The 102,297-nt window shown below is 44.1% G+C and overlaps 3 protein-coding genes across 6 annotated transcripts; all 3 read left to right on the top strand.

The window, feature by feature from the left end:
- The first annotated feature begins 3,811 nt into the window (after positions 1–3,811).
- Positions 3,812–5,225, top strand: LOC139304650 (zinc finger protein 709-like). The gene is made up of 2 exons (XM_070928571.1): positions 3,812–3,956; positions 4,032–5,225. The coding sequence occupies exons 1-2, from the start codon at positions 3,812–3,814 to the stop codon at positions 4,763–4,765; spliced, it is 879 nt and encodes a 292-aa protein (XP_070784672.1). The 3' UTR covers positions 4,766–5,225.
- Positions 5,226–12,295: 7,070 nt separating this feature from the next.
- On the top strand, positions 12,296–65,312 carry slc12a7b (solute carrier family 12 member 7b). Of its 3 annotated transcripts, none has more exons than XM_070928409.1 (26): positions 12,296–12,536; positions 44,351–44,445; positions 45,203–45,334; positions 46,626–46,772; positions 49,707–49,761; positions 50,022–50,152; positions 50,353–50,594; positions 50,758–50,969; positions 51,869–52,036; positions 52,170–52,268; positions 52,574–52,631; positions 53,623–53,797; positions 53,924–54,042; positions 54,163–54,261; positions 54,787–54,906; positions 55,648–55,752; positions 56,423–56,591; positions 57,203–57,398; positions 57,502–57,671; positions 57,934–58,065; positions 58,444–58,551; positions 58,945–59,061; positions 61,351–61,526; positions 62,360–62,374; positions 64,319–64,452; positions 65,221–65,312. In XM_070928409.1, the coding sequence occupies exons 1-26, from the start codon at positions 12,296–12,298 to the stop codon at positions 65,310–65,312; spliced, it is 3,507 nt and encodes a 1,168-aa protein (XP_070784510.1). The 3 variants fall into 3 exon arrangements, with proteins under 3 accessions (XP_070784510.1, XP_070784511.1, XP_070784512.1); XM_070928410.1 differs by lacking the exon at positions 12,296–12,536 and adding an exon at positions 26,850–27,014; XM_070928411.1 differs by lacking the exons at positions 12,296–12,536; positions 58,945–59,061 and adding an exon at positions 26,850–27,014.
- A 7,777-nt stretch (positions 65,313–73,089) lies between these two features.
- On the top strand, positions 73,090–97,348 carry gfod1 (glucose-fructose oxidoreductase domain containing 1). Of its 2 annotated transcripts, XM_070928422.1 has the most exons (4): positions 73,090–73,525; positions 96,184–96,377; positions 96,546–96,961; positions 97,001–97,348. In XM_070928422.1, exons 1-4 carry the CDS (start codon positions 73,273–73,275, stop codon positions 97,284–97,286), a joined length of 1,149 nt encoding a protein of 382 aa, XP_070784523.1. In that variant the 5' UTR covers positions 73,090–73,272; the 3' UTR covers positions 97,287–97,348. The 2 variants fall into 2 exon arrangements, with proteins under 2 accessions (XP_070784523.1, XP_070784522.1); XM_070928421.1 differs by having other exon boundaries at positions 96,546–97,348.
- Positions 97,349–102,297: the final 4,949 nt, after the last annotated feature.

Below are 102,297 nucleotides of genomic sequence, written 5' to 3'. Positions count from 1 at the left end.
TCAGACAGAAAGAGAGACAAAAGAGGGGGACAGAAATCACAGGACAAAGAAGCGAGAGAGAACTTTGAGTCACCTAACGCATCTCCCCGGGGGAGGATCTCAGCTATTTTGGCGTCTTTAATGTGCAGGTGAATGTCTATGGTGGTAAATATGAGGCCGCGCAGCACGTTCCATTTTGCTTTTAATGTGCAAAAAGTAAAAAGGAGACAAAAGAGCTTTTGCTTTGTCATGATGCTTGAGGAAACCCTCTGAGACCCTGAACTGCTGCCCAAAGGCCAACAGTAGAGGAGACAGACTACATCCAGCAGTGTGTCTGAGTGCAACTGTGTACTTTCAAGGTCTACTTTCCCTTTTCAATGCGCAAGATTCCACACACGTTTTTAAGGAGGACATAGAAATTGTAAAACAGCCCCCCCCCCCCCGCCAGTCGTTTTAGCTTAGTTAGATTAAGTGGTGTATAACTGCCCTGTCACTGAAATAAGTATGCCGGTGTCATTGCCGTGAATGTGCTAATGAATGATCAGTCATTGCGCCAAGAATACGCGACATGTATCCGATCACTCCAGGCTGGCGGCTGGTGAAGGGGGGGGGGCACGAGGGAGGACAAGAGGGCAACGGGAGGACAGGCAGCAGTGGATTTGGGAACACGGAGGTTTGCGTAATTCCAAACCCCAGCTCGCCCATTAAGGCTCGGTGAATGATTATGTGGATCCCCTTCCGGTTTCCTCTTACAGTACCTCTCTCTCAGAACCTTCCACTGTAAGCCCCAGGATCATACAGCATAGTATAAAAAAAAAGTCTTTCTTTGGAGAGACTGATTTATATTTTTTTTTGTATGGTGATTTGGAGGGTGAAGCAGAGGGAGAGATTAAGTGCCGGTCTAGGGAAGACCCTTGTGGAGTTGTACAGGTGAACCGAGATCATATGTGTCATTGCAGGAGGGCTTCTTCTCTAGGAAGCAGCAGGATCTCGTGCTCTGATGTGTTCAACGGGTAAAGTTGTAAGAAAGCTCCCTACTGTCATGGCAAATGCACTATTTGTTTGTCGAGACATTGTTGTTAGATGTCCACAGTGAGGCACGTTGATGGGAGGAAGAGGGCTTGAGGTAGGAGTCTCTCTCTGTCCCGTACGCCTTTGTGTTCCAGTATGCAGTCCAGAGAGGCTCTAACAGTTAGAACATGTCAGGTAACTCCTTCAGTTCTGAATGGGCTGAGCTGAAAGAACTTCCCGAGGAATCAGTTAAATCAGCTCTCCAGCAGTCTCGCTGCCCTTCACAATGACCATAGGCCACTCAGTTCAATAGTCTCAAGAAGGCTGTTATTTGTAGGTTTCAATGCCAAGGTGTGATTTCCAAGCGTTTGGTAGGGTTTCGCCAAGCTTTGCATCGCCTGGTCCCTGAAATGTCTGTGCTCTTCATCTTCATCTTCCTTCTACGCTTCACTCAGCATTTTGACGTCAGGGATATCATTTATTTTACTGGCATTTTAGATTTGCTTCCAGTGAAACAGCATGGATGTGTAGCACATAGCGACTTTAGCTGTCATAGAAACAAGATTTAGTTATATCTAAAATGTAAATAAATTAAATAATACTGTTCTGATTGTATTCTCTAAAACTACAACCTGTGTTTTAAAAAAAATATATATATATTGTCTATAGCCTGATTGTAAATAAAGATTTGGGGTGAAAAAAGCATGCTTCCGCTGTTTCCGCCTGTCACGCGAGCCTCGTCTTGTAGCGTGTGTGAAGAGGAGCGGAGGGGAGGAAGGAGAGGAGCAGAGAGGTAACACCGTCTGCTGCCCGGTGTTTTCCTTTGTCTGCGTCTGCGTTAGCGTTTGGTGGTAGAACGCCGGCTTTAAGTCCAACTGCGACAACTGCAGCACTTTGCTTCCAGCACCTTGCTTGCTAACTCTGTGTTAGCTTGGATGTGTTAAACGGGGCTGCTACTATGTTACGGGCATGTCGACGTCTGCTTCCCCGTCATGCCCCCCCCCCCGCTGGTTGGGGTGAGGATGGGGATGGTGATGGTTAGGTGTAGCTAGCAGAGATAATTGGTTGGGGTCAGAGGCGTCGAGGGAAGGGGAAGCACGTATCGACACTACACCTGTGTAAGTGGAGGCAGACGTGTGGTGGGCGTGGCTTTTGAGGACCCATTGAGGACTAACCAGGAAGTAAACATTTTGATTACTTTGCCTCTTATTTGCCTTTTTTTTTTTTTTTAAAAACACAACAATAGAAACGGTTTGCTGGAATAAACAACAGCAACAGCAAAATCAACAAAAATACGTCACAGTATTATTCGTCTTAATTACGAAAATATTAGGGATTGGGTATCATTTTCAACGCTGCTTTTATTCCTCTCGATACCGCTTATCGGTCTGGTACCAGCTCCCGGCGCTGGAATGGAACCACTAAACGCATCACTGCCATGGTCACTGCTGATGCCTTTCAAAGTAATGTTATGTCACAGAGACATAGAGGAATGGGGCGGGAGACCTCCAGCCCCAGTGCTAATCTTGTGACATTAACATTAATAAACGCATCACAATAATACAACTTGAATGCATCTAAAGATTTCAAATGTGAGCAGATTGTGATACTGAATATGGTAGCCATACAATATAATATATAGCTTTCCAATATATTCTAGCTATACTGGCTGCCTTTTCTATCTTGCCTCATTTTGACCCATCAAATACTTAACAGCATAGGCCAGCTCTGGTTCGAATAATCAATCAGTCAATATTTATGTTAACACAGTGGCCAGATTCACATTCAAATATGCTAGATTTATCCGTTACTGTGCCATAAGGGAAGGCAAACTTTAATGATCAGTTATATTTCAATCAGGGGAGACTTGATTGAAAAAGAGTAATTCAATTAGTTTATTTGCACAATAGAAAAGTTGAAGAAATGATGAGAGGAGTCTGGCGACTAGATGCCATGAGCTGTACAGGAATATCCCCCCAAAAGGAGCGTAGACACTGGTGGTGGTCCTGGTGGTGAAGGAGTGAAGAGCAATGGCTGAAGATCTGGATGGATGGATGGGATGTGGAGAGGGACGTCTGATGAGCTCAGTGGAAGGACCCGTGGGTGCTGGATGTTTATGAAAACTGGGATATTAATCCCATAGACATCTGGAGCTCTTTAGAGAAGACAGGGTATAAAGAATCCGGAGGTTTAATTACGCCGTCTCTTGATCCGAATGCTGTTGCCTAGTTAAACAGTAGTCCAAGACGACGATTCAATGTGCTCTGTGTTGCTCCCTAAACACCCCGCGTCCTGATTAGCTTCTGTTTCACTTTCATTCTCCGTCATTGGTAATTATTTTACTGCCATTACACAGTCTGAAGAGACGCAATGCATTTTGGGACAGTAAGCTCACATCGCATACTCAGAAATCCTTGCTAATCTAGTATATATCTGTGATGTGAGACCAAATATACAAATTCTTGGAAAATATGAACAGTATATCCTGTATGCCTTCATACTTGACATGCATCAAATAAACTGATCTCATATTGTATGTGTGTATTATTCTAGTCTTAGGCCAGTTGGCCTAAAAACTTTAGAAATAAAATTCAGAACTCAATGTCACTTCATGTAAAAGTGATCTATGAATGACAAAAAGTCATAACTTTAACCAATAGATGAAGCCTGCTATGTTACATATTATACAACAATTAATTAGTGGTATGGCTACTTGATGGCTGGCAGCATTTTATCAAGTCCTAAACTCTCTTTCTCTGTGTTTTTCTCAGTTGAAACCGACGTGAAGTGGAAATCTTTCAGCATGGTACTCTAAGAAGGCATGGACCCACTCACGCAGCAGAGAAACTACCACTGTGAACAATGTGGCAGCAGTTTCAGCCAACTAAAAGCATACAGGCTACACCTGAACACCCACGCTGAAGAGACACCATACTGCTGCGACCAATGTGGGAGACATTTCAGCTACCAGAGTTCATACAGAAAACACCTGTGTGACCATACCGCACCACACCAGTGTGACCAATGTGGAAAGAGTTTCAGTCACTCACATGTTTACAAGACACACCTGTGTGTCCACGCTGGAGAGAAACCATATCAGTGTGACCAATGTGAAAAGAGTTTCAGATATGCATGTCATTACAAGAGACACCTGCGTGTCCACACCGGAGAGAAACCATACGAGTGTCACCAATGTGGCAACCGCTTCAGTTTGTTAAGTAGTTATAAGGACCATCAGCGTGTACACACCGGAGAGAAACCATACCAGTGTGATCAGTGCGGAAAGAGTTTCAGCCGCTTGAGCAATTACAAGACACACCTGCGTGTCCACACTGGAGAGAAGCCACACCGCTGTGAACACTGTGGGAAGAGTTTTCGTTTCTTGAGTGATTACAAGAGACACCTGCGTGTCCATACTGGGGAAAAGCCATACCGGTGTGAACAATGTGGGAGGAGTTTCAGTTGTGCAAGTCACTACAAGAGACACCTGCTTATCCACACTGGTGAGAAACCATACCACTGTGACCACTGTGAAAAACAGTTCACTGAGTCTAGCGATTATAAGAGACACCTGCGTACCCACAACGGTGAGAAACCATATCAATGTGAACAGTGCGGGAAGAGATACACTCATTTAAGTAGTTACAATCAGCACCTGCGCTGCCACACTGGAGAGAAACCATACTGGTGTTCTCGATGCAAACGATTATTTGCTTGGCCAAAATCTTTGAAGGTGCACCGTTGTGTTGGTGTGGAGGAAGAGAGCTTTGACTGAGTGTGGGAGTAAAAAGCTCAAGAAATGGAGGCGGAGTCCGCTACTCCCGTGCTGGACTCGGATCGCTTATCTAAGCATGAGGGATTCACAAGAAAATGATGCATGCATGCAACTATATCTAATCGATAACAGCCTGCTTACTGTTCACTCACTTAACATTTTGTCAGAGCTGTGTGAAGTTAATGCCAATTAAAATATATACATTATACATATACAATATACAATTTTGTCACAGAGCATATCTAACACTGAGAATCAGACTGGGACTGGTACCTGACCCATACTGTTCATTTAGCTCCCATGGAAGCGTTGGCTCTTTTATTCATGCTGTATGGGACTGTCCAGGGGGTTTTGGTGTTTTTTGGGGAAAGTTATTGGTACCCTTAAAAAACTAAAGGGGATACAAGAGGGGTAGTTAGATTAAACAGTCAAAATGTAATCTGCAACCTGTATTGTCTGTAATTTGTTGGTGTTGCAATAAAAATAAGTGATTAAAGAAATAGAGTCACATTGTTGTTAAACTGCCATTACATCTTTTTTGTAAAAACAAAAAAATCCTCAAAACTCTAAGTAAATGTTCGTTACCTCAGTGTGACATTCATAACAACTGTAATATGAGTGGCTTTTGATTCAACCTTTCTGCTATTACTGAGATACAAGCCTCCTCTTCCCAATGGAAGTCTGACGGCGAGAAGGAGGCTCTGCCAACATGGCTGAATCCTGCTCCTCCCCCCCCGTCTGCCGGCCACCTGCCTACCAGCGGGGCTCCTCTGCTGCAGCTCTGCTCCTGCTGCTGTGGGGAGCAGTCGTGCTCGTCCCGTCGAATAAGTATTGATAACATGCTTAGTATTTTACAAGTTCAAGGTTTTTTATTTGATGTGCACACATGACATTGTGATGCGCCATGGGGAGGACAACGGCTCTGCAGACTTTGGGCGCTTGATTGATGAAATGAGGCTGCAGAGGTAGAGGAAGTGGTCAAGAATGGTGTTGTCCACTTTCATGGTGGGCTAGGGGAGAGTAAGGTTGTCGTTTAAGGCTTTTTTTATGCCCCGGACCTGCGATAGTGTTGCTGTCCACGTACTGAAGCTCCGTGATGGTGGCGTTGCTGACTTTGCGCTTGGCCTTGAACCTATTAAGGCTGAAGAGCCTGCCGTCAGTTCTGTACAGGGTTGGGATCCTCCGTGGCAGCTCTTCGCCAATGAGGTGGAGTATGGCAGAAGTTAAGATGGCAAACAAGGGCGGTCGCAATGACACATGCCTGTTTGACCCCCCCCCCCCCCCCCCCCCCGCTTCCACAGTGAGGGTGCTGTGGCTGAGTACTGTGACTGGCATACCGTCATGTAGAGAAGCCTCAGTATTCTGATGTGCTTACCGTGCCAGCCGTACCTTGTCAGTATGTGCTCCACAGAGCCCGGCGGTCTACCATGTAAGGAATGCATAGTATTCTTGCAAGTATTTGAATGTGGGATGAGTTATGAACAAAAACACACTTGTCTTTAAAAAAAAACAAAAAAACAATGCCCTAACAATCAGAATATGTCCCAACAGTAGGATTATGATAGGTGCAATAATCGCTTTGTAAATCCAATATCATCAAGGCCGGAAAAAACAAATCCAAGGAGTGCATCCTAAGGGCTCAGCAGGAGTCCCAGCCAAACCCCGTTTTTGATCACCGATTACATTCGATTTTGTGATTTTGTCATCTGCCATCTTTCATATTCTTAGCTGCCACTGACAGCAGATTCGCCCAGCTGTGATTCACGTGCACACAACGTACAGACGGTTACTGCCACACACACACACACACACACACACACACAATGTGGCTTATTGACACAAGTCCAGATGTAAAGTGTACTCATGTTCTCTGTGTCTCTCTTGCACACACACACACACACACACACACACACGCGTATCCGTCCCTTAAGAATAGGGCAGCCCGTGGGATCTCGTTACAAACAGCGTGCCATCTGCACGCAGACAAAAACAAGGCCCGTGAGCGTCTCCTGCCTCCCCTGTAATCACTACCTCTCAGCTTCAGTCTGTCATCCCCTGTGGGCAATGTTTCTTTTTCCGCCAAACAACATTTGAGTCGCGATCATAGCTGTACACATTATGTTGTATAGCAGGCTTTAACTACTTATACATACAACACATACAATAAAGAGTCCGCTAAGCGAAGCCTGAGAGAAACAAGCTTTATGTCGGTGGTCATAGCATTTCATGTGGGGTAAAAAGGTTTCTCCAAGAGTGAAGAAAAATCATTTTCATTCATAAGCAGTATGTAGACACTTAATAAAGGGTTTACAACACACTGTATTGTAGTTGTAAGCAGATTTATGGACATTTTCTGTGTTTAATGTATTTCTCAATATTTGCATCCCCTACAAATATGTGTAACTGGTAAGGAATGATTGATAACCCATACGATACATTAACATAGCAGTAATTATATTTAACATAAACAAATTCTTACAGTGTCTAATGAAATATTTATTAACTAATGATGACTTCAAATGTCTTGTTTTGTTCAACCAAAAGTCCACAACATAAAGACATTCCATTTCCAATAACACGTGACAAAGAAAACCTGCAGATTTGAGAGGCTGGAATCAGAAGATCTTTGCCTGAAACGTGACTGAAACGATGAAGGATTAGTCAATTAGTGAATGGAAACTAACTCTTTACTCAGTGTACCCACTTACTAGAATTCTGCAGGAGTTTTCAGCGGCATCTCAAGGCCTTCATCAAGGACGGAGTTTGCTCAGTTGTCACGAAGAGCGAGGAAGACGTCTTCATCGATGAATAAATACCAATTCATGATTGATAAACATAGAAAACTTGAAGACAAAATATAAATACTTTCAAATATATGATTAGCACTCTTTAACCACTCGTTACAGAAGCCTCACAAGAGGAGTTTTGGTCGTTGACAAGCACATTAATAAAGACTTTAGAGTCCTTATATATGCTAATAACTAGATTACAGTGTTGTAAGCCATGTGTGGGAACTATTACTTATTTATATACTGCTTATACATGTTAAATAAAGTGTCAATAAATTGGCTTTCTGCTTCATCGTATCAGATTTGGAAGGGCTTAAGGCAGAATATCCTCATCACATGCAGGAGCAGGTTATTCTCCTTCATGAGCACTACAACATCCCGTTTGAGGTTTTACCTGACAGGGAAAATTGGATGTATTCTTGATTTTATATAATACACACACATAACAAATAATACGCTCTTCCAAACACATGTAGGTGTGGCAGCTGGGCCTCTGCCCCTCACAGCATCCCTGTCCCTCTTACATCATGTTCCCCTCAGAGATCTGTTCAGGACCCACAGGGCCGAGGATGGGCCGCCGATGACCCGCCGCTGTCTGCTGTGACGGGGGGAGCACAATGCCACAGCAGCGGGGGACCCATTTCCGCATAAAGGCTTCACTTCATGCTATAGCGCTGACCCACATATTCTCCAGGCACGCACCGTTGGCTCCAGTAATTTCACCAACACAGCTGGAGCAGTCTTGAGGGGGGCCAGTGAGCGGCTGTCGTACAGTAAATGACTGGGATTGCTGCCATGGAAAAAAAAAAAAACTTCATCAAGGAGCGTAACTGCCTCCCCACTTTGGGTTTAGTAATCAGGAGGAAAGCAGTGACGTAACTGGCGACCTTAACATGAGCATGACACGATCATTTCTGAATAAACCTCGGTCTTAGTTCCAATTTTCTGAACTCTCAGAGGCTGAGTTTCGAGGTAAAGCGGGACTGTGAGCAGTGCTGAGAGTAGACTGGTTTTAAAAAGTGTTTTACAGTTAAGAAACTAGGCACAAAAACACAAACTCCTACAGGTATAACTGCAGAAATAACCTCTGGATGTGTGAAATGTTATTCCCATTCAAATGTATCTCCCTGACAACAACAGCCTCATCCCAGCAGCCAGTTTGTTCAGCTCCCTCCCAGAGGACAATCTCTGTGACAACAGAGTAGGACGAGAGGAGACTGTTTGTAGACTGATCCATATTTCGGATGAGTCAGGTCTAATCATGCATATTACCGGCGACTGCACAAACCTGCTCTTTTCTGTCACTCTGTTTGTCAGGGAAAAGCGCAATGACACAAATCCAAATAATAACCAAGCAGGGTTTTGTTTTTTTTTTTAAATCAAATTTAAGGTATGAATGCAATATTCATGTTCTTTTCATATCCGATGTAGTTACGCAAAAGTAAAGAAAAACAAAAATGCTAAACTTTAGCAGGCTCTCTTTTCCAGTTCAATAATAATGACCAGTTGCTACACAGGATTCTATGATTCTATTCGATTTCTGCCGGAAAAAGACGACAAAAAAATAGATGGAAAGTTAGATATGAACGGATAAATATTCATGATAAGTCTTAAATGAGTGGCTTACAGTACGACTAAGTCTGATTTATGAGATACTCGGTATGTACAGCATGAGATAGTAATCAAAATCTCATAGTTCTGATTGAGATTGAGTATTTTGTTGCTGTCATGCATAACCTTTTTTTTCCGTTCCTGGCAGAAATGGTCTTCCATAGCATTCATTCGTTTAATCTTCAATGTTCATTTTCCCCTTGACACATTCATGCCGACAGTAAATAAATGAATATTTTGAGGAGTAGAAAGAAATCCGTTTCACGTCACAGTGCTTCTCAAGAGCACTGCAACACGTACACGTCAGTTACAGAGGCAGAGCAAACGTGTCACATTCTCGTTGCAAAACTGAGATCTCTCGTTATTAATTATCCATTATCAAATATGAGGACGGCACAAAGGTGAAAGGCTGACATTCGTCACCCTGAACACCCTGCAGCTGTGGTTGTGCTGTTTAGGCCACATCTGTTCTCACCCAGCTTTTAAAAAAAAAAAAAAAAAAAAAAAAAGTAATCTGCATTTCATTTTGTCCAGACTGTCTGTCTGAACTGAGGTGATGAGTTTTCGCGGCGGATGAGTGAAACAACATGTACATGGAGGATTACAAGTTACTTGTCAGCCCCGTATTTTAGTCTTACAGCCCGAGTGTGCTGCACCCACCCTTCACGCATTCACCCAGACTCCAAAGGGCAAGATCTACACAAAGAAAGTATAAAAAAAATACGTTATACACATAAACAAAATACAAAGGCCTTCTACCTTGTACTGACATTTGTAAACAGAACTTTGTGTAGTGTGGCACTTCCTTGTAACTCCTCTGTCATTTTAATCAGGAGCTGAACTGAACTGACTTTAACTACTCAACAGAACCCCCCCCCCCACCCAAACCCCACAACGCCACACCCCTCTTACCCTCCCACCCCTCGGCCATCCAACTGTCCCGCCAGCTGTCTATTTTAGAGGTCCATGTAACACCCTTCAGGCAATTACTGTCTGAGTGGTCTGGTTTATGTGCACATTGAGATGCTTGAAAAGGAAATGACTGGGACCAAAGTCAATCAGACAGGGCAACGATCAGGGGTTGCTGTAGAAATAAATATTCCAATATGAAACTATATCAATAGATAGCTGGTATTTGTAACTTCAAATAGTCTACATCTGTGGACGGATTATGAAACAACAGGGCCCTGAACACAGACATGTAAAAGGTCTGCCACTTTTTTACTGTCTGTGGTCATTTTGCCTCTTTTTGTGGTCCTTTCTGCGTCTCTTTGTGGTTGTTTTGCGCCTGTGGTCATTTTGTTGTCTCTTTGTGGACGTTTTGTGTCTTATGGTTCGTCCAGGTTTGGTCCAGGGGACCTGGGCCTGGTACCGGCCCTGGTACAGGCCCGTTCAGTAATCCATCCATGATACTCATAAGCCAACTATCTATCCCCCCTCTGACTCTGCTAGGGGCGGCACCGAGTGGGCCAATCAGATTCTAGGGCTCCGCCCTGGACAACAATGAGAAGAGTGTCCGATCTAATAGTTTAATGGGCATGGCTTTGTGCTAAACCATATTTGTACACCCAGGAGTGTGTCTTACACGAATCCCAATCACAAAAGGTCTTTTACCGTGCCTAACGAACAGTTTTGTTATGGTGTGTTCCAGTTGTTCAGTGTAACAACCTGTTGCTTTTTACAAGGCTACTGCGTATGCATTCCCTTTGAAGGGGGTATGTTTTCGACCCTCTGTCAGAGTGACGTGAGGGTGGATTCCCCTTGAATTTGGCGAACAGATGGGTCTTTGCCCAAGGCACACTTAATTAAATTGGGGTGGAGATCTTGATCCTGGATTTCCAGCACCAGAGGATCATCTCTTTTCTACGAAACCAGCAGAGAAACTTGATTCAAAGATATCAGAAAGAGAGAAATAGCTTAAATGCAAGAGATATTTTGCCGTTGTTGTATGTATTGACAATTTAGAGCATGTCTGAAGCAGTGCCCTAGACTTTCAAGTATGTCAAGCTGAAAAAAAGTGTAGACCAGTGGTTCTCAAACTTTTTCTGTCACGAAGCTGAAAAAAGGTTCATGACCCCCCCCCCCCCCTCCCCTGCCCGGAAACATGAGAGGTCATCCTATCCTGAGGTATTGACGAACCATTTATTCTCTGCAATAGCATACTTAAGTTATTATGGCGAGGTGTCGGCAAATGACTAAACCATCACTGATTTTTTAAATTAGAATGATTTATTGAGCTTCTGTGGCAGGTTATTAATAGTGGAGGATGTACAGAGTGAGTGTTAATTACCCCATTATTTTGAGACCATTAAAGAAGCTTGTAATTAGTTTAGTGTGACATGTCAAGTACATTCAGGCAGTGCCCCATTCTGACAGGGGTGGGGTGGGGTGGGGGCTCTCTCATGTTCTATTTTCAGAGTAGGAGTTCTCTGTTTGGCTACATTGTTTTTCTAGTTGGCCTACCTCCATTTTAAAGGCACAACGCAAAGATGAATATATTTCAGAGCGCGTTTAGAGTTTAGAGATAAGAAAAGAAAATGACTTGACATGACATTAGTTCAAAAATACTTACACGACTGGAGAAAATCTTTTGGTAAAATAGTATTAGGAAAGTAGATTTTATTTCTTCTTTTTATAGTATAGCCATTTTATGTAGTCTGAAACCTATTTATAGTCTGAATTATACTATTTTATTTGATGTTTTCAGAGTGTCCAGAAAGAGGAAATTTGTTTGTTTTGTGCTAATTGCTAAAATTAGCTTGTTTTTGACGAGGTGGCTAAATGTTGTGTTTCTATAAGTTACAGAGAAGTTTAATTATGGGGAGGATGTCATTAAGTTGATTCAAATTTTAGAACTCGCTCGTTCCACAATTAAGACGTTTCAACCACTCTGATTTGCCTCTACGGATGATTGACAGCGCTCTTTGGCCCGCTCAACCAATGAGCGGAGGCCGAGGGGCGGGCACGTCTCTACTGTAATCAATCCTCTGATCGGCTCGAGAGCGTGTGTCCCGCTGTACGCTGTCCTCTGTGTGTTCGCACTCACCGAGCGTGAACCGGAGAGGTGAGCCACACGGTGCGTTCTTCCCTCCGTTAAAAGCGCGACGAGAGGGGGAGAAGAAGGAGGGACATGGGCGAAAGATTTGTGGTCGTCCCGGTGGACGGAAGAGTCGGGGTCGCCGGGGAGGGGGAGCCCTCGGACGGAGTCGTCGCTGACCCCGCACCGGACACCGGCAGCAGCGGCGGCGGCGGCGGCGTTGGCGGCGGCACAGTTGAGGAAAAAGAGGCGGGGGAGGACTCCGTGTTCGAGACTCAGGACCCCGACGCTGTGGTACCTATCCTGGAGTACAACAGGGAGCCCAACAAATACGGTAAGACAGCTGCCCGTCACAAACTCCGTGTGTCCCACTTCTTATCTCATCTGTCTGCCAGAGGATTAGCCGTCGCAGTGCACTTGGGCTGTGCTCGAGCTCCTGGAGTTATGTAATGAAGCCGGGGCGTCACTACCCCCAAAAACTGAAGCGGCGGCAAAGCGACGTCAGGTTCACCCATCGATGATACGGGTCCCAAACGGCCGGCGAACAGTCCGCCGACAGCACCGGCACACCGGTGCGGTTGCGCACGGACAGTGCCCTCGAAGATTTTGCTAGTTTAAACTTTTCCTTTCGATTAAACGGAAAAAGAAAATACGCGTTATATGAAATTATGCCTCACCCATTTGAATACATCTTAATGAGCAGGCTAACTCCCCATATACCCCCCCCCCCTAACTTGAAACAATGATGTGACTAGGTTTTGGCACTTTTATTGATTTATTTATTTATTTTTTACATAATGAAGAGCAAAAGAATATACAGCAGCAACTTGAGGTCGGCTTAACAAATCTTAATATCCTCTTATTTAAACTCCTGTTATTTACACTCACCATAGTGATCCTACAGAAAGTGGTACTGTGGTGTACTGTGTGGTCAAATCATCATCATCATCATCATCATCATCAGCTCAGTATGGGCTCTCCATTTCTAAAGGCGATTTCAACCCTGTATATGACATGATATCTCTCTTTTTTTTTTTTTTAAAAGTACCCACTGCAGGGTTACTGTTGCTGCTCCATCGTGTGGAACGTGTCTCTCGCTCTGAACCATAACTTGGCTGCAGTCTTTATTCCCAAGGCCTCGTGCGACCAGTTGCTCACAAACAAGGTGCTTCCATAGCAACAGGTTGATGGGTTAGAAGGCGCTGGAATAATTGCCTGGCACACCGGCCAAGCAAGCATGCTAAATTACAGTGTGCTGATGGGTTTAGTGTGTGCAGAGACAATCTGCTGTTTGGATTGACTGGTGGTCGTCAGAGCGCTGAGGTTTTGTTCAACTGTGTCGAGCTGCCAAAATGGGCCACTTGTTGTGGTTTCTCTTGAATATAGTTTGACCAGTCTCTTTTGATTCACACAGGCTGTTTCATATTTCATACATATATAGAATGGAAGACGGTTATCCTGAAACATATGGAGGTTTTGAGTCACAAAAATGGTAAAATATGGATGCAGAGATCTTGCCGGTGACCGTTGATTTACTGGTGAGAGAAGGGAGTGTTGCTATGGACATAGTGTGTCAGGGTGTTTTTCATTTCTGACCTCTATGTCTTTTTTTTGATTGTGGATTGCAGGACTAAGAAAATAATTCTGCTTGTATGTATGTATGTATGTATATTATGCAGCATGGGTATAAACACTGGTGTATTCTCGTCCGTAGCTTGATTCGGAGAGTAGAAATGCCGTCTTAAACCAGTACCAGTACTTAAAAGGCGTGTATCTAACTGGAAGCCTCGCCAACACAGAGCTGCAGAGCCATGAAAATGCCCTCCCCAGGATTTCCTCTTAAGGACAGGTCGGCACCTGTCTATTCAGTTTTACTGCAAAGATTGAATTTCATTCTCAATCAGATTAAGTTACCGAGAAGAAAATGGGCGTGCACGTGGACCCCATGCACTTGGAGTCGCGTGTGTGTGCGGTGCTTTGGCTTGTCACGGCCCTTGCCTTGCGAATCTAGCCCGGCAAGACAATGATAGAGCATATTGTGTGTGAGCTTTCAACGGCAAACATTTTAATCTCCTGAGTATTCGTTGTATGGCTCTGAAGAAGATTGCACCCCCTCTGTAGACACATACTCTGCGGGGTGGTGGCACAATTACAGAATGTGGCTTTGCCATATGATTGGAATTGGGGTGTTTCTGCTGTTGACAGTTAAGATCGACAAAGTTAATTAATGATGAGCATTTGCTCTTTTTGCTGCTTTATTTGGCTGTAAATTGAATATCTTCGGGGTTTGGACTGTGGGCTCTGGGTAGTTGTGATGGGTAGGCTGTTTACTGCTTTTTGACATTTTATTGACTGAACGGGTAATTGAGAGAAAAATCAATGGGTTCATTCAGAAAAATGAGAAAACTATCTTCTGCTTGCACTTGAACTAATTAAAGAAATCTTTAAATGCTGGCTAAACTGGATAATGCAAAGAGGATTTGGCTGTTTGACAGTGAATGTGATACTCAACAGACAGATTTTAGGTGGTGTATTGTTTCACGTCTGTGTCTGCAACCCTTGCTGTCATGGTAAATGCAGTTATTTAAATACAAAACCCTGTATTATCAATGGATAATGAAAACTGGACATCAGGAGTCGTGCATCACTGAGGTATCTTATTATCAAACATTGGCCCTTTATTTTGTGAGTTATTTGGCTTTCAGTTTCCTCAGTTCCTTCCTCTACTGCAGTCATTGTGTTGCCACCAACACACGACTGATAGCAGGTGACACCTGCCTGTTTTGTTGTGATCTATTTACCGCTACTGGATGCCTCTGCTAAATTCAATTCCTGGATGATGGAGTTGATAACCATAGCAGATAATGAGTCTAGATAATGTTGAGATAATGGATGGACAGGCATCTTCTGTTACAGAGGCACCACCTTTTAGTGTTCTTTAGTGTTCACAGAGCAACTTCTACGTACCCAGCAAGATTCTTCTATTTTTTTTAGCTTCATCACGACAGCTTTGTCTCAAAACAAGCACATAAATGTTCTGAATAAAGCAGACTGATCGTTGCCGGTTATGTAGACGGTCTAATTAAAGTTTTTCTTGTGTCGACTTTTGTTTTTCTCAGAGAAGAGCTCTGTTGATTTTAAAGCTCACCACGAGACTGTTATGTTGCCGTAGTCGATAAGGGGAGCTTTATTGTGCCTTCAGAGAACAGTGTTATGTGATCAAACACACAAGCATTAATATATTTCAAAGTATGACTGAACGGGGAAACTCCTCTCACTGAGGTTGCAAAACAAATGTATTAGGCGAGGTTAAGTAACAGATATTGTCAAGAGGAAGCAGTGGTTGTGAAGAAGTGGAAATTGCAAAAAAAAAAAAAAAAATGATAGTGTTGTGTGAATGATAGTGGCTGTTTGTTTCACGGGCTTCAGGCGGTCTATAAAAGTGCCTTTTGCTTGTTCCTTGTTCAGTCCTTTCGAAGCAAAGGCCAAGCTGTGAGTAAAGTAAGTAAAGTGAATATACATGAACGGTTATTGCAGGATATATGTATATTGTATATATTCTAAGTATGAAGTATATGCTCTGTGAACACAAGAGATGTAGCGAATAGCTGATGAGATCACGTGGTCGAGGTTTCGGGGGAACAGCAGAGGATGCACCCTGCTGCTTGCCTCAGTATACGCAGGATGACTAAGATTACATTTGGATTTATGGGCGATTTAGCAGGCAGTGACAGATAGACGAGGTTCTACAGGCATGAGGGTCTCCAAAAGGCGTCGGGTTTCAACGTGATGTGACAGTACGCAGAGAGCGTCTGTCAATCTATCTGTCTGTTTACACACTGGCAGATCTTTGGGGTGGGGAAACACTATTTAGGCTTGTTGCTGATCAGCCGCACAGCCGGCATTGTACTACTGCCACTTTGGCAATAATGCATGCTTCCTCTATTCAATGCTATTTAGGCTTCCCACCGTAGTCCGTGTCACTGGGGTTGCACGGTGTTCAAGCATACACCACCGTCTTTTCTCATTTGTAAAGTACGAAGCGGGTTATCAGTACTTAGTTGGATGACGGACGCTACAATTATAAACTGAAAGTGTCTGCCCAGCACAGCGGCGCAGGAGCAGCAGTCAGATTTCACTTACCACGTGACAAGATGAAGTAGACACAGTCACAATGGCAGCAGGTTTAATGTTAGAGATTAAAGTAAGCGCGCGTTTATTAAGCGGTGGGAAAATGTCCTCACCGTGGCACCCCTGGTACTATCGCAGTGGTGTTATCTATAGTTTTCATCATTTGGGATTTTCTTTATCTTGGTTGGAGATTCCTTGCAGAGAACCAGACAAAGAGATACAAATCATTATTAGTAAGAACACAGTGATGCTGCATTTAAAACAAATATTTAAATCTTCAATGTTTAATGACTTTAATGACATTCTTTTTTTTTTTTTTAAATGTGTCTCTCGGAAGTTCCTCAACTTTATCATAAGGTGTAATACAAAATTGCCACTATACCGCTATAATGTTAGGCTCACTGGTGAAGTACGAAACCAATCACACTGGCTGTGTTTTCCTATACACATAGAGTGGTAGGTTAGTTTCCATTAAAATGCAAAACCTCTGAATCGTGTTTCAGGCTGTTTAAACAACTGTTTAACTGTAACATCTGTAAGGGTGATGTCAAGGTCTTACAGTATCTTTGAGGTTAATACATGCAGTATGTGTGTGTGAATGCCTGTGATTGTCATGTGTTTTACGACGAGATGTACATCAAAAACATAAAACTTGGGGTGGGACTATTTTTCAGGTGGAGCCTGAGGTAACATGGTAAATAGTGTTCAGAATGTCCCTCGCCACGCGGCATTATGTTTGCATGCATGTGTTTGCATTCATGTTAAAAAAGATATGCACCTTGGGCTATCATGTGCCGCCCTCTGCTTTATTTGGAGCTCAGCAGTCAGCACATGGACACCAACTGGGCCGTGGCGGCCACTATATCTGCTCCTGCTCCTGTGTGGCCTCCCAGTCTGCTTCCTCCCCTTGCCAGTCCTGCGTGGGGTGTTTGTTCCAGTTGCTCCTTATTTACACGCAACACTCAGGAGAAGGGGTGTGTCCCTCGCTGGTCAGACAACACAAGGGTTTTTCAGAGAACGTTCCTCCTTTTTTGGGAAATGCACACAGACACAGTGTAGCCCGATCGTCGAAATGGCCTTTTCATCAAGTCATTTCTTTTCTTTGTTTTTGAAGGTCGGCGGTGGTGTCATGCCGTCCATCCAAAGGTCTGAATTCTGGAGTCACTACACAACTCTGCATTATCCCCTCCAGCAGCTGCAGCCTTTTTGTGCCTGCAAGTCATAAAACCTTTGACCATTTGACATTTATTATTACATTGCTTAAAGTAATACATCATACATGTATTCCTTTAAGCATATAAACATTACATTCAAGTTCCACTTATCAGTTACAGAATTCTCTAAATACCTAAACTAGTGGAGAACAGCAGTGTATCTGTATTGCCAACTCCTGTCACGGCTCTTCAGAGGCTGCTTTCTGTAGCTATCAGTACCTTTTTAAAAATAACCCCGTGTTATCCTTGTGAACTCATGACACAATGCACAAGTATATCATCATCTAAGATCCAGGGGAGGTCTTATTGTCTTTTTCACAGAGCCTTACTGTGCCGTCTCCTCTTCATTTCGTCCTTTCCTGATAGAAACTTGGTTTGAAACAATGCTACAACAGCAAGATATGGTTGGCGTGTGTGTGCGGTCCCAGGTTTTATGCTGTGGGAGCCATGTGTTAATGGTCAGCGGCAAGCTTGTAGTATAGGCCGACCAATGCTGGACTTTTGAGGCAGATTCATCCTTTTTAAAAAAAAAAGATTTTAAAGACTATAAAGACAAAAACATACTAAGCAGTTTTACAGTGTAAAAATCAACTTGACAGTATTCTCTGGTGGACAAACTATGTCATGATGACACTTACTAAATTACTTCAAACCCATTTTGGCATTTCTCTGCTGCAATTTCTTACCTATTGACCAACATATATATATATGATATATCTGCAGTAAGCGAATTGGCTGATGTTACCCTGCCTGATTTATCGGGCTAGCTCTAGCTTGAAGCACTTATATATTATATTAGGGCTGGGCGATATAGCTGAAAATGTCATCACATAAAACGTTCAATTTCAGTCGATAATCTCTTATTTTTTAATAAAGACCAGGGGGAAAAAAAGTCTATCTCCGGTACATACGGCTATCGTTTTATTGCCCAGACCTATATTAAATACCTTTTTTGAGCGCTGGCTGGATCGGAACACAGGGGCTGACAACAACAACTACCTCAAGAGTTACTTTGACTCATTACTGCAATGTATTCATCATTATGTAAACACAAAATACATCGGTTTCAGGGCCAATGCAGGCATATTTTTATTTGATTTGATTAGATTTGATTAGATTTTATTATCAGCGTAGGCGTGCACTGTTTTACATAAATAAAACATTATTTATAATATTTAATGAAGCAACTAAACAAATACTACGAACGTAAAGTACGTCAAACATTACGAATTAGTAGCTGCAGTGCAATCAAATGTAAGTGCTCAGTCTACAAAGGTACACTGAGGCCTACTTAGGTCTGCTGGATTGGTATCAGCTAAAATAAACCAGATAAAACTCGGGTCCTTTCATTAATGCACTCTACTGCGCTAGCGTTGCAGAGTAGCTCCCCTGTACGGCAGCCTACAGTGCGAGCATTTTGCTCCGTATGCGAGTGAAAGTCGGAGTGTTGCCAATGTTAAAAAACGATTTGGGCGCACTGGTGAGTGACTGGTGAGTTGAGACACAGAGGTTGGCAAAATGCACGCTGATCTCCGACGCTAATCTGTTATCTATTATCTCTCCTCTCTCCGTCTTATTAAGAAAAATCGCTGTACAAAACTTTCAGGTCGCAGCTTCTTTTCAGTCTTAGCCGGCACTGACCATCACTTTTGCCGGTTAAAATGACAAATCACGTCAGCTGTTGCTAATTAATGTTAATTCCATGAGTAACTTGATAACAGGCCAAAATTAAACTTGTCTGTTGTCGCGGTTGAAGTGCTGTCTGCAGCCGGCGTCTGTACTTGGCCAAAGATCATTTGTGGAGTGATATTCTATATATATATTCTGTATATATAAACTTTCATAAATTTCATATCATACATAATAATTTTAAGCTTATGAGTAGCTTATGTAAAGGTTTTGAATCAGGATCTTCAGTATTTGGATGAAAAATAAGGTGTGCCAAATTTAGAAGCCACAGGTGTGTATTTCAATGTGTCAGATGCACATTTGATAAACATTTGATTCAGTTTCAATTCGGGTTTATCTATATGGCGCAGTTATCTCAGGAGAGAGAGAGACGGCGAGCCGGAGGGAAGAGAACATGCAGTACATAGAGATGTAAAGTAATAGTAATGGTATTATTGTTAATAATATTAACAATAAGGAAGGAGAGACGAGAAAGTACACGAGTTAGTAACATATGTTAATGGGATAAGAATATGTACTTTATTTTAGATGAATAGGTAAATATAAGTATCGGATTGAACGCAGTATTGACAGACACCCAATAATACAGAGCTCGAATCGGAATTGGGGCCAAAAAAAAAAAAAAACCCTAAATAATAATATTGCGCACAATATCTGCTAATCAATGCACCGGACTTACTGGATATGGAAACACTGCTGCAATCGACCTGAAATCCTGCTCTTATCTCTTCTAATGCTCTGTACATAAAAGTGCAGCTAGTGTTTATTTCAGACACACAAAGCATTGTGGTCAGATTGATAACAGTGACAATTTTCCAGCAGCTGAAAGCCACCGCTACTGAACAGACACCGAACAGACGTCGTGGGAAAAACGACATAGCAGGTTCTCTACATTCGGTGTTGGTAGTCATGGGGTTTTCCAGCGCTTGGTCAGCAGTATGTATCAGGCTAAATAAAGGCACTTACTGTGAGTCATTTTGACCTTATTGCAAAAAATACTGTTACTGTACATACAGGGAGTGGACACATATACCTGAACAGATGATATAATACCCTCCAATACTATAGCATAAGTATCGAGGAGAAAATGCGCTAGGAGAAAAGACAGCCAGGTACGGCGGGTATCAGATTTCAGAAATGTGTGGGGAGACGCGCGAGTGTCATGTTCTGCCTGTTCTGAATGAAGGAGCCTAAGGATAACCTTCTTCACCCCGCCCCTGTCGCGAGCAGCCTAAAAGACTGCAGCCACAGTCAAAGGCCAGAGATGAAACCGATACAGCGGAAGCTTCAATCATTTCCAGCGTCTCTCATGACTTGCACTGAGCCGTCTGCCCAAAAAGGAACTGAGCTGACAAAACACTTGAGTCAACTTCTGTTTTTGGTCAAACTTGCTCACCGGCGAGAAAAGACAAAGCTGTTCCGACACGAGAACGACTACTAAACTTACTATTTAAACAAAGGCCCGCTTGATTGTTTATTTGTTTCAGATTGCATTGTCCACCCTGCTGCGAACTTGGTCAGGTGTCTCCGCCCTTTTAGCGAAAACCCTGTGCATTGGGCGGCATGGTGGCGCTGTGGTTAGCACTGTCGCACAGGAGGTAAAGCTGGTTAGAGTGGGGTGGGGGTTCGATCCCCGGCTGCCCTCGTCATGTCGAAGTGTCCTTGAGCAAGACACTGAACCCTAAGTTGCTCCCGATGGAGACCAGCACCTTGCATGGCAGCTCGGTCGCCATTGGTGTGTGAATGTGTGAGTGAATGGGTGAATGAGACTTAGCTGTAAAGCGCTTTGGGAACCGTGAAGGTTGAAAGGCGCTATATCAGTGAGATCATTTACCATTTATCATTAATGACGCATACGCTATTAATTAAGCATTGATCATCTCTTTCTGATGATAATGATGATTGAGATATCAACAGCTGATGATGGTCTACAGGTGACATGTGATGAATTAGTGGTACAGGCACTATGAAAATAGATGGCTGTGGGAGATGGTTGGCGTGTAACAGCAGCTGCTTTGGTACTGTTGGAACCAATCTGTGAAGTTGCACTTCTTCTTTGCGCCTCTTTTCATCGACAGGCCTCTCTAGTTAAAGCAATTCCCGGAGCCAATCAATGAGACTCAAGTTTCATTTCGTAATGTAAGCACTAAGCGTATTACCTATTTGCAGCATACAGCATTACAGCATTTACAGATAAAGGTTGAAAAGAAATGGGCAACGCATTCGCCGTCAAAAGAGAAGAAAGTGCCACCTGAGCCTTTTGTGTCAAATACAGTGTTTAATGGATGACCGGTAGGCAAGTGTGCTGTTGCCGGAGATGGTTGAGGTGTGGCTGTCCATGTATGCAGTAAAGTCATTACAGACTTGAGTGATGTTTACCTTCCCTAAGCTCATTTATTGTGGTTTATCACGACTTTGATTGTGACCAGTGGGGTTTTTCCATCGTTATTTTCAGCTCAAGCCTCGACTTTAGATTTCTCATAGAATGTACGTCTTTTGACTGCAGACTGGAGTTCACCTTCAACACCCAGCTAAGGCCTCCTTTACAGACCAATAAACAAAAGTCATGGAAATGTTTCAGAAAGGAAACTAAAAGGTTCAGTCACCGTTTCACAGTCAGACATTAGGAAAGTCTGACTAAATATATAACGGCTGGCATTGTTTCCCCTTAGTTTCACTCGAGTCTTGTTAACAAATGACCTTTCCATTTGCCAGTTTGCACCTGATTACACAGGTTACTGTTAATGCTGCTAGGTGTTTTTGATTGATTTCATTTCGAGCCTGTTGGTCTAAATGTGTACAAACTTTAGAAGAAGTAGTTTGTCCATATTTTGTCATGACGGTGACGTAACTGCTGTATTTCTGGATGTGATCAAATGGGGGCAACAGAGGGCCATTATTAGACTTCAGCTATCTGCTGTGTGACGAGAGGAGACTAGTCAAATTCAAAAACAGATCACCAGAAGCCAGTCAACGATGCAAACTAACTGGTAACTGTGACTGACATGTTGCATAGGGACTAGGCCTATTCACTGCATGTGACGGTGTAAGCTATCAAACAGCTGTGTAATCTAATTTACACATACTGAAAGTTGCATTCATATGGCTTGTGTAAGAGCACAATCTCACACAGACTAACTGTACACTACCTGCCCTGTTCCAAAAGGCATGGGGCTGAAGTAAATTATTATTGGAGTTAGTGGACCAATCCTGAGCTAAAATACTGCAGAACACTGGTCGGTGGCAGGAAATCCAGTGAGATGCCCTTGTTGCTGCATTTCTGCTGGATCTAGAAGTACAGTTTAGTATATCAGCGGCTTTCATTTACAACCATGCAGTGCAGTTTTAAGAGCAGGAAGAAGAAATAGAGAGAAGGGAAGATGCCATGTGACTCAAGGCCATGACCCAAACTCACATGACATGATGAAGAGGTGGTATTCTAGCTTGCAAGCCACCCTGATTTCCTTTTTTATATTTGTATTCATGCAATGTTTATTGTGTTTTGCACCGTTTTACACAGTGTCATTCAGTATATTGATCCACACAGGAAAGTTGTCCTTCCTCCTGCCCCCTCCAGAGGGCACTGTCAGTTATAGTGGGGATTTAGTGTATTTCTGAAAGGCTCTTGAGCAGGGCAAACGGGTGATGTTGCAGATATTTGAAATTATGTTTTCTGACTTTGCTACGCTGCTGTCAGAATGTACAGTTTAACGTTTGCTTTCTCCTAGTCCTGTAGAACAATGTGGGCTTCATTTTAGATTAATCAGGAGTAACTATGCGTTACATCATAGGTTACCTTTTTGTTTACATTTTCATCATGTGTCGTGCTTTCAGATTACATTTGAATCCAACTAATTGTATAAAATGGATCTCTCTCTTTCTTGTCTTTTTATAAACATTTTTTTTTCCCATTCTGGGCCCCCAAACATCCCTTCAGTCTAATGCATCATATAGCATCAAAACCATGACAGAGAAGGGGAGTTAGACATGAGGTCATTTAAAGATGATAAAACGTTTCTGTCCACACCCTGTTCTGTGTCCTTGGGCTGTACTTGGTGTATCTGTTATCTGCCATCCTCCCTTGTAGAATCAATCAATACATTTATTTTGGGAAGTCTGAGCCTATGGAGAAGAGGTTCAGCTCAGTTGAACTGTTCTGGGCAGATAAATTCCTCACTGTCTGTGGATTCATTATTCACATTCCTCCAGTGTCATTTCAGGTCCTTTAGTAGTTTTTATTTTGGACATTGGACATTTAAACTGCTTGCATCTTGTAGTTGTGCACAGTGGAAGTAAAAGCAGAAAAGGGGATTTCTGCAAATGTGTATTTTTTTTTTTTTTAGCTATAGAAGAACATCTTGCATTAAAACAGCATGGTTTTAAAAGTGAGGAGTGAGGGAGGAGGCAGAGAGAAATCCCCAATATCATATGATTCCAGTGAGCTTAAGCCAAATAAATGCTGGGAAAATCTGTTTGCAGACCAGCAAAAGCGTTAGGTTTACTGTATGTCTCAAACATTCCTGAAGATATTAAAAACTGGTCTGACCGACCATACACATAGTGTTACCGTCTGGTATATAAAATAACTGAGAACATTATGAACATGTAATATGTACAGGCTTCCATGTTGCCTAATTTCTCCTATGGTTTTATAGTGCTATTTGTTCATTATCTTGTTCTGGTTGACTAGGTTACCATGGATATGTCCTCGATTGGGATGGACATTCTGGATGCAGTACAATACTGAGGAACGTCACTTGTTAGGCAGTGATTAAGAATCTAACACATGGGCAGCAAAAGTTCTACTGTACATTAAAAGGGGATTCCTGTGTAGTTTGTCCAATGTGAAAACGTGTGATATGGTTTTGCTGTCTATTTAAAATGAGTTTCACAAAGTATTGCCACCGCGTCACAGTTTGCCACCGTGCCAAGTCTCTTTTTTACTATTTTAAAATGTGATTATTTTCTTTCGGAGCAACAGACGAGTCCCTTGCGTTCCTGTGTTTTCATACTGTGCTTTGGCTGTGAGGTATTGCAGTCAAACAAGACATGGTGAAAAACCGTCTGAGATACTGCTCATGTCACAACATTTGAGCCTAGTTTTCAGTCTGTGTGGTGTTGTGAACTCTCTCATAAAAAGGGGCATTGTCCTCCTGGCCTGGATGCACTGATTGTCCCTGAGAAGCAGTCTGACTGTCTGGCCACTTAATCAGCGGATGCCAGTTACATCACTGCTCATCCACTGATCAGGGAGTAGATAAGTGCTCTCTTTGTTACCTTAGCAGCACCATAATACTTTGTGAACATTGAGTTGTCAGATCACGGTATTGATCAATGCCTTCCTTTCACCCGCAACATTCCCTATGATTCTAGACATGGTAGCCGCTTCAGACAGTGTATTAGCTTCCAGTCTTATTCACTAAAAATTATATTTGCATGTAGCCTGTAGCCAGTCCCATATTTGCAACCACACCATCTTTCTCTAACATAGTGAAGTGCTGATTTCAGATGTGTCCCTGAAATCCCCCAAAAATGTTCCCAGCCCAGTGTAAGTTTAACAGGTGGACAGTATTTATCAGTGTAGTGTTTTAGAATGCACTATGTTTACCTGACAGTACACAAGCAGTATAGGGAAAAACAGGACACTGGCAACCAAACAGCGGCGCGAGTGAAATGTTCAGATTTCAGTGACAGCCGGCTAGATCTGACTATTTCAATTCTACAGAAATGTAACTGAGATGCCAGTATTCGTCTATAAGTGGGCTGGCAGATTGAGATAAGTAAATAGTAAATTTCAGTTGCATTTTTACAATATTTTTATATTTAACTTCCTCAAACAAATGTTTGTAGTTGGTAAAGCCTGTTTATGGGAAACAATCTAACGAAGCCAGTGCTTAAATATTTCAGTTCCATCAAGATGTTTCTTTAGTCAAGGCCTGGATCCTTCTGGATTGAATAAAAGTCCAGACATTTACTTCACTACAGTTGTACCAGATGGAATTGTCTTACCCTCTTTGTAAATGAACTCTTAGCCTTGCCTAAGTTGCAATGCTAAAAAAGAGGCAATGCTTTCCTGTAAGCTGGTCACTCTGGCTGTCCGTCTCTGTCTCTTTGATTCTCTTGCCTTCTGCTCCACCTCCTCCCTTTCCCATTTCCTGCAGCCCCCACCCTTTCGTTGGCCGTATTGATCTCGTGTGTCATCATGCCGGGGAACTAAAAAGGGGGGAGAGTATAACTTGTTCTGGGTGGGTCTCCAGATGTTAAGCAGCCAGGGCTGTAGCCTTATGAAAGAACTGGTCATCTGCATTCACTGCTGTGGCTTTTTCCTCAAGCAGGGTTGCTTTTAGCGCTTCCCATCACACACGGGTGTTGTTTACTTGGGCTGAGACGTAATACCTCTATCATTTCAATGCACGCCTTACCTTGAGGAATCATTGTTTTTGGATTAGTGATAAGGTCAGCCGATGGATTTGAATATGATCAGCAATATGCTGCTGCTGCTGCTGCTGCTGCTGAATGATGGTGATACGCAGCTCGATGTAACAAAATACCATGGGGCGGTAGAAAAGATTTGATAATGTAATGCTGCTAGTTGAAGAAACGGATGGATGAGGAGACATTTTTTATCATCTTTCCCTCCGTGTTGAAAAAAACGTTATCCTCTGAACACATTTTCTCAGGCTTTGAATCTAACAACACTCCAATAATTCTAAGGCGAGTGTTTGTCTCTGTTGTCAACACTGCACTTTGTATTTCCGAGGTTGCTCCAAAGAGATAAGAGCATGAAGTTGACACTTTTATTGATTCACATTCCTCCCCACACTATGCCTCCCTCAGGTCCCCCTCCCCCTCTCTAAGTGCATTTTTGCAGTAACACACAGTAGACTGATAATGAGATGTACATGTAATGCAGAAGTTGACATGTGTGTTAGCATGTGCACGTACGCGGGCTCACCCTCGATAGGGGTGTGTGTTTAGACGGTCAGTATACGTCTTTAAATCAGCCCTGCCCACTTCTGACTATGCACATAGGATCAAATAACACTGCATAGGAAGTGAGGAAATGTATATGTGTGTATTTGTGCGCGCGCAAACCTTTCCTCAGTGGAGCAGGTCGGGATTTCCTCCTCTCTTTGAACAAAGGCTGACATTGCCACCTTTTGTTGTGTGTGAGACAGAGCGACATTCCTGGGCAGAGGATCTGCCCTCAGGCACGGAAAGAGCCATATGTATGCTCTCACACACTCATGAGCACAAATGTATGTCGTGTTTTCTGCAAGTGTGTGTGTGTGTGTTTGTGTGTACTGCCCCCATTGGGCGTGTTCTTCCTTATTTGGACAGTTGGTGCGGGGGGGGGTGTGTGGGGGGTCGGGGTCACATGGGTGTACAGCAGAATCCTAGCGATAGGAACAAAAACTCAGAAGTAAGACCCGGCGTCTGCCCTGTGGAGTAAAGTACTCCAGGGCGGTAAGTCTGAACGAAAAAAAACAAACAAACTGGGGGAAAAGAGCAAGAAGAAGAGAAGAGTGACAGCTGTTGGACGGAGGAAGAGAGACAGAGGAGTAGCAGAGCAGAGGGGGAGGAGGAGGGAGGAGAAAAAAAGAAAGATAAGAGTGTGACAAACAGGAGAAACTGAGAGGAAGCTCATGGTGTAAAAATGCCCACCAACTTCACTGTGGTCCCGGTGAAGGACAACGCCAGAAAGGCGAAAGAGGGCAACGAGGAGGAGGATGTGGATGACAACAATGTGCTGAAAGAGGAAGAGGAGGAAGCCACAGGTGAGATTAGATGTTTTTTATTTAAATCTTTTTAGCTCCATCAGGTGGGTGATTAATGCAAATATGTAACGCTAGTTCAAAGTTGTTATGCTTACCAAATTTACAGACTCCTATTTTGAAGTGAGACTCAACCTTCTTTGCACCTCTTTAACGTTTGAAACACGTCTCACGTTTTCTGTTGAGACAGTAGATAGAGGAGCAGCTCTGGAAAATTCCAGAATTGAATTGAAATACCAAATTGCTTACAGTATCCACTGCAAGCTGATCATTTGGCTTTAGTGCATGGGTAACTGTTGCCTATTTCATTTCAGAAAAGCTGTTTATGGGCTGTGTGTGGGTGGATAATTTGTAGGTAAGACTGAATTTTAGGGAAGGCTTGTTCATTTTCCAGCAACTGCGTGACATCAGGGTTTCCCTCACACGCCACCGCCACTCACAGGAGTTTGACATGGTTTTTGTTCCACGCCAGAGTTTCCCTCTCCTCATTGTTTCAAGATACTGCCAGGTTTCCTCGTGTTGTAATAATAAATACGGGACCAACAGAGACGCTCTAATTGGGACACCCATGACTTTCGCATCTCCTAACATCTCTCTGTGTTGATTACCATTGACATGCAACCTCCGACGTGACTCGCCCTCTGAAGACCTTGCAGTGAACTTTAGTGTGTAACAAACAACAGGATAACAGAACTTTTACACTGTGCCTCGGCCTCAGGCATGATACATATTCCCATGTGAACCCTGTGGAACCAAGACGAAATACGTACAAGAACTTAAACAGCGCCTATAGGACAGCACCTTGAGCTGACAGTTGGTAGGAGGCCGGCTTTGTGGACTTGATGACAAACACGACTTGATCCTGACTCCCTGAATCCATCTTGCAATAGTCATACTATCAGTACGTCAATGTAACATCAGAGATTTGGTGACGGAACAAACTGTTCTCTCTGGCTTCTGCCAACAATATCAACCTGATATCAACCTGTCTTAAGGCGTAAAGCCCGGGCAACATTTAAAACCTTTATTTTTGAGAATATTCCACACGGATAGGTCATGGAGTGTGTATTTAACAAACTCCTCTCTATCACTCCGTGTTTTGCCAGACTGTCGTTAGCGAAGCTGCTGCTTTTACAGCACTTCACGTGGCGCTGAGTGAATCAGTTCCCAGTATTTAATTTCTGTTGTGGAGCTGCAATTACGGCCCCATGATGGGTACGATTTTACAGACTGTAGGGAGAGAGAATGGCATTTTATGATGGTGGTTGCGCAGGGTATCGTACTGTGGCATGCCTTGGTTTCCGTTGTGCATGTTTGTGCGCGTGCAAGCGCTTGTCTCTGACAGTGGCTGTGGTGACAACAATAGTGAGAGAGCAGGGGGATGGCATGTCACAAAGGGCATGCACTCTATACGTAGCCACAAAATACCGCGCCGCAACAATGGCTTCTGGACCACACACTTTGTTTTGTTTGCGCTGATACAATTCCATTGTCGACATAAATCCACAGGCCGTCTACGATGGATTCGAGCCCGTGTTCACCAGACAGAACAGAGGACTCAAACTGTACAATATATGTAGACTTCTGATTCTGATTCTGATTTTTGTCTCATTTGGTGAGAACCTGGCTACAATATGGCCAAATGATGCCGATAGGCTGGGCGGACTGGGAAGGGAGACTGCTTTAGCAGGGAGGGTCCTTGATAGCGTAGCCAAAGTCTTGTTGGCTCATGAGCATGTTGTGTAGGGAGGACTGGGTCAAATAGCAGTCACTGTTATTGATTATCGCGCTGGCTTGCTTCCCGTTGGCTCAGTGGGGGGAGGTGAGACCCCACCCCCGTGCTGTAATGTAATGTACTCCAGTGCTTCTCATTCAATCTGAATTCCCTCTTTGTCCTGTCCTCCCTTTCTGGTTCTACCTTCTGTCTCGATTCCCAATGATTTTGGTGCCCTAGCTAACTCTTCTCTCTTGGAATTCCAGTTGAACTTCTGACTCATTTATTTAATACTCTGTTGGTACATCATCAGGTCAGTGAAAGCAGATAATGGCAAACCTCTGTCCCTTTTGAGTGCTTTTGAATCACCGCTTTCTACCTCTATCTCGCACACTGCCATTTTTCCCAACAAGAAATGTGTTACAGCTTAGTCTGCGCAAGTGAAACAGGATCCGTTCTACTCCTCCTAATTCAGCCACACATATGCAAACGCAACCAAATATCACCAGCTCAAGCTTCCCGGCCTGAACCTAGTTGTCTTCATTAACTGTCGCCCACACTTACACGCTCTCTTTTTTTAGAAAGCCATCAGCTGGTTTGGTGTTGACATGTAGTAAAACCGTTTGTGGCGAGCCCGTCCCTGTTTGTCCATTTTTCAGTTCACTTTTTACACAAAGTGAACTGAAAAATAAAAATAAATTCTGTTTACTGTGGTGTGGAGGGAAAGTAACAAGTGCTCACACAACCAAGCAAAACTATTGCCAATTCAGTGCGCTTTGTTTCGCTCTTCTGTGTGTGTCCTCATTAAAACACTTTGAAACTAACTGTGAGAGTCGAGCTCTTGCCTTTTGCCAATGAAACACTCTCATATTAAGCTGTGTTTTTGCCCTCGGCTGCACTTTTTAAAAACATTTCAAACCTAGTTGTTGCAGAAGTCTGATGCCACCTTATCAGCTTATTGTGCCCCTCATTTTCCCATTTAGAAAATAAGGATTCCACATGACTCAGGCTAATGATAATTTAAAGGAGCTCAATCCAGAACTATTAGATCACACAGCCATACGCGGAAGCTGCTTCTTTTTGCTTTTTAAGTCTTTTATTTTCAGGTCATGTCATCTCAAACTGATTCATTGAACAGCTGTATTAGAAATTGTTTAGATTGATAAAATCCACAAGGTCTTATTTTCTCTGCTGCGTAGGGCCGACAAGATTTTCGACCAAACACGGTGTTGCAGAGGGGAGTGATTTGAGTCTCCCTGGGGAGTGGGTGGAGTGGGACGGTGTGTGTGCGTGAGAGTGTGCATAATGGTCAAAACTTTGTGGGAGGTGACTGATGGGGAATTTAAAAAAAGCAGTGCTGGTCGGACTACCCAGGAGTGAATGTAAGCCCTAACTTTGGCCACGTTAGTGCCTTACTCTGTTCATTGTGCTGCACAGGGAATCCTACTCGCACGGACAAAGCTGCACAAAGCCACGCCTTATGGCTTCAGTAGTAGTAATATAAGTGTTGGTAGTGGTTGGTTTTGACCCACTAATAAATCACGTGTTTACAAAGCTAAATACAAAGCTGCTTTTAAAAAAACGCAACCGTATTTCAGTGTTGTTTAAACTGAAACTAAGCAGGTGATCAGACCAGAAGTGCTCGGGGTGTTGCTGCCTCTGTCCGTTGGTCCGTTTGCCCCTCTGTCCTAGACATGTGTTTCCTGTTTATTTCCCAGGCAGGTCTGGTTCTGTTCAAAGCTGTTTGGCTGTATGTGCCTGTCTGTATTTTAGTTTCTCCTTCTCTCCCTATTATGTTGTTAACTCTCTAAGCTCCAATGCTTTTGCATACTTCCCAAATTGCTCGCTGTGTTTTGCAAGCGTCACATGCAATGTGCTTTTCCGCGGGCCGTCACACAAGCACGGCGTTCAGTCTGAGGTTGGGGTTGGAATTACATGTTTTTGAAGCGTTTCTTCCGATCTCGGTGAGCAACTGTGACTGAATGTAAAATCTTGGATCCATCCATTGGGGTGACACATCCTTTTTTCAGTCTAAAAAGAATAGTTGACCCACTAATGATATTTCACTCATTAACATTACCTTTCTTGTAATGTTTTCCTATTACTTTCTTGTCTTTTCTCCAAGACTATTTTTGTCTTTTTCTGTCAAAGCTTGCATTACTGCACGAAATCCTTGTGCAAATACTGTTCCTAGTAAGCCAAGCTACCACCAGTAATGGTTGAAATAAAGCAACAAGTTGCGAAAGGGGAGCTTTCCCAAAATCCCTAATGATTCTTCCTTCCGTGTGGGAACATCACGACCTGTGATCAGGCCTCTACATAATTCTGTTTTTGGTTCTGACTGTTTGAACTGTAAAGTTTAAATGGGGAAAAACGCTCCTCAGCAGACAAATTCATCTGACTGATATTTAGCATAAACTAAGTTGAGTTTGACAGATTATAATGTACCTTTCTGTGTATCCTAAGCGAGCATACAGTATCATTTTTCTCTTTGAAGAAGAAGACTGCCTAAATGTAACGTCGGTTTCTGTCGGGTCAGGTCTTAAAGACACAGGTTAAGACCTGGTTCTTGTCTCACTTCCACGCCCTTGCAGACCTCTAGGTGTAGTTTGGAAACTCTGCTCACTGTTATTTATACTGCAGCGTGTGTCCAGCCTGACTCTACAATGTTGCTCAACTCTGTGTGTGTTTGTGTTGGCCCCATTACTTAGTTCTGCTTGTTCCATCCGCAACACAATCAGACTCAGTTATTCAACATACACGTGGGTCACGGAAACGTTCATAAAATAGATCGCCCAAATAACTCTTTGGAAAATGGTGTCATAAATATTTGCTGTGCCCATGGTTGCCTAATCTTTTCTGAATCTTGAAGGTTTAGGCTATCACTACAGATTAAATTAATAGATTAAGCAGAAAAACACCATATGCATTCACCCACAAACAGCTCTCTAACATATGCGATCTATTCACACGTTCTTTGTGGGTGTTTGTTGTCTGTGAAGAATTCACAGCAATAACAGCCACCCCAGTCAAGCCTCAAACATTTACTGAACACTAAAATGTAAACTTCATTGAGATTCGACCACACATCGGAGGTTGGGGAACACAAAGCTACAAAACTAGTATGACCACGTGCTAAAGACGGATGGGAGGCTTGTAAAGATAAGGACATAAAAAAAAAAAAAAATCCAGGAACGTATTCAAGGTGAGACTCTTCATTTTGCCTGCACCTAAGAAAAAAAAAAAAAATCCTGCACATGATGTACACACATTAAAATATTGTCAGAGGAGATGCCTAGCGAGTGATTCAAAATTGTCTTTGTCTGCAATGGTGAAATCCCTAAATTCCAATAAACAATACAGATTAAAGCTAAAAAAGACAAACAATCTTTCCTGTTCAGTGATCTCCTCCCCACTGGTTCCCTGCTCTCAATATGATGTCTCTGATAAGCCCTCAAATGATAAGCACACACACAATTTTTGTGGCTTTCTCATTTCTCCCTATTTATTCTTTCAATATTAGCTGTTGTTTCGTGTGTGGCCCTCTGGTTTCATATGACTTTTGTTGACAGAGGTTCATAGACTGTACAAACATGGCAAACGTCTCCACTTCCTTTTCTTTTGACTATGTTTACAAGCCTAACAATTCAGATGTCTGTTACAGCAAAAAGAAATCCTCTTTTTGTCATCGTTACGTAAGGCTTAAGACCAAGTATTTGCTTGCAGGTCTTAAACTTCACTTTTTGGACTTGTTGACTGGTAAACAGTTTTTCACCTGTTTAAATTCTGTGTGACATTGCTGACTGATGGCATGACATGGTGTGACTTGGCTGTTCCAATTTTAAGCAAACCAATAAACATGATTGAAGTAGCCCTTTGGTGAAAGTCTGGTTAGAACCAAGCTACATTTTAATAGCTGTAAAATGTCCCCACCCTCGGATGTGGTCACCAACAATAGCAATTAGCAGTCTTACTCTCCACAGCTAAGTGTTGGGTCAATGCTATTGATGTGCCTTTAGGCATTACAGCACACCAACACACATAGTGGTGGTTTTGGACATGCACAGCTATCTGTTTTAAGAAAGACACAAAATCTCCAGCAAAGAAGTGGGAAAGTATTGTTTCTATTATTTCTATTAACTATTTACCAACTCCATCAGAATCCACTAGGATCCTAAATGAAATCACTACCTAAGACTGGCCCCACTGGCCACAACGTCATCACCTAGCTGAGCTTTGGTATTAATGGCTGCCCACTGTGTTGCAGTCCTCTGACTGGTTTAGCTTCCTAAAGAAAATAATCGGTACATTGTAGATTAAATATATATTGCGAAATAAATTGCATTTTTTTGTGACAACTAGAATAGTGAGCGGACATACATTCCCCTCTTCTTCATTGGTATAAATACCTGCCACCATCCACCAACCTCCCTTGAAATTGTGAGATAGTGACACCATCTGGAGAAGTGTGGACTTACTTCTCACTGTGTGTTCGTGTGTGTGTGTGTGTGTGTGTGTGTTTGTGTGTGTGTGTGATTTCCGTGGTCCACTTTCTGCCACACAAGCAGGTCATAAAAAAGGAACTTTGGGTGGAGACTGCTTAGTTTTAGGGAAAAGGGTTTGCCTGCCTGTAAGGAGTCAGATGATTTCATTGTTGTTCTCACATGATCGTGATTCATTTGCACTTTTGGTCAGAACAATTGGAAAGGACTCGGAGAAATGTTACTTGTTATGGCATTTGACTTTGCAATCTCAAGTATAGATGGATGTCAACTATGTCTAGAATTGCATTACTTTTGTGTAAAAACCAATCCAATTGCCACTGGTTTCTGTTCCATCTATAATGCGCTCTATTTGTAATTAATATGTTTTATTGTGATGCTCTTGATTGTGTGTTAAATCGCAGCAGAGTAGCTTGAATTGTGGAAATTTCCATTTGATGTGTCTTTGGAAAAACAAAATTGCATGCACGTTAGCTTTTGGATAAAACTATGTAAAACTGGAAAAAAAGTGAAATGTTAGGAACAGAACAAGTAGTAGTAGTGGCAGTGGAGTGTTTTAAAGGCACCTAATCTGTGCCAGCAATGTACTATTTTTTTTTCTTACCATTCTCATGCTGAGTGCATACACATGGCAGCGAGGATTCAGGTGTAAGCTGCACTAAGTAACATTGATCCCCATTAGCCTTGGCCGACCCCTATTCTCTCCCTCCTTCTCTTTCTTTTAATTTCTGACACACTCCCGCTTTCTCAACCACTTCCACGTACACATCATCATCTTGTACGCGCGGACAGGTTCAGTGAAGATTTGATATGACGAGTTAAATTCACAGTTTGCTCCAAAGTAACGACACATCTGATAGGCTCTTATCACTCAACAGTCATTTAACTGGTGTCAGTCAGATAAATGTCCAACGACCCCCCACCCCCCCAATCGTAGTATGGATGTTTTACAGTTTCCAATAAACCCTCAACCCTATATAAACACACTGTCAGTAACCCTCGGTGCTCTGTCCTTTTTCTCCCGCCCATGCTGTGTGTTGCATAACAGACAGTGTTGTTTACCTGAAGGGTTTAAAAGCTTAGGATATAATAAAGTGCAACACACACACACACACACACACACACACACACACACACACACACACACACAAAATAACTATAACAGCAGCCATCTGACATCAAACCAAGTGGAGCTTGATACTACTAAATCCTTCTTACTGTGTGATTTGATAGTCCCTCTTTAAGCTCTGCCCAGACACATCTGTCAATTTAATGATGCTAGCAGCGGATGTTCAGTTTTGTCTTCAGATGGCGGGTGAAAGCTGGGTGGGCACTGCAGCTTATGAATTCAAGTAGTCAGCAAGTCTTTTGTAAATATCACGTTATTAAATTAAAAATTAATTATAAATTGCTGTCAGGAAATCCAGTATTGTCAAAAATGTTGCAGTACCCGGTGAGTCAGCGATCACAGTTCCAACTCCACACATGGGCGGCGCCAGAGCCACGCTCAGCCTGTCTCCCATATGTCTCCGCCGGGTGAAGGGCACTCACCTGACTGACAGGCGTCCAGAAGACTGCAGCAGAAATTGAGCTTCTGTGCTTTATAAAAAGTTCAGGATTAGCCTAATCTGGTTAAGTGATTAGTGCCCACTTCACATGCTCTTGGGCGGACAGATTAATGGACAGCCGAGACAAAGGTGGACAGCAGAGCACTAGGTTCATCCAAAGCTTTAGGGTAATGGCCGGGGCAGAGCTCGGGCTGCCATTGTCTAGCCGCTTCCTGGGGCTGTGGCACACCCTTCCAGCTCCTGCTAGCTTACATCTCACATGGTTACATAATACAGGCTAGATGATGGTGCTGTTTATTGATTTTTTTGTTTGTTTTCTCACAATATTAAACGCATTTTATTTACTCAACACAAATTACAGCGTGCAAAATACAGGGTTTACCTGAATGATTTGATTCTTTTATTATTAAAAATGGAATAATATTGTATAATAATACTAATTAAAAATGATATTAAAAATAGTGATCCATTTATTTTTAAACACTGCCTTCAGAGGGATGTTACTTCGAGTCTTTTATGTGCTGAAATGAAAGTCAAATAATCAATTAGTCGTTCAACAAAAAGCCATCCACGACAATTTTGACTGTCAATGAATCTCTCAAGGCATTCTCAAAGTTCTTTTGTCAAAATTCACAACAATGTTATTGTTTATTGCAATTTCTTTTTACACTTAGACTATATTAGTAATTGATTCATCAGAGAAATAGTAAACGGACTAATGGATAATCAAATGTTCATGGGATTATCCAGTCTTAGTTAAGTTTATTATAATGGTGTCAACATAAACTACCAAAATACAGCATGTGGTTGCAGCCTCCAGCTGTATTGTCCTACGTGCTCCCTGCGCCTTGCTGATCGATTGACCCTCTCCACCTACGGCGCCCTGGAGGTCAGTCAGGAGGTCGGATTATAAATGAAACCGCTCAGTCAGGCTCCACCTGCAGTTTTAAAATAGTAAACAATTATTGATTCAAAATGATACACTGCACAGCTCTTACTTTGGATAAGTGTTTTCTCTGCTTTCTCAGGGCCACAAGTTCACGAATGTGTTTTCCGTGGAAATGCTATTCCAGCTTTCTCTTGCTGTCTCGTCTCTCCTGTTTGTCCTACATGTGTGTGTGTGCACATCCGTCCATCCGTCCATCCATCTGTCCATCCATCCCTCTCCTGCCACACTCCCCCCTAAAGCTGTCTGTTTTACTACTGCTTTCTGCTTCCCTCGCTTTCTTTGCTCCTCCTCCTTTGCGTGTGTGTGTTCAAACATGTTTGTGTGTGTGTAGCAGAAATCAGAAGCTCAGGGAGGTGTGTGTGTGTGTGTGCGTGCAGGTTTGTCGTCAGCTTTGTGATGCATGGCTGATGTCGCTGACATCGTCGTCACAGGCCACTTTTCACACACACACACACACACACACACACACACACACACACACACACACACACGCTGTCACAGAAATAGCTGATCCTCACATTATCCACACAGCACAGGCAGCATTCCTGACTTCTGCATCTCAGTAGCAGTATCTCTGTATTTTGGACCCCCATTACTGGAGTTCCTCAGGGACCACTGCTAGGATCCCCTCCCTTCCACCCCCTTTTTCAGCCCCGCTCCTCAGAATGGAGCAGAGGGGAGGGTCTCGACGGAAGGGTAAGTTTTTCTTAACTTAACTCCTTCAGTTGCCCTTTGCTGGCACCCCTATATTACAGCTAGTAAATTGTGACTGTGTTGGGGTATTTGGTTACGAGTTTGTTCTCTATAGCTTTTTTTCCCCCTTTTTTATAGGATTGGTTTGTAAGGATAGTGGTTTTTTTATGAGCTTTCTGTAGCACACATGGATTAGTCTTGTGTAATGATGCTCCTCAAGAAAGATAAATGTGGCTTTAGAAGAGGCGTCAGCGTGTTGTGTCCCTATTGTAGATTTGGTGTGAATTGTTTAAGTGATGGAAAAGTATTAACAGCAAAACAGCTTTGTGGTGCTTCTGTTGTTAGGGACTCACTAAGTCAAAAGTCATATTAGAATGAATTGTGGTTCTGTATGGATCACTGGGCAAGGCATGGAACTAACTCTGCCATTTAGAAATTCACCCTAAAAATGTATGCACTGTTGGTGCTGTCCAGTAGTTCGACTAAGTTCATATTGAAGTGCATATAAATGAAGTCAATTTGCTTTTTAGTTTCCGCTGCTTCTTAATCTTGAAGCTGATAGTTGTATGTTTTCTTTTTTCCGTTAACCTTGAGCTGGAGGAACTGATTTTTGACTTGCAGTTTCTGGACTCAGCTCTATCTTTTTTTCCCCCTCCCTCTTTCTGCTTTTTTTTTTTCTTGGTACACGGAGCCATGGGCTAACTCCGGCAGTGTTAGGCAGCTTACAGCGTCGTCACAGTGTTCAGCTTAGTGGTTATAAATAGTATGCGTGGTCATTTATTACCACAGTGACCAGAGAGGCTGAGCCGAACCATTAGCACATCCTCAATGTACCTGTGCCTGCTGGTGAATCTACCAGTCAGTAAGCAGTGTGCTGATGAAGTCAGACTTCAGCCCAAGCTCCCCCGCGGCTTCTTTAGCCGGGGATGTGATCACAGACTCAAAACGCTGAGATTAAACGAGAAACTACGATGGGAGAAGAGTGATTAACGACAAATGACAGACTGACAACTGTCCTGGCGAATAACGACTTTCTGCTGTGCAGTGCCCTGTGGCAGGGTCAGGGAATCCCACTTCCTTATGTAACATCGCTGACTGTGATGTAAAAGAATGCTCTTTAACGATCAGATGTCGGGGCAATCTAGCACTATGTTCCAAAGAGGAGGATTTACAAAACCATCTGCACTTGCAACTGCTATATCCTGCAATGATACCAGGACTTTGACCAAAGAAATTGTAATGGTGGGGAATTCACACACCCTGGTTCTTACATATTTACATGTTTCAACTACATTTAAGTAGTTGTTTTTTTTTATATTCATTTCCTGACAATGCTCACAGCATAACATTGTCTTGGCCAACAGCTTGGGCTGTCTTTGGCAGCAAGCTCTTTCATCACTTATTATTTATTAAGTGTGCAATCAGTTAGAGGTAGAGTGCTCAAATATGATACATAATGATGAGTGAAATGAGCCCCATCATATTAAGTGCCTGTCAAGCTGCTTGTCATTCCTCATGTTTCTCTGCAGAATCATGCTCTGGTGTTTGTGCCGCTCTTGAAACATACAATATCTGGAGCAGTTGACAAAGTCTTAATTTCATGAATACGGTGAATAACATCCCCGGAAATGGAAACTGGTCTTATTTTTAATATATAAATCACTAAAACAAGTAATTAAATAAATGTCATCGACAAAGACTTTAACTGAACTGAACTTTGAGTTTGAATTTGTGTTAGTTTGCATATGGTCATTGGTGCTTACATACCGCATACCCTCTAGCAATGTCACATTTGTAGGGGTCACCTAATGCGCTATAGCGCAGGGACACTCTCCTCACCACCTGCAGAAGTGGAACATGTGCACACACACACATACACACACACACCTGCATTCATTCATCAACAATTACACAAGAGGTTTCACCCCTCTCCCTTCCACCGTCTTTATTATAGGCAGCCCATTGGGTTGCTTTGATTCTGTAATCAGTCTGGTCTAAACGTTTTGTAGCGTTGCCATGAACGTGAAGCTGGCTAACGGGCTCAATATGATGAGACAGTGATCAATTACTTGCAAAGCTCACTGGTATAGTTACTGAATCACTTCTTACATTGGTCAAGTAAAAGCACACAAGGCAGCTGTAAGACCCAAGTGCCTGTTTCCAATACATGCACACTTTATTTACCGGCACTCACTGAAGGACATTAGCTACTGTAGCATGCATTTGGAGTTGTGTTTTTGCCACCTGGCAAATAGAGCTCTTGTTTCCAGCTCTTGTTTGGTCTCCACCACCTCCAACAAAATATCAGGCTCTTCAGCTGTTAGATGTTCCACTTTCTTCACCAGTTAGTTGCTAACGTTGTCTGTGTGTTGTTTGGAGACGGGTAGGAGTTGTCCTTTTCCTTTTTATCAGAGCCTCTTGAGAGATGAGAGTGGTGAGAGTGAACACTACAGGCCTCCAAGGTCTTGTGATCTTTTCTTTTTTTGTCTTTTTGCGTGAATGCTTATTACAGAACTTGTGTTCACACCGGTGGAAAATACTGTCAGTACAGGAATTCTACCAAATGTCCAGCCTTCTCTTGACAACCTAGTTGATAGCTGGAATCTTCGTCCGATCGTCGTTTGAGGTAACCATTTTACAGGCCGTAGTCGGCCGTGGCCACTTGCTTTGGTTGGTGTGTTGGCTTGAATACCAAAAAGTTATATTTTGGTGTGGAAAATGTGGCAATAGTGAAGCAGAATGTGTCTACTACCGGATTTTATTGTTCAGATGCAAAAGGCGATTGTTGGCCTCGACTGTTTTGTGTTCGGACAACGCTTACGTATACATGCAAAATAAGAAGGGGAAGTGTAGAGGAGAGGTCAAACACAATGGATGCAGCGTAACCCTGCATGCTCTCTTTTACTGCCAAACAGTTAAACCCAGCACATAAACATCTTCCCTCCTACGCAGCAGGAAGAAAGGATTCTGTTTTTCAGTGCAGATGTGTTTGCTAGTTTTAAGTAAGGTGACTCTGCACACTCTGAGCTCTTCAATCGAACACTGTCTACACAAAGACTGTTGACTCCACTCAAATACTGTTTGCTAAAAAAACAAAACAAAACACAGGTACACTGCTTGAGTGTAGTTTTAGGTTTGATGGGATTCAACCTTTGCAGTTGTTTGAGTGGTAATGGAAGATTCTCTACAGTGCAGTTCCACTTGTTCATGTGTAAGCGTCCATATGGCTCTATCATAAATAGATTCCACATCAGGGTTTGTACATTATAGTGCACATATAACAGAGTCACAGGAGCAGTCTGATGCGATATAGATCCCTTTAGCTGGAGACACTGAAAGATTGGACATTCTCTGCATCCATTATCAGCTTCACTTCCTTGCAGCTTTCCTCGTCAGTGTTCCACTCCATCCCCCCCATTCTCTCCTGTAGACCAGGTGCATATTTGCCAACATTTACACCCTTTGCGCCTTACAAAACGAGTTTGTATGTGCAGTGCACTTTCAGCGTTCCTAAACTGACATGAGAACAGCTGATGTTAGGATTTTGTGCAATGCAGGATGAGTAATAATGTCAAAGAGCAGGCTGCCGTCTCTGCAGTATGTACCTGGTCAGTCATCATAACTGAGCTGGTTTTCTCGGGGTTGCGGGGTGGGTGCTGTAGCAATATCCAGGTGGGCAAACCCAGGTTGTCCAGTTGAAGGTCAGCCCTCTTTGTCCCTTTTGTGTTGCCCCATAAGATAATGCCCTGATATTTGTCCCATTTAGTCGGAGGATGTAAACATGAATTTCCAGGAAGCAGAGCGAATTAGTCCAAGATACATGGCAACATGTGTAATGTGCACAGAAGGCTAACATCTGTTAACTAGGCCAGAGTCTTGTCACTGCTACTGTATATGAATCTGGACCATGTCCCCCAGGACTGTTTGCTACAGCACACCAAAGCACACTCAAACATACACACGCATGTTGACATTTACGCACCAACAGTTCGGACGATATGTGGACAGACTGACAGACATGTACAGACATAGGCATTTCTTCATCTTCCATAGTAATTTCTTTGTCCCTGTACCTTTTTTCTTTAGTACATAATCTACAACGGGGACTGCAGTAATTGCAGTATTTGGCATCTACTCGGAGGATTTGTGGCAGCTGGCACATTTGCCTAGTTTGGAAGGGTGATGTGCAAGTGCAACTTGAGGTCACTGGAGGATTTAACGACATGGAGGTGGGACAAAATTTGTCACCACATATCTTCCATTTTAGGTATTTCTAGCTGAAAGGGGCATGAGATCCCAGCTTTCATTGACTGTAAGAGTGTTGCCATGGGGTGAGGGCATTTTTTTATTCCACATTAGGCAAAAACCAATTAAGACACAGAGATGCAAATAATTAAGCAGAGAAAGATTAAAAAGAATAATACCAGTGTAATGTTTTTTTTTTAGATGTCATTAATGCCCATGAAAGGTCTCAGTTTGCTACTGTATTTGCAACAGTCAGAAACCACTGCTATCTTGTGGTAAATACTTGATGTGCGTCCCCAGGTAGAAGTTTCCCACTCTGTCTGAAGTGTACTAACAATTGTTTATATTATTGATTAATCAATCAATTATATTTTTGATTAATTGATTAATGACGTCGCCCATAAAGTACCAGAAATTTGTAAAGAAAAAAAAAATGCCCAGCACAAGTTTTCAGAGCCTGTTTTGTAAAACCAATAGTCCAAAATCCAAAGATATTTAATTTACCATGATATAAAACAAAGAAAAGCAGCAAATCCTTGGAACCAGCAAATATCTGACATGTTTTGCTTGATTTAACAACTTTTATCGATCGATTTATCAAATCGAAGGTTTATCAAAAATAGATGAATTGACAAATTGTTCCAGCTCTGCATTAAACATAATGATTAACCAAAGAAGTCGTATTAGGAAAAAACTACATGTGCTCTCCATCATGATAGATAATGTTTGGCAATGCAGCAGTGTGTCTGTAATCAGTGTTGAGTACATGCTGTACTAGCAAGAGCCTTTGAGTTCAGGTGGAAGACCTCCAGTACAAAGTGTATTACCTTCTGACTGTGGCATTGTATGTTCAAGACTGCAGTACTTTTTTTTTTTTTACTATTATTTAAAAGTTGAAACATAGAATTTCATAAAATTTCCTTAACTGTGTGGTTGGACTTATTGTAGCACCTAATGTGTAACCATTACACCTGGAGTGATTTCAGTGTTTCTTTTCACTTCCTGTGACGTCTAAACCACCTTACAGGCGGACACCTTCTAAAAGCAGAAACCTCACCTGATTTGGAAACAGTTATGCCAGTTTTAGCCTGCCGCCCGGCCTCAAAGAGGATTTAGCTAGTGTCATTTAAGACAATGATTACCTGTGGTGTGTAGCACCCTACTAAGCCAAGCGATGGCGGTTGATTTACCCTTGGCTGCATTCTTGCAGTACAATGGTCATTGTCTTAAATTCATTCCCCGTCATCCCAGCTTATTGAAACACTGTGCCCTCACCTAATATGTTCTGCTATCCCGCTCAGACTGTGTTTTAAAGAGCTACACAGCACAAGGACATAGTGACTTTCCCTGCGATTAACACCGGGCTAAGCCACGCTGCAAGCCTCTTATTCCCCCTGCAGCTGGATCAAGCAGTAAAAGTTACCCATGAAATCCCCACAGCGGCCAGGGTTCACAGTAGGCAGCCCCACTGATGAATGAAGAAGACCCTAGTGCACAGAGTAGCATTTTTGTCAATAGAATGAAGTTATGCACTTTGCAGACTCTAGTTAAAAGTGGCTTGGATAAATAATCACTGTCTTCTTTGCCTCTGAATTCTGAATTGTTGTGAGCCTGCCAAACAGAATTGAGTAGTGAACGACTGAATTGTACTTGCAAAGGCTTTGAGTCATTAAAAGTAGTGGATCTGCGTTTGTTGCGTCTGGATGATAGTGTTGTTGTCGGTTTCATTTTCTGTCCTCCATTGTCCTTGTGTTAGTTCTTTGTGGGTGCTCTGGTACGGACTTCTTTGCTCCTCAGTTCAAGAGGTTTATAGGCACCACCTCTGTTTTGTTTCCTGTTGTATTTTCTCTCTTTTAATCCTTTTGAAACTCGTGTTTGTTTCATTGTTTGTCTTATTGGCTTTTATTTATAGTGTGTTATTGTCTGAAAAGCACAACGTAGACCTTTTTGTCTCTGTGTTTGTTCTGCTAAGGCTTACGCCAGCAGAGTTTTATTATGTTATTATGCCATGTTGTTGCATGACAGAACTGGGATCTACTTCAACTGACACTTTTTCTCACTTCTTACTCAGAATCATAGCTTATTTTGAACCTACATAGGGAATAAGGGAAAGTCTGGTATATCTGGTCATGGGAAATAAATGACTTCATCTTCCTCCTGCTTGGTTTGTATATTTTGAAAACAAGCCAAATTAAGTAGTTAGTGTATACAAAATACTAGCATGATAATTACGTTATATTATTCGCATGTGTGAATACATTTGTGCTTTCAATCGAAGTAGCATGACAAGAGGGCTTTTCCATCTTCCATGTGATGGAAGGAAGGGAAGCACACAGACAATCTTTATCGTAACACGTTTGTCTGGAAATAAGATCGCTCACTGTTTACCTTTTGACTCGACTGCAGCATGTTCCGCTTTCTTAGCCCCTACGCTCTAAGCTGTCTGTTCATTCAAAACATTTGCTCAGTGCGCCGCTGTGCAGGTTTGCCGGCCCCGGCAACAAAGGGCCGACGTGGTTCACAGTTTGGTGTAGAATGTCGTCTCTGAAGACGGAACGGTTGCTGCGCGTGACGTAGATCGACTGTGTGAGTTCTGCTGCGGTTTATTAAGTGGAGACGCAGAGAAGAAGGTGTATTTACTTCTTAAAATTACTTATGACGGACCTAAGCGCACTTGTTTTGTTGAAACTTAAGACCTTAACATTTGCGGTATCTATTGTCCTTTAGCTCATGGGCTAGGAGCTCGAAATGAGATCCAATTGTATTCTGCGTAAGCATATTTCCCATGCTTTTCCAAGCATGGTGAGTATGTGAGTGTAAATCCTTGATAGATGGGGTCAGATGACAATGCAAATTTAAAGACTGCACTCTTAAATGTGTTTTTTGAGCTGTAAACTAAATGATGTGACTGTAATATTATAAAGGGTACAGTCTAGACCTGCTCTATGTGAAAAGTTTGCTTGTGTGTGTTTAGTAGAATCCGAATAGATAATCAAAAGACAATATTTGTGCTTATGCATTCGCCAGAAAGCCTCTACTTTTGGTGCTTTCAGAGTGTGTGTGTGTGTGTGTGTGTTCCTTTGCTCAGTTACATAGAGTGAGAGTCCATTTACCTTTTTTAAAGTTGAGGTATGAATTATTAATGCATATTATGAGAAGTCCTCATCATGACCTGGATTATTAAAAATGTATACAAAACTATGAAACTCAAATGCACGTGAGTGCAAGGCAGAGACTCCGAAGTGGCTTTGGGGCATTTAGTCTCTGCTGTTTACAAAAAAGAAAATACTTTCACCTTAATAATGGTTTGCAATTGAGAGCAGACAAGTCATTTATTGTTTGTAGATGTGGCCTAAATTAGCGATGAAGGTGAATATATATATATAGAGAGATATATAGAGATATAGCACTGGAGAATGGTCAGGCTTGTTTAGCATTAAAGCATGTGGGTTGGGTGCACAAACTGACTGTGACGTCTCTAATGCAAACATTGACAGCCTTTGTTTCATGAGCGTAAAACAACGAAAGTCCATGAAGAGGAAGCAGGTTGTTGCAAATATGGCTGACAGTGGAAACAGCGGAGTGTGCTTCTTTGCCAGCCACCGCCCATATTTTGGCTTTGCTTACATGACATGTTGAAGAGAAACAACTGTGTTGTGTTTCCACAGGTGATGGCGTCCCAAAGGAAAACAGTCCCTTTATCAACAACACAGAGAATGACAAAGGCAACAGCTACGATGGCACCAACATGGCCCTTTTTGAGGTAAATGTCCCGCAGTTTTCATCATCAACAACTTGATATGACGCTTTACACAGGGAAGGGGGGTGTTTTACTACACAAGGAAATGTAGCAGTGTGATTTTGTTTTGGCAAGATGTTATAGGCCATGAAGGAGAAACCCCAAACTGTGGAGTAGAAGCTACAAATACATCAATATCCTTTTTAAAGTAAACGTTCACTGCCAGAACTATTTCTGCAGTTTAAATTAGAACGAGGCTATGGGGCGCAAACCATTCATTAATGCACAGTATGCTAAAGCATCAGGGCGAGCTGTGGTGAACTAAATAAATAGCACACAAGGAGGTGAAAGTACCAATCTTCGCCGGGCAACAACAATGCGTCAATCAAAGGGTTTATTTGCCATAAAAGCTGGTGCATTCCTTCAAGTTCATTCAGCTGAACCTTTGCCAGGTGCTTGGCTCTGCCATTTGGCAGACCTTGCCGCTCTGTGGTCATTGGCTTCTGTTTTCACCACTATGTATGAAGCGGACTCAGCCAGGCTATTCTAAGATGCTTTGAACGGTTAACTAAATATTGCACTGTTCGCTTTGATCCTGGAAGAGTCACCCAAAGGCCAAATTACAGTTTTAAAAGATGTTTTTGTGCATGTTGTCGACACATACTGTACATTATCTTACTGTGATTTGGGAACATGAAGTTTAAACCAAATGACAAGTTGAGAAAGTAGTTTGTGATCCTGCTCTTGCTCAGCGTGTTAAAAGATCATTTCTCTATTGCAGGAGGAGATGGACAGCAACCCCATGGTGTCATCTCTCCTCAATAAACTGGCAAACTACACCAATCTCACCCAGGGGGCCCAGGAGCATGAGGAGGCTGATGATGATGAGGGGCCCAAGAAGAAAGCTGTTAAGGTACAGACAGAGCCTTGTTTGTACAATACCAGAGCTTTAAGGTGGACTTCTCTACGTACAGTACAGTGCTGAACCTGCTGAACTGCCATTACATAACAGGGTCTTTGACCGGTGAAGCCCTGCTGTTTGCTTTATTCTCAAATCTTTCCGGAGGGGGGGGGGGGGTATGCAAACTTGAGCACTTATTTTCTTCTCCATAGCATGTTGTGTCTTTGCTCACCCTATATACCTACCGTGAAACGTTATCAGTGTTTTGCAATAAAAGAAAAGGTCAAACCATTGTAGACACAGCAATATCAAATTTTTACTATATGTATTATTGTTTTACACTTAATAAATAGTCATCCAGTTACAGTTACTAACATATTCTGTTTTGCAAGTTAAATCTTGCGAGAGAGTTATTACAAGTCCAGTCAGTAAGCTTGTATTGCTTCAATAACTGTTTTTGTGTTTGAAAGTAAAAACCCAATAATTGGACCATTAATAATGAATTCTAATGCATTTAGATAGGACGCTTTTGAGTATTACCAGTGGACAAAATGGAATCTGCAGTTATAAGAGGCTATATTTTGTAGGGGCTGCATACTGTATAAGATGAATAAGGATTTTTTTTTTTGAACTGTGAATCATGCAGTGCTACTCTAGTGGTGTTCCAGTGGCAGGGGGGGCAGACACATCCGCCAGAGCAAATACAACATGAGCTGGCAGACTCGTTTGGTTCCCAGGCTAAAGCATAATAAGTCCCCTTTAAAAAAAAGACAAATTAAACAGTCACAGTGCTGCATGTCGCTCAGAGATGCTTCTGTAACCACAGCTTCAGTCCCCGGGCCAGTTGCTCCATCCTGTCCCCTGCATGGAAATAGGCCTCTGGCACCTCCCATTGGCTTGCAGGGACATCTTGGTAAAGAGTTAAGCTGACACCATTGTCGCCGCTCTTGTCTGATTTTATTTTTGTGGGGATAGTCTTAACTGAATTGATTCATACCATATTTTACCATTTATACACAACGTTTTGTTCCCCTTTCACTTCCCCTTTACACGTGCCTTTCTTTCCACGATATTCCTTTGTCTCCTTTTCTGGTCTTCCTCTCCCCTGTCTTTATTTTTCGCTGCTCAAAGTTTCCAGCATTGCTGTGATTATCACCTTATTATTATTATTATTATTATTATATTACCTTATGTTCCTCTCCTATCTCCCTCCTTCTCCTTTCCATCCCTAATCACACACGCACTCATGCACACATTAATCTCTTTTCTGCTCTATTGTCCCCCCCCCCGCCCTCTTCGACAGAGCCCTCAAATGGGGACCTTCATGGGTGTCTACCTCCCCTGCCTCCAGAATATTCTGGGGGTCATCCTGTTTCTCCGGCTTACCTGGATTGTCGGCACTGCCGGCATCTTGGAGTCCCTGGCCATCGTCTGCTTGTGCTGCTCTTGTGTGAGTACGCCTCTTTTTACTCTTATTGTACTTTATCCATCATAGCTTTTAAAATGGAAGATTTAAACATCTGCACCTCCATTCTACTCTTCTGTGTTTAGGTGTTGTTAAGTGATAGGAAGGCACAAACTGAAAGGAGCTGGTCTGACTCTCGACATGGATATTATTTGCCCTTTATCAAGGTTTTAGAGTTTAAGCCATTAGAGCAATGACGTGCAAGATTATGTAAGAGTGAACTTAATGTACACATCCAGCTCTTTAATGCATTCTAAATACATTAGCATATGAGAGTGAATGTGCGTGTCCATGTGCCTGAGTGTTCTGGTAGCATTGCGGGCAGATGCTGCTTCAACTTCTAATGGTAGACTGGTGCAAATATTGGATTGACAGCAGTAATGAATGGCCGGCAAGTTGATTTAGAGGCCACTGATCCCTCCTATATTTAGCGACTGTGACTCTCCATTTCCCACACACCCCTAGCTTCTAATGGTACCTGGAAGCTTGATGTGTAATCCCTCCATCTGCAAAGTGTCAGAAACATAGCGACATGCACACCCACACAGTGGCTATATTTGCCAATCCCACGGCAGACAATGGATTACTTCAGCTTAATCAGGGAAAGTACAAACAAAAAACCTTGAGTACTGCCTCAGTCGAATCCTTTTCGCCTCATAACAGAATGCCCTAATGGTATAACATGATCAGTTTCACTTACAATATGGCCAAGACTGGCAAAGTGACCACAGTCCAGACTTGGCAAAGTCAAGAATCAAACGGGAAGTTTATTCCCATTCCCTTGTGATTGAAAGAAGCACTCAAAGCCATAAATCTCATTTATTTATATTTTTATTAATTGGAATGACCAAATTCTATATATGTATTGTAAATGGTCAGAATAAAAAAACACGTAACCTCGCACACTGCATCTCTAATGCTGTGAATTAATATCAGCTTGTGTAGCTGTAATGACTGTTTGCCTAGAAACACGGGGACTCCATTTCATATATTACAATCTAGCTTAAGTGCGTCGGGAGGGTTTACCCTCCACTGCATCGCTGCTGTTACATAATAAGAGAGCCAAGCTTAGTCAAACAGATTAATGTTCATTTTCACTGCCTAGACCACATCTGACTTTGCACTCATGGTTCCACATCAGCCACCTGTTTATAGGTCATATTTTGTGTGCTCTAGACCCAACACCAGAAATGTCTAAAAATAACCTCAAGTCAATTCAGTTGACTTCAATTTGGAGCAGTGGTGATTTACTCAAAACTGTTTTACTGTATTTTTTTTTTTATATTATTATTTGTGATTCAGTCATGTTCCTGCTTTCACTGCTGCTGCTCTTATGAGACCAGGTCTCTACCCGGCACAGCATACCGATTACTTTCCATCATGTCATGATTAGTCTGTTCTTTGGGCTGCGCATTGCTCAACAACATGTCTGCAGTGGGTGCTTTGTGTTTATAGGTCACTGTCAGCACCTGGTTTTCTAAAAACGCATCCACATCAGCATTACATTCAACGTGTAACACAAAAATAAGAAATGCCTTGAATGAGGTGGTATGATTTGGGGGTTTTTCTGTTTTTTTTTATTTTGTATCTCAAAGCTTGTTAAATGAAAACCCTTTATTTTCTATACTGTACATACAGTATGTTTCTAATGTGAAATAGGACTAGATACCATGTGGGATTTTAGTCTTAATGGCTGCATTCATTTTGAGTGATACAGTTTTCTGAACATATATAACTTCTAACCTCACTACTAATGACTTTATTAACCATGTCACCCCCACAGTATAGTAATTATTGCATGAAAGCATCAATGGCAACTTCACACAATTGATATTGAGGTGTTTTAGTTTGAAATTTCAAGCAATTTGTCAGATTTGCTTCTTAATGTGGAAAGGTGATGACTTTTGGCTAGACTATGACTATGAGGTCCATGGAATGCAGTGGTTTTTGGTTAATGCAGATCTGCTGCTTGCTTGGGCCTGACTGGGCCTCTTGCTCTGGTTGAATTCATTCTCAATGCCCCTGAATTCCACTGTTTCCTAAAAGGCAGGTGCCTGAACTGTAAGAAATGTGTCGGCGTGATTCATGGGAATTGTGCGATAATCTTTCAGGTTTCAGCAGTAAGGGCGTGCCTCCCGGTACCTTCTGTTGCTGTAAACGCTTTGATTAATTTGTGGTCAAGACAAGCTGGTGTATAGCTGCTTAGGGTTTCAGTGGAAGTGGGGGGGTAAAATTGTCAGCTAATTGGCTTTACTCCAGCTTGTCTGCCACTTTAAACCGGACGCCCAGCGAGGAGCACAAGGTTTATCTTGGTCACGTCCTTGTCCCTGCTCCCCTCCCCCCTCCTCCGCTTCCTCCTCTTGCCTTTGTCCTCTGGTCTCTCATCTTCACACTTTCTCCTGTGAAGATTTAACTTTCATGTCTTTCTCTCTCTCTCCTCCTTTCTTTGTACCTCTTATCTTGTCTCCCTGCTCTGCTCTGTCCTTTCTCTCATCCGGAAGCACTATTAGGTAACAGGCTGATATAAATATCCTCTGCCACAATGACTGATTTCACGGAAAAGCTTGTATCCATTACCAATCGGCAAGATTTAGAGCATAAGCTCCTAAGAAGTATTTTAACAGGCAAAGTGCTAGATTAAGCCTTCCAAGTATCCTATTGTTGGGAAAGTCAGGAAATACATGGGAATAAAGACTTGCTGGGGCATGAAAAAAGATGGAGGCGGTTTATGTTAATGTTTTGAATGGGTGATAACTACATCCCAACCTCCCTTGTTACAGTACAACATTGAACATTAACTTAAAGTAAATACTGGCTATAAAGTAGCTCACATTTCAAAGAACTACCATCTGTGTAAGGTCTTCAGATTTGAGAGTTTTATTCTGACTGTTGTTGCTCCTCACTGTCTTCTCTCCACAGACCATGCTGACAGCCATATCCATGAGTGCAATCGCTACCAATGGCGTTGTGCCAGGTAAGACTGTTGCTGTGCTCAAGACATACGCAAACCTTAACAAGGGGTGTATCAAGATATATATTTATATATAAAATGGAGTAATAGGAATTCCTAGGCTCATACGCCCTAAAATAGAATCCACCTTTTCCTGCCTTGTTTGTTGATTTTATGGTAATTGAAAGCAGATATCATTGTCTAAGAATTTTAGGGCACTTTGGATTTTTTTAGGTCCCAGGGCTTGACCAAAACCTTAACAATTTTCCCCTTTTTTCTCCCAGCCGGAGGCTCATACTATATGATTTCCAGATCTCTGGGCCCAGAGTTTGGTGGAGCTGTAGGTCTCTGTTTCTACCTGGGCACAACTTTCGCAGGCTCCATGTACATCCTTGGTACCATAGAGATTCTGCTGGTGAGTGAACACTGCGACTGCTTCTATAAAGTGGCTATTGCTCCAACTCACTGTATGTCCACCACCTGTAAATGTTATTCAGGTGCAGGGGATAAAACGTGTTGCGTTAAAAGAGACAAACTTAAAATACTAAGTGCATATTCTTTCTTTCTTTCTTTTTTTCCCCTGTCTTGTCCTTCCCTCCACCCTTCCCCATTCAGACCTACATCGTGCCTAAAGCAGCCATCTTTGTTGCAGAGAAAAAGGAGGATGAGGTGGACGCCCTGCTAAATAACATGCGTGTTTATGGCACATGCTGCCTAGCACTGATGGCTCTGGTCGTCTTTGTAGGGGTGAAATATGTCAACAAGCTCGCACTAGTCTTTCTGGCCTGTGTCATTCTCTCCATCCTTGCCATCTACGCTGGAGTCATCAAGACTATCTTTGAGCCACCGGACTTTCCGTGAGTCCAGTGTACAATAACCTCCAGTGCTGTATTGAGTATGATGCCAAAATAGTATCAGGCTAGATTTCTCAGCCCGCCATAGTGTCTCCTGAAATGAGCTTTCAAAGTGCAGTAGTATTTTTATTTAAAATGTTTCTCTCTTATAATCTCCTCCACACAGGGTTTGCATGTTGGGGAATCGCACTCTGCGGAACAGTAACTTTGACCGCTGTCTTAAGACGGAGGTTATAGACAACGTGACGGTCACTACCAAGCTGTGGAGGCTGTTCTGTGACGGGCCTGAGCTCAACGCCACCTGCAATGATTATTTTTTAAACAACAACGTGACCAATGTGCAGGGCATCCCTGGACTGACCAGCGGAGTCATTTCAGGTTTGGAACGCAGTGTTTCCTCTAGAGGTTTTAGTGGCAGTGTGCTAAGAAAGGCTCCCTGAACTATTTCCAAAATAAAAACTTCATCCACTTATCATACTGAGCCTACGCCGGCCTAATAAGGCCATTGTAGGTAAAAAAAAACCCAATAATAATGATAATAATTAGGTGGTGATAATATTCCGAGAAAAAACTCACACATTACTCTGGCTGTTTGTTTTACAAGCCAACCACAAGAAAAACACAGACACAGCCAGAGCTACACATAAAACTGCCTCTATGCTTGACTCAAACTGTTAACTCATCGTCCTTCAGAATGAACGTTGAACGAAACTGCACGCTAGCTAGCTGACTCTTGTCTCATTTGTGATAAACATGTCGCTGTTTTCCAAGCTACTGTAGGTGTCATATCTTGCTGGACCCACGTGAGCGCGGTTTCCATGAGAACGCAGCCGTCAGGGCTTTCGTCAAATGGAAGGAGATTCAACCTTGCAAAGTGAATCAATGTGGTTTTTTGAGCAAAAAAAACCCCCACAACAAACAAAGAGTTTTTTTTCTCGTAAATTTACGACTTTAATCTCAGAAATTCTGAGTTTTTTGTGCTGAGTAAACGTTCATTCTGAAGTCTTTTATTATGTGTAACAGCATTAGTGACATGTTGGATTTTCTCTGAATGGAATCACTGCATTAAGGCAAAAATGGCACAGAAATGTTATCGACTGTTTGTCTCACAGTGCATCTTCATTTCGATGTGTTTTTTAGCGTTGTGTTTAATCTGTCCGTTTCTGTAAAGAAGATTTATATTTATATTTTCTTTTGGGTGAATTGCATACTGCTTCATACAGTGCATGGCCTTTGTTGTTCGGAGTCTAATTACTCTCTTTCTGTCTCTCCTGTAGAAAATATGTGGTCAGTGTATGGCCCTCTGGGTACGATGGTAGAAAACAAGAAGTTGTTATCTGCTGAGGGAAGTGACCCTTCCCAGGACATGTACCTGCCCTATGTAGTCAATGATATCACCACCTTCTTCACGCTGCTGGTCGGCATCTACTTCCCATCTGTCACTGGTGAGACACACACACACTATAATGTGGGAATTAGTGTGTCGTGGTTTTTAACTTCCGTAATTGCAGAGTTTTGTTTAATTTCTAAAGATTACATGATTTATTTTCTGTTGTGACCCCCCCCCCCCACTTCTAGGTATCATGGCTGGTTCAAACCGGTCAGGTGACTTGCGGGATGCCCAGAAGTCTATCCCCATTGGGACCATCCTGGCTATCGCTACCACCACCGTCATCTGTATCCTTAAACCTTTTTGTGTCATACCAGAAAATGTAGTCACACAGCTAGAACTGTCGATTTGAAAATGTTTTCTCAGCTCGGCCCTCAAGTGGTTATACTGGTGATGGATATAATAGATATGGCTGCAAGGTTATCTCTCACTTGTTTTGGTGCCACTGCAACAAGAATCCCAAGAGGCCCAGTACAACAGAGCAGCTACCACCAGTTAGTTTGTGGTTAGTGTGTGCGCTGTGTCTGAAGCTTGAAAGACTCTGTGCTTTGTGCTATGGATTCAGTTTACTCTCCTGAACAGTGCTTTCCAGACGTCACCTGTGTGGTGCTATTCGGTGCCTGCATTGAGGGAGTTCTGCTTCGAGACAAGTAAGAGTTTAACACGGAGCACGTGCTGTAAAATACTGTGCACATGTTGCACAAAGTATGCTAAATGGACATGGAATTGGAAGAAAAACAGTACACATTTTGAACAATTTTGTTCACCCTTTTTTTCAGTATCTTCTCCTGAGGGCAGATGGATAAAATGATCTAGTCAATGAGTGTCCTCATCACAAGATGCTCAGATTTGATTTTGTTTTTCAGACTTGCAAATATTTTGCATTCAAGTGACATAAAAAGACCACTGTACCCTGTACATGTGTACTAACTAAAAAGTGTATTAACAACCTATATTTTACAACACATCAAATATACATTTCAACTCAATGTATGCTTTGTATTAAAACATGGACCCACCATCCATTTTAAATTGACAAATTGTCTACTCGTTATGACAAGTCAAGATGAGTTTACAAGGCAATAAAATGAATTTGCATACTATGAACTATGAAAACTTGTGTTTTTGCTTATTTTCTGCCTTCAAGGGATAAGGCTGGCGTTCTTTATTTCCCATGAAAAGACCAAATCCGACAGTGCTTTAGTCCATCTCTCAGTACTTTACGACCTTCCCAGCCTGTCTGTGGTCAAACAGGCAATAAATATATACTTACAATTTTTAAAAGACTCTAAATCATTTCCTCAATCTGGGCACTGTGGTCTTTCCCAAATATTAATCAAACAAGAGGAATTGTTGCGGACTATTTTGGGCTGCGGATTTTGTGTGATAGTGTGTGTGGAATCAACTCAAAATAAACTACAGTGTGTGTGTTTATTGGAATGAAAGGAACATATCACCCAGTTCAACAGTGTGGTGGTTGTTTGGGTCTTTTCATAGGATTTGTTGACAATACAAAAAAACAAAGAATATTACCAGACTTGTCCTTTTTTAAGTTAATTTAAATGTATAATTTGAAACGACGCGTGTGTTGGCTGAATAAAAAGATATGGTCCAAGTAATGTACGTGTTTTTGCATCGCAGATTTGGCGACTCGGTGAAAGGGAACCTCGTCATAGGCACACTATCGTGGCCATCCCCCTGGGTTATCGTGATTGGCTCGTTCTTCTCCTGCTGTGGGGCGGGGCTGCAGAGTTTGACTGGTGCCCCACGCCTGCTGCAGGCCATCGCACGAGACGGAATTGTACCTTTCTTACAGGTCGGACACACACAGTCAACATAAATACAATCAAAGTACAAAGTCTTCGTCTTCATGTGCTGATCTTTAGTTTTCGCACTTGACTGTGTGTGTGTGTGTGTGTGTGTGTGTGTGTGTGTGTGTTAGGTGTTTGGTCATGGGAAAGCTAACGGAGAACCGACCTGGGCTCTGCTGCTGACTGCGGGGATCTGTGAGATCGGCATCCTCATCGCCTCCCTGGACGCTGTGGCTCCTATTCTCTCCATGTCAGTATCTGTTAAAGTTCAGAATCCCTCAAGTGTTTGACTTTTTACAGTAGGTCGCAAAGTGGAGATTTAGATAACAAGTGAGTATTATTTTTCAATCTATACGTCTTCCTTCCACAGGTTTTTCCTCATGTGCTACTTGTTTGTCAACCTGGCCTGTGCCGTTCAGACCCTGCTGCGGACGCCTAACTGGAGACCACGCTTCAAATACTACCACTGGTGAGTGGTGAATTCTTCCGTCTTGCAAGTATACTGTCTCTCTCTTGTTCACTCTCTATTTACTTTCTCACAGCACAAGAAGAGGAGATTGAGAGTCTCTGAAAACGTTGCAGTTTTAACAATTTGTAAGGCTTATTTCACCTGCTGGGGACCCCCGATGGCTTTGCTTATGAAGACTTTAGGACAAATGCCAAGAATCACACACACACACACACACACACACACACACACAAACACCTTCACAACCACAGGCACACCTGTTCATTATGGTTTGTGTGATGATGGCCTTTACTGAGATTACTTCCATGACAAAGGCTGAGGACAATACAGGGCGGCACTATTGTTAGCGGTGGATTTCACCTCACTTCAATTCAGTTCTAAGCCTCTCAGCTGTCCACTCTCAACTGGTTTCATTTCATTAAGACATTTCCATGAATGTACAGAAAACCTGAAACAGTTGTTGTGTAAATGGATGGGTATGTAGTTAACGGACTGGAGTTGTAAAGCGTGCGTTTCCTCCTGCAGGGCTCTGTCCTTCCTCGGAATGAGCTTGTGTCTTGCTCTCATGTTCATCTCCTCCTGGTATTATGCTATCGTGGCCATGGCCATCGCTAGCTGCATCTACAAATACATCGAATACAGAGGGTAAGAAGAAGGACTTTGTGTGCAGTAATGTAGTTCATAGGTGTACTGTAAATCCTTGACACTGACAGAACCTGAATCAAAGGGGAATAAAGTTAAATGTACAAAACTGATCAATTATGTAGAGAATACAACATGTTTTAAGGTACTTACATGTGATCCGGCATCTTGACATTATTGCTACACCTAAAATTGTCAACTTTTGAAATACAGCTTTAAATGCAGAATGTGGCCAAATGTAAAATCTGAGCTACTATGGAGGACAAAAACACAAAAACACAGATTCCAGAACACCCCTTTCATTTTTGGATTAGCAGGCATGCGTTTTAGGCTCACCCACGTCATTTGTGTCGTACAGTTTAATCAGACAGTGTAATCCTTCAAAATAAAAGATACAAATCTTAATACTCTACTCTCTTAATACTCTATCCTTAAACTCTACATGTCACTCAACAGAAGGCATCTTGAATTATACAAAATACAGCTGTGACTTTTGGGCCTGCTGAGCTTGTAGGTCGGTCATTTTTCTCACTGATACATGTTCAAACAGAAAATGTCCCCACAGGCCCAAAGGAACTGGACTAAATTCAGCAAAACTGCACCACACAGGTGTGAAAACGGTGTAAAACTGTTGAAATCACCATCCACTGGCATTGGTTTTTATCATTCTGTGTGTGCGTCCGATTTTATTTATTTTTTTGCTCTTTGTGGTTTAATTCATTGTCAATCATTCGTTGGCTTCAGGGCCGAGAAGGAGTGGGGAGACGGCATCCGTGGCCTTTCTCTCAATGCAGCACGCTACGCCCTCATTCGCCTTGAGGAGGCTCCGCCACACACTAAGAACTGGAGGTACAGTCCATTGTGTGTGTGTGTGTGTGTGTGTGTGTGTGTGTGTGCGCGCACGTATGTTTCATATGGATCTGGTTACAGCTGACATAGTGTCACCTGTCACGGTGGACAAAAGAGAGACAGGAATAGACACAGAGGGTGCATTTGATTAATCTCCTCTTCCTCCACCTAATCAGGCTGACGAGCCTTCAATTCAATTCAGTTTTATTTATATAGCGGCACTTTTCAATATTATTTATAGGGACCCATCAATTCCCCACCATGAGCCAGCACTTTGTGACAGCGGTAAGGATGGAGATAGGTAGCTCAGTGCATCATGGGAAGTCTCCCGGCTGTGCATGCTGTACAGAGGCCAGCACTGGCTGACCTTGCAGTCTGCCTATCCAAAAAACCAAGCAAGTTTAATTTACTGTCATGTTCAGTGCTGATACTCCTCTTAAGGATGTGATGTTTCCAATTATACAGATTGTTCTCATTGAAGGCAACTGTTTTCTTGTGTTAAACACATGTACCGTAGGACTGTAAGGTACCTATTGAACTCAAATCAAGGTCTCCCTGCACAGTTGAGTGAGGGCCAATAATACTGTAATAATGTCGCCGCACCTACTCCACTGTGTTACTTTCACACACACAAAACTATTTGTCGCTGTTCTTCGCCTGATTTATCCAGGCCTCAGTTGTTGGTGCTCCTGAACCTGGACTCCGATCAAGGCGTCAAGCACCCTCGCCTGCTGTCCCTCACCACTCAGCTGAAGGCCGGGAAAGGCCTAACGATAGTGGGAAACGTTTTAGAGGGAACCTATCTCACCAAAGACGCCGAGTCCAAGAAGGCTGAGCAGGTACAGTGGGCATGCATACGCTGTCAACTCCGCACTCACAACCCTGTTCTACCAAAAGTGGGAGTTCGTGGTCACAGTTACTGATAAAATGTGTTTCATATTGCTTGATTTATTCACTGTCCATCCATTGCTAAGCATTATAGTCTAAATCAACAAAATTGTATGTTTCTTTTAGTGGTAGTGTTAAAAATGCACTGCTGCACCCACAGGCAGATCTATTATGTCCATCAGGATTTACAGAATTAGGACAGGCATTTTCCACCCGACGTGCAGATGAACTCTGCCATCTACTGGCCAAAGTGAGCGGGTCATTTGATTATTTTTTTTTTTGCAACCTGATTTGACTGTCCTCAAAAGCATTTTAAATCAGTGGATTACTTTTTTTCTGCGAACGCAATCATGCACAGACGCTGAATTCCAGATTACACAGACTGCTGTATTGTTCAGACCCGTCATTATGAATTGTCCTGGATGCAAACAGGGAATCTTTGCCCTTTCGTAGCCATGGCATCTTTTTCTCATGTTTTTCTCAAGAGTCAGTTCTGTATCAATTTTCTTTCCTATCTCCTGCGTACTTAATGTTTGCTGTTTTTCTGTCTTTCCCTGTCCAGAACATCAAGTCCTCCATGTCAGCAGAGCGAACAAAGGGTTTCTGCCACGTCGTGGTGTCTTCAAACCTCAGAGACGGCTTCTCCCACCTCATCCAGTCTGCGGGGCTGGGAGGCATGAAGCACAACACAGTCCTGATGGCCTGGCCAGGGACCTGGAGGCAGTCCAATGACCCGCAGTCATGGAGGAATTTCATAGGTACAGAGCAGGAGACGGTTCAAAATACATACTGATACATACTGAGTAATACGCCATGTCTCTAATAGACACTCTCTCTCTCTCTCTTCCTCTATCCGTCCAGAGACGGTGCGGGAGACCACAGCGGCCCATCAGGCCTTGCTCGTGGCTAAGAATGTGGACAGTTTCCCCACCAACCAGGACCGCCTGGGGGAGGGCACCATCGACGTGTGGTGGGTGGTTCACGATGGAGGCATGCTGATGCTGCTGCCCTTCCTGCTGCGACAGCATAAGGTTGGTGTGTGTGTGTGTGTGTGTGTGTGTGTCCTGGGTTGTGTTTATGTCTGAGACCTCCTTAATCCCTGCAAATCATTTTTCATTCCTCTCTTCGTGTTTATACCCAGACTCCCTCACTCACACGTCCCTTTCTTCCCTCCTCCTCTCCCCTTATTCCTGCTTTGCCTCACTAATCCATCCATCTACCCCTGACTGACGGGCCTGATTTGTTTTTCCATCCGACCTCCTTCCATATTAACGGTGCCTTTCCCTCCTCCAGGTGTGGAGGAAGTGCAAGATGCGCATCTTCACTGTGGCCCAGATGGATGACAACAGCATCCAAATGAAGAAAGATCTGCAGATGTTCCTTTACCACCTGCGACTGGACGCAGAAGTGGAAGTGGTGGAGATGGTGAGACCTTTGTTTGATAGAATAGCACTGCATTACACCCTGCAATGGTAGTGATGCATTACTAAAATGGAATCGGGCTGACAGTCATCCAATACAGTGGCTTCATTTGTTGAGGATGCTGTTTATCAAGAACCTGAGGGGTCTATCAGCTACGTTCAATTGGCCAATACGTTACTTCAACGTTATGCCACAGAACTGTGTCATAAAGTAGGTCATTTTTCAGTTTCAGTACTAGAGTGCTTGAGTTTGCCACAGAGCCCTGAACAGTACTTAATTTGTACTCTTAATGGGGACATTTTGTAGGAGGGTTTTGCGTTAGGAAGTTTCCTGTTGCTCCAGATTGCATTTACAAGTGTGTTGCTGTCCTCTCCTGTGCAGCATGATAATGACATCTCAGCCTTCACCTATGAGAAGACACTGGTGATGGAGCAGAGGTCTCAGATGCTGAAACAGATGCAGCTTTCCAGGACTGAGAGGGAGAGAGAGGTAATGTACACTTCCTCTGCCGGAGCACGACCCCGTACTTACTTGCTTTCTTTCTGTAGCTGCATTCCAACGCAGCACAAAAGATTGCAGTATTTTTATGGTTTGTCTTTGATTAGATACTAATAAGATCAGCTCATAAACCTCTTCAAGAAGATGGCACTTATTGTTTCTGAATGTTGTTTGCATTTTGCTCCCTGTTAGTATTATCATCACAACCCATCTAAGTAGCTTTAATATGATGCAGGTCAGATTATACAGTATGTAAAACAGGCTCCATAGTTAAATGTAAACAGCATTTTAGTGCAAATCTGGCCTACGGATGCGTCATGTGACAATTGGCCCCTTTCCTTATTCATCTGCAATCGCCTCTCTGGGCCACACCACACCGCTCAGATTCAGAGTATCACTGACGAATCGCGTAGCTCAATCCGGAGGAAGACCCAAGGCGCTGCCCAGAGCATGAACCTCAGCCGGCAGTCCTCGCCGATGGAGGACACTCAGGAGGATGAGGTAGCCGATTCTGTCAACCCACTGTCCCTCACTGTTAGACTCACAGGCCCGTCTTCACAAAGCTGGATCTTTGGCTACAGTTGCCGCTTGTCATTGGACTGTTTTTAATGACTTTTATCATCATCATCATCATCACGGTTTAAAATCTGGACTCGTATATAACAGATGTCAAAAACAGATCAATTCAATTTTTCTCCAGTGTGGACATCAGACTGTGATGCGTATACAGTACACAGATGGGAAGGAAGCATGGAGGAGTAGTAATACTGCTGTGGTTTAAAGTGAGTGGTGCCATAGGAAATGCATTTTTCAGTCTAAATGCGGGCATAGTTATCATACAAAGACTGACTTTTGAATAAGAGGTTAGTTTAATTAGAGGTTCTCACCAAGGCCCCTCAAGTATTTGTCTTGTTTGTTTCGCTGAAGAGACTTACTGTTGTGAATGCTGAATCTTCTCTGTACAAGAGTTGGAGTTACTATAGGTGCTCCATACCATGCTGAAGTCAGTGTGGAACTGGAAATAGAGGAAAATGTTTAGTTCTCTGGATAACCCATTGTGCCTTTTAACCTTCTCAGTGTGGTCTTATCCATAACATAACGGCTCATGGCTGATTTATCATGTTCATACCGTGCACTAGTACTAGTTCAGGGTACTTCGATGGTGAGCAACCATGTTACATCAGAGCTAAAGCTGCTCCGGAGCAAACCAGTTGGTCCACGTAGAATGCACCAGTGTGAAGTCGTAGCCAGCCCAGGACTACAAGCCAGATGTTGCAGCATTGTAATGTCTGAAAAGTGCCATCAGCCCTTTTGGTAAACAAGCTCATGAATTGCCCAGAAAGAGAAGCTGGTTCATGACTACAGATAGCATCTATCTTGTACATCTGACAATCAAACAACGGTAGTGCTACTTACTGTACAGTCACTGAGAGCTGCTTTGTGAATACCAGCCAGTTGCACCCTGAAACTGCTGCCTGACTTCCCATTACCTCCATGATCCCACCTCATCCCCCCCAGACAATGTGAGCGGAAAGAGTGGACAGTATTGTCTCAGAAACCTGAAGACGATGTATGACCTTTGCACAGCGTAAACATCTTCGGGACTGTCCTGATGAGCTGAATGCTAATGTTGGCATGCTAACAGAGGGTCAGTAGTCACCTTTCTGACTTAACAATGCTGTGCTCTCTTTTTTCATGTAACCATGGTCACCACCCCAGTCATCTCTGTATTGATACCCTCCCACCCTCCTGCCATTCATAACCTATAACCAGTGTGCATACTATACAAACGGTCACAGCCAGTAGAGGAGCATCTTCCACAAACTGAACAAGCATCAAATGCTGAACAGCAAATTGAATATTTTAATCAGGAAGCCATAAAAATGTTACATAGTCAGCCTGCTATTTTATCAGTTATCAAATATGACCTGGTACCAATGAGCACAGAGGCCATTAGCCATATCTTTATGATGGCAGATGCTAATAAACCCATAATTTATTGATATACTTTGTCATTGGCTGTGATTATATAACTGATGACATTGACATAGCACAGACACAAAAGTAAACAAATACATTTTTTTAATTTTTATTGAAATACTCTCATTAAAGGCTTACAGACCTGCTTCATGTTTGTTTATGTGACATACAGTATGTCGAGCATGTGCAATAATCTTTGGAAGCCCTGTATCCACTTTGAACACTTGGATGGCACCCCAGTATACCTGGTTAATCTTCACCACCGCCGCCCTGTTCTTGTCTGTCCCCCCGTAAATGTTGCGTCTCAACCCTTGTCGGGACCTCCAGCCTCGAGCCCGGGGAAACGCTGTCTCGTGATGCCCAACGTGTATTTGTTTCTTTTGTGGTCCACGTGTGTTGTTGTAGTTGTTGGAACAGGTTTGTATTATTCCCCGTTATTCTCTAGCATGGTTTTGTGCATCAACTTGTAGAAGGAAAGTTGTTGGTTTTCCTTCTTCCTTGGTCCCACTGGCCAATCTGTTACGTTGTGCACCATTCATTCCCCTCTGTTTTTGATCCCTTACTCCCCTTTTCTTCCTATTTCCCTCCATTAATCGCTTTCTTTTGTCTCTCTTGGACGTATTATCTTGGACTCTGAAATCGCGTCACCTCCTCATCGTTCGTTCATTCCTTAGCATCCTGGCCATATTCCTCTGTTACCACCTTTCCTTGTTTATTCATTCTGTTTATTGTGTTTCTCTCATCTCATGTGTTTATACTCAATTTCCTCATCCCTCTCTCGCCCCCCCCCCACCCCACCTCACTTTCCAGGCCCAGCTCATCCATGACAGAAACACAGCGTCTCACGCCACGATAAATGACAAGGCCGACACCGGGCCGGAGCGGGTTCACATGACCTGGACCAAGGACAAGCTGTTCACCGAGCGTAATCGCAACCGCGAGTGCAATGCCAACGTGGCTGTACGCGACCTGTTTAACATGAAACCGTAAGTTGACCTCAAAACAGCCTCTGTACATTTGTGCATTAAGAGCTAAAGAGGAGTGTCCAATCCACTGTGTATGCTACTGAAAAATACTGTAGAGATGGTAGTACAAAACATGATGTTATTGCATGTGCCTTGTGAGAGACGTTTGCACAATTTTGAATTGGTTTTAAAGTTTTAAATGTCAAAGTATTAGAAGGATCTGGAGAGTGAACCACAGCACCTACAGTACAGGCAATACTTTAGGATGGTGCCAAAGCCTCAGTGCAGGAGGACAGCATGTGTAGATGTAGTATTAGTAGTAGTAGTAGTAGTAGTAGTACTGAGCCTGACAGGGTGAAATGGGACAACTGTCTGCATGGTGTGTGCAATCAGGCTGCATTTGGTGTGTGTGCGCATGTGTGTGCACCCCCAGCCATTTCAGTCTTAGTGCATGGCCCGACCACGCAGACCACACCCACACCTTTTTGCTGTTTAGACTAACACCTTCTCATCCCATACTGTCCATATTATCAGTGTGTGTGGACTTCATCAGGTGTGTCCCAGTCCACTTATATTGGCTAATAAAGTTTGTGACGTGTCGTAATTAGTAAACGTATCGCCAAAGTCTCACAGGACAGGGAGAAACGGAGGCTACTTTTTCACAAAGCCTCACCGTACACGTCAAACGGCTCCATGTCACTTTCTGGGGTTCACGCGGGCCACCTGTTAGGTGTCACGACGAGCCGTTTGGGACAGTCGGAAGCATGCGGTGTGGTGGAGAGGGCTGGAAAAAAGCTGATGTAGGAAGCATCTAAGCCTGTTTTTGTTGTTCTGTCCCATTTTCCTCCTTCTAGAGAGTGGGAGAGCCTGTAAGTCGCCTTCTCTTTGCCCTAGGCCGTATGTGTGTACTGCTGCTGTGGTGACTGTAGCTTTGTTCAGTGTCCTCCAGCTCATGTGCTCGTGCCTCTGTGTATGCATGTCTGCGTCCCCGTATGTTGGTGGAAGAGCCTCCATTGTTTCAATTTGCATGTAATATTTCTGACATTGTTCGTGTGCATGAGCAAATTTGCTTTCCATTTCCCTTTTTAAAATACAAAGTAGGTTCATTTGGTGTTTGTCCTATTCAGTAGAATGGAAAGCAGAATTTAGTGAAATTGTCTTGTTTTTTCTCCTTCATATCATTTGGCTTCTGGCAGTTGACGTCATGTGCTTGTTTGCTTTGTGATCTAACATGAAGGTGACGATAAAGAGGCAACATTTGAAGACATACAGAGGCGACAATCAATAAACAGAATACAATTAGTTTGAAAGACGAGAGCATGTGTCATTGGCTATGACAAACTAAACAGTAACGAAGATGACATAATGTGTGAACACTGCGTGCATGTGTGTCTTAAAATGCTGCCTCTTTATTTGGAATCCAGTTACGCTTCAGTCCCTTAATAATGCCTTGTTTTCTTGTTTGTGTTTGAGACTAACATACAGAAGGCTTTAACTAAAATGCAACTTTTCCCCTCGCCAAAATGTTATTCACATATATGATGATGTGTTATACTGGTGGAGGTGTTTTTCTCGAGAAGCACACAGTGTATTAGTGATGTCAGAAATGAGTATTTTCCATTGTATAAACACAAGAGACTCCTGAAAAGGAGAGCTTGTTCTAAGTGAGTCTTTTTTTTTTTTTGGCTACACCGTAAAGGTGTTGATTTAAAGAGGAGGGCATAAGCAAGCTTAAAAAAAAAAATTAAAAAAAAGCTTTTATTTTTGAAAGGATTTTCCAGTGTGCAGCTCCTATTGAACCAGGAGTGCTGCCATGTTGCCACAATAGGTCTCTTTCACAGGAGGAAAACACAAGTGTAATTAATAAAATGAAGGATGGCTGAGTTCCATTTAGCTTCTTCAGTTACAGGGTCCTGGTATTGTGTCACATGTCACACTGTCATGGTTTACAGGGACAACAGAGCCATCGTTCATGTTATTAGTAGCACGTGTGCTTTTCTTACTATGAAATGTCCCAAATCCATACTACATGCTAATTCAACACAGTGCGTATTATATACTCTATAGTTAATATACTGTTTCAGCAGATAGTACACAAAAATATCAACATTCTTTACCATTTTATACAAACAGGAAATTATACAATACATGTGACGTTGGATGTCATACTGCACCTTTGGAGCTGTTTCACCACCACCCGCAATTTATTTATTTTTTCCCCCCCAGCTGTGAGTAGCTCCACCTATACCTTTGTGCATTGCATTGTGGGAAAATAGTGCATAACAGTACAATGAGCACACTGAAAAATAGATGACATTTAGTCTGCGTACTATCTGCCTTGAGTATACAAGACAGACAGATTGAGTACTTGGTAACACCGTTACGGCAGCTATTTCACATCGATCACAAAGAAAACGAATGAGGTAGGAGAGAAGCAAGTACAATCAAAAGGCCACAAATAAAATAAAATAGTGTGAACACACGACATACTCTAATCCTCAGTGTGTAGTATGGAACTGGGATATCCATGGGACACCTTTGTATACTGTGAAAAATGCCTATTGCAGTTTGAGGCCAGCATAAAGCTAAAAGATTCTTGCAAGGTGCTGGTTTTACATTTGATGAAGTTATGAGGGCTACAGTGCAGTTTTCTCACTGGTCTCAAAACAACAGAAGAAGTCCCAGCAACCACCTAATACCACTGTCCCCCCGTATTATCACTAACGAAATGCAGGCTTTAGTTTAGTGAAGTCTGGCTGGCAATGTTTTCTCCAGTGCTGTCCTTTCTCACTGCGACCTTCTTGTCAAACTAGGAACCAGTCAAATGTCCGTCGGATGCACACGGCTATCAAGCTGAACGAGGTGGTGGTGAACAAGTCCCAAGGAGCTCACCTGGTCCTGCTCAACATGCCTGGACCACCTAGGAACAGAGGAGGAGACGAGAACTGTATCCTTGCAGCAGCTATGATCAATATTTTGATAACAGCAATGTATCAAATGACGATTCAAAAACAACGTGAAAGGGGTTGCTTGTAGTGATGAAGAACTACCGTCTGAATCCGCAGCTCCCCCCGGCTATAAGGAGCTTTATAGTTATGTTCAGCTCGTTGTTTAGCTTTTCACAACTTTACTGTTTTGTTTCAATCACAGCGTCATTTCCAGCAGCATCAGGCAGCTGTTTTCAGCTGAAAACATTCTAATAAGCCTCTGTACTACTACCTGACACAGTTAGCAGCTGGCTGGTGAGCACAGTGGAGCATTTAGCAGCTAAAGAGCCAGATATTTCCCCCAGGACTTAGAAGAGTGTGTCACCATATCAACTGTATTCTCAACTTGTTTCCGATGCCCCCAGGTGGCCAAAAGAATAAGTTATTGGTTTACAGGTTTAATTAATGCCATTCCAATATATGTTAGTAATGCAGCAGTTCCCAACCTGGGTGTCCTGACCCCCATCAGGGGTTGCCAAAGCTCCACTCCACTGGGGGTCATGAAGCCCTCTTGATTTTAAATATAAATTATAGTAGACATGCATTTAATTAATTTCTATGAAGAAGAAAACTAAATGTAAGGATTATTTTGGAAGTTTATGTCTTTATTTATTTATCATAGAGCCAGGCTGCTTGGGCTATTAAAACGCATGTATGATTAATGTGGTACTGTGCTGCTGTCCGCCCACGCCTCTGTATGTTTTACACCTTGACTGCTGTCTTCTCAGACATGGAGTTCCTGGAGGTTCTCCTCGAGGGTCTGAACCGGGTCCTGCTGGTGCGAGGCGGTGGCCGCGAAGTCATCACCATCTACTCTTAAAAACAACTCTCACGCTCCACCCTGCACACATGGGCTGTTTCCATGGATACCGGTCACCGGGCATTTTCGGGGGGAAGAAGCCTAATTTGGTTTTTATGAAGGGCGGGGTTTGTTGAAAGGCGGGACCACTTGTGATTGACGGATGGTCTGAAGGGCCTCAGGATGAAGGAATCAGTTGAATCGCTGGCTGAGAGAGCGAGCACAGTGTGTGTCCACGCCGGGCCACAGTACCCCTTCACATGGAAGATAGAGCATATAGACACTTTATATTATTCATTTAACTCTGAAAACATTGTTATGTTCTGTTACATTTTCATATTCCTTCCCTCTCGTGTTGATCTCGTCATGTTACCGGCACTCACTGTAAAGATAAGCAAAGAAGTGAATGTGTGAGCCCCCGTAGTCTTTCGTGTTGTCTGGTGTGTTCGACTCTGGGAGGTGCTGAAACGTTAGCTGGACCTGAGGGGGAAAAAAAAAACCACATGCACAAAGAGGACAAGTTACAGAATGTAGGGCAGGAAGGTCACTCATCCACACATCCTGAATTTTCAATCTCGAACACAGCTTGGTGATCTGTATCTGTCTGCGTCACCATTTCTACCCAATGTTTCCATTTAAAATAACATTTTAGGAAAGTGGTTTCAGGCTGAACTACAGAGAGGGCCAAACAGCTGCTACAACGTTCTGTTAGTTTGAGCCGTCTGTAGTTGTAGTGTCCTGTGGTTGTTTGCCTTGTCAGTTACATAGTGAAGGGCCGGTCGGGAGGATAATTCGCACGCGCACCAAATGTTGGATCACCTTCTGTTAGGTGGGTGGGAGCATTTCAGATACCAAGGTACTGATACTCGACCATTGGTCATCGTGTCCCACCCTCAAAGGATTCTGTCGTTTTGATAGGGAAATAGCCATAGCTAATATTGTAGGACCCTCTGCAAGCTTTATAGAACGGCATATTAAATGCACATGTATACGTATTTATGGTGTCTGAAGTAGTGCTCAGTTGCTCTTTTTTTTTTTTTTAATCCAAGGGCTGTTTGACAGCATGCAGTAGAAATAGTAAAATGTAAAAGCACAAATCGACACGTGTAAAATTTGTTCCCATATCGACTTTGCACCACCTGTCTTTCAGCACTTACTTCATTGTGCGCGCTCTCACCCGGCTCCGTCGCCCACAGTGACACTTTCTTCTGGTCAATACGCAGCTACATTCTGAGGTACTGATAAATGAGCTCCTGAGGTGATGGAAAAGGATGCAGACAGCAAGTAATTCCATACTACGTAATACTCGTGTTTCAATGTTTTTTTTTATAATATTTTACCAAACAAAACTCTTTAGGCTTTGAGTCCCAGACTGAGTAGATGAATTGTTCTGAGCATGTGTAGAAGACAAAAGTGCCAAAATGACTACAAAAGAAACTGTGGAAGTATTAGTAATGCCTCTCAGAGCAGCTACCGCTTTTTACATTGACAATCTTTAATATTTGGAAATCCTAAAAAAAAAAAGAAAAAAAAATGAAAAGCACAATTATTATTATTGGGTTGTTTTTTTTTTTAAATATATATATATATATAATAGAGCCCCTCATCCCTGCTAGAACGCTTTTCAAATTCTGCATATGAAAAACTGAGCAGGTGCAACTAAGAGTGCAATTTCCAGGGCATTTCAAACCATCTAACGGGGGCTAAAAGCTGCTAAGAGGATGACGTTTGTGTCGGAGGAAAGAAGGAAAAACAGATTCAGCCTTCCTCGCGTGTTACCTCCACAGTTTCTTTTTTTCAAATTAGCTGTGCAGTATTTTGTAAAGCAGACAGTCCGTCTCTCCTGCCGTTCGTTTGCAGGGGAACGAAAACTTCTGATCGTCAGTCATGCAACGTCAATGTGTTTTGTTGTGTTTTGTTCAGTTGTTGATGTATGCCTGTGTAACTATATAGTCACAGTCTCGTTAGTGTTTTGCTGCATTATAATTCATCTCCTGTTACTTTAAGTGTTCATTTTCAGTGTGATTTTTTTTTTTTTTTTTATGGAAGGGAGGCAGAGAGGCGGCATGTGTGAAGACGGCAGCAGTTGTCACGTTTTTTTTTTGTGTTTCGTTCAATCTCACGGAAACACAATATGCACAAAAGACTGAAAACCCATCAGGATACAGTGGCACCCTGGACTGAAAGCATTAAGAAACCTGACGTGCAGCAACCGGGGTGCAAATGAATGGTTTAAAGAATTCTGTCACCATATGAAATTCAAACTATTTCACTTTCCTTGTTCAGTTTTATATTTTAGCCACCAAAGATGAAACATAATTCTGCACAAGTAAACCTAAATTGTCTCCTTTTAAGAAGTTTGAAACATTGAAAGTTATAAATTATTTAAGGGGTTCCTTTGTTACTGAGCTGAATAACAGTAGCTGTGCACAAAGAAATAAAATAAAATAAATGGAACCCTTAACAGCGTAATAGAAAGGAGGGGGAGGGGGGGAAAGTGTCTGGAGGTAAATAGGATTCTCAGCAGTGTGTGTGTTTCACAGCTCTAATGTTTGAGGTGACTGGAGAATGTTATCTACCTCAAGGTGTCGCTGAGGCGCGGCTGAAGAAAGAAGGAAAAAAAAAACGTGTTCAATCACATCTCTCTTTCAGAACTGATGTCACATATGGATCCGTGAAAGGAAAGGAGGAAAAAAAAGCCTCTGCTATGTGAGAGGACCAGCAGAATTGTGTGTGTGTGTGTGTGTGTGAGAGTGTGTGTGAGTGTGTGTGTGTGTGTTCCTTGTGCATACCGTTGTGAGGTGAAGCTGTTTGTGTTTCTGCTGTTGCCCGGCTCCGCTGGCAGGCCTCACAGGCTGCATCAGGAAGTCACACGTGGGTGCACATATAGAAGAAAGTAGCCCTGTAAATTGTATTTGTGCCTCTGAGTAATTATTAAAAGTGCTGAAATGAACCAAAACCTCTGCGTCCTGATTCTAGTCACACTGGTTGAGAGAAATCCTTTATGGTTTTAGAAGCATGTCAGGTTTATCATTATCTACTTAAAGAAATATGTTTAGTTTTTTTCCCCCCTTTTTGTTTGATATTTATTAATAATTGATAAGCTATTATTCTAAGCTATTAGGGGTGAGTGGCCTCACGAAGGCCCCCCCGCTGTGGCTGATATCACATTGCAGTTGTCTGTGCTAGCAACACTTCGACACAGCAGTGCTTCGGGCTAAATGAAATGACCACGTTAGCATGCTGATGGTTACCCGGTCGCCATCTTAGTTTAGCTTGTTAGCATGCAACATGTTGCCAACACAAAGTACAGCTTAGACTGATGGGAACGTGATGAACTTTTGCAGGTGTTTGAGTATTGAACAAATTCAAATCTGAGGGAAAAGTCGGGGGGGGGGGGGGGGGATCGCCATCGGGAAGTTAAAGGATTTATCTATTTGTACCAAATTGAATGGCATCCCACCAATGATTGACGGGTAAGTGTTCTCGCCTGAGCCAAAGCGAAGGACCGACAATTCACAGAAGGACACAGCTAGCGTGGTTCCACTGTATCCGCTTTTCATTCTTCATTCTCAACACTCATTCTTTGTGAATGAACTTTCTTGATGGTGTTTTCCTTCACTAGCTGCCACACTCTGTTCTGAATCAGCTCATTTGGCACTTGTTTCTGTGCTAGTTATCACCCACTTGGTCTTGTAAATAATCTATGTGTGTGTGTGTGTGTGGTTTCAGTACATTAAGTAAGGGGTAGCTCAGTCTGGAGGGACTTGGCTGTGGAACCAGTTAAAGTCCAGCATGGACCATGGTATGGACTGGTAGCTGGCCCCCTCACTCTCTGGCATCTCTCCACAACAGCACGTGTGTGTGTGTGTGTGTGTAATAAAAAATAACAACAAAGTGAAATCCCCCAGGAGGGATTAACGAGGTACTTCTGCTTCCACTAATACCAGTTGGCTCCGGGCTAAATGGGGGCCACGGCTCAGATGATTTAGAAAGACCTCAATTCTAATAGACAAACGGATGTTTATTTAATTGGACTTTTCTCTAATCTTTGCTTCTTTCTTGTGAGACACTGCAGTTTTACCCTTTCATGCCTCTGAAATGGTTAATGTCGAACGGCTCACGTAGACGCGCGACCCATGACGAGAGGTCACGAGGAGGTATTGAGGGGTCACAAGCACTGCAGAAGTCCTCATCATAGTTGTTGTTGTTGGTGTGCAGGCTGAAACTCCCGGGCAAAACAAGGTGTATTGTTGGTGTTCTGAACAGAGGTGAGGGTGCGGGCTCGTGGTCACGTTGGTGGAACAACATTTATCCACTAGGAGGCAGCCTCGCCTTCCCTTGACCTCGTCTTCACGCTGCATCCTGATGGCAGAGACGGACACGGAGGTTCGTCTCTCAGCCAAATTAAGCGCGGCCACATTTTCTGTATCCGATGACCTCCAGAGACGTGATTCCAAATGCATGTCAACAAAGTGATGTGTTCACAGGCCTGCACCAGTCCACCCACCTCTCTCTCTCTCTCTCTCTGTCTGTCTCTCTCTCTGTCAGGTTACCATCCGGCCCCTCTGCTGTGGGAGGTTGTCGGCCTCCCACTGCCCCATCTGCGCCTCCCCTTCCATCCAACTGGACAATCAGCCGTCCAGCGCCGACAGGCCTGACGCCGACTGGTCACATGCTCTGTCTCACACAAACAAACCATACCAACATCTGATTCAATTAGAGCGTGACCATGACAGGAGGGGGGGGGGGAAAGAGGGAGAGCAATCCAGAGGCTGCGTTAGAACATGACGCTGCTCATGTTTACAGGATTCATAGCTCATCAGCAACAAGTTACATCAGCCGGCCTTGAGTATGCTCTCATTATGTACAGTGCAGAAAAATGGGTATTGACTTCTTTTAAAAGCTAATGGTTGCTGCCTTATCGTAACATGTAGTGCTGTAACTTCGAGAGGAAGTTATGCATAAGTGATTGCAACAACACCCTGAACCTGAATCCTGTTGCCAAACGATCCAGCGTTCGAAAAAAAAAAAAAAAAAAAGGCCTCAGGCGCTGCAGCGAGGAGACGGACACGTTCTGCCATAAATCCTCTGACAAGCACACCCTTGAGCTTTGTCCTTGACTGACCTTTGACCTCCTGCAGCCCGCGATTGCCGCTCTCGGCACAATCTGTCAGTCCAAAGTGCTCTCTCCTCTGTTTGCTCCGCGCATTGTTGACCGAATCAATGGGAGAGGCTGGATGTTGACAGCGCGACCTGACGTGTGTGTGTGTCGAAACTGTACAAATGTGTTGTCTCATTGATCCGCAGCAGCAGCAGCAGCAGCAGCAGCAGCAGCAGCACTATGGACAGTTAAGTGATGTGTGCACACAGTGTAATATTGTATGCTTGCGCCCGTACTGACGTTCGGCTTTTCCCATCCACTGAAATGCAGATTAATCCCATCAGCAGAGGTCGTGCGGTTTAACACTGTCACTTGGATGAACACCCCCCCCCCCCCCCCCTCCCCTCGTGCTCACCTCGTGGAACACCTGAATCCAATCATCGATCAGAGAGGAGCAGCACAGTCTCATTCTTTTTCCTGTTAACTGGCCTCGGCGTCCAGCAAAACTGAGCAACTGACTTCAACCAACTGACGCAAAGAGAGAACATTCTCTGAACTTGACAATATAAGCAAAATTAAAAAATAAAAAATAAAAAAAATGGCATGTGAGCTGGTGCAATTCTTCACACAGCTCCCTCTGGACACACAACAGGCTTTATACAAACTTTTTTCCCCCCCAGCACATGCAGTGGTACTCCCCACCACCTGTAAACACACTCTGACATGTATGAGCATGTAAAGTTGTGAATTATAATAAAATGAACAAAAAGATCATTAAAAGTACCAATACAAATTTGCTGTAAGTGAACATAAACATACATGAGAGAAAAGGCCACATTAAAAGTAAGATAAGTGCGGGGGGGACCCACTTTCAGTCCGTGGGTGTGGCTGTAGCTGCGGCCATCACATGTTGCAGCACACTGCAGTTTCACAAATGGCTGCAGGTCATTGAACAACGCAACATTTTAGAGCAAAGATCTTATTATCTTACAAAAAAAACCCCACATCTTTATTAAGATTTTTTAATCTTCTTGACCCAAAAAAATGGTCAAGAAGTGGCATTTTTGTGTTTATTATAAGTCATTATTCATAGATTGAAAGGATTTTTCTGCGCAGTAATTTCAGGTCAATACGAACTAGATCTGGCGAAATCCTGAGAGAGTGTGCGAGGAAGAGGAAGATGGTGTGTGTGTGTGTGTGTGTGTGTGTGTGTGTGTGTGTGGAGAGGAATACCCATGATGATATTCAAATCCCCTCCTCACTTCAAAGGCTTCTGATCTCCTGCTGCCGAATGCAAAGTAGCTCGACTCTATCATATCTGAAACCTGAAGAAGAGATGTCAGTTTCTGTCTTGTTGCACCCTGTCGGGCTGAGCGGGGGGGGGGGGGGGGGGCAGTGGAGTGGAGGGTTCGGGGTTCGGACTGCTGCAGAGGTCGGTGGGCTGACATGAAAGAGTCTGTGTCTGAGGTGTTGTCTGGCAGAAAGGCCACAACAACCAGGATAAACACATGCGGACAACCGACGTCAGATGATGCGGGGTCAATAGGAAAACACGCACGCATTGGGTTTTTTTTAGAATGAACTCCACCACGCAGCTCGCTTCTCTCGGTGGGCCAGGCGTCCATAATTTCTGCCCAGGAGCAGGAGGGTTAAACTGGGGGGAGGGAGGGGGCGTGAGCGCTACGTCAAGTGACACAAAGGTAGACAGAAAAAGACCGGAAATTGTCTAAGGTTGCCATAAAAATAAAAGTATAACATGTGTAACGATACCGCTACAACTATTCACAATAATAATAATAATAATAATAATAAGTAAATGACCTGTCAATAAATCAATAGATAAATACAGGAATAATGATTTTGCTAATAACAGTCAGAGTTAAGTGGTATCACCCCCCCCCCCCCCCCCCCCCCCATGACCCTTAAATAACTATTTGGCTGTCTCAGCATTGTCTAAACTGTCTTCTGATGATAGTCAGAGACACCATGCTTATGTTAACCGACACGCAGGAGAAGATGTACAACTGTGTCCATGTAGTGGAGATGGTCGCTTGTGCTTTAATGAAAGCCGAATCTAAATAAAACAATGCCATATATTTTACATCCCTACAGTTTCTGTTTTTCACCCTCCATACACTGGCTACAATAGTGGCGAACGTTGGGCTTGCCAACAAAGCTTTAATTTTGAAAATTCTCTCGCAGCGACGCTTCCTGTCAGCGTGTCACTGTCTCTGGCTTGACGGCGCAGGTCTGCGCTGCAACATCAACAGCAGCGTTCAGCAGAAGAGCGCCTCCGCCGCCGCCGCCGCCGCCGTCACTGCTGCGGGATCCTCCGGGGAGCGGACACAAGGAGACGTCTCTGTCAGCACGCCGTCAGATACAGCACCTATCCGGCTCCCTGTTAACTCCGTCTCGCCTCATCTGAAGGGAGGGTCCTGCCGGGAGAGGAATAACAAGCCCGAGGAGGAGGCGGCATGCCCGTCGCTGCTTGGCGCAGTCAGTGCGCCGATCGCTGTCAGACGTGGACGAGGTAAAGACCGCAATGGTGCGTTTGAATTTCTCTTTTTAACGCGGAAGAAGCCTGGCTCGGTTTTCCATCTGTTTTTTTTTTTGGGGGGGGTGGGGGAGGGATAATCTTCCGGGTGGAACAACGACATTACATGCCCGATCGCAGAGCCGGAGCGACGGGGAGAATGCAGCGCAGCGGGTGTTTGGCTGCAGGTGGATGGCCAACCTGACGGCCCCGGTCGCCGCTTCCCTCCCGTTGAGCCGCCGCTGCAGCAGCAGCAGCAGCAGCAGCAGGTCTGGCTTCATCCGGAGCTCTAAAAAGAAACTGAGAACAGAGAGAGAACCAGATCGGTCAAATAAACCCGAGCCATGCTTCCAGGGGTCGGCGTGTTCGGCACCAGCCTGACCGCCAGGGTGATCATCCCGCTGCTGAAGAATGAGGGCTTCGCCGTCAAAGCGCTGTGGGGCCGGACGCAGGAGGAGGCGGAGGAGCTGGCCAAGGAGATGAACGTGCCGTTTTACACCAACCGGATCGACGACGTGCTGCTGCATCAGGATGTGGATCTGGTCTGCATCAACCTGCCGCCGCCTCTGACGCGGCAGATCGCGGTCAAAACACTGGGTGAGTCCTGCTGCTGCTGCTGCTGCTGCTGCTGGGCGGGAGGGATGCTGCGGCCCTGGTGTGGTGGGGGTTTGATCATGTCAACTTTGAAGGTTCATTGTCCTGCAGTCAGTGGAGCAGGCTTAAGAGTCCGGTGAGGTTGGAGCGTAGGTGTGGCTGGGCATGAGGGCAGATCTTCCTGTACCGACGAGGCCTGCCCTCTTGGCCGACTCCTGTGAGGCTGCTGCCGGCTCCTAAACAAGGCCCTGGACCTCAGGTGCAGCAGTGTAGCAGAAGAAATCATTTGTCATTCCCTCCCCGAGCACAGCATCTATAATGTGACCTTGTGACAGGATGGGGGTAGGAATGTAACATGACCACAATTCGTCTTGCATTCACACAGCCCTCACACACAATGCATTAACACAAGGGACCATGTTTAGGATACAGTTGGTGTGTAAACGCTGCATTCCCTTCTTTACGTGCTGCTCATGTATTAATAGAGGCCTGGTTGTCTTCACTGCCGCCATGAAGGAAACAAACCCACAGCAGTTACTGCATGCGGGCCAGATCTGACCCGGGTCCCCCTGGTCAAACGCCTTGTCAGTGAAGCCCAAGAGAAGAGGCCTGAGCGCAGGAGAAGAGGGACGCACAAAGGGAGGTTGTTCTAGTTTAAATCTGGAGCAACGCGGCTTATTTTGGAGCTGCTGTGAAAAGAATGGTGGCAGGGGCGACTGAGCTGCGCTCCACACTGGTTTTATTTACCCCGCAGTTTGGCAGCAGGGCTCAGCTGGCAGCGAGCGCTTGATAGGTCAGGATTGTGGCTGAAAAACAAATGGGTTCCTCCATGGATGCTCAGCAGACGTCTGAGAACTCATATCTTAGCTGCAAGTAGTGATGATTTTCAGCGTCGATTTAATCTGAGAATTTGTGCAATGATGATCAGTCACGAATGATGTGAATATAAATTTGAATCATCTGCGATTCCATGACCGCTGAGCAAACTCCATCCCCTGGTGGAGCCCAAGTGGTGCCATCCAAAACTCTGCTAACAGATTCACATTGCAAGCTGCAGCATCTGTAGTAGCAATAATAACACAATAATGACTGTGTGGTTCAAAAAGAGCCAGGTTCCAGCACAGTTCATAGGTGTCAGGTACAGCAGCAAGCCCTTGTTGACTTCATCTGAATGTCACGGTGTGTCACTAAGACGCTTTGACGCATTTGTACACATGCATTGGGAGTTTTCCTCAGGAGCAGCGTGGTGAGTTTGAACCAGAAGGGTCACGGATGTCAAGCTGCGACCTGCTTGAATTGGGCGTGTTCCTACTAAAGGGCTTCTGCGTGTTGGCACGGTTGAAAGTGTCAAGATAAGGCCTCTGTGGCTCCATTCATTCTTACACTGCGGCCTTGTTTGCTCGTTGGCTTCAGCAAATTTCAGGCGGCGCGGCAGCGTGAGCTAACAGGAGGGACGGGCCTGAAGTGCAGTAGACAGTGTTTGTTTATAACATGGCTACACAGTGTCAATATATAAATCATCGGCCACATGCAAACACACACCGTTGATGAGGAAATAAACCCCCTCTGTCTTCCCCCTGTCTACAGTCATGCATGTGGCCGTCCCAGTGTGTGAAATGCCTGCGTGAAAGTTGCACAAGCGAGCTGATCCTGAGCCAGAATCACTAATCCCAGTCCCGGTGAACTTGACTCAACCTGCACACCAGCCACTGCAGGCTTGTCAGTGGCCATTCTTCAGCCCCTTTCCTCTGGGCCCATTTCCTCATTGTGTGAGCGCATGCCTGTTCCTTCCCACCCACCCCTCTTCCTCAGCCAGGTCTGGGTCCAGTCCTGTTTGGATGACAAACATTAAAACCGTGCTCGCAAATTCTGTTGAACCTGGTTTCACTGATCAGACCGAGTCAGGATACAAGGGAGTGTTACTTATTTATTGTTCTCAATATTATGTTAATATATAATTTGTTGCACCGATCATCATGTAGGGTTATAACTAATGATAATGACATAATTTTGTTTTGATGAATGAATTCATCACTGTGCCTATGAAATATCTGAAAAACACGTGAAAAATGCTCATCACAGTTTCCCAGAGCCCAATGTGGCGTCTTGTTTACTCTGACCAACAGCCACAGACTCAGAGATTTACCATGATGAATTTACCACGATATAAAACAGAGAAAAGCAGCAAATCCGCACAGTCGCAGAAGTTTGGGAATCGGAGAGCGTTTGGCGTTTTTAGTAGTAGAAAGTAGAAATTAGGATTTGGTAAAAACACACGTCCTCATATTTTTGTGGAGATGTTTGATAAACCTACAAAATAGGATTACAGATGAGTGTGATGCTGATCTTTAGTGGATTTATTGTCGCTATAGCCAATAAACCCCTCCAACCCGCCTGAACATGACGTGCTGCAGTTAAGAGCGACAGCTAAAAGTAGTGGATGGACGTGGTCTTGTATGAGAAATATACTGCATTGTTGATAGACCAAATATACTGTGTATTTGTGAATGAAAACACTGTATTTTTATTCCTAAAGCTAAATAAACCAGTATAATCGGAGCTCATGAATATTTGAATAGTCGATGTTTCAGGAGATACGTGGTCTTCACAGGACAGTGTGGTAGTGTAACTCTCAGTTAGAGCGTAATAAAAGTCCTCTGTATAGAAAGTAGACGCATAGTGAACGAATCTACATTCATATCAGCTGAAATGACCACTGCAATCATCCCCTTCTGACGTCAGCCAATATTTCCCTATATTGCATCACTACAATGCATGACACCACCCCCCCCCCCACCCTCCCCCCCCCCCACTCCCCCCAAAAAAGTCTTATGTAACCAGTGACTGGTCATTGACCAGAGCAGCCAGCTGTGTGGGAATGCAAAAAACGAACTTCCTCTTCTGTCAGCGTGTCTGTGTGAGCTGATAGTAATCGGCCGCCCTGTTGCTTGCCTCATGCGCTGAGTTGATAAAGTGTGATCTTCAACGGAGGAACGTGAACTTTGAAGCTGTGAAGACGATAAAACAGTTTGCGTGTGTTATTAGTTTGTCTCTTTAGCCCATGTTCATGTTAAATAGAGCTCCCTGCAGGGCTAAGCTGAATATATATATATTGCCCAAATTGGAGTCAGTGCTATTTAGATTCAAGTGAAATGTGACGGTCGCAGGTAATAAAAAAAAAAAAAAAAAAAAAAGGAACCTAAATATCATCGCACATAATATTAAATCAGAATGAAGTGTCTCTGGACCATATGCAGCCCGTTACTTCCCAAGCACCTCCAGGCAGAAATGTTGGACGCAGGGGCGCGGCTGGAGTCTAACCCTGGAATCTGGTTGACCACCCCCGGCTACAGAGTCAGAAGGTGATAGGTAGTCGGCTTATTAATATCACTGATGGATTATCGAACGGGCCTAACGGGCAGAGGGCCCAGGGCGCCTGCACCAGAGCCTCGGAATTAAGTGACTCTTAACCTTTGTTGTCGAAGAAGTCGATCAAGTGACCGCGGAGAGAGACGGCAAACAAGCTGCGAACCGGTAAATGTTGACCGTAGTCTTGCAGTCTTTGTGTGAGGAGGGAAGTGGAAAAACACTGGGACAAGTCAGCGACATTGCTCCACGTGCTCCACAGGTTTTACTAGAGTCGGCTCGGGGCGACCATCCGGCAAACCTGTCCTCATTACAGCAAACCAGTCAGTCTTGTCGAGCCGCATCCCTCCCCGACTCTCCTTTCTCTTTCTTACTACTATGGTGGCATTCCTGAGGCGTCTGATGTCACTCAGGCTTTCGCGGCGTGTTGGGAAGGCAGTGGCAGCAGCAGAGGGAACCTCACACCGTCTGCTCCACACACACACACACACACACACACACACACACACACACACACACACACACACACCATTCGGCTTTGAAAGATAGACTCGGCTGAGCCTGCAGCATTTCTTGGCCGCCAGCTTGTGAAAGTGTGATTTCTTAAACCAGAGGAGATTGAAGCTTCTTTGCCCTGTTTTTTTTTCTTTTACAGATCCTTTCGAATACATTAGCATCTCTAATATTCTGCAGCCTGAGGGATTCAGACTGGTTGCTGCTGCCTCGCAGCCTTACATAAGATACATTTCAGTATGGCAGACTGTACGTTTCAGTAGAATTAGTCATTATCTATATTTTGCTGTATCTTAAAGCAGTTTCAGTTTCTTGTTGGGATCCAGGTTTGTAGAAATGCACGTGCAAGTGTAACAAATGTGAAAAATAAGAAGGCTGGTGCGCCAGTTTCTTATCTTACGGGTTTACAGTGTTGTTTCTGTTTTTAGGCATCATTCAAGTCACTGTGAAAAGGTTCTCAGGTGTCACCATAGAAACGTATGTCCAGCGGACAAGAGTTCATGGACATGTCAAGGTCCGCTTTCGAGCTGTTTATAGAGCTTTCAACCACAACTTATGGTCTTCCTCAGTGGGTGGAGTTTGCTTTGTTGTCTTGGAGATGGCTCATCTGCTCAACTCCCATCTGCTGAGGAAGGCCGTGAGGTACGTCTGAAAGCTGTGGGGGGAAAAAAAGCTAGTGAGCTGAACTGGAGAGTACGGTGCTGGTGGGGCAGCAGCTGAGAGGGAAACCGAGCGCTGGACCTGAAACGCAACACGCGAAGGAGTTCCAGGGGCACTCCGCGTGCCTCTGTGCGGTTTTGTTTTGACGGCGGGAGGAGGAAGTGGTGGGAGAGGAGCCCTCTTCAGCTCGGCTCTGTGTGACCTGCAGAGCGTTGTCACAGCGATGAGCAACAGGCGTGGGAGTGTGTCTCAACATCGCTTCATGACGTTTGCGCGAAATCCCCTTTCGTCACTTTGTTCCGTGATTTATGAGCTCGTGAAATGAAACATTACACGAAAGTCAGAATGTGACACAAACCCGCGAGGCGGTCGAGAAAGGTCGAGCAGCGCCATCTGATCTCACGAGACTGCTAGTGTGTTTTTTCCGCATCAAAATCATTGGTCTAATGACCGACAATGAGCCGATTTGTTGAGCATTATGGTTAGGGTCAATTCAGCTATCTAGACCAGACACACACACACACACACACACACACACACACACATAGAAGCTACGTAGCATTTTACTGTTTTGTGTTTTACAGCCCATAACTTGGCCGTGTTGGTTCATTCTCACCGCTCTCGTCCCCTCATCGACCCCGTTTTCTGACGCAGAATCAGCTGCTAGTTTCTTACCAGCTGGCTGTGTGAGCTTTGAAACTGTATCTTTAAGTTGCCTCAAGACAGGCTGGAAACACAATGGGATATTTCTCAGCTTACTTGGTTGGTAACTTGCGTGTCAAGTCGCACAAGAGACAATATCGAAGAATGCAATGACAGTAGGGCCAGTATTAATTAGACCAAGCTGAGGTAATGGATTGAGATGTCAGATGTCAGTAGGGTTGATTAACGGCAGTTTACCTTGAACGCTCGGCTGTCATGGAAACTTTTTTTTTTATTAGGTTCTGCCTCCCAGTACTTTACCTCCACCCTAATGAAAACATCCTGTGACGAACTGTCACATGTCACTGAGTGTTTAAAGCGCATTCTATCCCAGGTTAGGTGTTACGAGCGGAGAGGAAACTGACATCATTCCGACTGTGGAACCCGGCAGCGAGCAGGATGAGGTGTTTTTCGAATGATCCAGTAACCCCGTAAATATGTGTCTGTAAGTATTGCAGTGATTTACGAAAGTGTCTCGTCGTCCAGATGACAGCTCGTCTGGGTAAACAGCCCCACGACGCCTGACACATATTGAGTTGTTGCGGTGCTTCATCAGCACCCCGATGAGCTCTCAGGCACCTGCTCTGAAGGGCCTCCCAAAAGGCAAAGAGCTATTTATAGCCGCACTGCAAAGGGCAAGCAGGCCTCATCACAAATACATGTTCCCACCGCTGATGCTCTTATGCAACTGCACCTCCGACCGGTGATGAGCTCTTTGGCAGCCCACTCCGCATTTTTTAAAGGGCTAGTAGACCCAAAATGTTCAGACTGTGTGATGGCACTCCTAGAAAAACTGGTTATACTGTAGCCAGCTCTTCTTTGACAGGTATTCTTTGTGTTTCTGAAAAATGAAAATGGAGCACAATAGAAATGAAATAAACCTCACTTCTAAAGAGGTTAAAACCATTTTTGGACAAATTTGTGGAAACAGTGTTTAAGCTTGTAAGTCTCTGGGTGGGTGGGTGTTTACCGTGGCAGCACTTAGAGCTGGTCATGTACCGCCAATTAAAGCATTTCTGTCCCTTTGCAACATTCAACACCACGTTTGTATTCCGCTCACCGTAAAAGCTTTAAAAACCAACTCCAATTAAACTGTGATTTACCCGACTTCATGTAAACAGGCTTGAAAAGGCTTGAAAAGGCTTTCCAGGCCGGTGAGACTGGCTGCACCAATTCCATTCGGTTTAGTCTGACTTCCCCCTGCATTCATCAGTCTGATGGATCAGGGCCTTTGGGTCGAGCTGCGTTTCCGTGCAGGGTCTGGGCCAGAGAGATCAGCCACGGCTTCAGGCGGAGTCAGCCAGGATGAGTGCCACTACGCTGCCATTCCCAGGCCTTCTGTCTCCGTGTCAGCGCTTGTGTTTTTTTTTTTTTATTCACTACAAAGTTTCCCACTTGGCCACATTCGTGTTCTCCTGGACGTCCATTAGCATGCTAATGACAGCCTGGGAGCGTGTGTGTGTGTGTGTGTGTGTGTGTGTGTGTGAGTGTGTGTGAGCGAGGAAGGGATGGAGGGACGACGAGGAGCAGTGAGGAAGAATGGCAGAGGGAGAGCTCGTCTTCCTGTGAAATTGCCTTTGTGTGTCAGATGAATGGCTGGTGTGTGTGTGTGTGTGTGTGTGGGGGGGGGGCTCTCTCTCTCGCCGCCACGCTGCTCTGACAAGTGAGCATTCCTGAAGGAAAACGGGGGAAAGTAGAAGACCTCCCCGTCCCCGCCCCCCCTTTCAAAGTGATGCTTTTCTTCTGCGTGGACCCATAAGGAACTATTGTGCGGCGGTGAACTTGGGGGATGCTAGGCTTTGGATGAGGAACCGCATTGTGTTATTAAATCCACGGGCAAGCGATTTATTTCCAATAAATATAAAGGACGGGATTTGAGGCAGGCTTTCAATAAGGAATAATTCTGCGTTATTAGACCGGCGTCTTAATGAGGATTTCTTTTTTCTATTACGACATTTCAGCAGAGGAATGGCTGCTTTGTGTCTTTGGGCTAATCTGTAAATTGTGGAGGTGACAGGAAATGAGGAGAGAGAGAGAGAGAGAGAGAGAGAGAGAGAGAGAGAGGAGAATGCAACAAAGGTCCCCAGCCAGACTTGAACTGCCACTTTGATATTTTTGATCAAAAAACACCCGAACCTCTAGCTGGCAATGATGACCAGCGGTCAAACCCAATGATTTTTCATAAATAGATGGCTGACAAATGAACAGGAAAACCCAACATACCGCAAAGTGTCTCAGTAAGGTGTTGGTCCACCATCATACAGAGCAGCTACTGGAGCGATCTTCCAAAAGATATTCCATCTTATGGTGTAATGCGCCCGGCAGCGAGCCGACGCAGCAGCTGGGAGACCTCACGATCCCTCTCTAGTTTGACAACGCCCTCCGCGCGAGGATGTAACCATGACTCTCGCCCTCAGGTCAGGACCAGCACGCTGAGGTAATCACACCCGCTCAGCCACGCACTCGCCCTCTTTGTTGGCGACCGGGAAGGAAAAAAGACGGAGGTCACCTTCACCTCTGATTGACAATGAATTGCTCCAGCTTCACGTTCATTTGTGAGACTGTGATTACATACGTAAGTAAGCGATGATGAACCATTATTACCGTGTGTTGGGGAGGAATTATTGCTATTAATAGAGACCAGTGTTTCCGTCTAATACATTGTGGTAGTGGCAGCTTCTGTTCTTCATCAGCGCAGCTACTATATCACGTTATGACATGCAGCTGCATTAACTTATATGCTTGATGCTTTTCCACCTTAAAATACCTCACTGATGAGAACAAAACACACCCACTTACTGTGTGAGCGTGTGTGTGTGTGTGTGTGGAGCTGACATGCCAAAACAGAGGTACCTGCGTAATCAGCTGTGGTATTGGGAAATCACTTGTGAAATATTTCCATCTTGCACAAACGCATTAAGCAGCGTGTGTCTACCAACATGTGCCGCAGCGTGTCACGCGCTGTATCGGGCCCTTTTATTTTCTGTCCTCAGCTTCTCCTGTGTATTCCCAAGGTGAGGCCGCTCCATTATAGGCTCGCTCAGATGTCCTTTATGTGCCAGCGTTCAGGAATAGGCCCGTCTGTGCTTCTTAATTGGCCATCGGGGGGGGACTGAGGGACAAGAGGCAGCTGCAGATCTGAGGGCAGGGAGGCAACCACTGTCTGTCAGGGCCCCTGATCGAGTGGCCTCGTTCTTCCCCTGGCACTGACGCTGCTACTACAGCGTGTTCCCGGGCTTTTTCTCTTTTAGATATTGGTGCTTTGGAGGATAAGATAGGGCGTTGATGATGAGTCCTATATCAGTTCATTCATAGACACAGTTTCAAGATGCAGATGAACAGTCAAGAAGCTGCAACAGGAAGTGATATTTTGGTACACCGCAGTGAAGTATGCCTCGCTTCCTGTTGTGCCTGCAGTAGGTGGAAACAGTGTGTTTGTGTGACACTGAGGATTCTTCTCGATCACTTCCTGCTGACGACAGGCAAAAACACAAGGTTTCATCGTTATCTTCCCCCCCCCCCCCCGAGCTCACGTCTGTATCCCTCCATTTCTAGAATATCACCTGGGTTTCAGGCTCATGTTGCTGAATGGCTCATATCTCTTTCCATCCTTCGTGAATTTTGCCACATAGAGCGTCCAGCTTGTTGTCATGAATGATTCAGTGGTACTGTAGCGTAGGGCTAAGTATATATTCCGTGCCGTTTTCCACTGACTCAACTAGTAGCCTGTCAGCCGGTCGGCCACAGGGATATAATCAGGAACACAAACAGCAGGGAAACTGGTGCATCCCCCACTCCAGATGGATATATATATATATATATATATATATATATATATATATTTATATATATATATATAACATTGACACATTATCACCTTTTAAAGTTGTTAGGGTGAATAATATTCACTCTCCTTGCAGCTCTTGTTTGTTCTCCAAATCCTGAGGGAAACAGCTCTTTAGCTGCTAAATCCTCCGTCACGTTCACCAGCTAGTCGCTAACTGTCGGGTGGGTGTCGTGGTGCCGGGCAGGTAGCGCACGGTGGGTCTCCAGGAGCGTTTTAGAGCTGCTGGAAACAATGGGAGCTAAGGACTGAACCGAAGCAGCTGACAGTCACGGGCTGTGCAGCTGAAACAGCGAGCCGAGGGACGCCATCAGCGACCCCTCTCGTCATTTGATCCATTCTTAACATAAAAACATTGATTAGAGCGATTCTAAGTGCGGAGCTGGAGTCTAGCAAGAGTCTTGGTTAGCCTAGCTTAGCATAAAGACTGGAGGCAGGGAAAAATGTGGAAAGGCCCAAAGTGAAAACTTACAGTGACATTGCAAGGTGTGGTACCATCATGGCTACACAGACAGGGAACCAAAACCTGCGTTCACTCTGGATCTGGCACTCTGTGCTGTAGCTGGTGCAGATTAAACACACAAGGTACAATGTGTTAGGAAGTGAGATTTAGAGGTGTTAGCTGCCCCCCCACCCCCCACCCCCGCTTCCGGTCTTTATGCTAAGCTAACCACATCCTGACTCCAGCTCTGTACTGAACACAGAGACATGCAATTGATATCAATTTTCTCATCGAACGCTGGGGAGGGAGAAGAACAAACGACAAGGTTTTTATTTGACGGTGTCCCAAAATGTTGAGCTATTCTTTTAACAGAGATGGCCAGTAAGCCTGCATCTGCCTGGCCTTCCTTGTCTCTTCAGCCTCAAGGCAACGCTGCAGGGAGCAGGAACTTCAGCAGGAAAATATGTTTAGTTACGACTTCTCATAAATAAGCAGTGCAGAAAAAGGTGGGGTCGGTTGATATGGCAGGGGTCCGCTGTCCTCCGTCACAGTGTGATGATCAACATGGAAATGTCAGATCAACATGGAAATGTAAATAGGGGATTTTGCATACAGTACAGGACAAGGTTTTTCGTATCTACTCCTCTATTCAAATCCTCACAGGCAACTACGGCCCGAGTGGATTTCTTAGAACGGCAGATGTGTCATAGTGAATGTCTCGGCGATGGCTACATACCACACAGCACATCTGGATCTCCGAAGAGGCTTTGACGAGTTCACAGTGAAGCGGGTCAGACCCCACCTCACAGTCTTGTTTGAGTCCTGCAGAGAAAACCCTGAGGCCGACTGTACTGTAGAGTGCGGACAGTGTTCTGGTCATTTGTTCATTGCGGAATGCTTTGCATTTTTCACCTTGTTTATCTCACACCCCAGAAGAGCTGCACATGAATGAATCATTGTATCGGTGCCCGTCAAACTGAGTTATATCCTCCAGAGCAGCCAGGAGACAGCCATCCAAATCCTATTGTGGCAGAAACAAATCCCCCCCCCCTCCAAAAAAAAAGGTATGAAAGGCAGTACTTCAACTCGTCACGCTGTCTCAAAGGGCAGGAATGTGTCAATAGTCTGCGGAGGTCATCGCGGTTGATTTATGTAACGTCGTTGTTGATCACAGTCTCATGTAAGTGGTTTCGGGGGCCTCGGACTGCGGGCCCTTCAGACCGGTGTCACATCTCTGAGTGAGATTAATTGTTACTAAATATTTCCTTAGCTCCGAGTAACTGCCAGGTGTAACTGTTACTGAACCAACTGACTAAACTAAAAAAAAAAAAACACCTCAAGTATGACTAAACGTTACGCTAATAATGTGAGACTAATGGATGAGTTATTAATTAGATGAGCATAATGTGATATTTCCCACTCCCTCTAATGTGCAAACACTTGTACGCAGATATAAGTACAAACAAATGCAACGCCTACATTTACAAAGGATGAGCTGTTAGCCGGGTTATAATGTAAGCGTTTACTAAGTAGAGACTTCCACATCACTAAAATGACATGGGTTGCACAGAAAGTAGTTCCTCGGGAGAGATTAGCGGTGAGAGATAATGTCTGTGTTGTGATTGGCCAGTTACGTGCTGGCTAACCCTGATTGGTCGTTTGATTCAGACCTGGTCCAGTTAGTCCAAGAGACTAAACACAAAGGGTCAGTAATATTGCCTACTGTAATTTAAAATGTGCCAAAACAACTTTAGGATGGTGCTACAGATGTTTCCTAGCAACCGATCTACACAGCTAAGAAGAGCGAGGGGTGCCAGGGGGCGTCATCACCATGACAACAATCTCTCTCTCCCCCTCCTCCTCCGTTTTTTTTTTTACTGAATTAAAAAGGGAAGTTCATCTGTCACTGTCCCGCACTGTCAGCGGCCCTCACAGCGAGGTGGATAATAGCGGAGCCTCGCGGGCGCACAGCTGTTTAGAGAGAGCGTCTTTGCCCCCGCGCTGAACGCAATTCAGTGAAGATGTCTCCGTCCATTAGTTTGTGCCTGAAGTGCCCCAGGCCCTGAATGGTTATTAATGGGCTAATGCTGTCAGCTCATGGTACATTTTTTTTTACTCCCCTGTTCGTGTCAGCGTTGGTTATTGAGGATCTTCTCAACATGCAGAATCTCCTGGCCTGCATGTTGTGACTATTTGCTGCTGAAGCTTGAACTTAATTAAAGGTGGAGTTCCTCCTTATTCAACGTGCCGTGCTCTCTGTCAGCGCACGGTATGAAGGTAATAAGCTGAGGAGCCGACTGAACGGCAGTCACGTGCCCCTCGCAAGAAGCACAGTGTGTAGATGCGCATCGCTGCTTACAGTTGTCTGTGCGCATTACTCTCCGCTGCTCATTAGCATTCAGAGCCCCCCCCCCACTCCCATCACCTCCTTCATTCACTCCTCAGCAGCCTCGTCCACACAAAGATGCTCTTCATGGCCCCCCGACAGAAGCCTCCAGAAAGCGGAGAGCGGTTGAGCTCACAAAAAAACGCATATTAGTTTAGTTATTATTGGTGTGCCCCATTTGCCCTTAAGAATAAATGTGTATACTATACTGACAATGCAAAATGGATACATCCACATATCTTAGACAGATTTTATATATGTGGAAAGGTGGAAAGCATCACATATGACATATATATCAATTTTGGACCCCCACGGCTGTTTGTAATGTAGCTTACTGTGGCCAAACTCTTTCACCAGAACATTAGGAGCAGTCATGGGACAAAGAATCACTTACCTATATATTATTGATGACCGCTGGCTGCCAGTCTCAGTAGGTGTTGTTCACTGCAGCTTTCCTCAGACATGTGAGCAGTCTTGTGGCAAATTGCTCACACATTGCAGGGGCTCTATTCATTTTTTTTTCCCCCCCCCCCCCCTCCTCAAAGCAGCTTGTAATGGTCTGACATCTATTCTGCGGTGCTAATTAATGTATTGGGACACATACGCAGGATTAAGCCAGGGTAATTTCCCCAAAGCAATAAGAACCCGCCTCGACCTCGATCATTAGCACAAGCCGAGCTGCTCTTTGGATCACCGTCATTTGGCAATTTCAGGAACGAAAACAAGAAGCCTGTCTTTTCTGCTCGACCTATACCTGACAAAAGGCACATAAAGGCTGTTCCCATCGTAAAATGCAAACGGGGCAGCGAGGGTCTGAAATGAGTCTTTGTGAGGAGGCACACAGCTCTGTCTTTGGCAGCCATGTTTTATTTCTCTCAGCTGTGTGTGTGTGTGTGTGTGTGTGTGTTACCATTAAAGCTGCGAGGGAAAGTGTGCTGATTAGGTTGCTGTGTGTGTGTGTGTGTGTGTGTGTGTGTCAGAGTGATTCGAAAGGAGGGGTAGCAGTTCAGCTCAGCAGTTAATTAGGATCTAGAGGTCCGCGGGGGGTGCAGGTGGAGGCCTGGTGACCCTGGTCACACACGCAGACACACTCACATTGGCTTTTGCGCGAGGTGCGTTTAAAGAGCAGCGGCAGGTCGGGTTTTTGATGCTCCAACACGAACGCTATTGTATCGGTCTCCATTTTGCTAATTAGATGCAGTGCGTCGAATTCTGATAAATGTTCAGTGGTATCTCGTCTTTCCACTTTGACTGCACAATTTATTCATACCACCAGAGGTGAGAGGGGTTTTTGTAATTTGGGTGAAAACACATTCTCAAAAATACCCTGTTTTCATTGTCATGGCCCGCGTGACATGACAATAAACCCATCTGTAGCCGGTCCACGGCATTGCTGCTCACGTTAGAAGGGTCTTTGCAGTCTGAGACACTTCAGGAAGTTGTTACTGAATAATTCCTAAAAATCCACCAACAGCTTGTGAAGAAAGTGGATCGGGGGAAAAAGCCGTACGTGAATGTTTTAAGAGCTTCCGTTGCCTGAGTGAACCTGAAACTGTGGGGGTCCGTGCTGACGTAGCAGCCTCCTGAGTGCACGCCCATCATTAACATGTGCTTTTAGTGCAGGCATTAGGAACCCACGTGGCTTTTGGTTACTATTCATCTCCAGCGAGCCAGGGGTTAATGGCAGCACTTAAACGCATTTAGGAATGCTAAACTCCTTGTAACTCAAGGGCATTAGCTGAATGGGGAAAGCTGGCTGAGCGAGACCAATGCTCTGGCCATCATTCCTAGTTCTGCTGGCCATTAATGGACCTGAAGGTGCATCACAGACAATACAGACTCTAAATGCAACCTGCTGTCGTTTTATCATCCCCATCAGTGTGTTAGATGAAGTCCTTTTTTTTTTTTTTGCTGCTTGCTGCTATTGCTTGCTATGTTTGAACAGAAGGGGACACACAATACCACCATCTGTCTGATAGCTCTCAACTAGGGCTGAACTATTTGAGGAAAATATCTTGAACTGCAATTGTTCTGACCAATATCACGATTGTGAAGCACCAAGCTCATCTTGTGTCTGCGTAAAATGATGCAGTTGCTTGCTGTCAAACTATTCAGTCAGAGAAAAGTCAACTTCCGCACATACTTGCCTAGTTTTCTGTAGAAAAATGAAGCAATTTAGCTGCAATTTATGTGGCTGTTACCTTGGTGGTACTTTGGTTGATACCTCTGCACAGCAGCCGCTGAAGAAGCTGAAAGTTTACGTTACGGACAGACTTCTTCGCTGCCTGGAGGTCCACATTCAGAGCTTTTATTGTGACGACAGAAGTATAAACCGATGATGTTACGTGTTTGCAAGTACAACTACGTTCACAAAGCACGTTGACATTATTTTTGGCAACAACAAAAAAAGGCATGGCTAAATGTGATTTCGGTTGGACTTGAATAAATGGTTGATACGCAGCTCGTGGCCTCTCCACACCGCTGCCACCAACGTTAGGCTGGCCAGACTGACTGTCCGCATCTTAACGTAATTGAAACACAAATAAAAGCCCATTGAATCCCATTAAACCTGGCGGCAGATGACAAACTCCTCCGCATTGACTGTGTGTTCCTAAATCACAGCAAAGTGCTGCGCCTCTGCTTTTGCTTCAGCTGCAGGAGAAAGGCAAAAGGCATCGCAGTGTTCGTCCGTCACCGGACATCGAGGTTGCTATTTGCATGCTAATTTCAGAATGGGAGCGCATGCCAGTCACACAGTAAGGGCAAATTAGTGAGCAGGAAGCTTGTTTTTCTCTGACTGGCATCCAGCCAGAGAGCTAGCCCATACGCTGACCAGAATGTATAGCTGTTCGTGTCTCTCTGCTCCACCCCCTGCTCTCTTTGTAATTGCTTTAAGGTAAAATTCAATTTGGGATAATCAGGAGAAAGATGAGCCTGGCCCTGCCTCTCCAAGTGTCTACTCCGCTGTAACCAATGCTTTCTACTCGAACTCGTACAAGACATCATAAACTTGATATTATATCAAAAGCGCTTGCAAAAAAAAAAAAAAATATATATATATATATAAACCATTCCGTTTGTTGCTTAACGGTCTAATTTCTTGGTCACTGTCGGTCAAGTCTTGACAATGCTTGAGCTTCACTTATCAAGCAGGCCGCGCAAAGCAGGCCCATTCTGCGTGGGTGAGTCAGTAGCCTTCCTTTGAACATTTGCGAAGGCCTCGCTTGATTGCACCCTCACTGGGCGCGCGTTTGTGCGACTTTCGGAGCCTTTCCACCTCCACGGGCTTAATAGACCAAGCTAATTACTTCTCCAGTGCTTCGGCGGTGGAGGATGCTTTGCGATCTCTCAGGCCCACTCGCTTCCCTGTGTCTGATCGCAGCGCTGCCACACACAGCACTGTACACTTGTGTAATCATGCACACGTCCCGGCGTACACAAACACACACACACACACACACACACACACACACACACAGACACTCACATACTCACTCGAGAGCCTGGTGGAGCGCCTGAATGCACTGTTTTGCTCGTCCCTTGCATCCACTGGGCTTCTTTGAACCTGTGTGGACATTTCTGTACAGATTTGTCGTGACTGTGCAGCCCAGACAGCTCAGTTCATTGCAGCTTGTGCGTTCGTATATACACCTGCATATTGTATGTATGTACACGTGTACACACCCAACAAACAACGAATGTTTAAAGTGCACTCAGCCACGCCCCCCCCCCCCCCCCCCCCCCCCCCAGCAGGCCATCTGCTCCAGGCACAGCACCACCCGCCAAGTACAGGGACGAGCTCATCCACCCGCTCGGTCTGTCTGAGTTATTGGAGCGCTCTGCTCAGGAACTACTCTTCAGGTGTTTGGAGGTTGTTCAGTTTGCCTCAAACGGCTTGTTTTAGACGGGGGGGGGGACTGAGGGGCTTTTTTTCAACTGTGAATCATGCAAAGCTGCTCTAGTGGAGTCCCAGAATAAAAAATATGGAGCTGAAGCGAGCAGAACACGGGACCTTTAAGAGTTTTCAACCTCATCTCATGCTCCTTATTCCGTGATTGGAGCTTGCTCACATTACAGCAGTATTCATTGATTTTTTTTTTAGCAGCAGTGAAACAAGCTGTCCAATATTCATTCCCCATTTAAAAGCTCCACTCTGCCTCACCGTTTTCCCCCGGCTGCTGTCTGGTGCTGGGCAGGTACAGCGAGCCGAAAAAAAAAAAAACAGATGCATTATTGATTATAAAAAAATATTGATCAGTGCAGCTTTAAAGTCAATCTGAGGAAAAGGGTTTATGCCTTACCAGAATGATGCGTCGATGGCGTCTCTCCAAATCGCTTTCATCGGTATGTGGGAAGGCAAGAAGCTCCTCCCTGACTCGCCTCCTTCTCCTGACCCTCGCTCTGCAGGAGACATGTGCGCGGCACAGCGTGGCAGATGGCCATCTCTCCCGACCGGTTCCCCTGGCTTTTTCTATTCCTGGCATCCTTATGCGGAGGGCCTATTGTGTGGGCTGTCGCGACGAAGCGCTCAGCATCCTTCTTTATCCACCTGGTTTTCCTCTGCGGCGACCTCCAGCTGTTGCCGCTGGGCCACAAATACAGAGAGGGGAGGGGTTGTTCGTGTCTTTAAGGCCTAGAGCTACTGTTCCTTCTATCTTTTAGTCAAGTCGAGCGTATTGTGTCACAGTTGCGTGTTTCATTCCTGCCGTGATGGAATGTGGAACAATAAACAATGAGTAATTACATGCTGCACAAGTTAGCTTTGCTGTCAAGAAGAAATCTGTCGGCCTCGCCCTCACTCACACCCAACCTGACCTTCCTGCACGGCCGCCACTTCCAGCCTTTCCTTCCTCAGCAGTACCAATCACTGGAGGCGTGAACGCACATGCAGTGATGCCATTCCCTCTACCACACACACTTAAAGCCTTATCTTGCTCCTTTCAAGGCCGTGCCCTGTGTGTGTGTGTGTGTGTTGCAGTGAATATTGGTGTTAAGCAGAACACACTGGAGCCATGCAGCGAGGCCCAGATGATGCGCGTGGCAGCGGGCCGAGAGAGAATTGGCCTTCGCTTGCAACGATGCAGCTGCTCTCTCTCTTCTTGGCCTTTCTTTGTCTCCGCGTGTTCCTCGCTCCCCCTCGCCTCGCTTCCTTTCTCTGTAACTGTGTGTGTGTTTTTTCCCAAAAAAGAAGTGTAACCTGTTCGTCCCGCTGCTGCCTTAGCAAAATGTTAAAAATAGACACACGTGCCGCTTAAAGGGCCTGAAGTAAAATAAGTATCCGGTTATAGATGGGCTGCTCACGTCAGTATCAGTAATAATATGCTCCAATTAAAGGCGATCCGTGTAGGTTTTCTGCAGATCAATATATCATTGTCATATAACAGGTTATGTATGAGAAAGCATGGTTGAGAATAATAGTAGCCTCCATGTTCCAGCTAAGTGCTGGGGCCAGAACAGCAAAGAAAATTTCACCCTTTGTGTTGCACCAGCAGGGTTCTCCACCAGCGCCACAGCTGCCATCATTACACTTGACCTTAATTCCTGGTATGTATGCGTAAACCGTCGTCAGCAGAGCTACCACAGTCATCATATTCATCATCATCATCAAGATGATGGAAATAAGTGATTGTGTAAAGCATAAATCCACCTCTGATAGGCATTTACAAATCGCAAAAGCTCACAGCTCACACTGGGTTTTTTTTTTATGTATGTGCGGGAAGTGGCGTATGGTTTTGTACATCTGGCCCCTGGAGTTTTCTCAAAACGAAAGGGTCGGTTTTCTCACTTCCCCTCACGTCTAGCCTTGAAGACAGGTTTGGTTTTATTCGCCCAGATGTTGTGATGTGTGTCTCTGAATCGACGTCTCTAGATAATCCACAGATGTGAAGTACTTTCAACAGAGGAAATAGTCCCTATGAAAACTGTGTACAGCGAGCTCATGACCGTATGGAGGGTTGGTTGTTGTTTTTATTGAGGTTACCGCTAGGAGATAGGTGGTAACAATTATGATCATTATAAGAGGCTTTGTTTGTTTGCAAGAGCAAAAAGAAAATGAAGAGCTGGTAATGTGATTGTTCATAAATTAGACCCCCTTCCACTGTCTGTCGTTGGAAGAACAGCGCCCTCTGCATGCTATGTGCTGTAAACCATTCGGCAGACCTCCTGACGAATCTGACCTTGTTGCACCAGGCTGCTAATCTTGTTAATGTTAAACGTTACAGTAAAATTGTTCGGCCCAGTGAATTCAAGTGCCTCTCTTTCCCTCTCTCTTTGATGAGATTAAGGGATTAAGTTGTGTTTTTCAGGTGATCATAAGCAGAAAATGTGCCAGCAGATGATGAAACGGCAGTGACTGTTGTGACAACACACAGCTATGTTAACCAGTCGCGCTTGGGTTTGCTCGAGGAGTTTTAGGTCCCGGGGTCTGTGAGACTTACAGGACGGGATTTCAGCCTGTGAGGTTAGCTGATCCTCTCTGACAGGATGTCAGTAGTCTGCACATCGCAGGCGCCTGAAGGCACCTGAAGGCAGGCAGGCAGGCGGACACCATTCACTGCTGCTGAGGGACGCACCTCGTCTAATCTTAGAAAGCAGAGAGGGACGCGTGTGGACTGTGGTCGGGAACCACCTGCAAAATGTCCGTGACGTCCATGATGCTTTACGACATACCTCGTGCTTGCTGTTTTTCCTCCTTCTGACTCCCATAGTGCCAAACATTTTGTAATTTTTTTATTTTTTTATCCACTTGTAACCTATGCTTTTGCTGCAATACTTGCATCATATCTATTGTTGTCCTTTTCACTTCTTCTGCAGGATCTCTCTCTCTCTCTCTCTCTCTTTAAAGTGTCTTGGTTAGATACGTCCTGTACATGAATTATTGATGTCGGGGGACTGAGCTGCTGTGCTGGACTTTTTTTCTGCTCCATTACTGCTCTCCCACTGGGCCTCCCACAGCTTTACCTGTGAGCTGAGCTCCACTTCGCCCTGGCTATCACAGAGGCAGTTTCGCTATTGCACTAACCCCAGATTGCAGTGTCAGGCGCTTAGAGTATAGCTATATCTGTTAACACTGGTCGGGGCGGCATGGTGGCATCGCTGCACGGGAGGTAGGGCAGGGTAGAGCGGGGTTGGGGGTTTGATCCCCGGCCTTGAGCAAGACACTGAACCCTAAGTTGCTCCTGATGGAGGCCAGCACCTGCGTGAATGGGTGAATTAGACCTGAGATGTAGAGCGCTTTGGGAACTGTTGAGGTTGAAAAGCGCTTTATAAGTGAAGAGATGACATTAGCCTTACTATCATTGTAGTTAAAGTTACTCAGTCACACAGCTGTCAGTGCCTCTCTTTAGGCAAAGTAGTTGAAGGCATTCCATCAATCCTATTGTTTAGTTGCTACCAACATCTGGTCCAAGTCCTATATATATATATATATATATTTTGTAATTTTGGCATGAGCTGCAGGCACCAATACCCAGGAATATGACGGGGAGAGAACCAGCATTAATACAACAAATACTTGGGCAGCAGGTTGACCTAGACTGTAGGAAGATCCCTGTAAGCTCCAAGACTACTGCTCTGGTCGCTGGCCTCCATCCGGCATCAGACTTGGAGGTCCTGACTCTCGTCCCAGCGGTAGCGATGATGACATTGAACTGGGTTCACGTGTTTTTTTGTCTTTTTGGAGCCTTGAGGCCATTGGTTCTATATTTGTGTCAAGCAGTTATCTTATGGGAACACCTTTGTTTTGAAAGACGCTCTTGCTCCCTTTCATATTGCCATTTTTCCCTCTTTTTCTCTCTTCTTTTATAATCGCTTTAGTCTTCTTTCACCCCATGTTCACGCTCCTCTCGTTCCCCTTTTGTGTTTTATCTTTCTGTTCTCTACTTCTCCTCTCTGCTAGTCCAGTGTAATTTCCGAACTGTTGGTTTAACGCAGTAGCTGCTGGGATTTTACCTTGTGCTCAGGTGCGTCCGTAATCTACCAGACACGTGTGCGCACACAATACCTCCTCTCGCCGTCGGAGGGAGGCCGTGGCTGAGTAGCTCTAATGACTCAACAGGTTGACCTGTCTGAGCTAGCCCCGACCCTTCAGAGCTTTGTACGTGACGAGCGAAAAGGTCATCGACGATCTGAAGGGGAGCTTTTTTTTAATCCCTATGAAGGTCACACTGAGGTGACACCTCAGTACAGGCATGAGTTGGAATGACATTGCGTAAAAAAGCATTGAGTTCAGTTATCTCTGGCTTTAAAGTTATACAGCCTGGATAATTTGGACCGCAGACCTTGCTGAAGAGACTTACATGTATTTTGGCCAAGAGAATTGCTGCGGGACAGTGAAACCTGCCTTCAGGCATTTTAGTGGCTAGCCAAGCTATTGTTCTGTAAAGACATTGAGCTCAATATGAGTGCCAAAAAAGTCAGTCAAGAGCATTTAGCATTCACCCAGAAGGGCCTAACCCAGGACAATGCATCTTTCCAGTATCTGTGTGTGTGTGTGTGTGTATTGCTGCCCAAAAGAAGGGGATTGTCGGCGTTGCTTGGCTCTGTGTGTCTGCAGGGGTTGGGTGGTGAGTGGGGCACGGCGTTCCTCAGAACTGGGTCAGAGGGATTAATTTCCTGGCCTGGATGATGGAAGCTAATGGCAGATTAGCATGGGAAGTTTCACTTCCAAAACAGCCCCTCCACCCACAACTCTCAGCCAGGGCTGGAAGTGAAGCGGCATGCTGCTTTTCACACTCCGGGGGCTTGAGGAATGCGTGTGTGTGTGTGTGTGTGTGTGTGGAGTGATGCCCTTAAACTGTGTGCACATATATACTTTCCCTCCGACTCCCTGCTGACCATGTGTGACCACAGCAATTAGAGGACATTGTGAGCTAACAGCAGCAAAAGTGGCCACAAGAACACCTCGACGTAACATCGGTCAAGATAAATCCTTTAGATGGAGGGATAGCCTGACACAGCAGAGAGGTTTAGCCAGCCAATAGTTACCTATTCGATTCGGACTTGACTTGCATGAGTGTGTCACGTTTGAAAGAACAAATAACATCAGATAAAAGTTGAATTCAAAAGCTGTAAAACCTTTGCTGAATTCAGTGCAGTCAGGGTTTTTGCCGCTCTTTGTCGGAGGTGGGGAAGTCAACCGTACATTCACTAAACCACCCTGTTAGTATGCAAACAGGTTGAAACCTTCTCTCTCAGGAAACCTAAGCAGCAGCTTAAACACTACGACTAGGGTTCTCACTGACCATAGTTTTTCAGTTTCAGTGTTACAAAGGGAGAACTTCAAGGATGGGGGCTAAGATGTTGATTTGGCAAATGCATGTCCAGTGAACTTCCCCACTTTTTGATAATGAGCAGCGCAGAGCCGCTTTCCTAAGCTTTTCAATGGGACTGTCTCCCATGCAGCGGACAGGCTCAAACAGGGCCAGACTAATGTTAGCTAATGATAGCAAACGATATAATGGACATTGCCGAGTCAGTTTTCTGGCTTTGTGACTCATCCCTACTTGTGCTACTATTACATTACATTTGAGCATTTGCCTGTCCCGTAAATGTCACTTGTGGTCACTTATTCTAGAGTTGTAGAAGCTGTAATTGAGCTGTCTGTGTTCTAAGGCTATTAGTACCTCCGCCTTAACAGGTTGGTCAGTCTCACGACAAAGTCAGAAAAGTCTGTCTTCCGTGCTATCTATACTCCTCCCTCCTTTTGAAGATTCCAAGAATTTGCTGAAATTGGGAAACTGTGATGGGTATTTTTCTGTATACGCTGACGATCTGATCAACAGATTAATCGGCCTAATCCTAAGGAGCAGACTATGTTCCTGTGACTTTGGAGGGTCAGATCCAGTTAATGGTCTAATTTGCGTTTCATTCACTGGCTCCCGTCTGTCTCCTTCCATTCGACTGTCCAGTGAAAAGGAAATGCCATAACAGAAAAGACTGTTTCTGTGTGTCTCCCTTCACGTTACTGTCCAGCCTCTTCTCGCTGCTGTGTTTGGGTGTTGCCAGCGCCAGTGGACCTTTTTAATGCGCTGATGTGTGATTTTAATTAGGTTCCATGCTGTGACTCTCTCCATCTTCTCCAACACCAGCGAAGCCTGAAAGCTGTCCGAGCTGTGCAGTCTTACCATACACCACACACTGTTGTGACTGCAACATCTTGCGTACCTGCCAACATTAAAGCCCTTCTAAAGTGCATTCAGGGATCCAGATTTTGTCCTTTAGCGTTCTGGTTGTTTTCTGGTTCTGTGTTTTGATTGGAAATGGAAATAGGTTTGAATGTTAGCATTAGTCTGCTCATTTTCACAGGGCAGCAGCAACATCAATATTTTATTACTCTCTATCTGAAAAGGTTTTAGAAGAGCATGTTCCCTGTTAGCCCTGATCTGTGGACAATACTATGCAGAATACAATACATATATGTTCTGTCTTTTTGCAAGAAGTTTCCATGATTCAGAGGAGAAAGCCCAGAAATGAACTCTTGAGTCAGCTATACTGGGAGTTGCCACATTCTGCAGCTCTGCATTGTTTCTTCAGGGGATGTTTTCATGCTCAAGAGGATATTATGTCTGCGAGTGTTGCTTCGGCTACATCACTTCTCTCTCTTGTTCCCTACCTCTTCTCTTCATCTTAACATTGACAGTATAGAAGAAACAGAAACAGTAGTATCAAAACAATAGCAATTAAATTCTACAGCAAAACAGTAACGCTCACTTCCCATCCCAAACTCTCTCTCTCCTCTCTGTTCTAAGGTATTGGAAAGAACGTCATCTGCGACCGGACTGCAACGCCTCTGGATGCCTTCCGAATGATGTCAGCGGCCCAGTATTACCCCAAGTTGCTGAGCATTATGGGAAATGTGCTACGTTTCTTGCCGGCCTTCGTTCGAATGAAGGAGTTGCTAGAGGAAGGGTATATCGGGGAGCTTCTGGTCTGTGAGGCCCAGGTATGACAAAACCTATGAATCCTTGTTTTTGGAGATTGGAGATTTTTCAGTTGTTTTCTTGCCACTTATGATGATGACAACAATGTGGCAATTTCTCTCGAGGTAATAAATAATAAAAAACAACTTATCAGAATGATCTCGTCACAATTTCTCTTTTTTGCCCTAAAGGTCCACAGCGGTAGTCTCCTGGGGAAGAAATACAACTGGAGCTGTGATGACCTGATGGGAGGCGGTGGTCTGCATTCGGTGGGTAGTTACATCATCGACCTTCTTACGTTTCTGACTGGTCAGCGTGCAGCAAAAGTCCATGGCTTCCTCAAGACCTTCGTCAAACAAACGGATCACATCCGGGGCATCCGTCAGATCACCAGCGACGACTTTTGCACGTTCCAGATGGTATTGGAGGGAGGCGCCTGCTGCACCGTCACGCTCAACTTCAACGTGCCCGGAGAGTTTCGGCAGGAGGTGATAATTGTGGGGACGGTCGGGAGGTTAACGGTCATGGGGACGGACCTATACGGACAGAAGAACAGCGGGGGCGGAGGAAGCAGCGGAGGTCCTGAACTCCTGCTCAAAGACACCACGCCTCTTGAGAAGGCTTCCTTACCGGAGAAGGCCTTCAGTGACATTCCGTCCCCGTATCTCACCGGAACGATCCGCATGATCCAGGCTGTGCGGCAGGCCTTTCAGGACCAAGACGACAGGCGGACGTGGGACGGGAGGCCTCTGACAATGGCCGCTACCTTTGAGGACTGCCTTTATGCTCTTTGCGTGGTGGATACCATCAAGAAATCCAACCAGTGCGGAGAGTGGCAGAACATTGTGGTGATGACAGAGGAACCGGAGATCAGTCCAGCCTATTTGATCAGTGAGGCCATGCGGCGGAGTAGGATGTCACTCTACTGTTAGCGTCCAGCTGATGTGCTGACCTCAGCAAAACGTGTGTCACCTTAAAAACTGGAGGTGGCACGAGAAAGGCCTTGGTGTTGTTGGAACTTTATTCATACAGCTACCGGGTTCAATACCGTCAAATCTGTATTGCTACTGTTACAGACAGAGAGGTTACGCCACTATGATACAGTAATGGTTTCCTGATACCCTGCCTGAGCAGTAGAAGAACAGCAGTGTGATCAATAATCAAACCTTTATTTATAAGGAAGCCTTTCCTGTTTTTTTCCCTTTTGACAGAAGACTTGAGTCCTTCCTGGAAGATGCACTTGTAAATCAAACTGATTCATACAACAGAAAGACTTGATATATCCCTACAGTGGAGACAGATCAGGGAGTGAAACTAATGCTACTGTGTTCTGCTTGACCATGATGGTATTGCGCCTCTCATCTCCGCTTCTCTTCTACATGTCTTGGTCCGGAAGACGACACCTTACACTGTGGGTCCAAACGAGGACAGCCAAGGAAGAACGATAGTCCTCTCAGTTGAAGCTGTGTATTGTTGCTATAATCTGAAGTACTTGTTAGTTTTACCAAGTGAATGTTTAAAAGAATCGGCGTGCTTGATAGCTTCGGTCTCTGTCTGCTCAGTATGCTTCCTCTGTGTGTGTGAAACAACAGAGAAAAAAAAAATCAATAGTTTGGCTGGTGGGTTTTTTCCGAGGGCTTTACCTTCTGGTTTATGTATGCAATATATCCAGGCTGTGGTCTGCAGCAGAAATACTTTTATCTTCCAGCCTGGCGTAAAGGGTTAAAATACACTATGCTATGCCTTTATGCAGTTACAGTAGCCTGTGCATCCGTTTGCAAGTCCTGTATGAGTGACCAGTGCAGTAACACTTTGATGTTCTTCTTATTTATTTCATGCTTTTTGTATTGTCATGAAGCATGGCCATGAAATACATGGGCTTCTGTGTGGTGTGTGCATATCTGTACTGAGCCTTAAGCGTGGATATTAATACGGCCTTGCACTAAGTTGCGAGTAAATGAAGAGCAATGCAGGGGTTTTATCCTCATATTGCAGCGCAGTGGGTCACACCTGCGCCAAGCTGCCTGTGACTTAGCATCTAGCATGCTTTACGAAGCTACTTTAACGTGCACAGCGAAATGCAGGTTTGTCAGGACACATGACGTGCACACACCTGCAGTGAGACTGGAAGCTTGCAGCCAATCGACTGTGCAGCACAGTGTGGCAGGTAGTGGAATGGATTAGCATTTCTTTCAGGTTCTGTTAGAGGTGTTAAACGTTAAGGCTGGTGTTATTCTATGTTTGATGTTGGCAAAAATCCATGAAGACCAAAACCAATGCGTTGATCCGTGTCCCAATACTTTCTGACTTCCCCACTCCCTGCTGTCTGTGGCTCTCGGCCCCAAGCCCGCTGATTCTTATTGAAGAGGTGAATCTTTAAAGCCGCACCAATCAATGTATTTTTTAACATTTTTAATGGGTCAAATACCTTTGTTTAATGTGAAAGGTGTCGCTCGTAGTGATGAACCCAAAGAGAATTATCACCTGACTCTGCAGTTTCCCTCAACTTTTACTTTTAGCCCGTTTCAGCTCATCGTTTTGGTTTTATGGCCCACAACTTTTACTGCTTTGCACTCTCGCTGCTCTCAACCTCAGTTTCCAGCCATGGCAGGCAGCTGTTTTAAGCAAAAAAGCTCTGATACACCCATGGTGTGCTACTTCACTGCACCAAAGACAGACAGACAAAATTAGCCATTAGCCGGTAAACATAATGGAGTATTTAGCTGCTTAGCTAAAGAGCCGAACGTTTCCCCTCAGGAAACACTGAGCTAAAAGAGAATGAACACTGGATTTACACTCATCAGGTGGCCAGAAACATGACTCCAAATAAATGCTATTGTTGCTCCGTGTCTGCCGGATGTGTAAATGACATTTTTTGCTAACAAATTAGCTTTAAAAACGAATCACAAACATACAGCTTTGATTTGAGGAAAAAAAAAAAAAAAAAAAAAAAGACTAATTTCCCAAAGCAGCTGGGCACTGTCATTTCTAGCTTACATTACTCAAACAGGAGTGAACGGAGCATTTGCTGGGGACTATTTTCAGCTGCTGACTAATACACATTCGGTGCTCTTGCAAGCAAAAAGTAGAGAGAGCCAGTAAGGAGGAACAGGAGCAGGTGAGAACAAAATGTGTGATGTGTTGAGGGGATGCTGATTTGTGATGCGTACATAATCACACTAATAACAATATTTGCAAATACAGTTTGACCTAAGGTTTAGTATCACTCAATGCAGAACAATACTGACCTACAAGCCAAAAGATTGATTTTTTTTTTTTTTTTTTTTAAATTGCATCTCTGTTCCCCTGTGTGGTTTCAAGTTCTTAAACTGTTGCTGAAATACTATCTATGTAACGACTACTGAAAATGTACATACGAAAATATTATAGAATAACAATATGCGTTTGTCGAAAGAAATAAACAAGTACTGTACGTATTTTATTTGTAAAAACCAAGGAACTGGAACACGCTTTGACGAGCGTCAAGGTATTTATTCTTTGTTTTTGCTGTTGAGGTTTTGTGGACTGACCTGCAGTTTTATTTGGGAGATTAACAGCAGACTGAGGCCTTGGAGCATTCAGCTTCTTATAGCTCCCCGCCTATGGATGATTGACCCAAAATACTCTTCTTTTTGACATGAAAAGCTTTATGTTTGCTCACAAGAAGATGCATCATAGATCATCACGGTCACAATCCAGCAGAACCGCTCTGTCATCCAGTGCACACTCTGACGTGAACAGTAGTAGCCACCAGTAATGTCTGAGCCCTTTCATTGTTCAGTGTTTTGTTTTAGTGTGTGGTGCGATCAGCCACACAGAACTTTGTAACACTTACAGGAGTTGCAAACCCCCCCCCCCCGCTAACTAGTGTGTTTGAAAAAACGCTCTGAGTCCAACACTGATAAGCTATCACTCTTTAAGATAACTCAAGTTATATCATTGCCCCTTGTGTACCAAGCGCCTTATCAATTCTGCATATAGACTTTCCCCCTTTGTCTGATAACAGTTTCCTATATTTATAAATATAAATGCCTGTTTTAAGGGCAAGATTGGAATTTCATTGTGTTTTTTCTCTGTTGCATTTATGATGAAGGTTCATCAGCGAGGAGGCCTGAGTTAATGTCAGGATTTGAACTTGAATTTAGGTCAAAGCAACCTCAGCCAGAGGGCACTGAGCAGACACTGGAGGAAAGGCAGGTACTGTGTGGAGGGGGGGGGGGGGGGGGGGGGGAGAGAGAAAAACATGATCCAAATCACAGTTCCTACATTTGATCGGCACAAGGTTGTTTTCTGTCCCTCGTCGGGCCTGTAAACGTACTTTATTACTGTCTGGTTTATGGCTCTGTGCTGGAATAGCCTTGTTGAGTCTGATTCAGATGTAAATGATCTCCCGCTGGTTAATTGTTGGACGTGTTGGGGGGGAATCTAAGGCGGAGTTTAAAACCTGCATCTAACATTAGGCAAGCAGACAGGCTTCTGTTAACTTTCAGGGCAATCAGACTCGGCGGGTTTGCTTTGCTTCAGACATTTTAAATTAAGTCACTTATATCGTTTGTAAATGTGTTGATTTCAAAGTGAATGGATACCAGTGATGATAGCAGGTAAAGCTGACTGGAAATGCTTGACAAGGAGATAAAGTCTGTGCCCTGAACCCCCCTTAAACCTTTAGAATGGTTTAGTCCACTGTTAAATTGTATGTTTGTCTGTTGACGCATTTTACAGTTTTGCATGTTCCGCAGTCTAAAATTCTGAATTAATTGGAGGTGTACTAACTGATCACTTTCCCTATATAATTAGTCCAAAATGACACGGTTTTTTCCAGGAAACTTCCTAGACAATTGGAAATTATTAGGAATTTATGGGCTGGAATAAAGTGTTACCTTGTTATTGTATTTGAAATGCTAAATAGAGATGACACCCTGTGTCCCTGTGTTCATACACTGGCTGCACCAGTGCTGCTGTCGTGCTCCACAAGGAATTGTTTGGTCAATTCTGCAGGGTAAATGCAAGAGAGTGTGTTTGATGGTCTCAAGTTGTTTTCCAGTGCTCGCTAAGCAAAGCAGAAATCCATCCAGCCCCCAAATAATCACACCAGTAGTCAAACAAAAGGGTTTAGGGAATAACTAAACTCAGCTTTAATGACATTCAATTTCAAATATTTGACCCGCTCCTATTTCTTCCCCTTTGTCTCCTAATCCATCATCTGTTTTTGGACAACTTGGGCCTCATCGCCCAGGACTGCGCAGGTTTTTTGGTGTCTGTGCGCGAGGATCCTCTCACAATGGACCCAGTATGTTTAATTAAAAGCTATATTTAGCGTCCCAGAGGTGAAAAGGATGCTTCAGAACCAACAGTGACTCATTACAGTGGCTTAACCAGACCTTCTTGAGTTCTTTCAAGTGTCTGAAACGTGGATTTACTCTCAGGTTTGTGTAGTTATGCTAACTGGAGGTTCCTCCGTGTCCACGCAGACCCATCCTCCCCCCGTGGAGACGCAATTAAAGCAGACACATCCGCAGCCGGCTGCCCATGCTCCGTGGTAAACATCATAAGTATCATTAGCAGCATCACAAGACCAGAAGGCTTATCATTTCAGCCGGTGCAGAAACACAATTCTCTCTTCTTCTTCTTCTTCTTTTTTTCTTCTCGGTGTCGTCGTGATGCTGACAATGAAGGCGATGCAGGGCCAATGTTCTCACATCACGACCTCAATGCTTAAAACCCTGCACTGCTCATTAGTGGAGCATCTGCAGAAGGCTCTGTGGTGACACAAGCCCCCCGCCAGTAGGTTTGAGTTCACACTGGACTCTCCATGGAGCTGCAATGGGCAGCAGTCCCAAACAGATGAGGCAATATCTGGGTTCTGAAGCACTGAATATTTCATTAGCACAGAGGTGCCCCCCCCCCACCAGTTCCAACTTTGCACCTTGACTGCCTCGACAG

This window comes from Enoplosus armatus, chromosome 21 (genome assembly GCF_043641665.1).
Source record: "Enoplosus armatus isolate fEnoArm2 chromosome 21, fEnoArm2.hap1, whole genome shotgun sequence".
NCBI classification, from domain to species: Eukaryota; Metazoa; Chordata; class Actinopteri; order Centrarchiformes; family Enoplosidae; genus Enoplosus; species Enoplosus armatus.
Note: the sequence above shows the minus strand (reverse complement) of the source record. Positions and strands in the feature narration are given on the sequence as shown.

Bases quoted from the DNA above. Each gene is read 5' to 3' on its own strand.
- LOC139304650 (XM_070928571.1), top strand. From the start codon at position 3,812: ATGGACCCACTCACGCAGCAGAGAAACTACCACTGTGAACAATGTGGC. The intron at 3,957-4,031 runs ACCAGAGTTCAT...GAAAGAGTTTCA, and splicing joins ATGTGGGAGACATTTCAGCT to GTCACTCACATGTTTACAAG.
- gfod1 (XM_070928421.1), top strand. From the start codon at position 73,273: ATGCTTCCAGGGGTCGGCGTGTTCGGCACCAGCCTGACCGCCAGGGTG. The intron at 73,526-96,183 runs GTGAGTCCTGCT...CTCTGTTCTAAG, and splicing joins GATCGCGGTCAAAACACTGG to GTATTGGAAAGAACGTCATC. The intron at 96,378-96,545 runs GTATGACAAAAC...TTTGCCCTAAAG, and splicing joins TTCTGGTCTGTGAGGCCCAG to GTCCACAGCGGTAGTCTCCT.
- slc12a7b (XM_070928409.1), top strand. From the start codon at position 12,296: ATGGGCGAAAGATTTGTGGTCGTCCCGGTGGACGGAAGAGTCGGGGTC. The intron at 53,798-53,923 runs GTCGGACACACA...TGTGTGTGTTAG, and splicing joins GAATTGTACCTTTCTTACAG to GTGTTTGGTCATGGGAAAGC. The intron at 57,672-57,933 runs GTTGGTGTGTGT...TCCCTCCTCCAG, and splicing joins TCCTGCTGCGACAGCATAAG to GTGTGGAGGAAGTGCAAGAT.